Source organism: Eptesicus fuscus, chromosome 22 (assembly GCF_027574615.1).
Source record: "Eptesicus fuscus isolate TK198812 chromosome 22, DD_ASM_mEF_20220401, whole genome shotgun sequence".
Classification (NCBI taxonomy): domain Eukaryota; kingdom Metazoa; phylum Chordata; class Mammalia; order Chiroptera; family Vespertilionidae; genus Eptesicus; species Eptesicus fuscus.
The window spans coordinates 2,163,626-2,307,082 of NC_072494.1; the positions used below are offsets into that span (position 1 = coordinate 2,163,626).

Sequence of the window (143,457 nt, forward strand, 5' to 3'; positions counted from 1 at the left end):
ACACCCACACCCGCACCCTCCAAACCCCGCACACCCACACCCCCCAAACCCCGCACACCGCCATGCATATAGAATCAGAGTTTATTCCCCGCGGTTCCTGGAGCTCACACACGAGCCGTCAGGCTTTGCTCTCCTGGACCGAGTGGCAGCGTTCGCATGCAGTGGGGGCACGTGACTCCTTTTGCGTGACATACACCCTCTCATAGAAGGCCTGTCCCTGATAAAGTGACACGGCAAACCTGGAATTACCGCTTGAGGACGGGCCTTACTCAACCAGTTACACTTCCTGGTCCTTTGCCGTTTCTCTCCTTTGGATTCATGGTTGACGGCACTCACTGCGCCATTAGCACACTGACCAGGCACCCTGTCCTGCCATAAAGCCGTGGAACAAGTGTCAGAGGGAAAAACGGACACCGTTCTCACGCCGGCTCGGGGTGTTATGCGGCGCGTTCCGACAGCATCCGCTTCTCCTGGAGAGGAAGTGTTTACTGACCCAGAGCCACAGTTCTCTCTCTGTTTGGGGGAGGCCCCTGTTCTTCCCTCAGAAAACATTTTCCTGTGAATCTGTATTTCAGAAATGGAGCTAAAAACCGCCCGATGACTTCGGTGAGCCACGGGTAGTGCTGAGGAGCCGCTCAGATTTCTCTGGGGGCGCGGAACACACGGTCAGCGTTTAACAACAAAAAAGAGATCTTTGATTCTCTTCTCTTTTGTTCCACATGACACTCCCGGCTGCTGAGTCCAAGGTAACCCTTGTAAAGACCGCGCCTGGCTTTTCCCCGGCCGCACGGCCGTCCCCAGAGCATAAAGCGTTTAGGTGTTTGATGCGGGTGTTGCCAAGTGGGTTTTCCTGCAGGTCCTGCTAAGCCGAGTACAGATTTCCACCGAGCACAGTGACATGCTCAGAAGATGCTGAGAATCTTAGAAACTGGCTTCTAAGTCTAGATGGCAGGGAGCCGGCATGCTCAGGCGAGGGAGTTGCTGAAAGGGTTTGAGGTCCCTTGACAACCGGCAGGAGAGAGAACCCCGGAAGGAAGAGGGTGAGAACGGCAGCTCTCAGAGGAGGGTTCCCGCAGACGAGGCTGGAGCAGGGCTGTCCTCCCAGGGCCCAGGGCTGTTTCCCAGACCTGCTGGGGGAGACGTCACGTGTGAAAATGCATCCTCAGTCTTCCCTGTGATTTCGGGCATTTTTTTTTTCAAGCCGCGTACAGAACAGTCAGCGGGAGGTGGAGGAGGAGGGGTGGCTCAGAGCAAACCCGTGACTGAGGGCAGTGAAGGGCGCGAAGGAGTGAACGCATCGCCGCAGTTTAACCGCGACACTTAGAGGAGCATCAGGTCAAGAACGAATGACAGCTTCCTCCCCACACACTTCCCGGCGTGAAGCGCGCATGGGTGGAGAGATTTTATCTGTGATGCTGTCTGACTGCGCTACGGATGTCCAAGAAGCAAGTCCAACGCGACTCTGCCGACAAGCCGTAAACACCGCGGGTCCTCCCACCTCGCACCCGTTCATTTGGTTCCTTAGCTTCCGCCTCCGAGTGAGATCATGGGCGCTTCTCTCTCCGGGACTGGCTTGTGTCACGTGGCACGAGACTCTCCGGGCCCCTGCATGCGGTCTCAGAGGGGGGTCATTTCTGGGAGGAGCTCTGTGTAGAAAGCAGAAGTCTTCATTAAAGAACATACATGTACACGGGTGCTGCTGTCCCGCTCCTTCCGGACATGCGGCCAGGGCCTCTTTCTTTGAGCTCTCCCAGGAAGCATCGCGGAGGTGGAGGTAAAATAGAATGCAGATGTCCCCGGGACGGCTCTGCGGCATCTCCTCTAAAGTTCACACACATTTGACAGCTGGCCTCGTCCCTCGGGGGACCACTCAGGTGCCATCTACCGCAGTCTAATGGGCTGCAGGCTGCTAGCATTTGTTCTGCCAGGAGAAGCGCCCTGGCGGGGTGGGGGCGGGGGTGGGGTTACGGAGGGAGGAGCGGCAGCCCCAGCAGTGGCGGCTGAGGCAGAGGCAGCAGCCACCGGGCAGCTGTCCAGCGTTCTGAACCATCTGCCTGCTGGAAGGCGATGTTTTCTTCTCCTTGAACTTGAAACCCTGGTGACACCTGTTCCGCTTCTCTCAGGCTCTGTGTGAGGTTTAAATTGGTGGAATCCATTTCGAAAATGTACCCAGAATAAGACAGAGCTGGAATGTATATTTCCCAAGCGATGAGTGCATTTCTGTTTTTCTTTACAGCATTAGACTGTGCTGGCAACACTTGCCTATCCTTTCTCTTACCCGAGCAGGGATGTGGAAAAGGTCACATCCTCTTCTGACACGACACTGAGGACAATAAAGTTCTGACGGGCTGGTGTGGCTCAGTGGTTGAGCATTGACCTATGAACCAGGAGGTCAGGGTTCGATTCCCGGTCAGGGCACAGGCCCGGGTTGTGGGCTCGATCCCCAGTGTGGGGCGTGCAGGAGGCAGCCGATCCATGATTCTCTCTCATCACTGGTGTTTCTAACTCTCTCCCTCTCCCTTCCTCTCTGAAATCAATAAACATATATTTTTAAAAATAAATAAATTTTCTGAAATAGAAAGCAAGTGCCAATGCTGACCCAAGGGCCGGTCCTGGGCACTGGAAAGGCTGTGTACAATGTTTATGACTAGACACCCCCCATGGTTCCCTTCACACACATCCTCTTCAGGATGTGCTGACAGCATCCCCACCGACTGTCCTTGTAGCCGTTTCCATAAATACAAAGGGAGCTGGGCAGAGCTTGGCGGCCATTACTTAGTGGTAGTGTCATTGTAGTGATTTGGGGGTTGCTGCGCCAGGGACCACAGTTTTGGAAGATACATTTACCCCGTCCGAAGAACAACTCGCATAATGCTGAGAATCCACAAAGATAGTCCCTCTTGGCTGAGCCGTCCGTAAGAGATGACTCACGGGCAGGCCATTAATCCTCTGTTCCAGGAGTCTGGCAGGATGCGAATCTCTCTGCAATCTGTGGTGAAATATGATCACCTTAGTTGTGTCCTATGGCCTTTATGGGCTCCCGCTCTTCCATCTTTAAATGAGAAGTTTGGATTTGACGATATTGATGGTACCTTCAGATGCCAAGGCCCCACACTTTGTATTGGAGGCGGGTAAGTTACCATAAGCCCCATTCAGTATGTCAGCCATCACACCAGCCTCTTTGTACCAGGCTCCAGTTCCCATGAGTATTACGTAAAGGGAAGTGAGAGCTGCTTTTTGCTCTCCGGTGTGGTGAGGCTTACAAGAAAGCAGTACTTAATTTGTTCATAGGAGGTGTCAAACTCTCCATAAACCTGTGTGTGTGTGTGTGTGTGTGTGTGTGTGTGTGTGTGTGTGTGTGTGTGTGTGTGTGTATGAGAGAGAGAGAGAGAGAGAGAGAGAGAGAGAGAGAGAGAGAGAGATTGTTCAGTGACATGAGGCAGTGAGAAATAATTAATTGGTTTAGGGGGAAATAAACAAGGAAGGGTACCAGAAGGCAGCAGCTGACTATGAGGAGCTATTTTATGGGGTTGCATAATGTACTGAATCCAGGCCCCTTCCTTCCCAAGCCCACAGACTCCTTGTTAGATCTTCTAAGCAGTCTCGAGAGTTTCACTTTGTCTAAATCCCAGTGACATTTCACAGCGGCACTGTTTGCCTTCATGCTTGAGCTCCCAGCATTGCTGTCCTATCAGTATCAGTGGTTCCAGGTATTTATAATCCTCTCACAATCCTAGAACTTCTTATGCAACGTGAAAGAAATGATTTTTTTGGGTTAGGAAATAGGTTGGTTTAGAAACGGAGTCCATTTTCGCTTGGTAAGTCTGTTGTTATGGCAATAGAAGTGTACTTGTAACAGAAGGGCAGATCCAGAAAATTAAAGAATGGAAGCAGTGGTGACATTCTGGGGAGGGAAGTCAGATTTCATGAAAAGAGGAAGCCAGCAGCATCTAGAGAGCATTGTCAGTGCCTGGCTGCAGAAACAGGCACGGTGGGCGGGGCTCCACAGGGTCACACTGGGCATGTGCAGGTATGACCTCTGCATGTCCTGGACACCCTGGGCCCATGGAAGGAGGGAGAGATGACCGACCGTGCTCATCCTTGCAGCATCATCAGCTCCTTCAAGATCATACATGTCTGTTATTCACATTGCATCATGAATTAAGTACCTCTAGGGGGTCAACGGCAGTGTTTGCATTTCTCTTCTTTCCAACAATGTTCCTCATTTCTTCCAGTCCGCTGGAACTCCACGTGTCTCCTGGTCTGCCATTCCTGGGAGGACATCGCCTTTGGAGTCCATGTCCCTGACAGAGAGGTACGATTTCCCCCTTATCCCTCCCTACCAAGCTTTCCAAGCTGGAAATCAATCCTCTGCGGGCTGTGATCCCATTTGCAGTTTATTTTCAGGAGAGCGTTTTGCTAGTACAAATCACATGTTGGGGTAGATACTTTCTTCTCTCTTGGACCATGTGATCCACTATGGAGAGCACTGCAAAAACAAACAACAACACTAAACTAAACCCCACAAGCAAGAGCACTTAGTGCACGGAGGCTGCGTGTGCGTTCCCCCTCAGCTGTGCGCCGTGGACGGTGGGACATTCTAAACCTAGCCTTCGATATGCACATGGAAAACATGCGAGTGGTGTGCTCATTCACTTCCTAGATGGAAAGCTGAATGTTAATGATCTTTCTTAAAACATTGCTTCTTCTGTTTATGCTTCCCAGTCCCAATCAGTTCCACACACGACCCAATTCTGGTCCCAGTCCTGGGGGCCATGGAGCGAGTCCTGCTAGGACTTGAACAGCTGTGATCCTTCGTGAGGATCTTTTGTTGAATCCGTTCTGTCTTGATGTTAGCAGGATTCATTGCATATGCGGGTGGGCGTATGTTGCCTCTTTGATGTTTTTTATTTGTTTTGGAATGATCATAGAACCATAGGTAGCGGTGGGAATTTGGCCATGTTCGTCTTTTCCTTTTTCTGAGTTGTCATCGTACCTTGTCTTACGGCCTTGTGCACAGCTGGTGTGATTTTAAAAGGCGTTCCTTCTCTCTGGAAAACTTTCATTCAGTAAAATACTCTTGAAAATGAGAAACCTTCAAAATCAGAAGAATGAATTTATAATGGGAGATTTCAGACAGCAGCGTGACTGACTGATGGCAAGGGCGGAGAGGAAGTTGAAAATTAATAATGTGGAAAACTATAGGGAATGAAACACTCAGATTAAAGAGAAACCCGCTGAGGAAGAAGAGGGTAGGAGGGACACCGTGATTGTTGGTAAAGAGAATGGGTGATACCAGGAAAAATGGGGAGGAAGGAGGGAGGGTCTCAAGTACAGGGACAAAGCTCAGTTAACTGAGGAGGCCAGTGGTTAATACAACTACCTGGAGACTCTTTGGATTGAAAGGTGTGTATGAAACACATTGTTGAATAGCCTGGCAGGTTGGCTCAGTGGTTGAGCATCCACCCATGAACCAGGAGGTGGCAGTTCGATTCCCCTTCAGGGCACATACCTGAATTGCGGACTCGATCCTCAGTAGAGGGAGTGCAAGAGGCAGCCAGTTGATGATTCTCTCTCATCATTGATGTTTCTCTCTCTCCCTCTTCCTTCCTCTCTGAAATCAATAAAAATATATTTAAAATAGAATTGTTCACATTGTTGAATAGAAGGCCAGTTTTGCATCCTCCATCATATCTTTAAACTATACCTATAAGCATATGTATGTATTTGCATGAATGCCATATATTGTTTATATAGAGGAACTAAACAGTTAATCTGTAAAACTTTTTTAAGTATCTGCCTCCAGGGTTGATGTTCTATGATACTACACAGGTAATATTAGAGAATTCCTACTTTTGTTCCCCGATGTAAAACTCATTTTTTAGTGTATAGTTCAATCAGGAACAGATCAAACAAGAGACTCACACAATACATGTGGCAAACCACAGTGGCCAGTAGCCAGAGAGCTTCAGGGCCAGAAAGACAACATGAGTTGTCATTCAAAGGTTAGTACATAGAAAATAATTACGGACTGTGTTGTGCAGTCAGACTCTCAAATAAGTGTGGTTGAAGAAAGAGGAATGTTTATCCCAGTAAAGATAAGCATCCAGCCCTGGCCAGTTGCTCAGTGGTTAGAGCGTCGGCCAGCAAACTAAAGGGTTGCAGGTTTGATCCCTGGTCCGGGCGTGTACAGAGGCAACCAATGGATGTTTCACTCTCACATCAGTGTTTCTCTCTCACTTCCTCTCCCTTCCTATCTCTCTCTCTCTCTAAAGAGGGGGGTCAGTGAGGGGTGACCAAACAACCAAACAGCAGGTTGCATGGAACAACCAGGGTGGCGGCAGTTGGGGGTGACCAGGCTAGCAGGGGGGCAGTTAGGGGCAACCAGGCCAGCGGGGGAGTGCAATTGGAGGTGACCAGGCTGGCAGGGGGGACAGTTGGGGGCAACCAGGGGGGGGGGGGCAGTTAAGGGTAACCATGCCACAGGGTGCAGTTGGGAGTGACCAGGCCAGCAGGGGGTGCATTTAGGGGCGATCAGGCTGGCAGGCAGAGAAGGTTAGGAGAGATCAGGTAGGCAAGCAGGTGAGATTGTGAGAGGGATCCTGGATTGGATAGGGTGCAGGCTGGGCTGAGGGGACCCCTCCACCTGTGCATGAATTCCATGCACCAGGCCTCTAATAATAATATAAAATCCTTAGAAGGATACCCTGGTACATAATAAGTCACCTTATTATGACTGCTATGTACAAAGGACCATGCTAAGTGGAAATGGTAGAAGCCAAGTATCTACACTAATAAAAGAGTAAGATACAAATTGACCATACCTTCGTGACACCCACCAGCCAATCAGGAGTAAGTATGCAAATTAACCCAACAAAGATGGTGGGTTAATTTGCATATGCAGGCACCGAGCGGCCAGGGCAGGGCAGGATGCTTGCTTTGTCACCATGGCCACTCCGGGCCTCTGGGCAGCATGGAAAGGCAGAAAGGCGGCTCCGGGCCGGAGCGAAGGTGGTGCCGGCAGCCAGGGGAAGGAAGGCCCATTCTTACACGAATCTTCGTGCATCGCGCCTCTCGTCAAAGATAAATACAACACAGAGTCCTCAAAGGTGCTTGTGATTTCATGAGGAAGACAAACATGAATAATTCTCTGAGCACCACATGGAGAGAATTAACCTGCGTCGTCGTTCTGTGTTTGAAGGTGGCTCTCAGAGTAGATGTCAAGTGTGTGCTCAGCAGGGGACCGCCCAGTCGGAACGTGGGTGGCAAGAGGAGGTGAGCGCTGCATCCTGGGAGTCGCCGTGTCGCAGGGGGTGTGGGCAGAGGCGAGCGGGCCAGACAGAAAGGACCTCTGAAATCTCCTCCCCCCACAGGATCGATGGGGAGACCTGCACCAGGACACTCCATTTTCGTCTGAGCTGCAGCTCCTCGTTTGTGAGCGCACACCCTCCTGCCTGGAAAAACCCGGTTCAATCACATCAATAGTCCCTTCCCACGCCTTTTCATTACGGAAGACGCAAATGGGAAGTTTCACAAGACACTGGCCCCAAGACCGGGAGGGGATCGATATGTTCAGCAATTAATACCCAGCATGCAGCCAAAGACGCATAATTTCACCATCGGAAAATGTGAGCTATAAATAGGAGGCGGTTGCCAGAAAAAAAAAAAAAATGCTGCTTGGCATGTAAAATAATCAAGTGAAATTCTTGAAAGATGACTTACTTTCTCGATTTGCATAACTTGGATTCAATACATTTACACAATATTTGCATTGGAAACTTATCCTAAAGCCAGCCGATGGAAAGAACATAAGACGTTCCCAACATGCTTATACATTAATAACATTCCGTGCCAATCTGATGTTTCAAGACCCGGGGTGAATTACTTATTAAAAACCCATCTACCGCTATCTGTCTCCATCTTTCTTTCTGTATGAGCCGTAATGGCTCTGATAGGTTTCAAAATTATATTTGGACAGGATATGACTGACTGTTCCCTGAGCCCTCTCAGACCGCTATAATTCCCCTCCCTCATCACAGACATTATCCTGCTGCGTGCATCGAGCCAGATCATTAACGCAGGAGCACAGCGTAACCTGGATGCCCCTGACCTGACCAGCCGTTACCCTGCAGCAAGCTAACATCTTGGAAATTGTTTGAAAAGTGACGCTCACGCGATGATGAATATGTATGGACCCACGTATTCCTTGAACATTCATCCCGCCGTCAGAACCATTTCATTATTCTTAACTATTTTTCTAAGAGGCTCGACTTTGAGATAGAAACACTGAATCTGAATCTTACGTTATTGGCGAAGTCGAGTAACCGGGTTCCTGGAGCACATCCCGTCTCCGTGTCTCCTCACACAGGCAAGGGCTCCTTAAAACCTGTGGAATGTGCCGATGAGGACGTCCGGAGCACAGCCCTCACCCTTGTCAGCTGTTAAAAAACATTTGGAAGGAAACCATTGACTTGCTGTGACTGTCATAGAGGAATGGCTGAATTTCCACTTAGCGGCCCAACCCAACACTGACTAGCAAGCCGCTTTGCCTGGAGCAGCGGTTGCCACGCGGTGGTCCACGGACCACTGCTGGTCTCTGAGGTCCGAAAGGCTGGCAACCGCTGCTCTAACGTATCTATTCGCATTTTATGGATAAAGTCAGTCTACACATCTGACTTTATCGATGACTAGAATGTTTGCATAGACACATAATGAAGGAATTCGTATAGGATTAAAAAGAATAAATGACCCTGAATTATAGATTAGCTATCAGTATTTCTATTAAAATTTTTTTTTTACCATTTTCCCAAAACATTTCTTACAAAAAGGAGTATGATGTGAATTCTGCCACCCAGGTCTCCATAAATGAGTGTAGCCTGGTTTTCCAGGCAGCGCCTCTGGTTTGCAAGAAGGAAACACGAATGAATTGAATTTGGAAGTGCGAGCAGGTGTGCGGGCGGGCACAGGCCTCTGGTGGGGGTGGGAGGGCACCCAGGAGGCCAGCAGCAGCCCTGAGGAGGCGGCAGGTGTGCTGATCTGGGCTCACACTGTCGTCTTGTCTTTTCCGGAAAGCACCCCAGTCGGGTAGGCGTGGACGGCCCATCCCAGGTCCACTCCAGTGCCTGCCTCTCCTTCGGGTTTGCATTCACTGATGACACCTGTTGGGTCGTCATTTGACACGACCCTTGATTGAAATGGTGATCAGAGAACAAAGGCATCTGCTCTGAAGGACGCTGGCCTCAGAGCATCCCAGGACGGGTGATGGTGGGTCCTCTGTTCCGAAAACGAGGGCGTGATTCGATGGGGAGACCATCACCCGGCTTCCCTCGGGCACGTTGCAGAGCAGCGTCTACAGCCCTTTCTGGAAAAGTCACCATTTCAGGAGCTCTACTGCGATCCTGAGTGGTTGAAGCCCCGCCTGCAGGTTATCACTCCAGCGTCTACAGACGTCATCCTCCGTCACCGAGACTGCCCGGAGCCTGCGGCTGCGTGCTGCGTCCACGGCGGCCATCGCAGGCTCTCACCCATGTTTCCGAAGTGGGTTCTGGTTTGCAGGGCCCATCCCAAAGCATCACGCATCCATCACCCGGAATGATGGGACTGAGACTCCAGGGAAGGTGATTCGCTCCTGGGCAGGTGACAGAGGAGCCGGCGTCTCCTGTGCGGGACGGGTCCCTGCACGTCTGCGGCCCGGATTCCTGGGGAGTGAGGGTCAGGCCTGCACCACAGGGATGCGGCCCTAAGAGATGTGGTGCGGTGGCTCCAGCTGGGACCCTTCCCTTCGGGGCAGACACGAGCATCACGATCCCACCGCTGTTCCAGGAAGGCAGCCGCCTGCTCCCACGGGGCAGAGGCTGGGAAGGCAGACTGGCTTCCTTCTCGTCGTCTCCAGGGTTCCTTTCGCGAAACCGCGCTCTCACTCACCTGCACGGGTGTCCTGACCGCACGCACAGTGAGTTGCATCTTCCCAAAGGGTCCTCTGGGCTGGTCCCGCCCACCCAGGGGCACTGACAGGCTTGGGGTCCAGGAATGTCGAGAGGTTGATTTGGGGCCGGAGCCGGGTTCTGGGTCCGAGCCCGTAGCTGTCAGTTAAACGGGAGACACCCGTCAGCACCACTGTGATGAGGAATGAAGACAACAGTGTGTCAGTCCCGTTAGAGTATCGCCGGCTTTCTTCTTTCTGTTTTAAATGTCTCTTCATTGGTTTCAGAGAGGAAGGGAGAGAGAGGTAGACACATCAATGATGAGAGAGAATCATCACTGATCGGCTGCCTCCTTCACACCCCCAACTGGGGATGGAGCCTGCATCCAGGGCATGTGCCCTTGACCGGAATCGAACCCAGGACCCTTCAGTCCACAGGCTGACGCTCTAGTCACTGAGCCAAACCAGCCAGGGCTTGCAGCTTCTCTGTTTCAGTGACGGGAAGCACTGGGTAAAAATATTGCAGAAACGCCATTTCTCACAGATAATACCAGAGGCTCCATCATTGGCAAGGGGACTCCTCAGGGCAAGGGTGCCATAGGTAAGGGACAGCAGGAGGGTCAGCGCCATTGGCATTCACGCACTGACCCCAGCCCCATAGGAACAGCCGGGATGGTGGTGAAAGGTGGGATTGGCACATGCCCCCCGGGGCACGGTGCACATAACCTCCCGGACCCACGGGGGTGGGTGGCGCCCCAGGGCACGGGCGTCGTGCGTGTGGCAAATAACAACGCCAAGTTCCATTAGTCACTCGGTTTGGGCTGTGACACGAATCGCAGGACCCTGCAGGATGATCCGGTGAAATGCAAAAAGTGCCTTCTGATCCCCAGTCTGCCTGGAGTTGCGGAGTCGTTGAGTGGGGAGCTGAAAACCTGCCAATGCCCATCTATGGTTCAGAGAAGATAAGCCATTAGCCTTGGCGGGGCGCCTCGCCGCCTACATTATCGTGCATGCAAAATGCGAGCTCCCAAGACCTGCAGGCTGTTCATCGTCCGGAAGAGAGACGCCTTTAAGAAGGAGTCTGGGGAAGGTCACTGTCTCAGGAGCAGATACGGGCCGGGGAGGCCGCCCCTCACGGGAGAACGGTGGGTGCGAGGCCTGGACGCGTTTGGACTTACACGTGAAAGCCCATCAGCGTCCTCCCCATCAGCCGGCAAAGACCCTGCACCCTCACCTTCCACGCGCTTTTGCAAATAAATGACTGTCATTCTGAACGCTGGGGAAGGAGATGCGATAGCTAGGATTGCTTCCGGAGAAATTTAATTGGGTCGGACCGCTCCAAGATGCCCACTGACATGGACAGTGACACGGAAAACCAGCTCCTCTACAAAATTGGAAAATGGGATAACTGTATTGATTAGTTCAGGGAGAACAGAGAAAGCAACGCTGCAAATCAAATCAAGGAAAGCCTGTCTTATGTTCGGATTGAGCCAGAAGCTGAAAACTCCGGTACAAAGTAAACCAATTTTCTGAGAGCCCGTCGGAGAAGAGCCCCGATTCAGTGAAACCACTTCCTTTTTGTATTTGTAAAGGATGATTAAAATAATAAATTCGGACGTCACCTACATTGACTTCCGACATCTGATCTGCTTTCTGTTGACAGCACTGCAGGCCGGAGGCAGAACTGCTGCTGTGTGCAGCTTTATGGATCTGCAGCAGGCCGGAGAGCGTCCCCGCAGACTGCGATTCCCACAGCAAGGTTAATGTAGAGGGAGATCATAGTGATGTGTCATCAAGCTCTCTCCCCACGGTACCCAGAGAGGCCACTGGCTAAGGAATATACAGTTGCCATGGTGATAAGAGAATTTACTGATCACACTTCATCAGGGCTCATTGACCAGTGCAGCTCACTGATTGCCTGGTCCGCAGGGACCCAAGGAAGCAGCTCTGTCTATTAATCCACAAGCAATGGGAACAGTGTTGTCTGCAGAAAAGGACTCAAGAGGTAGCCAACGCATCCAACATAGATATTCTCTTTTTAAAAAAAAAAAATCAAACCACAATAAAACCAAAACAAAAAAGCAAGGCATTCGAGGGGCATGCGGGATTGATTCCAGGTAACCAGGGAGACTTCCGAGATCCCATAACCTTAGCCATTTCAGCAAGAGGGGCTCCGTGTTCTGAAACCTCAGGTCAGAAAACCCATTCCGTCATTGGAGGTAGCTCTCACAGCCAGGCCTCAGATTTTCACTAGGAATCTTTCCGAAAATTAGGAATGCCATAACTGAACATAGATGATCAGGGAAAGGCACAGGGGTGACCAGTAATTGCATCTGTTTGGGCACCCGCTAAGGGGGTGCAACTTTGGACACATAAACTTCAGAGGGAGACCCCAGTGAGAAGGTGTGAGCCCTGTAAGGACTTGAAAACTAGAGGTACTTGGACGATTTAAAAAAAAAAAATTTTGGGGGGGGGGCGGGGGAGATGAGACTGTTTTAGTTGTCCATCATCAAAAGAAGAGACACTCAAATGCCCAGCCAGTGTGGCTCAGTGGTTGAGCATTGACTTACGAACCAGTAAGTCACAGTTAGATTCCCGGTCAGGGCACAGGCCCGGGTTGCGGGCTCGATCCCCAGTGTGGGGTGTGCAGGAGGCAGCCAATCAATGATTCTCTGTCATCATGGAAGTTTCTATCACTCTTTCCCTCTCCCTTCCTCTCTGAAATCAATAAAAAATATATATATGAAAAAAGAAGATAGACTCAATTGATTGAAGTTTTCAAAGAGTGGAAACTTCAGTTAGGTTCAGTTTTAAGTTATCAGGTTGTAAGAAACTAGCCAAGTTTTCCCTGTGATTGCGTGAAGCTAGGGCTTGGTTTGATGTTTCTTCCAAATAGGTGTAAGGCTGCTGCCCCTTCCGGGGGGAGATGCATGGGAGCACAGTGAGCAGTGAGCAGCGCCCGCAGGTGGTGAAGGGTCTGATACCTGGCCGCCCCAGAGGAGCAGGTCAAGGCCAAGGGCTTTACCTCAGGGAAGGCAACAGCCAGAAAAAGATCAGATTTCTTCTAAGAGGGCAGGAGCTCATTGACTCTCGTTTTCCAGATATGTTTTATCACCTAGCACAGTGCTCGGCAAACTGCGGCCCCTGAGCCACACGGGCCGGGCTGGTTTTTATTTGAAGAGTTCGACAGAAAGCGAGATGGGCATTCACAGCAGCCTTAATGCCTGGCCTGCCTGACACCTGGCTCTTCCCGCCGCGGGCTCCCGGAGCTCGCGTCCTGGCTGCCCTTGCAGGACCCGGCCTTGGGAGGAGCCGCGGGAGGCCGCCAGGGCTTGCACGGAGGCTCGGCACGGAGACTCCGAGCGCGTGGACGGATTCTCCTTTAAGTGAAACCGGAGTCGGATTTCCGAAGGAAAGTCTGTCGTGCCGTCACACTGTTGGAGGCTGGGGCTGGCAGCTGTTCTTTCAAACTGTTATTTGAGAGCGCGTGTCCCAGAAGGGACAGCGGAGGGTGCTTGTCATGTCTGAACTCTTTCCAGAGCCTTCCAGCAGGTGCTGGCAGTCCCCGTGCGTGGTAATGATTTCTGCCCTGATTGCCTGGCAGCACGGAACACGGGAAGAAGCATCGCGCCCCTCTCCGTGGCCGCGTCCAGCAGAAGGCAGGAGGCGCGCGGAGCGAAGGCAGCTGGAGACGCAACTTAATGAGTTCGGTGTTTCGTGATTGAGAATTTGTTATGGAAGAGGTGGTTCGTACTCACATGGTGGTGTGTGTTAGCCAGTTTCAGGGGGTGTCACAGAGAGTCCATCGATCGAACGCTGATCCATGTTAAGGGCCACCAGCCCCCAGGACCCCGAACATGAATGGACTCCTCCATAGAGAGGGTGGACTTGCTGTAAGTATCCTTCGTTTTCACACATTGTTGGAATTGAGAAACTTGAGTTGAGATGTAGGGAGCTAAAAATCGAATGGGGCGGGCAAAGATATCATGACTACAACAAGAGCAACGGCGGTGAGGGTCCCTGTGAACAGGAAAGGGGCGAGGGTTTGTTTGCTTTTTTTAATATATTTTTATTGAGTTCAGAGAGGAAGGGAGAGGGGGAGAGAGAGAGAATCATTGATCGGCTGCCTCCTGCATGCTCCATACTGGGATCGAGCCCACGACCCAGGCCTGTGCCCCAACCAGGAATAAAACCGTGACCTCCTGGTTCATAGGTTGATGTTCAACCACTGAGCCACGCCAGCCAGGCAGGAGCAAGAGTTTTGATGGGAGACCCTGGCACCGTAGCAGGCTCCGCTCCCCCCACCGCTGTGGGAAGGTCTGCCTGTGTTTGGGGCTCTGGACGGCTGCTCTGCAGAACGCGTCCACTCCCAGCAACGGAAGACGACTGTCCACTCCCAGCAATGGAAGACGATGCGTCCATTCCCAGCACTGGAAGACGGATGCATTCCAGAATCACTTCCACAACTGCAATACCTTCCAGAAAACGATCCTCTGAAGCTCTCCTCCGTGCTTTGCTCATGAAAGCCATCCCACGGGACAGCTTCAGAGATGGCCCTGTGATGTGTCCCTCGTGAGCCAATGGAAATCAATTCCGAAAGGGAACTGGAGCAAACGGCCCGCTGACATTGGAGTTTGTGCCTCACTCAGACATTTTTGAAGAACATAAATGGATGGATAGATAGATATAGATAGATAGATAGATAGATAGATAGATAGATAGATAGATAGATAGATGGATAGATAGATAGATATGGATGGTTTGAGGAGGATGGAGTGATGAATATAGATGGATGTGCTAAATACATTTAGATAACTATACTAGGTGTACCAGTTAATAATGTGGATTTTTTCAATAGATGGAGTTACACATATGTTGATATATATGCGATTTTATATGTATGCTATTTTGTTGTATTGACAGCAAGCTTCAACACTTCATATGTCAAATTTTCTGAAGGTATTAACATCATAGATATTTTTACGCTTAAAAATGTCGATTTTCATGCCAAAAAAAGAGCATTAGCAGGAAGTTTTAATTCATTACTTTATTTTGAAGAAAATGTTATCATATAGTTCGGGAAGCTTATGGTGAACGTGATCCATCTCAAGATACTTGTGAACGCTGGTTTAAACGCTTTAAAAGTGATGAATTTGATGTGAAAGACAAAGAACGTCCAGGTCAACCGAAAAAGTTTGAAGACCAACAATTACAAGCATTATTGGATGAAGATGTGTGTCAAACTAAAAAACAACTTGCAGAAAGATTAAACGTTGCTCAGCGAACAATTTCTGATCATTTACAAGCAATGGGAAAAATTTTAAAGGAAGGAAAATGGGTGCCACATCAACTGAACAAAAGACAAATGGAAAACTGAAAAGTTATCAGTAAAATGTTGCTTCAATAGCATGAAAGAAAGTCTTTTTTGCATCGAATAGTGACTGGCGATGAAAAGTGGATTTATTTTGAGAATCCCAAATGTACAAAATCATGGGTTGATCCAGGTCAACCATCAACATCGACTGCAAGGCCAAATCGCTTCAGAAAGAAGACCATGCTCTGCGTTTGGTGGGATCGGGAAGGTGTGGTGCATTATGAGCTTCTAAAACCAGGTGAAACTGTTAATACTGATTGCTGCCAACAACAAATAATCAATTTGAACCACGCTTTGATGGTAAAACAACCAGAATGGGCCAGAAGACACGGCAAAGTAATTTTGCTTCATGATAACGCACCATCACACACTTCAAAACCAGTTAAAGACACATGAAAAGATCTTGCCTGGCAAGTATTAACCTACCCGTCATATTCACCAGACCTTGCTCCTTCAGATGACCACTTGTTCTGATCGATGGCCCACGCACTTTCTGAGCAGCATTTCAAAACGTATGAAGAAGTGGAAAAATGGGTCTCTGAATGGTTTCCTTCAAAACAAGAAAAGTTCTATTGGGACGATATCCACAATTACCCGAAAGATGGGGAAAATGTATAGCTAGAGATGGACATTACTTTGAATAAAGCACTTTTGATGTTTCTCTTGAAATTATCGTGTTTTCTTTGGATTATAAAATCCGCATTATTAACCTGTAAATAATTAACCTGCATTATTAACCAGTAAATAGTTAATCCGCATTTTTAAGTGGTCAATAGTTAGTCCGTGTGTTTAACCGGTTAATAGTTAATCCACATTATTAACCAGTTAATAGTTAATCTGCATTATTAACCAGTTAAGAGTTAATCCGCATTAATAATGCAGATTTTGTAATCAAAGAAAACACGATAATTTCAAGAGAAACATCAAAAGTGCGTTATTCAAATAATGTCCATCGCTAGCTACACATTTCCCCCATCTTTCAGGTAATTTGTGGATACTGTCCGCCATTATTAACTGGTACACCTAGTGTAAATAAATAACCTTTATTTTTGACAATTTTCAAAAATACACTACCTTGAGATAACTAGTGCGCACCAATATGATAGGAACGACTTTCACACACACTTCCCGTCTCACTTCAGGTCATTGTGGACGTGCTGTGTAGGCGACAAGGCAAACCACGTCCCTTTCAAATGTGCGGAACCACCGGCGCTGAGAGTGAACACACAGGCTGCTTGGCATCTCGTAGGCGACAGGAGGCTGGTGACACTCTGCCCTGGGGTGAGGGTCGGTACCCGGAGGGGAAATAAACAGATTTAAAATAGTCTTTCTTGTGTTTTATACGGAACGCATGGATAGAAATTCTGTGAGGCCGTACTGCGTTCCCTGCCAGTGGGCCCTCTAGCCTCTCCCCTGGGCGCGAGGGGCTCCTCGGTGGCGATGATCATTGTGTTGTTCCTCCGGGGTGGGGGGGGGGGTTGGCCTTTCCGGTTATCACATTTCCTCCATCTCCTGGTGCCGCGATTCCTGAAGACTTGTGCCCCAAGACAGACATGAAGAAGCTCTGGCGTGCGCCTGTTAAGATGTTCTATCTGCTCGGCCAGCTAGCACCGGTCCCGGGGACGTTGATCCTCCTTCCAAAATGGCGCCCTTCCTCATGGAGGCCGTGGCCTGGAAGGCTGACGAGTGCGTGTCAGTGGGTGTATTCTCTGGCTCTCTCTGGAGGTAGCAGGCCCTCATGCAATGAAACACAAGCATTCCTGGTATTCTCGTTCCTGTGGAAGGTTGGAGGTCATTCTGGAACCCTGGATAACCTAGGGATCTCTCTGGAGAGTCATCCTGGGAGGGTGGGAACCAGTTAGCAGGAGGAGACGGAGGGTAGCTGGCGAGTGAGGTTCCTCTGAGGCTCTGCAGTCAGAGGTGGGCACTGTGGGAAGGGTCGGGCAACGGCCTGTCCAACTCCGGAAGGGGTACTTAGACTCCAAGGTTGGCATTGAATCTACACTGAGACACCGCCCTGTAGAGGTGGAAGTAGCAGCTGGCAAGCGTCTTACTGACATGCCAAACATGCTTCAGATCACGGGGAGAGAGGGCTTAGAATCGCCGTTAGACTCATTCTCTTGGGCTAAGGGATTCGTTACGGAGTTGGGTTAGACAAATGAGCCTTGGAAGAAAAGCTTGTTCATTCATTTACTCTAAAACATATCTTTGGAACCTACTTGCCTCCTGTGTACTCACTGCTTTGCCCTGGCTATAAAGAGAGGCAATGCCAGCCCCGGCCAGGGTGGCTCAGCTGGTTAGAGCGTTGTCCCAATACATGAAGGTTGTGGGTTCGATCCCTGGTCAGGGCACATCCAAGAATCAACCAATGAATGAATAATTAAGTGGAACAACAAATTGATATCTCTCTCTCTCTCTCTTTCTCATCAATTTTAAAAAAGGAGAGAGTCAATGCCAAAGAAACAAATCCAAGAACTTCTCAATTCACAAATTAAATAGTGAGCATCGACTGTGTATTTAGAATTGTGCTCAGGTGTATGTGGAAACAAAAGACATAAATCAAGGTCACAAAACCTATTCCGTTTAGTTGGGTCGGTCCCTATGGAAACCCTTGCTTTGGGACATCCATGTGAAAAGTTGGACTAATAGCTTCATTACAAGTGTTCAGATTCAGTTCATTTATGCTAATAAGGTCTCTAAGTCAGAGGCCTCTCCGGGTAAGGGGATCATTTAAGCGTCATAAGTAGAGAATATAATTGCATTCAAGTTCATACATTGAATGAATTCTGCCTGGTAAACATTGACTGAGCCTCATTAAGACAAAGTTAATAAGATTCTGTGCTAACAAATACCATTTTCTCAAGTATACATTTGCTTCTGCAAGATCAAAATCATGCTTCTGAGAAGAGTTCCAGTGACATGTTTAAAAGACCCGTTTTAACAGAGGAAGTTACAAAGCCAAGTAAGTTTAATTGCATGTCACCTCTTGATTTTGACAAAATATAATGGCACAAGTTGCTAGTAAACTTAATTATGTAGATTTATTTTAGCTTAACAAAATATATGCTATATAAAGTGAGGCGTTAGCTGTGAGCCAAGTTTTAACTTGATATTCTTTTTTTTTTAAACACTGAAAATGCTCATGAAAGAATGATTTAAATTAATGAACTTTTCCAGTGTAATTGTTGTCAAGAGCAGTTTTATACTGGAAAAATACTTCTCCTGGGGTTCGAGGAAAAATATTAGGACCTCTTTTCAGTGTGTGCGGAGAAACTTGCCAAAGATAGCACACGTCCTTGCTGGGCCTTGCACCTCAGAATTTTCCTAATCACCTCCTCCTCCTTCACATCCAGTTTTCCCAAGCCACGTCTTAGCGTGACATATCATGTCGGGATAGAAACTGTGAGCTAAGGAAGATTCGTGAGGTTTTGGGGACACCCTGCCTGCACCCCGCCTCCCCACACTCACATTCCCCATTTCGCGGCCTGTTGTCTCTCTTCTCCGTTAGCACCTCCCCGTCTCCAAACCGACTACCCTTTCCTCCTAGGTTCTGTCAGTGCTTCCTCCCGATTCCCGCCCTGCCCCCTCGGCCCAGGCTCCACATCCATCCAAAGGCAGCTGCCTGGTCACTGCTCCGCTCCTCCTCCTCTTCCGCCAAAGCTGGCCGCGACCCCTGGTGCTGGGCTAGCGATGTGCTCCCCGCCTGCTCCGTGTTTCCGTGGAGCCCGGGAGAGAGTTCCGACCCTCACACGACCTTCACCTTCTTCTCCTTCGCACCCTTTCTCGGCCAACCCCCTTCGTTTTTCCCTCTAGCCGGCTCCTCCTCTCTGGCCACGGCAATGGCATCCTCAGCGTCGACTTTTCTTCACTGTGTGCCCACTTCCTGTTACTCCTTCCCGCTCATCAGATCTCCCACCGTTCAGGACTCAGCTGAAACCTCAACTTCCTTACACAGCTTCTTTTTTTGTTGTTGCTAATCCTCACCCGAAGATACTTTTTCCTTTGATTTTTAGAGAAAATGGAAAGGAGGGAGGAAGAGAGAGAGAGAGAGAGACACACACACACATCAGCGTGAGACATATCGATTGGTTGCCTCCCAAACACACCCTGACCAGGGCCAGGGATCGAACCTGCAAACCAGTTATGTACCCTTGACAGGGAATTAGATATTCACCTGGCCCTTTGGTACACGGGCCGACACTCTAGCCACTGAGCCACACTGGCCAGGGCCACACAGTTTCTCCAAGTCACGTCTCCCAGCTCCAGTTGAGCAGTTGGTCAGGCTGGGAGGACTCTCCGTGACGAGGTACGTGCAGTCTGACTGTACACGAGAAGAAAGGGAGCCCCAGAAATGCGAACTAGCGAGAGACAAGCTGCCCTGCGAGCCCTTCGCGTAGCTTCCTGATGAATCCGTCGCCTCGCTGGCCGCTTGGAGAAAGGGAGGATTGAGCTGTCTGCCTCTCTGTTTGGTGAGCAGCATCTCCTGGCTGGCGCTGGTGCTGGAATGTTTCGTGGTACGCTGGCTCTTGCTCTCTATTCTCCAGCTCCAAGAAATAAGGGATTGTGGATCCCGTGCCATTCCGTGCCAAGCATGTTGAAGCAATTATAAATCCTTGCTTGTTGAAAGGCTTGAATGTCCCCTTTACATTTAGTTCTAAAATTCTAGTGAGGCCCTCGTCATTTTGCTAATGTGTTCAACTTGAACATCCAATCTTTTTTTTTTTTTTATTCTTCAATAATGACAAACTGTTTAGGTGCTCAGTATTTAGCCAAGTAAGGTAGCAAAGGGAATGGAGATTGAAATAGGGTTAGAAGCTGGAATTCAGATACTTAGATGAAGAAAGAGCGGTGTGCTAATTAAAAGGTAACTCCTGAAATGGAATGAGGGTGAAATGTTTTGCCAAATCACTGCATTTCCTCCAAAATCATTTTCATGTATTTGCCTAAAAGCATTAGATTAGGGGGAGACGCTGGGGTGTGCACAGCTGGGTTATTATCCCCTAGGTCAGTGATGGCGAACCTATGACACGCGTGTCAGCACTGACACGCGTAGCCATTTCTGATGACACGCGGCCGCTGAGGCGGCCGCATGCCGAGGATGAAACATTTGCGAAATAATGTTTTTTCCTCAAAGTGACACACTACCCGAGTTATGCTCAGTTTTTTGGCGAAGGGTGACACACCAAGCTCAAAAGGTTGCCCATCACTGCCCTAGGTCAATAGAGAGAAACATTGGGCCTTTTCCTTCCTTTCGGTGAGTCCAGTTTGTGGTCTGTCGCACTCAGGGAATTACCAATATCTCACTGTGGGGTGAGCTTTGAGATAGATATGAAATCCAGTTTCTCCTGAAAGGAAAGAAACTCGCCTTGACCTGTTAGATACCAGCTCCTCCTATTGCCTCCTCCCTAGGGGCGAGCCAAAGAGGGTCTGTAACACTCGCCAACATTTAAACAGACCAGCATCACAAAGATGGTGAATTTAGGGCAGAAAGCATGGATTCTGTCTTACTACTCACCACCTCGCTGGTGATCTGTAGGAGTTCATGCAAAGTCTGGGGAACAGAAGTTAATTTTTTTAAATGTCACTCCCGCCCTAGCTGGTTTGGCTCAGTGGATAGAACGTTGGCCTGCGGACCAAAGGGTCCCAGGTTCGATTCCAGTCAAGGGCACATGCCCCGGGGTTGCGGGCTCGATCCCCAGTAGGGGGCGTGCAGGAGGCAGCCAGTCAATGATTCTCTCTCATCATGGATGTTTCTATCTCTCTCTCCTTTCCTCTCTGAAAGCAATAAAGATATTTTTAAAAAGTAAAATGTCACTCCCGCCGGGGGAAGTCTGCACTCCGTCTCTCGCTTCCTGTGCGTCTGGGAGACGCGCTCGTCCCTGTGTCGTCAGCAGAGGAAACGCCTGCCCGGGGCCTGCGCCGCTGATGCGCTGGGAGAGCTCCCCGCACGCCAACCGGAAGCTCAAAGGGAGCTTGGCACGCCCTGCCTGCGTCACGGTTCCTGTGTCGTCGCCTTGGACATGCATGGCCGCTCCCCACTTACACACGGTCACGGGGAAAGGGTTCAGAAGTGCTGCTGCTGCAGAGTCAGGACAGGTCTCGTTGTTAATCTGTTGAATTAACGTGGATGACGAAAAGCCATGTGATCGCACACTGCAGTGCTGCACAGACATGTGATGGTGCAGGACAACATGGGAGCGCCCAGTGTTTCCACACATTCTTCAAGGCACGTTCCTCCAAAGGAGAAACATGCGATGCATAAGTTTGCTCACAGCAGAACAAGAAAAGACTGTGCACCATCTCCAGGTTTCCGCAGTTTGTTAGATCCGCGCCGTCCGCACGGCTGTCCCCGTCTCCCTGTGGGAGACACGGCGCTGCGAGAGGCCACGTGGTGTTCACACGCAGATCGACGGGGACGAGGGGGGGAGCGGCGGAGTGCCCCTCGGCGTGTGGGCACGGAGAGCAGCAGTGCCCCTCGGCGTGTGGGCACGGAGAGCAGCAGAGTGCCCCTCGGCGTGTGGGCACGGAGAGCAGCAGTGCCCCTCGCGTGTGGGCACGGAGAGCGGCGGAGTGCCCCTCGGCGTGTGGGCACGGAGAGCAGCAGTGCCCCTCGCGTGTGGGCACGGAGAGCGGCGGAGTGCCCCTCGGCGTGTGGGCACGGAGAGCAGCAGTGCCCCTCGCGTGTGGGCACGGAGAGCAGCAGAGTGCCCCTCGCGTGTGGGCACGGAGAGCGGCGGAGTGCCCCTCGGCGTGTGGGCACGGAGAGCAGCAGAGTGCCCCTCGGCGTGTGGGCACGGAGAGCGGCGGAGTGCCCCTCGGCGTGTGGGCACGGAGAGCAGCAGAGTGCCCCTCGCGTGTGGGCACGGGGAGCGGCGGAGTGCCCCTCGGCGTGTGGGCACGGAGAGCAGCAGAGTGCCGGGGCCTGCGCGGCGGCCGTGGGAACTTGGAGTGTGAGCAGGACTCAGGGGACCCCCCTCTGCCTGGTCTCCCCTTTGCAGCCCACAAGGGTGATGCCATTGGTCCTGCAAAACCGCGAACCAAACAGAAAACCAAAAGCCTCGGTTGTGCGTGAACTGTAGCCTGAAGTGACCAGTAAGTGTTCAGTTCCAGACACATACAGCAACGCGGCGGAACCGGGCCTGACTCAGGGCCGGGCTCTGCTGTACAGACGGGGCCTCGGGCCGCACGGCTGCTCAGCCTCACAGAACCTTCCCGTGGGCACGTTTCGAGGGTCCACATGAATGGAGACCGTCCAAGAACAAGGAAAGGACTTCCCTGCCCTTCTCATACCACGCACGCAGAGGGGGTCACATAGTGTTGGACGTGACGTGTTCTAGCCTGTATACTGCATCCCGACCCGCATCCCATCTCCTTCCTGCCGTTGGCTGGCACCGCACGGAAAAGGAGCCAACAGCGTTCCGGGTCCTCCGCTGACTGGAACGGAGGGCGGTGCTGGGGGTCGGGCTCCTGAATCCTTCCCACTCTTCCTGTGCGCCTGGGAGTGCGTGACCTGGAAGTAAAGATGTGCTCAATCCCATTCTCCCCAGCTGTTGTCACCCAAAGCACGCTAAAATCCCCACACTATGGGCCCGGAGGGCATGACTCGGGTTCAATTTCACGCAGTTCGATTCCCAGTCGGGGCACATGCCCGGGTTGTGGGCTCGACCCCCAGTGTGGGTCATGCAGGAGCCAGCTAAGCAATGATTCTCTCTCATCATTGATGTTTATTTCTCTCTCTCTCTCTCTTTCTCTCTCTCTCCCCCCTCCTCTCTGAAATCAATAAAATTTTATTTAAAAAATAAAAATAAAATTCCCACATTATCATAGCTAATGGTCGTTGTGTGCTTACTCCATGCATCATATCTAAGTTTCAAACAAATCACGCCTCAAGCTTGTCCGGAAAAGAACGACCGTTTAACCATGGCAGCAAATAATTACAATAAATAGAAACTGGTGCCAGAACTGGTTTTAAACGTATTCGATCAGCAGGTGACGACTGGTATTCTTTAACGCGCCCCTGAAAGCCACCAACCAGCGACAGCTTCCTGCAGGGCAAGTTAGCCCGTCAGCACGGACTCACCCCCGTGGAGCTGACACGCGGTAGCTCACCCCTGCAGCACAGACCCCCTCCCGCCAGGCTGGTGTCAGCTCTGGCTCTGCAGCTGAGCCATCCTCCAACAGCATCTCTCACGGATCCTAAAACCGGTCAGCCGTTAGCTTTCCCTCCGGGAGTCTGTGGCTGACCAGCACGGACCATCCCCAGCTCAAGACGGAGTATATTCCTAAGTGTTTTCACTTTTTTACGGTTTTTTATTTTTATTGATTTTTAGAGAGGTGGAGGGGAGAGCGAGAGAGAGAAACATTGATGTGACAAAGAAATACTGATCACTGTCTCCTTCCCGCCCCCTGCTGGGAATGGAGCCTGCAACCAGGGCATGGAATGGAACCTTGACCTCCTGGTTCATACGTAGGTCAGCCCTGCCGGCCGGGCTAAGCTTTTCCATTTTTGATACGAAGAGGTATCTAATCCTATGACAGTGTTAACTGATTTAATCCCCATATCAGCTCTGTGGAGCACATACCATTATTATCTCCAGTTTAGGGTAGAGAGCTGAGATGCAAGGAAGCTAAGGCATTTTCTCAAAGCTGCAGCCACTCAGGTTATCAGATGGCTGGGAAGGGCCGAGCAGTCTGCCTCCAGGCCTCGCGCCCCGCCGCCCGCGCACCGCCTCTCACCCCTGCGGAGGCCCGGGGCGGCCCCAGCTCCTCGCAGACCAGACCGCGCAGCAGAGGCTCAGAACACGCCTGCCGTGTGCCCTCCCTGCTAGCGGTTTGAAACAAGAGTGATTTACGAGGATGTAGATAAAAAGTGAAGCATTCTGAAGTATTATTTGGGGGCTTGTAAAACACGAAATCATCAAAATATAGATTATGTGTGGCTGAAGAGCTACTCGGTGAATAACCTCCCACTCCATTCGGGAACCTTTTTCTTGAAAATTTTTTTTTTTCTTCAAAGAAAAGAAAACAATCTCCTGTGATTGCTACTGCCAGACACAAGCCATAAATCCCTCTGCTTTCTTACAGGGCTCTGGGCTCCTCGAGTGCCAATTCAGCCAAATTGTGTCGGCTAAACGGTACTTCCTCAGTGGGGAAGTGAGAAATTATTCAGAGACGCCAGGGAGCGTGTGTGGTGGTTCGTGGTTGGGTGATGAGCGGTGACATTATCAGCAGCATGTACACAAGTATGACCAGAAGGTTCTTGGTGATCGGTGCACCTTACCGAGCAATTAATACAGCAGAAAACAACATTTCACTAGGGGATGGGCGGCTGTGATTACTGTGACTGCCCCGAACAGGCACCAAAGGTTATCATAATTAACAAACACAGATTATTACAAAGAACTTTTAAAATGCCATAATAAAAAAGCAAACAACTGAATTTAAAAATGACTAAAGATTTAAACAAATGCTTCACTGAAGAAGGCATGCAGATGATCCCAAAATTCGTATGAGAAGATACGGGCTGCCTTCAAGAAAAACCGGGATGGTGTAATTGCTTCATGTGTTTCTAAATGGCATCTTCCTGTAACCCAACTCCCAACTGGATGTTTTTTGAGATATAAATGCATTACAGAGTACTCCACACGCGACAAATATTGCTTATGTCTTGTGTAAACAACATACAGTTAGTTGCATTTTGTCCAGTCTGAAAAATCTCTGACAGTTGAATTGTTTAGTTCATTTCTATTTATTGTAATTATTAATGTGATTGGGTTTAAATCTAACATCTTTGCTCTCTTTCTCCTCTCTTTTTTTATTTCCCTGCTGATTTTGGCGTGAATTAAATACTTTTGTATTTATTTTTACTTTTTAGCCAATACTGTTTAAGCATTACAATATACGTTCTTAACTTACTACAGCATGCTTAAAATAAGCATGAGAGCAGTCACTATAAAATCTAATTACTTAATAATAATATATATTATTTAACCTCATCCATTGTGTTACAGTAGTCATATATAATTCTATATACATTAGAAGCACCACAACAAAATGTTATTGTTTTTGCTTTAAACAGTAACTTGCAGTTTTTTTAAAAAAAAATAAGTTTTTGAATATCCACCTACTTGTTTATCATTTCATGTATTATTCTTTCTTATAAATACAGAATTCCACATTGTATCATTTCCTTGTCTTTCCCCAGTGTTTTTTGTGGTGTAGGTCTCCTCGGAGCAAATACTTTAAGCTTTTGTCTATCTGAAAATGCCTTTATTTCTTCCACATATTTGCAGGATATTTTCACTGGATATAAAAATCTGGTTTGCTTGCAGTAATTGTAAGATGTCACTTTATTATATTTTGGGCTCCGTTGCTGCTGATAAGAAATCTCATTATTCTTTGCATTGTGTCTTTCTTCTCTAGATATTTTGTGATTTTTTTCTCATGTTCGGTTTTCATCAGTTGACAGTGAAGCATAAATCTCAGTGTGTTTTTCTTTGAATTCATGCAGCTTGATTATTATTGTCCCACAAGTTACTGAAACTCTGTATGTTTTGTTTCTCATCTTTCTCTACCACAGTGTTCAGATTGAATAATTTCTTTTAATCTAAAAAATTAGCAATCATTTCTGCAATGTCCAATATGCTATTAAGCCTACCTAGTGATTTTATTTTCCATTTCTGAAATAGTACTTTCAATTCTAGAGTTTCTACTGATTTTTTTCCTCTTAGTTTCCATTTCTCAGCCTATATTACTGAGGTGTTTGCTCATGTGTCTCTCTTTTCTTGTAAGGCCTGGGATATATTTATAAATATACATTCTTAACTCACTACAGCATGCTTAAAATAAATACGAAAGCAGTCACTTTTATAAAAGTCGTTTTAAAGTCCTTGTTTATGAATTTCAAATCTGGGTCATCTTCTGGGTCTGTTTGTATTGACTGTGTTTCTCTTGATTTGGGGGACATTTTCACGCTCCTTCACATGTCTAGCACGTTTCAGGTGTGTATTGGGCATTGTTAACGAGGCACTGGCAGGAGGCTGGATCATGATATTAGTCTTTAAACGCTGTTTGATTCTGTCTTGGCAGGCAGCTAAATTACGACGGGGCATGATTGATCTCCTCAGCCTTAGTTTCATGCTTTGTCAGGAAGGGTCTATTTTTCCCTTAGTCCTAGGGCTTGGCCCTCAATTCACGGTGTAGCTTTCGATCCTAAAGCACAGTCTTGTGTTGTCTCAGCTGAATGCCAGAGGTGCCCAGTGAGATGTCATCACTTGGGATGACCCTAACCAGTGGTTTTTTCCATCTCTGCATCATTTCCATGGCTCCATTGGCTTTCAGTTTCCTAGCAGCCACTCTGTAGGCACTGTACAGTCCTGTGTGAGACCTCAGTCAGTGACACGCGGGAGCCCCACCCTCAGTTTTGTGAGGCTCCCCATCGCATAGCTTCTGCCTGTCTGATACCCCATCATGCAAATTCCCACCGCGAGTCACCCTGAAACGCACCCTCCGCCTGTGAGCTCAGCAAGACCGCCCTCTTCCCACGGCATCGCCTTCCTCCCCTGTGGTCTGCACAGTGCTCCCAGCAAGTCCGCCCACTCACGGGGGCGAGGGAGCCTTCCGGTGCATTTTAAATGAGACCCTCTCTTCGTGGTGAAAGGCCAATGCAATGCAAACCTCTGGTGAAATGCCACCTCTGGCCGTGTTTAATGATCTCTCCGTTGCGAAATGAGCCAAGTCTTATGCTTGATAAAGTACTTTTTAAATTAGATTTATTGGGGTGACTTTGATTAATAAAATTATATAGGTTTTGAGTGTACAGTGCTACAATAAATCATCGGTATATTGCATTGTGTGGTTACCACCCAAAGTAAAATCCCCTCCCGTCATTATGTAGTTGATGATAAATTACTTGTGCTCTCTCTCTGTGTTAGCCTGGGATCGTACGTCACGGAGAGAGGAAACTCAAACAGGTGATGGAGTCCAGTGCCTTTGGTTCAGTAAGCTTAACAGAGAAATGTTTAAGAAGGTCTAATTGGAGCCAGAATATAGAGACCCAAGGAAATGTAAGACAAGTTAGAGATATTAGAAATAATAATTCTTGCCCATAATTTCCTATCAGACTGTCCACAGCAGCTCCTAGTGAACTGAGCTCTTCCCAGAACCCATGATGTGAAAGTTAATTGAAAACCAAAACATACTCATACTTACTCTTTAAAAATGCTTTTATCATCTTAGAGTGATCAGAAACTCTGTGGGGGTTTCTGTGGGTTTCTCACATAGATAGGAGGGGTACTGTTTCCATAAAATGAGTTTGAGATGGAAATATTGGGGGACAGAACAGTTATTTGTAACTGCACCCTCAGGGATCTGCTTGCTCGGTGGAACACTTCTAGAAGAGCTCAGCTGATGGTTGCTAGACGGTGGTTTTGTAGGAGGTGGGAGCATGAGTAATGGTAGCAGTATCCCACCAGCCTGGTTGATATTCCCAGAGCAGAGAATGCGCTGAGATTCTAAACACAATAAAAATAGATTTTTTTTTTCAAATCAAGTGATGTTTTTCTTGGTGTTCTTTTTCACAATGCCTCCGTGACATCCTCACAAAGGCTCATGTTTTGTAAAATATTACCGCTGTCCCCTTGATGTTACCACACATGTTTGGAACTCACGTTAGAATGGGCGGCTTTGCTCACGGTTTTGGGGGACCGATCAGGAGCACATTTCCTGAGTCCCCACCCTACTGCCTTCCATCCTTCAACAACTGTGTGCAAATTGGTCGTTTCTCCTTCCTCTCAAGCCCATCGTGAAACCTGTTACTGACCACAGTGCTGTTTCCAATGAACACCCGTGTCAGACCTGGTTATCGTCAGTGCTCAAGACGGAGCCCTTTTCCATGTAACTGTGCACTGGGCACTATAGTTCCTCTGTTAGAGAGTTTGCTAGTGAGCAAGGAAATAAATATTGTCAAAGTCCTTTGCTTTTTTTAATTTTTACTTACTTTTAATATTCTTTTATTGATTTTAGAGAGAGAGGAAGGGAAAGGAAGAGAGAGAGGGAGCCATCAATGAGAGAGAGAATCATTGATCGGCTGCCTCCTGCAAGCCCCCTCCTGGGGGTTGAGCCCGCAATCCCGGGCATCTGCTGTGACCTGGAATTAAATCGGCAACCTCTAGCTGCAGGGGTCAACGCTCAATCACTGAGCCACACCAGCCAGGGCTGTCCTTTGCTCTCAGACAATTAAAAATTCACAGGCTGGGAAACGTCTATTCAGTAGCATCAAGGCCTGCCAATTTAATAACATTTTTCACCAGCAAGCTATGGCCAAGCATGGTACGAAGAAACTAGACATAAAATTTTCACGTCAAATCAAATGCCCATAATCCAGAAGTTTCAAGCGTGCTCTGTTGCCACAAATAGTTAAAAAGCACAGAAGAACGCATTTTATTATTTTTTCCTTTTAAATGATGGAAAACATCACTCCTACAGGCTGTGCTTTCATTGGGGTTAAAAACACAGGACACTGGACTTAAGCGCCCCCTTCGTCTCTCCTCCGTCCTGATGTCCTCCATTGGGAGGCCCTGCGAGGCCCAGCAGACGGGACAGCCGAGGGAGGAGGTGCGAGCTCCCTGGTTCCGCAGGAGTCGGTGCGGGGAACAGCGTTCAGTGCGCGGGAGTCAGGGCGGTTCCTTTCGTTGTCCTTCTGTCTCTGAGGAGCGCTCGGCACTGAACGCATTTTGAACGCGGTGTGTGTCTGCGGATCGGCCCCAAACTAGCAATGTCAGAGGCGTCCCGTCCAATGACAGGTGTGATCAGCACTAACGGGTTTTCCTCGATGTTGACTTCATAGTAAAAGACCCGGCTTTTTTTAAGCCCTCTGGTAGGTGGCACTCAAGGCGAAGGCAGGGGCCGGGCACGCAGTTTCCGCGGATAGGGCGGTGCGTGTGCTCCCGTCACTACATGTTCGCACTACATCATCCACACGGTTCCGTCTCCTGTCTGTTCCATTTCTTATGTTTTCGAGGTTGTGTATTTTTTTGTTTTGTTTTTTTAAGTTCTTTCAGAAGCAAACAACCATCCATGTGGCTTTTGCCTGGGAAGCTTCAGGGGAAAACAGTTGGTGTCCAATCCCTAGTCTGCTCCTCGGTCTTATTCAGGCTCCGTCTTTGACTCTTGATTTTCTATCTGTGCAGCGGCGTTGACTGATCACTGGCTCTGGGGACGTGTCAGACGCCCCGGAGAGTGGAGACTCACGTAACACCTCCGGCACCGCGCGCAGCAGTGGGGTTCTCGGAAGGGGCGGCTGCTTTCTCCCAAACATCCGGGAGTCTGTGGGCCTCTGCACTGTTCTCCGTGTCCCGTATCCACAGTAAACTGAGCAATAGGTCATGTTTCTCTACATGAAAAGCATCTTAAAATGTCTCACTCCGATCATCCTCGCCATCCGTTGGTCCCGGTGGGGTGGTCACCGAGCTTAAGAGGGCACCTTGCCGCGTTGGCAGTCGAGGCAAGGTTTCCATTTCCAACCTGTGACTTAGCAACTTAATACTTAGTTTTCAAAAACACCCGCTCTCCACAGGCAAAGCTGGCACCCTCCAGGTAGCACCCACTCCCTCGTTTTGAGTGGGACTAGGGTATTCAGACCCTCACAAGCCCAGAGCCAAGCGGTCACTTCCACGTGGCGCTGGTTCCTCGCCTTGATTCACATGGTTATAAAGCCAGAGCAAAAAGCTGTTTGCTCGCCAAAGGAAGCCCAAATTATCCCCAAAGAAAGCATCTTCAGGAATCGATTTTAACTGGGTATTATACTTGCTTTTTTTTTTGTATCGTAAATGTAGACATTGCCCATATGATTGAAGGGTTCATTTTGTACGGTTCTGCTTTAAATATCACAGCAACGTCGTTCTCATTTTGTTTTCTACTGGATACATTTTCAATATTTTTATTTAACAAACAACAGCGTTCATAAACTTGTCAACAAACCACACTTCTGAGTGTTACTGCGGGTGTCACGATGAGTGCAGTGTGGTCCCTCCAAGGGAATAAGGATGCAAACCGACAGGGGAGAGAGACATTCCCAGTGATGCACAGAATTTGAAAACCAGGCCAGGGCTCAGTGGTTAGAGCATGGCCCACTCACCAAAGGGTCACGGGTTCGATTCCTGATCAAGGACATGTACCTGGGGTGCAGGTTTGATCCCAGCCCCAGTTGGGGCATGTGTAGGAGGCAACCAATCGATGTCTGTCTGTCTGTCTGTCTCTCTCTCTCTCCTCTTTCTCCTTCCCCTATATCCCTTCCACTCTCTCTAAAAATCAGTGGAAGAAAATATCCTCAGGTGAGAATTAACAAAAAAAAATAAATAATTTAAAAAAGGGGCCATGGACCTGTTACTGCCCCCCTGCACAGCAGGTAGCCCCTGGACTCATGCAATCAGCTTTAGTAACCCATAAAGCATTTCGCTGCTTTGGTCTTGATTTCTCTTCTCCTGGCCAATTTTATGAGCCATCAATGTTATTTCTAAATAAGTGACCCGGAAGAAAATGGGAGTGGAACGCATGCTTGTATCAAACTAAGTGCATGGAGGTAACTTTCCTCGGGCACACAGCATTTTTGACTCTTTCGCTGCCTTTGCTTTCTTCTCTGGCGTATAGGATGCATATGTTAGATCAAATAAATTCATTTTTCCTCCAGAGAGAGCTCCTATTTAAAACTAAGCTTAAACAAAGCATAATGTCCTCGCTATGAAACGCTATATTCCTTTGCCAGTAGAGACGTCTCTCCCAGTGATCAAGTCCCAAACAGCCGTGATAATATCATGAAATTCAGTAAAAGGGACCAAGAGGAACTTAAGTTTTAAAAAAAGAATATTGTTTGTCGTCTCATGGATATGACATTTGAAAAAGATGCATGCATGCTTGATGGTGAAGACACGATTCTCTCCGCTCGAAGACCGAGAAATCTTGTAGTCACAGCCTCTCTCGGCAGACGGCCCTGCACTTGTTTGATGAGGGCCACTCACTGCCCGTAGACCCCCGGCGCTGTCCACCGCTTCCAGAGCACCTGATGGTGGTCTGAGCACTCCGTATTTCTCTCCGAGCCCTCTTACTTCGTCCGACTCCTCAGAACTGGCTCTATTGACCAGAGGGCTTTCTTTTGTAACAAAGAAATATATAATCATCACAAAATTGTATCTTGACTTGTACCTTATTCAAGACCAGAGAACACTCATTTTTTAAAATATGGATGCCAAAGTGATCCATTTTATGTATATGGGAATAGGAAAAAGCAGTCAGAATAACTGCTTTTAGTTCAGATCTTAGTAAGTCACAGGGCAAAGCAGTATTAAAGTGAGTGCTTTGTCATATATATATATATGTGTGTGTGTGTATATGTATATATATATATATGTGTGTATATATATATATATATATATATATATATATATATATATATATATCACATTAATATATATGTATTTTCCTTCCCAGGATCAATTTTTAGCATGTGATTATTCTCATATCTGGAATCAGATATCAGAATCAAGTCCGTGACATTAATCAATATTGTTTTTCTAAAATGAACAACACAATTTATAAAAATCTGAGCTGCATTTGGTTTGACACCCCCTCCGAATCGCTGCCTTCGGTAAGAACAGCCATAGGTCGTAGGAGGTCAGGAATGTAGAGATTCTGGATGCTGGCTCTTTATCCTTCTACCGCACCAGGACCAGCATTCTGAAAGCAAGTCTCTAAAACCCCGCACTGTTTACCACCATCTCCTCAGCATCTAGCGAAGTGCCCTCCCGCGCGGCCTCCACACATGCTTTCAAACCCTGTCCAATGACGACTCCGCGGTGCCTGCTGGTACCCGGCCTGTTCTCAGAATCCCCATATGGTGCGAGTCCGAGGCCCAAAGCACAGATCCAGGCCTGATCGGGGCCCTGAGTGAATGTTCAAAACCGCAGGGCGGGGTCCCCCACACAGCAGGCTGAGGCCTGTGAACATCGGGGTCAGCAGACGGTCTGATTTGAGGCAGGCTGACTCGAGGACGGAGAAAGGCCCTGTCCCCGGGGCTTGACTCTCAATCCCAATAACCGTAACTCTGGTTTGGGGTCCAAAGGTGCATCCCACGAGGTTCACAAGCAGCCGCGTGCCCAGTGGAGCCTGGCATCGGGGCCCTGCTTCCTGCAGGAAGTGGACATTTCCGTAAAGGCTCCCACTGCGTGGCCGTCCCTGGGGACAGGGGAACAGCAGAGCTCACGTGCACACCTGGGGGACGTCCACCTGGGGACACGCACCTGGGGACACGCACCTGGGAGACGCCCCTGGGGAGTCCTGTAAGGCAGCGGTCGCCAACCTTTCGGACCTCACTGACCCCCAGTGGTCCGCGGCCCACCGGTGGGCGACCGCTGCTCAGGGTCAGCCAGCTGAGGGCCCCGTGGCCTCCTGCTCTGCCTCTTGTGGCCGTGACTCTGCGTCCCCGCCTGCGCGATGCGTGGGGCTAGTGCCCCCCAGCACTGCTGTGAGGACGACACAGCTAGGTGCCCCGGGGTCAGCAGTGCAGAGAGGACCAGGGTCACGCCAATTGGACCCGCTACCCACGGGGCACGGCTGAAAAGAACACACACCGAGTAGGAAGCCCCACTCATGTTTTTCCTCACTGGATAAAAAAATACCACCTCTTGGTCCGGAAATTGTCTTAAAAGCCGTATCCTTTTCTTCGGCTGTCAGCAGGCATGGAAATGAGGTGGCCCAATGTGACACCCTGTCGCTGACACCCCGCGGCAGGCGGGAGGCGTGCTCTCCTGCCGAGACGGGGGGAAATGAAGCTGCCGCTGCTCCCGCCGGTACCTGGGCGCGCGGGCATCGTGCAGAGCGGCGCTGCCCGGGGGCACCTGCCTCAGCACCATCCGGGTCTTGTTCCAATGGAGACTCCCGGCCCAGCCCCGCACTCACTGAATCGGAACACGGGGCAGTTCAGTTCATGCTCCGCCCCGCCCCCCCGCCACCCCCAAGCTGCATGCTCAGCACGCCTCCTTTAGGGGTGCATGTGGCCCCTAAAGCTGAAGAGCCATACCTAGGACAGCAGACCCCAAGTCTGTGAGTGGCCATCCAACCGATTAGCTTATGACCTCCCCCCACACCTTGGGCACAGATCCAATCCCCATCTCTTATGGGCATCGTCACACATGCATACAATTTGCAAAAGATAAATATGGTCCGGCTGGTGTGGCTCAGTGGTCAGGCATTGACCCATGCCCCAATGCTTAACCAGTCAGGGCACAGGCCCGGGTTGCGGGCTTGATCCCCAGTAAGGAGCGTGCAGGAGGCAGCCAGTCAATGATTCTCTCTCATCATGGATGTTTCTCTCTCTTCTCCCTCTCCCTCCCTCTCTCTCTAAAAGAAAGCAATGAAAACATTAATATATATATATAAATATAAATATGATTGGAAATTAAATATTTTCTTTCTCTTTTATATTGATATCATCTGAACTGCCTGGGATGCGAGAGTTACACTTTGTCCCTCTGGCCCAAAGGTGAGACTGACGTCAAATGCAGAGGAAAGCGGGCGTCAGATGTGGGGCATTCAAACCCGACTCCGCGCTTTTTTTTTTGCTTTTTTTTTTTTTGACAAATATCGATTGTGAAATGTAACGCAGCCCCTGGGTCTCATCCAACTTGAACACATCTCAGCGCTTTGCCAAGTTTGCTTCAGAATCCGGTTTCTCTTGCTTGGCACCATGTGTCTGAGCGTCGGGCATGCTGTCACATTCTGCTGGTCCGCTCTGGGTACGGCCGAACAGCCTCCCCTCGTGCCACCATAACCCCGGGAAAGACACGGAGGCTGCATCCCGATTGGGATGACGATCAAGATGCTGCTGTAAACATTCTCAAACAGGTTTTTGTGTGAACATATGTTTCGTTTTTCTAGGGCAAATTCCTAGTCAGGGCACGTGCAGGAGGCAACCAATCGATAGATCTCTCACATGGAAGCTTCTCTCTTTCTCTTGTTCTCCCTGCCCCCCACCCCTTTCCACTCTCTCTAAAATTCAATGGCAAAAATATCCTCGGGGGAGAATTAACAACAACAACAAAACAGCTAGAAGAGCATCTGACCATCCAATCGCATCTCCCGAACTCCTTCCCTCCTCTCTCCCCGCTTTGCATGTTGCAGGCAGGAGTCAGACACTCGGTGGTTTCTCACTGACACGCCCCAGTCTTCTCCCCATGGTTCACAATACGTTCAGCTTTATATCCCAGGGCATCAGCGGCCCCACCTGCTGCCAGCTCTTTGGCGGTCTAACACGTCCCATGAGTCACTCCCCCCTTGTTCCATAAAGCACAGCAGCGTGGCTGAGTCTAGTTGGGGATCTGACAGCTTTGGATCAAGTGTGAGTGAGTTTGCCTTCCTGGCTGTGTGGCTTCCAGTGAATTACACTCAGACGCCTTAGTTTGAAAAATGATGGTAACAACAGTAGCTCATAGAATTGCGTGGGGTTTAAAAGAATGCATATTTGTATAGATTGGTATCCGGCTGATCGGAAGCACTCAATGGCCATTGCCTTATTATTCCCTGAAGATTTTAGTTCCTAGGTCACTGTCTCTCTTTTCCCAACACGGCCATGCTCTTAGTTCTTGAGCTTAGAGAATGTGGACATATTATTTGGATACATTTACTGTAATAACTTGGCGTCTCTCTTCCTTAATAACCTTCTTCAATGGCATGGCCTCCCACCATCTCACAGGAGTCCTCTCCCCTCAATCTTCTCAGACTCATCACTAAAACAGGCGTGACCCCCCCACACACCTCAGTTTTAACCTTTTCACTCTCTGATTACAAGCTCCGATGTCCCCTCTGGTGTCTCACCTGCAATAATCCTCCCACCAGATCCAAAACCAATGCATCATCGCTCTTACCATATTCACACTCTCTCTCAACCCCCTCAGCTTCTCAGTTTACCTCTTATGTATTCAGACCTTACACATTCCCTGTGTATTCTGAGTTTCGTAAGCGATGGGAAGACTCAATCCTTTGTCCCTGATCCTCACCTTTCGTGGGCCTCTTGCTTTGTTGTACATGCTTGGCAATACCCAGTCATGACTACATCCATGTCCTTCACCCCCAACTTCTGCATCTCCAGTGAGTGCAGCTACACAAAAACTCTCTCATGCCGATTCCTCTCCCGTCCGTTTCATGACCACTCACACCAATGGCCCTGAGGGGTGTCCGTCAAATCCTGTAACATTTCCAGTTACTTGCGCTCTCCCTCTGGAGGACAATGTCATACCTTCTCAACTGTCCCCACACTTCTTCCTTTGCCTCAGCTGATGCTCTTTAATAAGAACAGGAACGCCATGAGAAGAGGGGGGCATAGCATTTACCCGCCTACCAGAGCGCAAATATCCCCTTCTTTCCTCCTACTGAGGATGCACTCACCATGCTCCCAGCATGCTGGCTCCACCTTGGAAATGCATCTCAGATCCAAGTCCATTGGACCTCCCCCACCGCTCTCCTCCTGGTCCATGCCACCAGCATCTCTGAGCTGGAGGTTTGCAGTAGCTTCCTATTTTCCCCCTGACTGCGTATCCCCAGATGCCTTATAGTTCATTCCTCTCACAGCGGAGGGAGCGATCCCGATAAACTCTGCAGTGTGATGACTGATTTGGGGGAGGGGTGATTTACAAACAAAATGGAACTAAAATACTAGACATCCATACCATGGAATAAAAGAGAACTGCGAGGAGTGAAAGCATTCTCAGTTTCTTCTATTAGATAACAGCTCATTAAATTCATGTCTTGCATTTGGGGCGTTTTGGGGGGAGGGGTTCTGTACGCCACGAAGCAGTTTTCAGGGAAACGAGTTCCCTAGTATACATTTCCACACACTTGATGAAAGTGCTATATGCTAATTAGTCCTAAAATGGAAAGGGAATTTTTAAACTTAATTAACACCAACACTGCGCTGGTTTTTTGGTGGCTCGTTGGCAGAGACCAAGTTGCGTGGGAAATTTCCTTTAAGAACAGTACACTTACTATGGACGTGACGTGTGGCCTTCCGTGTTGTGACCCGTGCTGTCCACCGGAAGGGCCTGTTGCAAATAGCCTTTTCTCCTAGTAAGAAACTATTGGAAGTGAGGAAAGGAGGAATGTTAAATTTTAAAAAATGTATTCTTATTGATTTCAGAGAAGGGAGAGGGAGCGAGAGAGAGAAACATCAATGATGAGAGAGAATCACTGATCGGCTGCCTCCTGCACGCCTCCTGCTGGGGATCGAGACCGCAACCCAGGCATGGGCCCTGACTGGGAATCGAACCGTGACCTCCTGGTTCATAGGTCAATGCTCAACCACTGAGCCACGCTGGTCGGGCGTTAAATTTTGATGGGCTAGGCTCTGAGGGAAAAAGTAGGCATTTTTCAAGTAATACAAGTTCACGAGGGATCCTTTGGAAAGTTGTAACTGTCCGTCTGCGTGGCCACGTGGTAAGTGCTTGGTGAGATCCAGCTCGGTTAGGTTGGAGATCGAAAGTCACACAAGATGCGTGAAAGCACGTGGCAGGCATTCGCCGAGGTAGTTCTTGCCCACGGAGAAGAACGTCTCCGTTCATCTCTGGACAGGGCAAGGGCCCTGACTTCCTCCGACCGTCACGGGGACGTCCTCCTGGGTCCAGCCAAGTTCCTTCGGTGTTTAAGCACGAGCATGGGTCAGGGGCGGGAGGTGGGCTGGCCCGCCACTCCTCAGCTCTTACACTAGCCAGTGCCCACACAGGGTTTCGGGGTTTGGCTTAACCACGTGACTGTAGGGAATGAGACTTGCTCACCTTCAGTGCACGTTCAGACTCCTGGGAATCTGCCGACCCAGGATCCCCTGTGGAGAACGGGGCTTCCTTTTCTTTTGGGGGAGCATTGCCATCCGGGCATGTTGCTGTAGGATGAACAACTACAACGTTCACCCACTAAACATGTGATAATAAATTCCCGCCCTCGCCCCCAGACGGGGAGTGTGGTCTGAATGCCTGATGGTGTGAAGTTCTGACAGGTTGCAAATTGTCTGCTTCGGGCCCTTCAGTTCCTTCCTGGTGGGATTGACTTAGAGCAGGAGCGGCTTCTCTTCCCTTCGCCGATAGGTGACGTGGATGGTGGTCCATTAAAATATACCCTGCCTGTTAAACTCAGTGATAACACGTTAGGCCGCAGTTTTATAAGCTGACCAGCTCGCCACGTAGGAGTAAAAGAAATGGAAGTATCGGCTCTTTGAGAAGCTAAGAAAGTCTCAGAAGTAGTTATTGGCTTACAAACAGACTCTGGAAGAGACGGGGGCTTTCGCCCCCTTGCTAATACTTACCCGCGCCCTCCTGCCTTGACTGGGGACTCGGGATGGAGCTCTGCGGCCCCGGAGAGAGCAGAGGTGGGGACGGCATTCGGGCCACCCTCCCGTGGCCAGTTTCTAATGACCAGGCCAGTAAGTGCTTTTTCTTCTCGGGGAATGACGAGAAGTTTCTCATCGGAATATCTCAGTTTCCCCTGCTGCGCTGAAATGTCGTGGGTGCAGAGCAGTGGCTCGGAGAAGCAGCGAGCACATTGCGTCGGTGCGTGTTGCTGCAGGACGGACAGCTGCAGCGGCGAGTACAGCAAGGGCGCCTGGCAGCGTCCCCGAAGCGGGACTCCCTGCGGTGGGGCCGGCTCCGCCGGGGAGGAGCACACGGAGGGGTCACGTTTTAAAACCTCCAATAACGGAGGCCGCGGATGTGTCCCTCCTGGCTCAGGCGAGACGTGTTGGTGTTGGGTTTTTAAAATCTACAGTCTTAGCCACTTTCCCAAGAGGTCACAGATATGACATTGGGAAACGCCAGTGTCTTTGAAATTAGTGTTTTTGAATAGAAGTACTTTATAAGCTTTCAAAAATGGATTATGGGGGGCGGGGGGAGAAATATGAACTCAGCTAATGCTAATGATGGTGACGTAGTCACAACAGGATACTTCTTCCTGGAAAGACGGTGGAGGGTTGGGAAGCTCTGACCTGCCAGTCATAGAGAGCTGGGGGTCAAGTAACAGCCAATGAGTGACGGGAGGGAGTATGTGATCCCGCCCCCACCCCTGCTCCTCGGTGGAATAAGGGTGGTTTCAGGCCGTGTGGTTGGGGATGAAGGAGACAGTGTGTGTGACACTAGCCTGGCGCGTAGTTCAGTGCATCTTGGCTGCGGATGTGAGTGTTGGGGCCTTCACAGTTCTCCGTCCAGGGAAGGAGCGGCCGAGGATGCTGCCCTAGACCAGTGGTCGGCAAACCGCGGCTCGCGAGCCACATGCGGCTCTTTGGCCCCTTGAGTGTGGCTCTTCCACAAAATACCACGGCCTGGGCGAGTCTATTTTGAAGAAGTGGCGTTAGAAGAAGTTTAAGTTTAAAAAATGTGGCTCTCAAAAGACATTTCCATCGTTGTACTGTTGATATTTGGCTCTGTTGACTGATGAGTTTGCCGACCACTGGTCTAGACAGAGGGCTGTTCCGGCTCCAGGTGGTGAGATGCCCTCTGGGCGGGGAGGTGGGGCCTGCGGCTGTGGTGTGCGGTGCTGGTCCCGACCCCTGCGGGGCTGTGAAGAGACAGAGAGGGGCAGGGAGGCACACACTCCTCGCAGACCCCACCCGGAGCCTCCCGCCCTGCTCGCTCCGCTCTCGTGCCCTTGGCCTCGGCCTGACCTCCTCGTCCTTCCAGGTGGCCACGTCCCTGTGCCCTGTGTTTTCCGGGAGCGGCCAAGGGGACCTTTGCGTCCAGTCGCGTTCCGCGGGGCAGCCGTTCTGCCCAGCAGGCTCTGGGCGTGGAGCCCCTGCCGTGTGCCCCCGAGCACCTGTGGGGTCTGGCTCGGCGCACCCCGGTGACGGGCGCCCCCCGGGTCGGCGAGCCCCTAAGGACAGGCAGTGCCCGGCGCGGTGTCTTCTGCAGTTGTTCTGGACGAGGGCGTGGCCCGCGGTGCGGGCAGCTGCCCAGGTGCTGCGTCCTTAGGGACCCACCTTCTCCTCTGACGGACGCACCGCCGAGGCCGCCAGGGTGAAACCGGTGAGCGGGGCGGGCACGCACCCCTGTGCCGCTGCTGCCCCTTCCCATTTGCTCAGACAAAAATCTTGGCATTTGTCTCAGAGACACAGGAAGCTGTGAAAATATGGGCCTTGTCCAAAAGCATCTGTAACTTACCGATTTAATCGCATTATGTACGAAAAGAATTAGGGTCCCCCCTTAGCATAGGGAGTGTGCTTATGAAAGGGCCGTCGTGTTCAGTGACAGCGCTCCTTGTCCACGCAGTGAAGTCACCGGAGGAAATCTGTGCACGGGTCCCCTCCTGGCCACGGTCCCACAGGAACTAGTCCTGATAGTTATCTGATCTGAACTTTCCCTCAGGTTGTCGATTCCTCAGCTCAGTGAACTTCGATGAACGACTTTAAAATCTGATAAAACCCGGAGGTCTACCTACCCTCCCCTGACAACCTTGGCACTCAGGACTCGACTGGAATGCCTTTGTTTCTCACCGAAGAACAACGCCACAGAGCGCTGTGGTCTGTGGTACCCACGTCACGGCGGCTGATAGTCCACCGGAGGAGACAAGTGTTCTTTTTAAAAGAATCCCACGCTCCGTCCTTTTCTGAACCTCCCCTCGCACCTCCCGATCTTCCTAATTATCAGCCTTCAAGTGATTTTCTCTTCCTCTTCATTCCCTCTTGTCTTGGCCAGAGCTGCCTGACACCATCGAGGTTTCTCACCCCGACGGCAGCTCCTCGCGCTGGGCTTGGGAGGCGCGTGTGTTCGGGGACGTGGCCAACGAGGAGCTTTTCTCAAAACAGACGCGGCAAGCTGCTTCACACCACGCGGCGCTGGCCCGGCTCCCGTGGGCGCGCGGCAGCTGCAGATGGGTCGCGGCTGGCACCGGGCGCCCCGTGCACGTGGCTCCTATTTTTAAGCCTCAGTTGGGACCCGTGCGCAGAGGGTGCAGCTCGTCACCGACGGGCCCTGCATCCCGCCCAAAGGAACCAGACTCAGCCCAGGCCGGTGTGGCTCAGTGGATAGAGCATCGGCCTGCAGACTGAAGGGTCCCGGGTTCGATTCTGGTCAAGGGCACGACCTCGGTTGCAGGCTCGATTCCCCCCCACCCCCACTCCACCCCACCCCACCCCACCCCTGCCCTGGTCCCAGGGCGCGTGCAGGAGGCAACCAGTCGATGTGTCTCACATCGATGTTCCTCTCTCTCTGTCTCTCCCTCCCTCTTCCACGCTCTCTAATAATCAATGGGGAAATATCCTCACGTGAGGATTAAAAAATAATCCGTCCAGAAACCCATGCAGGCAACCTCAGACTGAAGAACGTGTGTGTGTGTGTGTGTGTGTGTGTGTATGTGTGTCTCTGTATGTGTGTGTATGTGTGTGTGTCTGTCTGTATGTGTGTATGTGTGTATGTGTGTCTGTATGTGTGTGTGTCTGTATGTATGTGTCTGTGTCTGTATGTGTGTCTGTGTCTGTATGTGTGTGTGTCTGTGTATGTATGTGTGTGTGTCTGTATGTGTGTGTGTGTCTGTATGTGTGTGTGTCTGTATATGTGTGTGTGTGTGTCTGTGTATGTGTGTGTGTGTGTGCGTGTGTCTGTATTGACCGGGAAACATGAATAATTCAACCCTCGCATTCCCAGCCGCTGAGACCACAGCCCTGGAAGCAGGCCAGGGCTCTGTATCCGTCACATCCGTGTGGGAAGGCCCGATGAGCGTATTGAGCCGTTTTCTCTCACGCTTTCCCTCTTAAAACAATACCCTTCCAGGCGCACAGACATAGGAATTAATGGCTCTTTGATTTTAATAATTGATGCGGAAGGCCATCAGGACGGCTGGCTGTCACGTGTCACTGAGGGGGGAGGAAGACCCCCGACCTCACATCAAACGCATGCCGTGCGTCGTCAGCAGTGACAAAAGTGCCCTCATCGACTGGGCTGCCGTCAGATCAAGGGGTGCGTCCGAGGTGAGGTTTCCAGGCCGGTTCCTAGGAGGTGAGAAGCGCGTGAGGGCTTATTTTCGTAAGCGGCTGCAGGCCTTGCTTATTATAAAGTGTGTGTGTTTCTTATCACAAGATGCCTTTCCAGATACGCTCAGATGCCTAACAAGAATTTTTAGTGAAGAAAACGATTGTTACTTGGAAAATTTTGTGAGTGTCAATTTCCCTCCCAAGTCCAAACTGACACTCTGTCCCCCCCCTGTGCATCCTGACAGCGCCCACCTGTCCCACCGGCACGGCCTCGTCTCCCACAATCCCGGGAGCACAGGAAGGAGGAGCTGCGGTGTTTGAGACGAGGGAGGGACGGGATGAGGGACTCAAGGAAGCCTGGAGAGAGGCAGGCATGATGGAGGAGGGTTTTCACATGATGCATCCTGTCCACAAAAGAGGCCCACCAGCGGGTGCCGGCACCGGCCACGTCGCCCTTAACCCCAGAGGCCGCCTTGTCTCCGACTTGACGTCCAGTCTGCACGTCACTTGGGGAAGATACTGTCCAATACCCTTGCCTTCTGCGCCCATCTGTCACCAGACGTCCTTCCCCGAGACCAGCCAGGCCCAGATGGAACGCATCGTGTGGGTGGGAAAGCCACATTTTTCCAATTGCGAGTGGCTCATAATATCAAATTCATAGGCTCTGGGCCAGTATTTTTTAGTAAAATAGAATATAATAGAAAAGAAAATATCGGCTTGTAGATGAAAAAATAAGGAACAGTATTAGTTCTGTGAAACATCTATTTTGGTTTTTGTGAGTGTGTGTGTGTGTGCGTGTGTGTGTGTGTGTGTGTGTGTGTGTGTGTGTTTACTGATCCGTGATCCAAATGCATGTATTACTATGGACAGTGGTCAAAACATTGAAAAGACATGCCCTGGCCAGGCGTGGAGCATCCGTTGGGTGGAGCATCATCCTGCACACCAAAAGGTTGCGGGTTCGATCCCTGGTCAGGGCACATAAAGAATGAACCAATTAATGCATGGGTAAGTGGAACAACAAATCAGTGTTTCTCTCTCCCCCTCTCTCTCCCTTCCTCTTTCTCTAAAGTCAATAAAACAAGTCCTCAGGTGAGGATTTAAGAAAGTCTTTAAAAGCACTGTACTGGCCGCTTCTAGTCCTAAAGCAGCGTGGCTAGTCAGCCCATCACGCTACGTAACCATCAACTCAGAAGCCGGCTCCGTCTTCCCACCCAGAATCGCATGCCCCCTGACCTCCCGGGACCACGGACGCCTGCCCAGTGTTGGTGGCGATGCGAATGGAGTCTTTGGAGATCACCTTCCTTACGCGGGGGCATCAGCACAGAGCGCCCCTCCCGCGGAGAGGAAGCGAGGTGACATGCGTGCTCTCTCCTCCGTCCAGGCCCAGCTGGGCTCCAGGAGGGACCACGCCCGTCTCCCGCCAGAGCCACCTGCGGAAGGCCACCTTCCCCCACGCCGGCTCCCTGGCACCTGCCCTCCCCTCGAGGGTGCAGTCAGGGGGAAGCTCAGGCACCACGCCCGGTGCTAACTCAGGGCCGACACGGAGAGTGCGAGCGTGCGGCTCAGTGACCGTCATACAAACGCGGCTCCGTCACTCCGGAGAGGGGGTCCTACCCACGCACCTCAGCACCCACACACCACAGACACAGGAGGACAGCTCTCGGACTGTTTCCTACCCCCACCCCCACCCCCCACACTCAGGCTCCGCCTTAGGCTGCCAGCTTGCAGGGCGGTCCTGCCACTCAGCATCTTCTCTGGGTGTGTTTCCCTGGCCGGACCCCAGCCGTCTCTTCAGGACCGAACTGCCTGTCCCTCTGACCTCCTGGACCTCCCGGCTCCCCCGGCAGCCCCACGTCAGGATCGTGCTCCGTGGCCTCTGCCCTCGGGGCCTGTGCTCAGGTGGAAGGGAGAGACGGACTGGAGCTAACTGGCGGCTCTCCCCACGTGGGCATCTATCGTGGCTTCTCTTGTCTGCTCCCTGCTGTCACTCCTCTCAGAGATCATTTCAGACGGAGGCTGTCTGAGCCACGGACTCGGGTTCAAGTCGTTTGTATTTTTTTGGCTGAGAAGAGAGATTTTAATTATTCAGCGTTTTCAGTTGTTCACAGAGGGCACAGGCGTGCACGCCGAGGTCTCTTCTTTGTTTCCGCTCAGAAATCATGAGCGGCAGCGAGAAGGGAAGGAGCCCAGCCGGGCGGCCTCCACGCGGGTCCTGGGGTGTAAACCGCACCTGGAGATGGAGAGGCAAAGAGGCGGGGCTCTGGGCATCCCACCTGCGGCCGGAGCTGAACTCCGCCCACCTGCGTCTCCCGGGCAGTAAGGCCGCTGGGGCAGGGCGGGGGGGGGGGGGGAAGAGGGGGCGCTGGGCAAGGCCCAGAGTGTCCACTGCGGAGCAAGGGCCTGTTCCTTTAGCCTGGAAAGGGAGTGATTGTGCCGAGCTGTTTTCCAAAGCGCTGCTTTAGGACGGAATGGAGTCTATTATCCTTGTGTGTGTGTGTGTGCGTGCGTGTGTGTGTGTGTGTGTGTGTGTGTGTGTTGTTAATCCTCACCTGAGGATATTTTTCCATTGATTTTTAGGGAGAGTGGAAGAGAGAGGGAAAGAGAGAGAACCATCGATGTGAGAGAGACACACAATCAGTTGCCGCCTGCATGAGACCTGACCAGGGCCCGGGGCAGGGAGGAGCCTGCAACCAAGATACGTGCCCTTGACTGGAATTGAACCCAGGACCCTTTGGTCCACAGGCCGACACTCTACCCACGGAGCCACACTGGCTAGGACTGGAGCGTCTCTGTAACAAAAATCTAGGGGTGGCGATAACTCTCTGCCTTTCCCTTTTAAAGGTTGTTTTCCCAAATGTGGAGTTCTCCCCACTTCTTGCCTCCAGGCAAGCTTGTTTCTGAACTCATGAATTCCCAGGTTTTAGATCACTGTTGATCATCTTTTTCCTGTTAGCCCTCCTTCCTAACACACCCAATCCATTCTGAATCAATGCCATCTGGCAAGATTATAATGGAAAATGAGATTGCACTTTCTCTCTGAGAATTCTCTGCCAGCATTGACTTTTTGCTACACGGGGGCAAATCCATTAAAGGCACATCCTCTTTGTCTCTCTACGCCTTAGTTTCCCCAAGTGCTCCGTGAGAGATGACATAAAAGGCCCCCGTAGTGCTGTGTCGGCTAATGACAAAAATTATTGGATTAATGTTCGGAAAGTGTTTTAGAATTCTCTCAAGAAGGCTATTATGTAAGTTGCAAGTACTATTATTATTTTGCTATTCCAGCTTCCTTATTTTTCATCTCTCAAAGTCATCTGGGTCATTTACGATGGAATTCTCGGATTCTTTGACAATTTTTAATGGCTCTTCGGAGAGCCTTTCGAGACTGTTTAATCCCCCGGCGGATGATCCATCTGCCGGGGGAGCGCACGCTTTTTTCACAACACATTAATATTCGCGATTTTCAAACGTCCTCGCAGCTATTGTGCACCTCGATGAAATTGCTTCTCTTTTGGAGGAGAAATGGATGGTCTTGCTTTTCCGATTGGATTTTTATTTTTTTGTAGATGTTGTTTCTGTGTGTGAGGGACGGTGGGAATGGAGCTCGCAATGCCAGTTATTATTATATTTTATCTCCTTTTTGGTGGTTTTATTTTTTTATATTTCCCATCATCACACATCCCCTCTGTGCCCTCTTCCACCTCCACCCACCCACACTATTTAGAAGAAATGTCATTGGTGCATGGTCCCCCAATTATTCTCCGCGGCGTCCTCCCCCCCAATGCCTTCTCCCTGCAGTGTGGCCACCTGTGTGTTCTCTGAGTGAGAGTCACACACTAACAATGCCCGTCCTTCAGGTATGGAGCGCGGGCCATGACCATACATGTATCCCAAGGTCCATCTTCTCCATTCCCACCATCGAGGGGAAGAAATGGACAGCCTTCGTCCGTGACGGCCTCGCCCTCGGAGCTCCCGGGCGGGAGGTGGGACCGAGGCTGCTCCGCAGACGCACGTTGTTAGGGTCCCGGACGGGAGGGCGAGGAAACGGGTGATGGGGGGAGACTGCTGCTTCGTGACCAAGTCCTCCCTGGAAAGCGGTTCGTGTCCTTCGGGGTTATTGCCACACGCAAGGCCACGAAACCGGGTCCCAAGGAAGCGTGGCAGGCATGACCTTCGCCGATCGGAAGGGAATGTGGTCGGGCTCGGCTTCCTCGTTTCGGTAGTCTTCCGGAAATAATTTCTTTCCCGACTGGACAGTGCGAAGTGAGCCTGTTTTAAAGGGGACAGGACCAACTTCGTGTTCCGATCATCAGCGCGTGGAAGGACGTGGGGAAGCCTCGCCCTACCTTGACCGCAGTTGCTCTGTTTTCGGGTCAGCCAAGAGCAACAGCTCAGAATCAGTTATTCTTTTTCCTGCAGAAGAGTCAGCTAAGAAGGGCGAAGAGAGTGATAACGACTTACATCTGCAGCCTCCGATGAAATCACTGTCGGAAACGGCGTTCTCCGGGGGCACGAGCGCGGAGGTGAAAGGCTGTTGGGGGACTTCACGGGAGAGCTCAGCCGTGGCCGCCGGCCCCCCGATGGGCTCAGTGTCCCCCGTGAGGACAGTGTGTGTCGCGGAAGGACGGCCCGCTGATGAGTGTCCTTGCCACAAGAGAAGCTGACGCCGCCCGGAATGAAGCCCCCAGAGCCAACTTCCAATGGCAAGGAAAAGGGGAAATGGAAATCTAAAGAACATCACGGAAGAGGACACATCAGTCCGAAATGCGACGTACCCTACAGGATGGAGAAGCACGTTTCTGTCCTGGCGCAGCGGCGGGGGAAGCAGGCATGAGGGACAGGGGCTGCGTTGTTTTAAAACGAATAGAATGGGCACGACTTGCTTGGACCCTGACTCAGACACACTGCCGCGAGGAGGGCGTCTTCGGAGACGTTCGGGGAACGGTAATTACGACGTTTCACTGGATGATGGCCCGGAGTTTTCATTAATTTCTTAGGCGTGATAACGGCGTCTAATTGTTCAGGGGAAATGTCACAGTATAAGGAGTTACGCACTGAAATAGATGAGTGAAATGAAAGGACGTCTAGGACGTAGAACATGTCAGCAAAGATAATTAAATAAAATTAAAAAAAACACACAAAAACAGCTCCATCAAATGGGACAAAACCTGAGGGTTAGGCGGAGAACCGCGGTGATGTTTCCTTGGTGCGCGCGTGAGAAGTTCCAGGAGAAAACGGTGTTTAAATGCGTGAAAGGGCGCGTGTTGGCGACAGCAGTGCGCGTCTCCCGTTCTCTCTCGGGAGCAGCCCTGCCGCCGAGTGGCTCTGCGTTGTCAGTGCTCATTCGCTTCAGGAGAGCCTGACGGGGTGGCACCCTCCTTTCCTTCCTGGAGGCCCTCACAACCACAGCAAAGGACCACATATTTTCCGGTGTGTAAGACGACTTTTTAACCCAGGAAAATCTTATACGCCCAGTCATCTTGTACGCCGGAAAATACGGTATATTTATTTACCCGTTTATCCATTTACTTCTGTCACATCAGAACTTTCCACGAACACCCCGCAGCATGCACTCAGTAGTTGAAATGGGGAAACTGAGGAACGCTGGTCTCCTTCATGCTCTCAAGGTGGGATCGTCCGCCTCTCTCCCCTCACCTGCTCCGGGGGCCAGGCAGCCTCCTCCTCCTGTTCCCGGGGAGACACGAGCCCCTGTGGCCCACATGCAACCTCCTTCTTCCCCAGGAAGCAAAACCCTAATTACATGTAATGTCTCAGCCCAGCCCTGGCCCGTGCGGCTCAGTGGTTGAGCGTCGACCTATGAACCAGGAGGTCACAGTGCAATTCCCAGTCAGGGCACAGGCCCAGGTTGAGGGCTCGATCCCCAGTAGGTGGCGTGCAGGAGGCAGCCGATCCGTGATTCTCTCTCATCGATGTTTCTCTCCCTCTCCCTCTCCCTTCCTCTCTCGCTAAAAAAAAAAAAACACATTTTAAAAAAATAATAATAAAGTCTCAGCCCAGGAACTCCATGGCCTACGGACTCAGCCTGACTCCCTTCCGTCTCCAGGCTCCAGGTCCTCAGCACACGCACCTGCCTTTCCTTGTCACTGTCCTGTCAGTTCCCCCACTGCAGGGGAGGGTCCCTGAAGACACAGTGGGACCCTGCCTTTTCATCGCCGTCTTCCCCTGCACAGAGCCTCCGTGTGCTAGAAACTCTACGTGTGTGGAGTGAGCGTGCGAAGGAGACTTGTTGTTGCCAACCAGACGCCTATGAGGCCAGTCTCACCGTGGAGGCGTCCTTCCCGGGAGAAATGTCGGTCGGTCAGCGTCTCCCTGGCCTCCCCGACGGCTGCCCCGTGGGCGTCTGAGGCAGGCGCTCCGAGGCCTGGGGCCTGGCCTTGGAGGTGTTTACATCTGGGCCTCTTTCCGTTGAAACTCAACCGCTTTGCTTGGCGGGGGACGCATTCCATTGCCTTCACGCCCTGGCAGCCACTCCCTTCTGCTTTGTCCCGTGTTTTCCCACCAGCTGGAGCCTCCCTCCCGGGCAGCCTCCCTTCCCGGGCTCCCGCGCCCCTGTTCTGTGTGCGGTAGCCTCGCGTCCTTAGTGCGGCGTGGACTGCGAACTGCACGCTGTTTCTCTCCCCTCGCCAGTTACTGCACGTCAAAGGCAACATCCCCGAAGCCGGCCGGCGGGGCATCTGGGGAGCAGGCTTTGTGGAGCCTCTGTTTTCCCAGTCAGAGATCTGAGCCTCTTCCCACTGCGCTGGGACCTCACTGGGAGGGAGGAGAGGCGGGCCTGGGGGGTCCTGGCAGCTGGGGCTCAGCCCTGGGGCTGGTTTCTGTCTCCCCGGAAAGTGCTGTCTCTTCCTAACCCTCCAGAAGGAGGCTGGGCGTCCCTGCGGGCAGGAGCAGGAACTCCTCAGCTTTCCTCTCCCTCTGGCGGGGGAACCGCCGCCCTCCTTGGCCTGCGCAGCCCAGGCCCATCGGCAGGGCCGGGGGAGGCCGCCTGGAGTCCCGGAGCTTCCAGAAGGCTGATGGTGCTTCCTCACCGGCTGGCTCTGCACACAATTCTCCGACGTCAGGTCGTCCTTTCCCTGCACAGGCCAGGGAGCCTGCGCGTTACTCAGGGGACGGAGTCAGAGCCCAGAGCCGGCGCCTCTGCGGGAAAAGCCACAGAAATGATTCAAGGAACCGCCAGGCGGGGTGCCTGCCTCGTGCTCCGGGTCCTTAGGAGCCCATGAGGGGCGGAGAGAAACCAAGAGAGACGTCTCGGGTTCAGGCAGAAAAGGTGGAAGGTGTCCTCAGCAGTAACAGACGCGGCGAGAACACCGAGGGGGCGAGGTGGGGAAACGCACTGTCGTTGTCGCCAGTTCCTCCGCAGGAGGGGGCCAGGCAGGCCGCCGATGTGTGCCCAGCGCCCGGCAGGCGGAGGCCCCTGGCCGGAGCCCTCGTCACTCAGCGTTCGGAAGCGTTGTCCCCTCTTGCAAACACCGTGCAGGCGGCCACGGAAACACCGAGAACAATACATGTGATTTTCTCAAAGCAAGCTCGCCCTCCGACTCACCAGAACAAAGACGTCACGTCAGGCAGGGGAAGCAGCGGCGGGAGGAATAAATGTGGGCGACGCGTCACCATTTGTGGAGCTACACCGATGTGCTGCCCACTGTGGCTGTAAAATAACAAATGAAATTGTCATCTCTTCATGAACGAAGTGCCAAGCTCATCTCTGCTAAAGAGAAAGAACTAGATTGAGTTCCTCACATTATGTTGCCCTTGAGACAGGATGGTCAGGAAGGTCGAAGAGATGCCGCCCATGACCTTGCCCACGGCCCACGACCTCGCCCATGGCCCCTGACCTCGCCCATGGCCCATGGCCTCGCCCACTGGCTTTCTTCTTAATCCACACCCAAGAACAAGCCGCCAAGGCGTGTCTCCGTGTCTATAGTTAGGGTGACCTCCTGGAGGATTTCCTACCGTTGCTCCGCCAGCGCTCTGGGAGGTCCCTGCTTCTCGTGGGACAAGGAGGAGCTGGTGTTGGTGTGAGCAGCAGCCGAGTAGAAGAGAGGGTGCGATAGAGCGCAATCTTTAAAAGGAAATCCGAATGATGGCGAGGTGGCTGGCAAAGGCGACGGAGGCCCTGGACCTTTTGGGCTGGTCACAGGATGAAGGATGAGTCGCTGCGACTGGGGACAGATGATTCTCGGTGGGAACCGTGGAGCAGCGGTTATGACAACACCGGGATTGGCATTTTGGTGGCACATGACCTGGTCAGTGCTCTCAGTGGTCAGCGCCCCGAGCACCAAAGGGTCTCGGGTTCAGTTCTGGTCCAAGCGTCAGAGGCACGTGCCTGAGCTATAGGTCTGATCCCCAGGCCAGTCTTGGGGCCTGTGGGGAGGCAACCAATTGATGTGTCGCTCTCACATCGACGTTTCTCTCTCAACCTCTCCACCTCACCATCCCTTTCACTCTCTCTAAAAATTATTGTTAAATTAATGGGAAAATATCCTTGGGTGAGGATTAACAAAGTAAAATAAAGTACGTACAGTTTTGGTGGCACCAGTGTACTAGCTCTGTGACACGGCGCATCATCTGACCTCTGGACGTCCATCCGCACGTGTGCCAAATGGGAATGGTAACTGACCCTTCCTCCCGGCGCAGTTATGGGAATTAAACGAGTTAATATCTGAAAAGCATTTAGAATGGCGCTCGAAACATAGTCAGTGTGATACATGGGTTTGTTAACTAATCCTTAAAATTAAGTGAAAGTGGTCTCTGGTCATGGCTCTGCAGGGACAATAATAAACTTCCATTTATATAACATTTTATGTTATCCATTTAAAGCTCATATTTTATATTTGTACTAAAATAATGCTTTTAAAGATAATACGTTCAGGGCATATGCCTGGGTTGCAGACTCGATCCCCAGTGTGGGGCGTGCAGGAGGCAGCCAATCAATGATTCATTCTCTCTCATCATTGATGTTTCTATCTCTCTCTCCCTCTCCCTTCCTCTCTGAAATCAATAAAAAAGTAATAAAAAACAAAACAAAACAAAGGTCTAGCAAAAAAACGATAATATGTTGATGGATGTGTACAGTGTGCAAATTCCATGGGTGGGGGGGTTGTACAATTGTGGGATTTTTTTTGGTCGGATCACAGCAGTGTGATAACTACTGTTTCAAAGTGGAATTTTCGGAATTCACATATATTTTTACTCCATTTATAGGGCGTCAGAAAGATGTCCACAAAATTGGGCAGGTGCTCACATACATGTACGTGCATCTTTACACGAATGCACCTTGCTGTCCCCCATCTGTCAGCGCCTTTAAACTCCGCCTGGAAGCGCCATCTCAGCCCATAACACTCCGGCCTCGCTCCCCGGCGAATCCCAGCGGAGTGGCTTGGGCGATCTGGCCTCAGTGTTCCTCTTATTAAGATTAAAGGCATTTTATAGAATAACACCATCATGTATTTAGGGTCATTTTTCTTGTTTACTTGTGTTGCTCTGTCTTTCTCAATGTCTTTGGTTATAAAAATGTCCTATTATGTTTTAAATATGGCAGGCAGCTGGGGGAAGAGCCGTGATTTGTATTTATTGCCGCCGGGCGTCCTGCAAAGGGAACTGAACTCCTGCTCCCGCAGCAATGGAGCGGCCCGTTTGCACCCGGGCCAGGTGAAGACAACGGTGATTCTTCTAAAACCTGCTGTAATGATAGCTCGGTATTTCAGACGCGGTCCTGTTTGTGTGTGCGTGGTGTCCAAATAGAACAGGCCCGTTACACGCGGCGGTCCTGTTTGAACTACCGCCGTGTAGTACCCACCCGGTGAATTCACGCAGCCTTGCTCTCCGGGAGCCAGCAGGTGAGACGGCTGTGCTCCATAAAGAAGAGCAAATAGCCGGGCATGGCTGGGGACTGGGGACTGGAGACCACTAACGACACAAGGACCTGCAGCTCCGAGACGGAGGTGTGGAGTCAGGGATGTGACTTCCGCGGTGTCTAATCTACTGGAGCTTAAACCACGGACTGAGAACTTGGAAAAACTCACACTTTCCTTTCTGAGACGGGTAACAGAAAGCGGGGTTTGAGAGAGTGCCTTTATCTTAAATCCCAACAATTCACCTACTTAACCGTGCGCACCTGCTGGGCTAGCCTTTTCAGTGGGAGGCTGAATCAGGCCGCCTCCAGACATCCCTCTAGATCAGAATAGCAGCGGCAGCCTTATTTTGTGTGAAAACCACCCGTTTTGTATTTCTTAGAGCAGTGGTTGGCAAACTGCAGCTCGCGAGCCACATTCGACTCTTTGGCCAGCTTTGGAGTACCCTAATTAAGTTAATAACAATGTACCTACCGATATAGTTTAAGTGTAAAAAATTTGGCTCTCAAAAGAAATGTCAATCGTTGTACTGTTGATATTTGGCTCTGTGGACTAGTGAGTTTGCCGACCACTGTCTTAGGGCAAAGATCTCCTAAGCAACCGTGTCACACAGTCTCGGTGAGTGAGTTTCCTCCGACGCATAGGGCACAGCCTGTCTCGGGGTCTCCGCTCCTGCTGCCTTCCACCTGGCTGCTCCTCCCCCCAGGTGGGCACGACTCCCTCCCTTAGGTCCCTCCTAAGATGGCACTTCTTCATTTTTTACAAATATATTTTTACTGATGTCAGAGAGGAAGAGAGAGAGAAATAGAAACATCAATGGAGAGAGAGAATCATGGATCGGCTGCCTCCTGCACGCCCCACACCAGGGATCGAACCCACAACCTGGCATGTGCCCTGACCGGAAATTGAACCCTGACCTCCTGGTTCAGAGGTTGATGCACAACCACTGAGCCACACCAGCCGGGCTGTTACTTCTTCAAAGAAGTCCTCCCTAACCATTCAGGAGTGCCCCCCATCTCCACTGCCCCCTAAGCCTTTATCTGGCTTCTCTAGCACTCTGACGTACCTGAGCTTTGGTTTATTGTATATTGTCTGCCGCGTCACGGCCAACTTTCAGGAACTAAAACGGTGTCTGACCTCTGGGCGGCAATTAGTGGGCATTTATGGAATGAACCAGGAACCCGACACAGTTGTTAAGTGCGTCTTAGCTTCAGTAAAAGGCTGATCTGCTCAGATGCCACCAGGCCATGGATTCTGGCTTTCGTGGGCTCTGGGTGAAATCTCCGTCTGTGGTTTCAGTCCCGGTGGAGGGGTCGTGTGGGTGCTTTTTGCACTTGGTAATGACATTGAACTTCACTTTGTGCGTCTACAGGTGTCTTGCTTTCTCCTCCCTGAAATTGTAAGGACCCAGTTCCATCATGTCTTCTGTTTCTCCGTTGTAACCACAAAATAAAGATACGTCGTAGGTTCTAAAGTAAATGCCTATTGGGGTTGAACACTCCGATAACAAATAATGCTGTGAAATATGTGGCTGGTTATTCAAAAATACTGCTTGGTCACTGCGTGTCTTCCGTGACCTCCTGGAGGCACGCATTTCATGCGACGGGAGAGACCGAGAAAGTCAAAGGGGACCGGATGCTGAGTGCAAACCCCGCCACACAGCCACTCCAACATACAGTAGGGCTCGCCGTACAAGGAGTGGCCCCGGGTCAGGATTCGTGTTCTGCTCTTTGGTGTCTCTGAAATGGACACGTTCAGCACTGAACCAAGTAGCTGGGGTAGAGCCCTGCCTTGGAGAGCCAGGTGCCCGTGTGCGAAGCCCGCCCTGGCCGTTCACGCGGACCCTGCTCTTCTGCGGCCTCCTCAGCCAGGACGGAGCATCCGTTCCCTCCGGGATGTCGCGGTGCACACGGCCCTCCGCTAGGCAAGGAGCAGGGCTGGCGGGAACTGCTGCTGTTCCTCTCTGCTCTGGAGAAGCGTGCAGGGAAGACACACGCATTGAAGGGGCATGCTGCCCACCGGCGTGGCTCAGTGCTTGAGCCTCCATCTCTGAACCAGGAGGTCCACAGTTCGATTCCCGGTCAGGGCACAGCCCGGGTTGCGGGGATCCCCCTACTGGGGACCAGCCGATCAGTGATTCCCTCTCATCATTGATGTCTCTCTGTCTCTCTCTCCCTCTCCCTTCCTCTCTGAAGTCAATTTAAAATATATTTAAAGAAAAGAAAGGGGCGTGCACCCCATGCGTGGGTAAGGAGGGTCTGTATGGTGGGTGCAGGTGGGAGGGGCACAGACGCTCTGAACGGCTGGTCTTCTGTATCGTGAGGCGCTTTCAGTGGATTTGCAGGAGGGAGAGAAGCTGAGTGGGCCTGGGGGGTGTGGGGGGTCAGAAAAGAGGAGGGAGAACGCCACTGCGCTCCGGGGAGGGCTGGGACCCGGCTGCTCCGTGTCCTCTCCCGTCACCGGCACACACCGGGCCCAGCAGCAGGGGCTCTGTTATCACGCATCTTCTCCTTAGAAGAAACCACCCTCACCTGTTCCGCCGGCCCGGCCGCCTCTGCAGGCTCGCCTTTCTTTCTCCCTTTTCTCCCTTTTCTGCAGAGACTTGATCTGCCTGTTTCTCGTTTCTCCCGCGGCGACCCCGCAGATGACCTCAGGAGCTGTGGAGACTTCCTGCTCCTCCTGACCCTCTGGCCTCTGAAAGCTGCTGCTTTCTCTCGCTCCTGACGAAGCATGATGCCCAGCTGAGGGCCACACGCCAGGTGCCCCGCTGCCTTCCTGCCCCACGGAGGCCCACTCCCCGGGGGCCCGGCTCCCCGTACACATGCCTATGCCAGCGTGTTTCTGACGACGATGCTGGTCTCACGTGCAAATCCCCACGTCACGCTGAGCCCTGAGTGTAGGGGTTTTCGTGTCACCGGATAAAGATCTCGGTGATTTTCAACATTCCCAGTAGCCTGGTGAACTGCCCGCCCGATTCAGCCCCAAATGTCAGCTTTAACTGCACAGCAGACGCGTGGGTCCTCGGACATGTAACGGCGACCATCGTTTTACAGAGAGAGAAAGAGAGAGAGAGAGAGAGAGGGAAAGAAAGAGAGAGAGAGAGAAAGAGAGAGAGAGAGAGGAAGAGACGTCCCTCTACTTTCAGGGACGTCACCTTGTCATTCCGAAAGGTGGCTGTGTGCCAGCGAAGGGCTGACACGCCAACGGGCGACACGTCCCCCTTCGGTCCGGCAGGCGCTGCCGTCGTCACGGGGTTCCCTTGGAAAAGCCACGTGGCCGTGCTGGGCAGGGCGGTTGTGGGGGGCATTTAGTGTCTGTCTCCGTGCACCTCCCCGGGGTGTGGGAGCGATCTCCGGTCACCAGAGCAAATTAAACGAGCTGGAATAAAGTATCTGTTCCATCTAAATAGACAGGATGGACATTTTCAGGAAAATGTGCGTAGGGAGGCATCGCTTTGGGGAGCCGAGCGCCGTGTGGCTCTGGGAGCAGGGGGCTTGGCGAGCACCAATCGTCCCTCCCTCCGGCGGCCACGGCGCTGTCGGTGGCGTCCGTTTTCCAAAGACGGGCCCGTCTCCCGGCAGCACTGCCTCAGAGGTCATGAAGGAGGCAGGCCTGACCTCCATTCCAGACTTCTCCGCCTTTCCAATGAAATGCAACCGGAAGGGGGCAGGTGGCGAGCTGGGAGGTGAGGTGGGCGCGTGCACAGCGGCTGGGAGGCCGGCTGCCTGCTCGGCCGGAAGTACATCAGGGATCGCTGCCTGGACTTGAGCGGCTCCAGAGCCTTGCAGCTACGGGACAGACAGGAGGGCTTGAGAAGAACGGAGCCTGTCACGGTTAAATAGCGACAAGGTAAGGCATGTCCACGCGGAAACGACGCGAAGCACAGGTGTGACGTGAATGCACCAGCTCCGTGGTCGGCAAACCACGGCTCGCGAGCCACATGTGGCTCTTCGGCCCCTTGAGTGTGGCTCTTCCACAAAATACCACGGCCTGGGCGAGTCTATGTTGAAGAAGTGGCGTTAGAAGAAGTTTAAGTTTAAAAAATGTGGCTCTCAAAAGAAATTTCAGTCGTTGTTCTGTTGATATTGGGCTCTGTGGACTAATGAGTTTGCCGACCACTGGTCTAGCTTGTATTCCCCTGGCAGTGTTGATCGCGTAATTGGTCCTCTCTCTCTCCCTCTCTCTCTCTCTCTCTCTCTCCCTCTCCCTCCCTCTTTTTCCCTCCCTTTCTCTCTCCCTCCCTCTCTTTCTTCCTCTCTCTTCCTCTCTCTTCCTCTCTCTCCCCCCCCCCCCTCTCTCTTACATGAGCATCGTTGAGAACATTGTATTAAAAGTTCATGCTTTTGTTTATTGGTAAGAAATGCAGGTGGTTCTCTCCTCTTGGTTATGTTGTCTTGGTGTTTGCCGGCTGCGGCTCAGCCTGGAGGGGCCGTGGGATGGCGCGAGGCCTGTGTGGGTGAGGGAGGCCTGTGAGAGGGCCGGCCGTCCCCCTGGCCGTGCGGGGGGGGGGGGCTCCCTTTTGTCTCTTTATCTGGCCAAGGACGTCCACAGTGATTATGTCAGTAGACACGCAGAGATTTATGGCCAGGGGCTGGGCCCATGTGTCTTTCTCTTCATGGACCCAGAACTGAAAATGGCATCGTGAGCACATTCAGACAGGAGAGGGCCCAGGGCCGTCCGTAGCCCGCACTGTGCACTGTCTGCTTGTGAACATGGATGGTTTTCGGTGCCGGGGGCGTTCCCACGGTGTTGATTGAAGCAGAGATGCACTGAGGGTGTCAGTGTGCGGGGCCATGGTTCACATCCCCCCTCTCCCCCCCACCAGGAGCCTGACTCACTCACTGCCCTTCCCTGTGCTTCCTGGTGACTTTGTTCTGTATCACACATTGTAGGGAACTTTTAAGGTCATCAAAAAGGTTTCAAGAGGAAAAACCATTTAAAACACTGCTAAGCAGCCCGGTCAGCGTGGCTCAGGGGTAGAGCATCCACCTAGGAACCAGGAGGTCAGGGTTCGATTCCCGGTCGGGGCACAGGCCCGGGTTGCAGCTCGATCCCCAGGAGGGGGTGTGCAGGAGGCAGCCCATCCATGATTCTCATCATTGTTGTTTCTCTCTCTCTCGCTCCCTCCCTTCTTCTCTGAAATCAATAAAAATAATTGGGGAAAAAAACACTGCAAACAACCGTGGGGTTGCTCTGATATAAAATAGGGTGAGGCAGGTAGTTAGCTGGCTCTCTGGGGTGTGGCCATTTGTGTTTATTTGTCAAATAACAGTCGACACTAAGCCAGGCCGTCCTCCGTCCTCTGTGGCCCGCAGGGAGCTGGACCCGGAGCGTGGTGCGGGCGTTCGGTCCACTGCTCGGAGCCGGAGTCTGAGCGCAGCTTCTCCTTCCAGGCAGGGCGCACGGGTCCGTTTTCCACAATGAAACGGTATTTGGTTTCTGCACCGACTCCTCTGTCGCCGCCATCGCTCCCAGGTCAGCTCGCTGGTCCGTAGGAAGGCGGGAGTTCACTGCTCTCAGCTGTTGCGGTGGTTCAGGAGGAGAGAAGCCAGGTCGTGCCCTCGGCGAATAGCAAGCCGTTTCCGGCAGCGCGATCCGCTCCCCGGCTGCTGGGCCTGACCTCTGGGCTGGGCGGATGCGCGGGAACAATTGCCAGGACTTGGCAGGACGGCTCTCCTGTCCGAGAAAGCTCCCGGAACCACCTCGCCGGGGGTGCACCGTGGAAAACCCCGGGCTGAGCGTGCCGGGCTCAGAGCAGGGCATGAGGGTGTAATGTGCTGGGCCCTGAGTTCTGTGACATGCAGGGTAAAGTACTGTGTGTGTGTGGTGGGGGGGGGGGACAGTGGGAGGAGGGATCCTATTATCACAAAATACATATTTTTCAGCAGCAGCATTTGTAAGGTTTGTCTTATACGTACCGCGCGCTAACCGATTGCACCACTGGAGCTCCAACATTTGTAAGGTTTAGATGCTTCTTTTCAAACTTGCTGGCCTGAGCTGCCGACGAGCCCTCACGGCCGCTCGTACAGCCAGCGGAGCTCTCACTGGGGGCGCAGGGGCGCCCGGCTCAGCCTGTCCTCGGGGAACCTCATGAATGTGTCCGGGTCTGCTGGGAGAACTGCCCACGCCGTACAATAAAGAGGTGCCAGGAGCGTTACTCACATGCGTCTAACGCAACCCCAAGATCATGCCGACCTTGGATCCAGAGAAATCACGCAATGCGAATGTGGAACTAATGTGTCTGAGCCATGATTTCGCTGCCCACCCAGGGCAGGTTACAACAGGTAGAATTAAGAACAGCCTGAATATGGAGCTGGGGTCTGAGAGAACACAGGGATATGTGATCTAGCAAAGATACAGCCATGATACACTGTTCGGCTCGGAGGGAATATATCCAACACCTAATATATATCTGTCACACACGACTTGTCTAGGTACTGAGCATAAAGGAATAAGGAAGACAGAGTCCTGATCTTATTGAATCTCCATTATGTACAGAAGAATTGACAGTAATAGAAAAGGATGCTTACCATATATTTTAAGGGGGAAAGGAGGCGTCTTCACAACGTGGGCTCCCCAGGAAGCAAATCCAACAGCAGGCGGCTCACACGTTGTTATTATTTTATTAGGGACTAGAGGCCAGGTGGTCAGGTGCATGAATTCATGCACAGGTGGGGTCTGGCCAGCCCACCCTGACTGGGGCCAATCAGGCCTGCCGGCTGGGGGGAAAGGCGGGGCCAGCTGGGGGGAGGGGCTGTGGGCCATTGGCCAGCCAGCCCCACCCCCTGGTGGAACTCCCAGTCGAACTCCGGTCGAGGGGATAATTTGCATGTTAGCCTTTTATCATATAGGATTGCAGTCCCAGGAATCGGAAGTGAGGGGCAGGGAGAGGGAGGCTGGGACGAAGAGAGAGTCGACAAGAGGAGAAGGCATCATTGATCTGGTGAAACTGAGGCCAATGGGACTGAGTCTTTCTCGAGTTTATATAGAAACTGGACATCTGGACTCTGTCGGGTGGGGGGAGGGGAGATGTGTCCACCAGGCTTTGTCTCTCATTGGTCAGTTCTTCCCGGGGGAAAGTTTCCCCCGCCCCACTTCCAGGTCCCGGGTTCGTGGGAGGAGCGCTGAGTGGGTTCCCTCAGAGCGTCCCCAAGGCGCGTCAGGTGTGCCCGTGGGAAGGCTCCCTTCACGCTGCCGCGTGCCGCTCAGACGTGTCAAAGGGAAATAAACTCGTTTTCAAAGGCGCACGGATGCCCGCTGACCTTCAACCACATCCACACTTGGAGCCTCCGGCTGTCGAAGGAGCTACTCCTCCTGAGTGTCCCCCGTCACCTCCGCCGTGCCCGCCAGCCGTCTCCGGGCCCGGGTTTCAGCCAGATGCCACCTCCTCAGAGGAGCCTTGCCTGCCCCCCAGACCGTCCCGGTCTGCTCGGTTGTCGGCTGTCCTGTCATTAAACCCGCCGCGGGAATTAGCTGCTCCGCTTCTGGTCCCCACGGAAGTGGGGCTCCGGGAGGGAGCCATGTCCCTCGTGGCCACCTCCTTGTCTCCGCAGCGTTGTCTTTGAAGCACAGAATGGCTGCCGTTTGCAGAGCTGAGAGATGGTTGGTTCGATACGCATGGTTTTAACTGAGGCCACAGGTAAGACTGGTCCAGCACTCTTACCCAGAGACTTCACTTGAGGACGGGCGCTGAGGCAGGGAATCTAAAGTCCATGGGCGAGGGCCGTCTCTGGCTGCTCGAGGTCCTTGCAGATCCGCTGAAGACCTCGCTGGTGTCTTAGTCATACCCTGTCGTGCCGACCTGATGGAGTTAACTCGCAAAGAATGAAAATCTCTCACCTGTCAGCGTCCGCTTCAAGGTACGCTCGGATGCCAAGGACGTGTCTTTGTCAAGACTGTAATTCTTTATTTCTTGTGTGAGGTTCAGCATGAAGTTATAGCAAACTACAGAATCCTGCGACAGTCACCAAACCCTGCATCCGTTCTGTCCAGTCAGACGCGACGAGCGTGCCACCGCTCTGTCTCGGTAACAAAGCGATGAGCCTCAGGTACCAAATTGAGCCTCGGATACCAATCAGCACAGTCTGTTCCTGGTTTCGAACAATCGCACCTCAGCCTTTATCGAGGTTGGCTCCGGACACAGTCTATGTTTGTAGCCATCACAGCAGCCTTCCCACGCACACCGCCTCCCGACTCTCTCCGCCCCCAGTTCGCGGTGTGACAGGCGCTCTCTACGGCAGGGGCCCGTGATCAGCCAGGTGAACGCGTGGGCCAGTGGGAATGCGAAGAGACATCACATTGTCTCCGCATCGCCCTCTGCATTTACTCTCCTTCTTTGCTAAATACCAGCAGACGTTGTAGGAGACACTGTCATTGCGTCTGGCCTTTTGATGTTGAGGCGTCAGAGGAGGTGCCTGTGAAATGGGGAGTGAGTTCCCATCATCCAAATCCATGCGGCCGCCAAAGAACTCTCTGGAAACACACACGCTGCAGCATCCATTCCTTACACCTGATACGCGGCCAGTGACCGGAGGCCATTCTGTCCGTGCAGCCGCGGATCTTGACGCACTGGTCATTTCGGGGGAGGGGGTCATGTTTTCGGATGTGGCTGCTTCTCCAGTATTTTTTGATGCACACAAATTTATTTGCAAGCGCCATTTAGAAAATATTAGCTAGAGTTGCTGCATTAACAGAAATTTTAAGCCACTTACTTTGTTTTCAATTAACAAATGTATTTCAGAGGCGGCGAGAGCTGATTAGAAACCCCGCCACACAGCCACTCCAACATACAGAACCATTTCTCTCCACCGGAACTCAAAATGTAAAAATAGCGTCACTCCGCCAAGCCCAGAGCAGCTAATCACTCCCTACATTTTTCCCTTTTTTAAAAAAAAGCGTTTGCGTGAACTTGGACACATTTTAGCACACTGAATCCCAACTTAAACAGTAATGTTGTGTAGCATTGAGCAATTCCCCTGAGCCGCGTAGATAGCTCATTGCTGTTTCCCAGCCGTTACCGAGAACTCACGGTAGTGGAGGGACGATCTCAGGTCCTTTCCTTCAGGCCTCACAGGACGTTGTCCTCTCCGATCTGTGGGTGAGAAGCCCGGCGTGGGTTTGGGTGGCTGGTCCTGGAGCCGCTGGCTGGGGGAGCGGGACCTGAGCTCACGCCCGCTCTGCGAAACCACACAGCCCGCGGCCTGCGTCCGGCCGCGCGGGTCTGTCCCAGAGCTGGGAAAACTGCAGCATCCAAGAAACACTCCTGGAAGTCTCTCTGTCTTCGATGTCAGCCTGGTTGATCTGCGGTGGATTCGTGTTTTTAAATGTCTAATGTCAGCTGAGGAGTGAGCGTGTGGGATCGAGGAGTGGGAAAGAGAGGTGGGGAGGCGGGGCAGTTCACGGCGTGGTCCAGGCCCCGGTGACGCCCGGCAGGTACGCTTTCAGAGGCGCTGGCCTAGGAGCCTGATGGGCCGAATGGAAGCTGGGCTGGGATTTGCACCCGCTTTGGAGCAGGGTTGGCCCGCAGCCGTCCGTGGACCCGGGGTTCGGGCCTCTGAGGAAGGGGGAGGCTGCTCGGAAGGGGTGCCCATGGCTTTAGAACGGCCAGGGCACCAGCTGTCTTTCCAGCCAGACGCCCGGAAACCACATCCACGTTGGAGAGACGTGGCCGGGGCCAGCGCGAGCACCCCAGCTTCTCTCTTTCCCTTCTTTCTGGACCCGTGTCTTAGGCCAATATGTGCCCTCCCTGTAGCTCCAGCCGTGGCACGGAGAGGGCACAGCTCAGTGGGATGGGCTCAAAAGAGTGAATGCAGCCTGGCCGGTGTGGCCCAGGGGTTGAGCGTCGACCTATGAACCAGGAGGTCATGATTCGATTCCCGGTCAGGGCACATGCCCGGGTTGAAAAAAAAAAAAGCTCCCTTGACCCTTGATGGAAAGTAGTGAACAGTGTTTCAGAAAGAGGGGGGAAGGGGGAGGGCGAGGGGGGAGGGGGGAGAAGCACCCTGGAACATGGGTAACCTTTAGGGGCATTTCCCAGGACCCCTTGGAACTACCATCTGTTCGGGATCTAAATTTAATACTAGTTTGTCCCTGAAGCCAGGGGGTGAGTCTTATCTGAGCACATCGTTCTCATACCGCCAAGAGAAAGAAAATCTCGACTAGATGTACATCTTTAAGTAAGAGATTGCTGATGTAGTATTAACTTATCGAATTAAAAGGGTGTGACATTCAATTATAACCTTAACTGTCATAATAATGTGTCATAATAGCATCATTACGGTCGTGTTATTATCGCTGTTGCCTCTGTCACGGAGGAGTCTCCCAGACGGCAGGAGAAGCCCGGGCGTTCGCCAGTTCACCTTCCCGGCAAGTGTCCCGCAGTCACCGCGCACGTCCCCGCAGTCACGTCACACGTCCCCTCAGTCACATCACACGTCCCCGCAGTCAGGGCACACGTCCCCGCAGTCACATCACACGTCCCCGCAGTCACATCACACGTCCCCGCAGTCACATTACACGTCCCCGCAGTCAGGGCACACGTCCCCGCAGTCACGTCACACGTCCCCGCAGTCAGGACACACGTCCCCGCAGTCACATCACACGTCCCCGCAGTCAGGACACACGTCCCCGCAGTCAGGACACACGTCCCCGCAGTCAGGGCACACGTCCCCGCAGTCACGTCACACGTCCCCGCAGTCAGGACACACGTCCCCGCAGTCAGGACACACGTCCCCGCAGTCAGGGCACACGTCCCCGCAGTCAGGGCACACGTCCCCGCAGTCACGGCACACGTCCCCGCAGTCAGGACACACGTCCCCGCAGTCAGGGCACACGTCCCCGCAGTCAGGGCACACGTTCCGTTCCGGCGGCCGTGAGCGCGGGGTGTCCTGTCGGAGGCAGAGCCGCGCTGACGCCCTGAGAGCCGCGCTGGCGGAGCGCAGTCCTGGGAACCCAGGGGACGAGGTTGTGTCTCGTTTGCTCCCGCCCTAAGGCAGGCTTTGCTCTCTGGCCTGGGCCTGGGCCGCTCGTTTGGGTGCGGGTGCGAATAATGGTGAAGTGGGGGGACTCGGAAGCCCGGGAGCCGTGCCCTTTTTCGCTCTGTGAACACGGCTGTTCCACGCCCCTGAAGCACCCGGATCTTGACAAGGCGCCGTCTCGTCCTCCTTTTTCTTTGAAGTTCAGAGAATCCGTGTTCCGCCAAGGTCACCCTTAATGAGTCAGCTTACATGTTACGGCAGGTACACCAGAAGGACGGCTCCTAAATGTATTACCGTCCATACCACCTTGGTAGCGGTTTCTGAGTTCTGTGTTGGGATGGTTTACAGATGAGGAAATCGGACGTGGATGGTCAGGTGACGGCAGAGCGAGGTGACACGTCCCCTCCATCATGGACGTTCAGTCTATTTTTGATTTGTTCATTCAGTTATAAAATATTTATTGAGCTTTTTTCTGATCTGAATAGAACCAGTCCAGCTCTCTTTTTTGATTAGTGTTTGCAATATTTTAAAAATTCTTTTCGTTTTAACTTTTTTTGTCATTATCTTTGAAGCAAGTTTTTGTGGGTTTTTTTTTTTAAGACAACATATAGTTAGGCTTTCCTTTATTACCCAGTTTTTAAAATCTCTGCTTTTTCCTTGGGGCTGGTTAGACCGTTAACATGTTATGTGCTTGTTGATATCATTGGATAAGTTTATGATCTTGCTACGTGTTTTCTGTTTGTTCTGTCTGTTGTTTCTTTCCTATTTTCATTTAAATTCTTCTCCACATTCTTTGCCTAAATTCTTCTCTACATCCCTCAAAGATCTTCTCTCTGATGGTTGTGGTGTGTTTGTTTTTTAACACTGGAACTATTATTAAAAATATTTACTTAAACTTAATTATTTCTGGCTCCTTTATGACTGTCCAACGGTTATATCTTCTAATTCTAATTATCATCCGAACAGTCTCTATGCCCTTCATGGCCTGTTGTTATGAAGCTCAAGCATGAACAATTAGATTGGAATAGTTCATGGAATCAGTCTGTTATTGTCTGACCCACATTAATCAGATCTTGTAATCATAGGATGACCATAAAAAGATGGATGTTCAGTATTTCCTAGATCAAAACTCCCTGAAGGCAGGCCCCGCTCAGCCTCACTCCTCTATCGCTGGCACTAAGCTCAGGGCAGCCCCTGGCGGGGCTACTGGGGAGTGAATCCTGACAATGGCCTGATCACTTTCAGATGTATAACTGATGTGTGTGTGTTTAGGTATGCTGGGTTTTTCCACGGGACGAAGCCTCCTTCAGCATTTCTCAAAGCTGTGTTGTTATTAATGTGCCCTAAAGGAACGCTTGGATACTGGCCTGCATACTCTACCCGCACATGTTGGTAGGAGGCGTTTTAAGAAATCTCATCGTCTCATATCGTGAGGGCGGTCATTTCCAAAACTCGCATCTCCGTTTTCATGGCCACACAGGCACCACGCGGACGTGTCAGCCTCGTCAGCCGCTGCTTTCTGAGCCTCAGTCTTTTCAACAGCCGAGAACAATACTGATCAGAGGTCACTTTGTTATGTTAATTAAAACGACCCCCAAACATACTTTTGTTCTGGGCCTACTCCAACCTCCGGCTCCAGGAGAAGTATGAATTTTAGTTAGTAATTTTGCATCACAGATAGAAAGCAATTTCAAAGTACTTGTCCGAGGAACTTTGTGTTTTTTTTTAATGAATGTACTCTTCTTCCCTCCCCTCCCCCAAAAAAGGCCTAAGTAAAAATTCCTTATAATCTCTAACATGCCTAGGTATTTCTATGAATTTTCTTCTGCCTAGAATACTTATTGATTTCCCGGGCATGCCCTTCTCAGCTGTTGTGTGAGCAACAAGGGGGATTACATTCTACTTCGTGAGGGCTCCTCGGGGGCTGGGAGGAAGGCCGGGGAGGGAGGCAGGTCTGGCCCTGTGGTCGCGCGGGAACCGAACACCCAGCCTTTGTGGGCGCTCCCCTCCCAGAGCGCTGTCTCCGCGGCTTCCAAAGAGCATCTCAGAGGCCGGGGATCGGGGACACGGCAGTCCGCACTGTTGAGCGGGTCCTGTGGTCCCTGAGAGACTGCTCCTGAGACACGTCAGGGAGCGGGCGGTCCTTGTCCTGTGGCCCGGCGCCTCCGTTTTAATGTGGTTCCGTTCCTGTGAGTGAACAGCATCGGCCAGCATGTCCTGGCCGGCGATCCTCGGAACGTTACTGTTTGTACTAACCAGCAGCTCACAGCACACAGGTCTCAGCCACCCGGACTCATTTCTGCCACATTCGCCCCGATTTTAACATCGCGAGTACATTTCAAGCCACGGGCGTCTCAGACATACGCTTCCGTGCAGGAAACTCCTCCCTAAGTCCATTCAGAGCGGAAAGGAGGCCCAGACCCGGTGGGTGTGAACAAAACAGAAATTGCCTCCTGCTTCCCGGTGCGTTTCCAGCCTCGAGCGCGCCCTGTAATTACGTGTTGAGTGAGCGAGGCCTCTCCTCTCCCCGGGGATGCAGATACTTCAGCATCGAATTCAGGATGAAATAACTTTGCCGGCAAAGTTCAGCAGCACCTCGTGTCCCCGGGCAGGCTGGCCGGCCAGGCAACTGAGTCCTTCTTACCAACAGCTAACGTTCCACATAGCTGCTCAGCCGGCGTGGCTCAGCGGTTGGGCATCAACCTATGAACCAGGAGGTCACAGTTCGATTCTCGGTCAGGGCACAGGCCCGGGTTGCGGGCTCACTCCCCAGTGTGGGGCGTGCAGGAGGCAGCCGATCCATGATTCTCTCTCATCATGGATGTTTCTATTTCTCCCTCTCCCTTCCTCTCTGAAATCAATATAAATATATTTTTAAAAATAAAATAAAATTGCATGTCGCTGGGAGGCATGCTCCCGGGTACTTCCTACTGGTCGTCACAGAGGAGACTGGACTCAGCTAACTGCCCCCCGCTTCTCCCCGAGTTCCAACTCACGCAGTGCGCTCGAGGGCCGGCTCCCCCAGCACTCGCCTGCGTGTGTAAGTCTTTGTCTTTCTTCTCTTTATTGGAGTACGTGGAGTGCTTGGAGATCTCCCCCCGTATTCCTAACAAAAAAACATAACAAAACAAAACTCCATATGCAGAGCAGGTGCCCAGGGGGTGGTGCTAAATGAATCAACTGGAATAACTGATCGTAACTTGAACCTCGTCTTCCATTCCTGCAAACATTTGAGTCCTCCCCCTTCCCCGCCCCCCCATCCCCCCACTCCCCCACTAGGGATCGAGCCCGCAACCTGGGCATGTGCCCTGACCTGGAATCGAACCGGTAACCTCCTAGTTCAGAGGTCGATGCTCAGCCATGAGCCACGCAAGAAGCTACATTGCCTCGAATGACTCCCTGTTCCTCCTCCTCTGCCGTTGCTCCCACGCTTCTGTCAGAGGCTCCTCGCTACAGCGGCTCTCTCCCGCATCGCCGGTGCCCGCTGGCAGGGTGCGGTGTGCCCTGTCCCACAATGAGCAAATTCAAGGACACGGGCGTTCTAAGCCCTTCGGTCGCCGTGCTCACTGAAGAGCAGGGCGAGGGATCTCTTAGGGCTAAAAGAACCACGTCTGATTTGGGGTCTGTAGTATTTCCAAACTCCAAAAGGTCTCTGGCTGCACCGCCCGCCGCCCCGTGGCCAGCGCGGGTCCCCGCCGCGTTTCTAACGCCTCGCCGCCATGCTTCGCGAAGCTCAGACGTGGGCTGAGCCTCCGGCCCCGGCCGCTCCGGGGAAGATGTCTGGAGAGGTTCCGGAGGCTCCTTTTAACCTTTTGCACTCGGATGTCGAGAGTAACATTACTCTTTAAATGTATCAGTAATTTGAAATATAAAAAAAAATCCAAATAAATAAGTTTGTATGAAAAGAAACTGCAGTTTTTTATTCTACTGCCACGCTTTGTGAAATCTGGGGTATTTAAAAAATTAAATCCCGAGGAGAATAAAGGAATCGAGAAAAAAGCAAGCGAGTGCAAAGGGTTAAAGGCTCTCCCCTCGTGGCGGCCAGGGAGTCAGAGATGTTTCTATTCGAGATTTGTTTCTCCACCTGAAGCAACTGTGTTTTCAGAAATTCCGCATCGAGACGAAAGGAGTGCGAGTAACGTGACAACCGGACACTTGGCTCTTGAAACCTTGCTGTGTGTGTTGGCTGACTAGTCTAAGCCCTTAAGGAAACGTACTTTTTTTTTTAAATTTTTAATTGTTTTTTACAAATTCATTTTTTATAGCTAAAATGACTACAGAACAGAGGACTATTGTTCATAATCCTATCGTCTCTAGTAATTTAGAATATTTGATTTAATATTTTAAGCTTACAATACACAGGTGCATGTATGTTATTGGATAATTCTTTTTAGCTCACTGTATCTTGAACATCTTTCCATGGCACACATTGTTCTTCTACAGCGTAGGATGTCATGTGACTTTGTTTCTTGAGTATGCCATTGAATAATCGACTCCCGCGTCTGAAAATTGGGTTCCTACCTTTGCTGTTTTAAACAACACTGCATTGAAATGTTTTACAATTAACTGAATATTTATGATAATCCCCTTAGGCCAGTGGTCGGTAAACTCATTAGTCAACAGAGCCAAATATCAACAGTACAACGATTGAAATTTCTTTTGAGAGCCAAATTTTTTAAACTTGAACTTCTTCTAATGCCACTTCTTCAACATAGACTCGCCCAGGCCATGGTATTTTGTGGAAGAGCCACACTCAAGGGGCCAAAGAGCCTCATGTGGCTCGAGAGCCGCAGTTTGCCGACCACTGCCTTAGGATAAATTAGAACTAATTACCCACCACACACACACACACACAATCAGTAAGTTGAGAAGTGGGGGGTACAGTAATGTGAAGAGTGGCCAGCCTGGGACTGCGGACTAACCGGAGGGTTGTTGGTGGGCGGGGTGTGAATGTATGGATGAGCCAGTGCTGCCTTTGTACCATCGGGCGTTTCTCACCCTTTGGGGGGGTGGACAGAGTTAAGCTGCTCGCTCTTGAGGCAGAGCTTGCTTTCTTGTGCTCTTTCGGCTGCTCCACAGTCATCTGTCCGCCGTCTCCTTTCGGGCTGGAAGCAACGGGAGGGCCAGGGCTGTTACCAAGTAAAGACTTAATGTTTTCCAAAAGGAAATGCCTTCCCATCTTTAATTCAGGATGTTGCCTTCGCGCGTGCTCTCAATCAGCAGGATTTCTCTAAACAGAGGTTGCTTTCTTTTAAGAAATCGAACTGTTTTTGTCTGCAATTGACCTGGGCACATGGCACAGTGCTAATTTTTAATCATCATTATTTTCTTCAAAGGAAGGCTAATGGGTTCTGGTGGAAAACCTGCAGAAATAAGTCATGCGACGTACATTTTTAAACAGGGATTTGGCTTTAATAAACCTTTTCATGTAGAGGTACCCTCCTGATATATAATATTTCTGCAAATGTGATACAACATGACCCAGGTCCCCGAATTAATGAATAATCTGGACAAGTAGCACTAACTTATGCATTAACACCGACTCAATAGCAATCTCAAACCCTGGTGCTGACTCATTCTTTGAAATCAAGTTAATAACATACGGATGCATTCCGGCTTTTATTTATTTTTTAATATGTCTTTATTGATTTCAGAGAGGAAAGGAGAGGGAGAGATAGACACATCAATGAGGAGAGAGAATCATGGATCGGCTGCCTCCTGCACACCTCACACTGGGGATGGAGCCCGCAACCCGGGCAAGTGCCCTGACCGGAATCGAACCCTGACCTCCTGGTTCAGAGGTAGATGCTCAACCACGGAGCCACGCCAGTCTGGCAATGCACCCTGGCTTTTAAACCCCATGGAAGCGCTCATCACAACGCCACCGACGGGTCAGTCTGGAAAGAAGGGGAATGGAATCTGGGGGGATTGGGAAGCGTCAGGCGTCTGAGACACGGGCTAGACACCTGCCCACGGACGCCACGTTGTGGAATCCGACTGCCTGGCCTCGTCCGGCTTTGTATCGAGGGGGAGGGAGTGGTGTGTTCCCAACAGAGTCCCAAGACGCAGGCGCAGTTCAATAACTCAAACCCAGGAGCTTTTTCTTGGTCCATTAATTATACTTTCTCTGGACTTGAACTTGGAGGAGTTAAGCCAGCGTCTTCCTAAGAGGTCACGGAGAACACTGTCTTTTCTACAGAGTCTCTGAGGGAAAGTGCTTTAATGAGTGAGCTGCTTTCTCGAGAGGGGAGGACAGGAGTGTGACAGACGAGAGCGGGGTGCCGGGCGCTGCCGGGGCCTCCGCGGGAGCGCGTGTCCTCGGGCGTGGGGCTGTCAGGGCTGAAGGGTTTGAAACGGGGAGAGATGCTTCTCAAGTTCGCCCATTAAAGCAGCAGAGGGGACCGCAGGCACGTCGCAGCCGGCGTGACATGCGACGGTGACATGCGGAGGGTGACACGGGAAACGCTGTGAACTTCAGGGGTCGTCTGAGCACGGGCCCGTGTGACGGGACGAGGGCAGGCAGGACTTCCTTTTCTTCTCTTTTGTCTTTCCTCGGCGAGCAGCCGATGGAACAGGAGGAGGAACGCCAGGGACAAGCATCGGCGCACACATCGCTCCCGCCCCGAACTCGGTGCCGTTCACTCTTCCACGTCAGGAGTCAGATCGGCCAGAAACGGAGTGCGTGCGGACACTGCCGAATGGACGGGCACCCCGAAAGTGGCCGTGAGGAACACCCGTGTCTGACCAGCTCACCAAAGCAGGCCCCCGGGGTTGCTGCTGGCGGGGAGGCGCGGTCTGAAGTTCCGCCGACTTCCTCTCCGGCGCGGCTTCTGCTGCGTGGACGAGTCCTCGTTTGTGTGGGACACGTGCTGCCCACGGGCTCCCCTCGCTGCTCTGGTGCATGAAAACGCCCAGCGGACCTGCTCCGAGGAGACGGTGGGCACAGGATCTCCCCTGCGAGTGGGGGTGGCTGGGAGAACCCGTGCCGTCCCGAGCTGGGGCCCGGGCTCCACGGGACCACCCGGGCCCGCCTCCCGCAGGGATGAGCCGGGCTGCAAAGCTCAGTGCCGGCTGCTCAGCCACAGCCCTGCTTCCCGCCGTCGCCCAAAGGGGAGGTGTCCGTTACTGCACCGAGGGCGACCAGACAAGACAAAACGGAGCTCCCCGTCCGCATCCCTGTCTTCGTGGGTGAATCATAAGAATAGTGAGACCAGCCCTGGCCGGTGTGGCCCAGTGGAAAGAGCGTCGGCCTGTGGACCAAAGGGTTCTGGGTTTGATTCTGGTCAAGGGCACGTACCTTGGTTGCAGGCTCCTCCCTGGCCCAGGCCCTGGCCAGGGCACGAGCAGGAGGCAACCAATCGATGGGTTTCCCTCACATCGATGTTTCTCTGTCTTTCCCTCTCTCTTCCCCTCTCCCTAGAAATCAATGGAAAAATATCCTCAGGTGAGATTAAAAAAAAAAAATAAAATAAAAAAATGGACAGACCAGGTGAAGGACAGAAACCATTTACTTATTTTTTTCACTCAGAAAGAAAACCACAATAGCATCTTCTGAGCCTATAGCAAGATTCTATTTCGTTTGCTCTCCTCCCCTGCCCTGGCCCGGAAATGCTCCGCAGCCGCTGGAGGCTGTCCTGGGTCTGCCAGGAAGCTCTCGGGGCGCGGAGGGGTTCTGAGCGGGAAGAGGAGTGGCGTTTCAGCTTCCCCGTGAGGAGTCCGTCGCACAGTTTTGTTATTTCGTTGTCAGTTTGCAGAATATTCAGAACCCTCAGCCCTAGAGTCACATGTATGTACGAATACCGTGGAGTTCAACCTACACTGATTGTGGAGTAAACCTGTGACGTGACTCCCGTGGTCAGCATGCATGATCCACGGGTCAGGGCGCATTTGGTGGGTGCTGGCTTCCCGCCCCACCGGCCCCACCCAGCACCACCCCTGAGGGTGAGCGACAGGGACGGCTGTCACAGGCCATCTGTGGTCCCGGGCCAGCCCGGGTGCGACACATTAACCTTTGGCACTCGGATGTCGAGTGCAAATTACTCTTTGAATGTGTCAATAATTTGAAATATAAAAAAATCCAAATAAATAAGTTGGTATGAAAAGAAACTCCAGTTTTTTATTCTACTGCCGTGCTTTGTAAAATCTGGGGTATTTAAAAAATTAAATCCCGAGTAGAATAAAGGAATCGAGAAAAAAGCAAGCGAGTGCAAAGGGTTAAATCCACACTCCAACAGGAGGCTCCGTCCCAGCCTTCCTGGTGGCAGAGCTCGCCCGCCCTCTTCTCTCTCTCTCTCTCTCTCTCTCTCTCTCTCTCTCTCTCTCTCTCTCTCTAATTTCCTAAAAGGTATGTGCTTTTCTTAAGAAAAGACCAAAACTGTTTTCACCTAATGGTCGCAGTAAAACTCCCTGACATGTGTGTGCATCGGTGCGTTTTTAAATACGCCTTTTCCTGCTTGCAGCGGTTCCCCCTCAGTGTCCTCCCCGAGGGCGTGACCCTGTTCTTCCTCTCGTGTTGCCTTCTCCGGGCGGGGTGTGCTGGGACAGTCCGGAACGGTGTGCAGTCAGAGCTGGCGAGCGGGCACTGGATCATCCCTGACCCCGACCTTGGGAGCCACTGCCCTGGGAGCCACTGTTCTGGCAGGGATTGTGGGAAACCTGACCCTGGCTGGAAGAGTGATTAAAATCACCCCCATGGCGATTCCTGAAGAGGAAGGGCAGCTTTCCGGACCCGCTGTCCCTGAAACCCTAGCAAACCCAGGCACGGAGCACAGCATGGTGGTCAGCCGAGGGAGGGGGTGGCGGTAGGAGAGGGTCAGGGAGGGAAATGGTGACAGAAGGAGACGAGACCTGGGGTGGTGGCACACAATTACAGACTACATATACGGAATTGTACACTGGAAGCCTATAGGATGTGTTAACCAATGTCACTCTAATAAACTCAATAACGTTTTTTTTAAAAAAATGTCCCGCCCGGCTGGTGTGGCTCAGTGGTTGAGCATCGACCTATGAACCAGGAGGTCACAGTTGGATTCCCAGTCAGGGCACAGGCCCTGCTTGCAGGCTCCATCCCCAGTGTGGGGCGTGCAGGAGGCAGCCGATCCATGACTCTCATCACTGATGTTTCTATGTCTCTCTCCCTCTCTCGTCCTGTCTGAAATCAATAAAAGTATATTTACAAAAAGAGAGAAATGTCTGGAAGATGCGGGTACCTCTTTGGTTATGTCGGTCCGACCACTGCCGACGGCCGTGAGAGCTGGCCGTGCTGCCAGGACGAACATCAGGATCCTGTGGGCCAGGAGCGGACCGCTGGCTGGCCCTGAGTATGGCGCGGGCACCTTTGCAAAATGGTTCTCTCCTGGGATTCACCAATGTCCCCCCAGAGGGATAGTCAGCACTATTTGCATCTCAAAAGGAAACGCCTTGATTGCTGGATCGATTGCTTCCCTCATCCCTTCAGTCAGTCAGTCTGCACAATGGGGACCTCCGGGGTCCATGCAGACAGCTGGCGGGGTCCCTGGGGGCTGAGATACCTGAATGCTGGGACTGGAGCTCAAAGGCCTCCCAGTCCCAGGGAAAAGCCAGCACACGAGGGGCCCCCCAGGGGGTGTGCACGCTCACAGGCTGTCTAAACTACCCAGCGGAAGGACACGATGTCTCGCAGTTGTGTCTAAACGTGTAGGTAAGTATGAATTGGCGGGTGGTAAATGGAGGCATTGTCCTGGTGTTTTGGCGAGCGGGTCACGTGTGACTTAGGTACAACGTTTGCCGTGGGGCGGAGTGGGACTTCTGTCACACGGAATTGCTGAGGGTGGCGTTCTCGCTCGTGGTTCTCGCTTCCTGTGTCCCAGTAGCTGAGAGCTTGCGTGCCAGGCCGCGTGGATGCGGGGTTATGTTCACTTAAGGGAAGATCTTTTTGCAAATACTTTGTGATGGGACACAGATCAGCACAGAGGTCCGCGGATTGTCTTGTGCCAGAGAACCCGGGAGCGCTGCTCGGGTTCCTCACCATCAGTCAGTTCTGCCTGTTGTAAATGTCACTCACTGGCCGCTGAGCGGACGCTGGAAATGTTCTCCATCCCGAAGTGGTGGGGGTTACGTGGCTGTCCACGTGTGTGGACACTCACACAGCTGTACAGTTTAATAAAGATTCATTAAAAATTAAAATCAGTCAATGGAACTGTGGCATTTGAAGAAAAGCTATGTAATTTTTTTAACAAAGGGACACATCTTAAAATTGGCCGGACCTTGCTCTGTGGCGGACGGCCATCGTGGTATGCTGCTTGGTAGATCGTAAACACACACACAGCACCTCACCCTTCTAGGCAAGGCTCCCTTTTCAATAAGCAAGAAAGTAATTGCTCCTCATCAGAAATTTAAGCAACGAAGAGAACATTCTGAACATAGATGTTTAAAACTATTTCCTTTTTTTCATTAAAGTTCTGTTTTCAATGACAGTTTGCATTCAGAGGATCTGTATTAGTTTCCGGTGTCCAGCACAGCGGTTACACAGTCACGTACGTTCCTGAGTGGTCCCCTGACATTTCCCGTCCCCTCCTGGCCCCACACCCACTTATTACAACATTGTTGACTCTGTTCCCTGTGCTGTGCTTTGCACACCCGTGACTGTTTACAGTGATTTCTGTAATGACAAGGTTTTGTTTGGGGGGAAAAAAAAAGAGGCTAGTACCTCTAAACCTCGCATATTGATACACCGAGAAGATTTTATAGTAGCACTAGCGTTCCCATTGCAGGAAAAATCCTGCAATAGGATTTCCTGCTGCACTCTACCCAGCCTCAGCTCCTCCCTTGTCGCCCGCCCCGCCTTCTCTGCCAGCCCGCCTGCTTTTCCCTTCTCCCCCCAGCCCCGCCTCCGCTCCGCCCTTGTCACCCGCCTCGCCTTCTCAGCCAGCCCTCCTGCTTTTCCCTTTCGCCCCTGGTCCTGACTTCGCTCCTCCCTTCTCCTCCGCCCCCCCCCCCCCCCCCCCGGCTTGCTTGCTTCTTCGAAGCTTTACTCCCTTCTGCAGCTCTTGGCTTCTTTTGATGCTGTCTTGATATGCAAATTAGCCGCCATCTTTGTTGAGGTAATTTGCATACTCTTCCTGATTGGTTGGTGGGCATGGCTTGGCTGGTGGACGTGGCTTGGGTGTAGCGAAGGTGTGGTCAATTTGCATATTTGTCTATTATTAGATAGGATGTTCTACCTTGAGAACAAATACCTCAAACGAAGAGTTTCGGTGAGTTTGGAGTCCATTAAAATTATTTTTTAATTTTTTTAAGATATATTTTTATTGATTTCAGAGAGGAAGGTAGAGGGAGAGAGAGATAGAAACATCCATGATGATGGAGAATCATGGATTGGCTGCCTCCTGCAAGTCCCCCACTGGGAATCGAAGCCCCATGACCCGGGGATGTGCCCTTGACCAGAATCGAACCTGGGATCTTTCAGTTTTCAGGCCGACGCTCTACCCACTGAGCCAAGCCAGCTCAGGGCATGGAAATTATTTTTCAACGCAATGTGTCCCTCCTGGTTTACAAGGAAAACTGGTTCCCGTGAAGGATGGAAGAAGATTCCCTGGCACGGTTTTTAAATCCTCCTTTTTTTCATTTGCAGAAATGGAGACTAGGCTCCCCGCTCTTGCCCAGGGACCCCGCAGGCCCGCCCCTGGCATGCCGGGAGGTACCCCCGCCAGAGTCCTCACGCGAGCTCTCAGCAAGATGCACCCCACAGTGCTCGCTGCCGTTCCGTTTGGGATCGTGGGGACTTAGACCTCCCTCCCTGGGAAAGTGGACAAATAAGAAACGTGTTGGGTATTTCACAACCATTAGAAGGAAAAGTTAAGGGTGCATTTGGCACCACGAGTGGCTCTTGAAAATGTACTTTTGAATGGGAAGCTGGCACGAGAGCCATCCACCGGAAGCTTCCGTGTGCCGTTAAATGTATGCGTGTGCGTTCCATTCGGCACGAAACCCTCCCTCACTGCCCCGAGAGCACCGGGACCCCCAAACCTCCCCGGTGGCGGGGACTTGTCGGGGCCCCGCAGACAGACAGCCGTGGGCAGCCGCCTCGCGTGGAGTCTGGGCTCTGACGGGCCTCTGCTCTGGCGGCTTCTCCGCGGGCTGTTCCCCAGCTGAGCGCTTGGGCGTTAATGGGGCGGAGGAGGGGCTCCATCCGGGGGGGATCGATAGACGGGGGGGCCGGGGGCGGTTTAATGGGCTTTGGGAAGAGTCCTATTAAAAGCTTTTAGGGGAACGCGCCCTGTTGCTGCTTTCTGTGCTGCGTCTGGCCGCTCAATGAAGCCGCTGTGAGGAGCGTTTCCTCGGAGCAGCGAGCCCCGGTCCGACGGTCTGTGCTCTAGGGCTTTAGCCGTCTGGGGTAAGAGTTTCTGAAAGAAGAAAAAGTCACGTGGAGATGGGGTTTTTATTACCATCACTGGTACTGAATCCCCAAATCAGAGATTTCAAATCGATTAGAAACGCACGCCATTCGGACAACAGGATTCCAGTGCCGAATTCTCTCTGTGTCCGTGGGGCGTTGGGGCGAGGGATGGGTTTGTCTCTGGGAGGCGGCACAGGGCATGGGAAACGTCACACAAAATCCTAGTCCGGTGCTGGCTCTCCACGGCCGCGCCCACCTGTCAAACCCCCTTCAGCCCCTCAGCGCTGCATGGGGGACACTGATTTCGCCTCTAAAGTCCGAGCCAGCATTGCACCGGCGGCATCAACACGGCGCGTCTGACTGGAGCGGGGCCGGACGGCGTTCAACGCGGAGAGCGGGGCTGACCCCTTCAGGCCTCCTGACCTTCCGCAGACTCGGTGCGTAAAGGTAGCTAAACCTGGAGGGAAGTGTTCATCTATTTAATTTATTTATTTTTGTCAACATTTAGCCCCCCTACCCTCTGCCATAGTGCACAATTTGCTTCTTAATATTTTTCTAACTTGTTTTAGTTCTTTTCTGTTTTTTTTTATATGTTTTATTTAAATGTATTTTTATTGATTTGAGAGGAAGAGAGAGGGAGAGAGAGAAACATCAATGATGAGAGAGAATAATTGATCAGCTGCCTCCTGCACGCCCTTATTGGGGGACCAAGCCCGCAACCCCGGGCATGTGCCCCGACTGGAATTGAACCTGGGACCCTTCCGTCCACAGGCCAGTGCTCTATCCTCTGACCCAAACTGGCTAGGGCTGTTGTTTTTTGCCTTACTGATTTGGGAGAGAGAGAGGAAGGGAGAGGGATAGAGATAGAAGCATCAACCGGCTGCCTCCTGCACGCCCCCTACAGAGGATCGAGTTTGTAACCCGAGCATGTGCCCTGACCGGGAATTGAACCAGCAACCTCCTGGTTCACAGGCTGATGCTCAACCACTGAGCCACGCCGGCCGGGCTGGGTGGTTGTATGGCTGCGTTTATCTATGGAGCCAGCACTTCAGCAGAGATCACGGAGCCCCGTGAAGCCCACGTCCGACGGGGCTGAGCAAGGCTGGGCAGGAAAGGGAGCACTGGGAGCGGTGGCGAGGCCTCCGTCCGCTCCCCCGTGAGCCGCGTCCAACAGCATCACCTGCAGGCCCGTCCGCAGAGCCACGCAGCTGCGTTCTTCGGTGGGAACGGATTGCAGGGGGACGGCTCAGGACGATGCTGCTGATCAATTGAAATTCTTCTTAAACTCCGTCGAATATTTTATTTCTATTTGGTTTCATTCATAATAGCCCATACAGGTCCTGGCCAGGTAGTTCAGTTGGTTAGGGCGTCGTCCCGATACGCCAAGGTTTGGGTTAGATCCCTGGTCAGGGCACGTATAATAGGCAACTAATGAATGCATCAAAAAGTGCAACAAGGCAATGTTTCTCTCTCTCTCTCAAATCAAGAAATAATTTTTACAATTAAAAAATAATAATAGCTCATACCAGTCTAATAGCTCATACTGTTTAATTTCACAATATTATATACTTAAAATAACCAATTTCTGAAATAGTTGATCCACGTTTTAGAATGTTACCATAGTAGTGCATTTTAACATAGTGATTCACTTCATTCTGCTTTTTCAATTATCACCACAGCCTATAGAAAATCGACTATGACATTATGGCTTTTAAACAGTTTTCCTCATTAATTGTATTTATTTATTGGCTGAGTTCCACTGAGCACTGATGATGAGCCTTAAGACTGCTAAAGTGAACAAAGCAACGCCTGCTTTGGGTCGCTCACGGTCTGTGGGGAGGGGAGGAGCGGAAGGACAGGGAGAATCACCAGAGGCCGAGAAGTTGTGCAGCTCCGAGCAGGCTTACTAGACACACTGCTCTGTGCCTTCGCAGCAGCACTTTCGATTACTGTGTTCTGATTAGAACACCACAAATCCACTTGGGAAAGTCACAGTTAGTAATTTTGTGTATAAACTTCATTTTTTCCCCCACGTAACATTATAAGTGTCTCACACATTTAGGTACATACTGTATAGCGCCTGCTTTTGTATACTTAACACTCTATCATAAATATTTGCCCGCGTCAATATTTATTCTGCCATAATTTTATTTTTAATAACTGAGATTCCTCCATTATTGAGATGTACCATGATTTATTTATTGCGCTAGCTCTCTGCAATTGGTTATTTACAGATTTTTAATGCTATCATAAATAATAGCCCAATGAAAATTTTATGGATAACTGATTCTTTCCTTAAGAAAAAAAAGACCAGAAATAGGACTAATGAAACCTTCTCCACATGGCCCAGTGTCCTTCAGAAACGGTGAGGGTGCGTGTCTTTCCGCTGGGTCAGTGAGCAGGCGCGTTTCCTTTGTCTTTCCTTGTTTAACAGTGAGCGACAGCCTTCGTTTTCATGAGTCGTTTCTGCTGTTCACCAGGGAGTTACCGTTAACGCCTTTCACCTGTGTCCTGTTTAATTGGTGACGTGTCTGATCTCTAGTTCATAAAATGGCTGACGGGGTTCGCTTTGCAAACCTTTCACCTTTATATTCGGAATTAAATAAATAAGTAAAATGAAACCTGTGGCCGAGCCCCTCAAGCCTGCAGGCGAGGGACACCCCAGCACCTGCAGCAGAGAGGTCACTGCGAGGCAGAGCAGGGTCAGCCCCTGGCGACGGGGCAGGCCAGCTGCGAAAGGGCAGGTGTGAAGGGGCAGATGTGAGGAGGCGGGCCAGGTGTGGAGAGGCAGATGTGACGAGGTAGGCCAGATGTGAAGGGGCAGATGTGATGAGGTAGGCCAGATGTGAAGGGCCAGCTGTGAAGGGGCAGGTGTGAAGGGGCAGATGTGACGAGGTAGGCCAGATGTGAAGGGCCAGGTGTGAAGGGGCAGGTGTGATGGGGCGGGTGTGACGGGCAGGCCAGGTGTGATGGGGACGTGGTACAGGACACAGTATTGCGTCCGGCTTGGCCTCCAGCTGCCTCGGGAGAATGGCCGTGAGAGGTGATGCTCGAGCCGGCCTTTGTGTTTGCCTCGGGCTTGGACAGACATCTCTGCGTGTTCAGAGCCCAGGGCCTGTGTCTCCGGGTAACTGGCGTCCAGGCTTACACCCCCCGTGCCTCTCAAGAAAGCCCGTGCCCAGGAGCGCGCACAGAGCCGCCGCTGGTCACTGATGCGTCCCTGGGTCTCGGAAGCCGGCGCACAGCTCTCTGGGGAGACTCTTCAGACCCAGGCACGGAACTCTCATCACAGCAGCACACTTGGCATAAGATGAGCTCATATAAGAAATACAAAGCAGGCCTGGAGCAAGCCGCCATGAATAAGATTTAGACAAACAGGAGGATTCACGACACCTGCAAAGCTTGAGAAAATAGAATACTATTAAAAAGGCTATGGAAGAAGAGTCTCTAACATTAATAACGTGATGAAATGTTACAGGAAACCAAAGGACAGAGACTGAGTGAAAACAGCAAATGGACAAACGCAGGAAGGTACCAAATGCAAATTCTCTGAATAGGAAAACATGGCCATTGGAGTCTAAAGCTTTATGGGTGACTCAGAAAGCAGAGTCGCCATCTCCCAAGTGTGAGGGAATCAGTGAACTGAAAGAGGAATCCAGGGGCGCGTGGGGTGGGGTGTCGGGAGGTTCGATGCAGCACCAAGACGGACACAGGGAAAGGGAAACGGTGACTCCGAATTTTCCAGAATTGACAAAAGGCATAGGTGCCCAAGTCTAAGATGCATACTTTCCAGGAATAACAACCCCGTGGTAATCCATGCCTACATTTTACCAGAAAGTGAGCAACACCAAAGGAAAGAGAGGCATTTCTATACCAGTCAGAAAACTGTGAATTCATTACAAAGGCCCGGACAGGAGGCCGGAAATAGACCTCCCACCTCCACCACGGGGAACGGCCTGACAGCCTCACCGTGCTAATGGGGAAGCTGCCGACTCAGAGGCCTGAAGGCCCACCCTGCCTTACCGGACGGATTCAATGACGCTACAGGGGATGAGGGCAGCGTGTGCTCCCGGGACGCCGAGGGGCGCCGTGAAGGACGCCATTCACTAAGGCAGGACTGGGCCTGGAGGAAGAGACGAGAGGCAGTGATGAGGGAAGAACTGGCAGACAAGTCGGCAAATCCAAGCTGGAGTTGATGCTGTGAATGCTAATGGCAGTCATAACCAGTTGGGTTGGTTAAAAGACAAGAAAGACCTAAATTATGGACAAGAAGCACATGAAAGATGGCAGTGAAAAGGATTTTACCATAGAGAGGTGGGGAGACGATTATTCGGATCCTTAACAATATCAAGTGTGTATGTATATATGTATGTGTGAATTTCTTACAAAGATTAATGGCGGAGAAACACAAAGGTAGAAGGCAGGCCTTCTCCACCAGGATGGATCACTTCGACGTTGTAAATTGATTTGGGGGAAGAACTGACATTTTCCCATGAGGAACTGGTTTGTCCATTAACATATTTCAGCATTTATTCTAGTTGTATATGTGACTCATAATATTTTTCTCATTCCTTCTAAAAATTTTCCTAAATCTTAATATTTTCCTAACTCCTTTACGTTTCCATTGTTCTGCTACTGTTTTATTATCGTCGATGGCTGGCCGCAGGTTAAGAAAACGCGATCGTGTATCCATTATATGGGGCATTGCATTGCATTGCACTCCCTAATTTCTGGTCTCTTTTCAGCCAACACTTGGTACTTCTAGTTAGCATGTGTCGTTTGGAAAGAGAATGATTATATTTCATTCGTTCCTACTGTTGCACTTCATCTGCATTTGTCTTCTTTTTATCTTTATTGTTGAAAGTACCACAAACGTTCCCTTTGTTTGTGGGTTTTTTCCCATTGACCCCTTCCACCCGGCACCTGCCCTCCCAGGCCTTCCCACTCTATGTCTGTGGCCACGGGCTGTGGATATGTGCAGACACGTTCCCCAGTCAATCACTCCCTCCCACCCCCACCCCGCCTTCCCTCTGCGATTCGTCAGTAAGTCCCATGTTTCTGTGCCTCTGGGTCTACTTTGTTCATCAGTGTATGCTGTTCATTAGAGTCCACGTATGAGTGAGATCATGTGACACCTGTCTTTCTCTGACTTGGCTTATTTCACTTAGCATGATACTCTCCAGGGCCATCCATGCTGTCTCAGAGGGTAAGAGTTCCTTCTTCTTTACAGCTGTATAGTGTTCCATGGTGTAGATGGCCCACAGCTGTTTTATCTGCTCACCTGCTGATGGGCACTTGGGCTGTTTCCAGATCTTACTGTTGTAAACTGTGCCGCTATGGACATAGGGTGCACATCTCCTTTCTGATCGGGGTTTCTGGTTTCTTGGGTGTCTTTCTCTTTTTGACGCCGCGTTGAGAAAGGTTCCCACAGCGGGGTCTGTGGAGATAGCGGGCGTCGTTCTTGTGTGACTCCTTTTACACTGAGGGCCACTCTTGGTCTGAAACCTGTCTCATTAGTATGCTGAGAAGTTAATATTCAGTCCATGGTTCATGAAAGTATTTTTGATCAGGCAGAAATAAATAAATTAAAATTCCTGATTGTCACTCAGAGTTTCTAGTTCTGATTTTTGAGATATGACCAGTCCACTGGCTCTGCCCACCTCCCAAGTCCAAACCTAAAACGGAAATGCTTTCTTCTCTCTTCAACAAGCCAGATATTGCACACAGGTGTGTCTGCTCAATGCTAATACAATTTACGGCCCTCAACCTGAGAAATATTTGATACGTTATCGATGAATACTCTCGCTAATTCCTTTTATTGCTGGCACACAAGAATAATACATCTGTACTAGTACTTAAATGAAAAAAATAATGGTTTTTGGAAATCATTGTCTTATTAATATTTATTATGTTATATGCAATGCTAGGCACAATGGGGCACACCCATAAAACACTAAATTATGAAAATTGTCAGGTGTACTTTCTTTGGCATAATAATAACAATAACAATAATAATAATAATAATACATAGTTGGGAGACAAAAAAAAATACAACAGATCAATTCCTCTGAGCTTTCCTAAAAATAGATAAAAATGTGTTCCCTTTATCTACTGCACTTAGGTTAGAGAGATCTTATTCCTTGTGCATTAAATCAGCGGAGGTAATAATTCCAAATAAGGCACTAAATGTCTGCTATTTTCTGGAACAAAAAGAATAGCACATGGAAGAGCTACACGGTGAGTGGCCACCTCCCGCTCCCACGTCCCCCTCCTGAGTCATCAGTGTGTCCCGTGGCCTTTCTGTGCGTGAGGTGGGCCTGACTGGCTGAGGGCCGAGGCGTTGCCGAGAAGCCAGGGGGACTGCGCGTGGGAGGCGGTGGGTCCGGGCCGCCTGGTCACTCTCTGTGTAGGGCCATTCGGTCGCTGGACCGGGATATCACCCCTTGCACACACGCGTGCAACGTGTTCCTTAGTTCGAGGTGCGTTTCCAGGCAGATCCGGGTTAGAGGAATAGCATGTAGCCTTAGAGCCACGGTCATGCTCAGCAGATCCAGCTCCTTCCTGTGGAGATGCGGGAGCTGCGGGCGGAGGAGCGTCCGTGTCCCTGGGGTGCGAGGGCCCGCAGAACCTCCCAGGAGCTGGTCGGCCTCCCTCGCGGCCGGCCAGGGGTTCTCCCACGCACCGGGAACTGTGCGGCCAGCTGTCGCCTTGTACCTTTCCACTGCGATTCAGAAAAGAGGGACACAGTGTCTTTATTTTATTTGTTTTCTAAGTCTCTTTACCCTGACATATTCCATTCTGGCGACAGCTATGGAAAGCAAGGTTAGGGAAATTACCACAGAAGTCTCCAAGCCACTCCTGCTGTGTGAAGTGGGGATTTGTTTCAGTCAGGAATCGATGGGATTCAATAGATGCTTTAAATTGATATCGTAAGTTTGAAGAGAGGGGGGGGGAGGGGAGGAAGAAGGGGAAATGAATCTAGCTTTGGAAGCATTATCAGGAAATGGACATTAGATGCAATATTTTATTTCACAAACGAGTAGAAATTCATCTAGTGCCTGGGTGGGCTCTGACATACCATATTTACCTAAAAGTCCATATTTTAATAATTTTGAATTATTTTTATATTTATTTATAATTTACTTCAGTGTGTACTCTTTGGTTAGGAGGCCGCCAATCTATCTTCATTCTAAAATTCATCTCAATACTTTCCCCACTTTCAATTTCCAATTGAGTGTGGGTGATGTTTTTCCTGTTAACAGTTTTTCTTATTTTGAATAAATTTTATTTGTCCTGATAGTGACCACTTATTTCGGAAGTATAAATGCATTATTAAACTGTTCTGGATTTTTAAAGGAATCTACCAGCATTTATTTATTTAAATGAATCACAAGTGTTCAAGAGCAGATCTTTAAAATAACTTTGAAGGTGAAAATATTCATTTCCATTTTTTATGATGAGTTTTGTAACACAGACTTCTAGATTTTCTCCTATGTATTTTTTTTTCTTGTATTTTCTGAACTTGTCGACATGAAAATCATGTCGGACCGGGTATCCGGATTTGAGCGGGTCCCTCCGTAGTCAGACTTGTGAAAAAGTGGTGGCCCTGAGAGCATAGCTCAGTGGTTGAGCATCGACCTATGAACCAGAAGGTCAGGGTTTGATTCCTGGTCAGGGCACATGCCCAGGTTGTGGGCTTGATTCCCAGTAGGGGGCGGGCGTGCAGGAGCCACCCTATCAATCATTGATCTCTCTCTCCCTCTCCCTTCTTCTCTCTGAAATCAATAAAAAGTATTAAAAAAAAAAAAAGAATGAAGTGGTAACCATGGAATCCTAGTAAGAAATGGATGGGTTCAAGCATGGTAAGTGAACTGTAGTCAAACTATTGGTTAACCAGTTGATAGAAGTCAGAACCAATCCGTTGCTTTGTAGCCACATGCTGTACATACTCCCTCGTGGTTCCAATTAGTGTAGAAAATAAAGAAGTCACCTTAGACAAGCGAGGTTACAAGGTCTCCATCTCACGGGCAGCGATGATGATGCCCTCTGACACACTTTATGCTCTCGACCTCCGCGTGTGAATATAATGTTTTGCAAATGTCTTCTGAAACGGCACCTCGGACTAAGAGGGAACAGCCTTTCCCTGGAGAGACCTAAGATGGCAAAAGGCCAGAAGGCAGATGGGGCGTCTTCACTCCTGGCGGATCCCGTTGGTCTCCGAGGTGCGGAGGGAGTGGTCACCGGTCTGTGCATTGGCCTGGCGAGTGTCCAGCTAAGGAACCATGTGCCTGGAAACCACGGGAGCGAAAGCCGTGCCTCCCGGGTTTCTGCGGTGCCCACGGAGGGTGGGACCCCCAGACCATCAGCCTCGCTCCGTCTGCCTTGTGTTAGAGACCCTCTGAGCCACGCCAGGGACCTGGAGCTCGGGCCCACCCCGTGCCGCGCAGGGCCGACCACTGTCCTGACACTCCCAGCTGTCACCGGAGCCCCAGCCAGGCTCGGGCTGGAAATGACTTAATTGTTAGAGCCCTCCGTGTCTTCCGGCCCCGTCATGGTCAGTGCTGGATGTGGCGTGTTCATCTCGGACATGAGGAGCGATCTGTTCCCCGCGGCGAGCCTGTCGCCGGAGAATTCCGGCTTTCGGAGCGCTGGCCCGTTTCCTCCCGCCCGGCTCCCGCCCGCGCCTCCCGGGCCCCGGGAGCCCTCAGAGCGGCTCCTGTTTCCTCACCGCCCTCCCTCCCAGCCTCTCCGCAGACGCAGGCCTCTCTGAGGTGGGGAGCATGTGAGCTTGATCCTGGGCGCTCTCTCCTTGATCCGCTCCGCCCTCCTGGAGCAGAGCGGCGATGGGGTCGCTGGCGTCTGTTTTCAAGACCGAGGGTCAGTGTGTGGCCACTGCGGCCCTCGCTGAGGAGGTGACGGGGCCCCGCTCCCCACCGCCGGATGCCGCCCCCTGATTGACACTGAAGGGCAGAGAGCAGAGACGGTCCCGGAGCTTGTCTCGGTAAAGCCCAGTGACGTGGGAGTTCAGGGCGTTGGGTTCCTAGGCGTTGAACACAGACGACCACACAGCATTTTAAATGATCCGTGGACGGCTGTTCAGCCGGCAGCGGACGGTGGGGTTTGTTTGTTGTTAAAGTGTCTTCTGTGTTGACTCTTATTTTTTATTATTTTTACTTTGGGTGAATGTGTGTGTGTTACCTGGACTTGATGCTCAGGTGATGATGAAATCATTATTTCATCGCCATCTATTCATCGAGACACACTCGGATGGCCCAACTCCACGCAGCTCAGCCCTGAGGCCGCACGCGGTAGTGGGAGGCGGCCACAGCGATCCCGTGACTTATTCTGGGCGCCAACACGGCCTTTAACGTGGCCGTCACATGCCGTCTCCAAGGTGCACCATGAAGAAGCTGAGCTTCTATCGCACACACGTTTTCATTTTTGAGAAGATTTTAAATATATCTTCCCATCATAAATACACACACACTCACACACTCACACACTCACACACACTCACACACACACACTCACACACACTCACATACTAACCTCACACTCACACACACACACTCACACACACTCACATACTAACCTCACACACACACACACACACACACACACACACACACTCACACTCACACACACACACTCACACACACACACATACACACACATTCACACACACATACACTCACACACACATACACTCACACTCACACGCACTCACACTCACACGCACATACACTCACACTCACACACACTCACACACATCACTCACACACTCACACACACATTCACACACACATACATACTCACACACACATACATACACACTCACACATACACTCACACACTCACACACATACACACTCACACACATATACTCACACACACAGTTAAAGTAAAAAAAGCTTTCTTGGAACTCTCGAGAACACCAGCACCCAGCCTGCCATTTTCCCCACTCCTGTCTTGTGTTAAAACTTCCCACTTCTCTCTGTTATTGCTGGACCTTTTCTTTCAAATGCAGACTTATCCTTCTACCAAAATGGAAATGCCATTTTTAAAAAAGGCTTTAGTGTTTCAGAAATCAACAGGATGGATTTTCCTCAATGTTTTTTTTCATCAATCAGATCCCATGACTGGGATTACACTGAAAAACAAAAACAAAAACAACAACAAAAACAAACACCATAAAATGCTGTTGGGCTGGGCCTGCCGGACGCTGTGGTGGCGATGGCTCATCGCCCCATAAAACCCGGAGGCGGCAGCCCTCGTCCTCAGATGCAGGATCCGACGGGCTGATGATGGATGGTTGCTACCACAAGGCCTGACATTCCATCCCGACAAAGGAAAACTGGTCGGAAAAACATTTGGGTGTGAAAGCGTTGAAATCTAAGACCCGGGAGGGTCAAAGGGCAACGGGCAGAAAGCTGTGGGACCCTGAGCTCATGTTTCCCTTATGAATTTTTCAGCGACGGCGGATGCGTTTTCATCTCTGACTCACGACACAGCGTCCGCCAACATGTGAGCTAATTGCAGCAGCAGGAGCGGCCGCTAATGCGCTGGACACGCTCCCCCTCGGAGCCTGTACCTCTAATTAGTGTCTGTAACGGACGTGACGGCGGCCCACGGGCCCTGAAACGGGCCCTAATTCGTCAAGCGGGTCTGGGGCCAATGGCAGCTTTCTGATCGGCTCCCTGGCCCAGGACCCCAAAGCGCCTCCCGAAAGCTTTCTCCCATTGATCCGCCGTCGGAGGCTGACGGGAGAGCAGACAGCCCCGCCGGAGAGGAAGACGGATGGGTGCTGCGTTAGCGTGGAAAACGCCCGCCCTTAACGAACACGCTTCCTGCTTCCAACGCGTGTGTACAAACACACGCACATCGGGGCGGGGGGCGGAGAGCAGCCCCTGGAACTGAAGGGGGGTGCATGCGCCTCTCGTTCTTCCGTTCCCCTCACAGCCGGCGGCCCGCCATGCACCACTGCGAGGTGCTGAGCGGGCTGTTGGTTGTACGTGATGTCTCGTTTTGTGCCTCATGATCGGTTTCTACGTTTCAGAAGACAAATCACGTGAGCACCAAGTGGTGGGGTTGCTCCTGGGATAAACCAAACATTGCGTGATGTGAATTTATGTAAAAATAGATTTTTACTGATTTCAAAGAGCAAGGGAGAGGAAGAGAGAGAAAAAAAAAAACATCAATGATGAGAGAGAATCATTGATCGGCTGCCTCCTACATGCCCCCTACTGGGAATCGAGCCTGCAACCTGGGCATGTGCCTTTGACTGGAATTGAACCCAGGACCCTTCAGTCCGTGGGCCAACACTCTACCCACTGAGCCAAACCGGCCGGGCTGTAAATTTTGATCTTGTTATAGGAGAGTGTAGGCCCCAGATTAGATCCTCCGCGTGGTGCTTTGTGACACTACCTTTGTGATGCCAAGGGATGCAGTCGGCCATCGTTACCTGTCAGTAACATATTTGCATTTTCAAATCATTTCTATCGTGTGAAAAGGATCCCAGGAAAGTGACTGGCGGCGTGCATTCGTCAACTGCTTTTTCATGTGTCAGGTTAACAGAACATATTGCTAAAGATGGCATTGTCCCACCCACACCCTGTCGAGGGCACCTCATCAGAGAAACATTTAGCAACTTAAAAGGGCACGGTCTCTGCCGTTCCGGGGACCAGTCATTGAAAAATGTCGTCGCCCATCCATAAGGGACCAGTCATTGAAAAATGTCGTCACCCATCCATAAGGGACCAGTCATTGCAAAATGCCATCGCCCATCCATAAGGGACCAGTCATTGAAAATGCCATCGCCCATCCATAAGGGACCAGTCACTGAAAATGCCATCGCCCATCCATAAGGGACCAGCCATTGAAAATGCCATCGCCCATCCATAAGGGACCAGTCATTGAAAATGCCATCGCCCATCCATAAGGGACCAGTCATTGCAAAATGGCATCGCCCATCCATAAGGGACCAGTCACTGAAAATGCCGTCGCCCATCCATAAGGGACCAGTCATTGAAAATGCCGTCGCCCATCCATAAGGGACCAGCCATTGAAAATGCCATCGCCCATCCATAAGGGACCAGTCACTGAAAATGCCATCACCCATCCATAAGGGACCAGTCACTGAAAATGCCATCACCCATCCATAAGGGACCAGTCACTGAAAATGCCATCACCCATCCATAAGGGACCAGTCACTGAAAATGCCATCACCCATCCATAAGGGACCAGTCATTGAAAATGCCATTGCCCATCCATAAGGGACCAGTCATTGCAAAATGCCGTCGCCCATCCATAAGGGACCAGTCATTGCAAAATGCCGTCGCCCATCCATAAGGGACCAGTCATTGCAAAATGCCGTCGCCCATCCATAAGGGACCAGTCATTGAAAATGCCGTCGCCCATCCATAATGGATCAGTCACTGAAAATGCCATCGCCCATCCATAAGGGACCAGTCATTGAAAATGCCGTCGCCCATCCATAAGGAGAGTGGGTGGGGCAGTTAGCAAGTCCAACCACCACGTTGCCACGGCCCAGCCTCGCTGCTCAAATATTTTCTCTCTCATAAGATCTTGAGAATGATGAGTTGCTTTGCTCTAATGTGTTCTCAAGATTATTTCCAAGTGAATTGTAGTTTGAAATAAAATTGGGGGGGGGACTGCATACCATTTAGCTGACTGTCACGGAGGATGCAAACTACACAAGAGAAAAACTCGTCACCTCACTCCCCATCCTCACCATGCTGCCGTCTTCACAGGTGAGAGCGGGTCCATCCTCAGACGTCAGGCGCCCGGGCGTGTTCCCTGCCCGCTTCCTCTCACACCCGCGCCAGAACCAGAGGCGGACCGGGACCAGCTGCCTGATGTCCCGCACGTGTGAGGGGGCACAGGACGAGGGGGTGTCTAGATCCCCCTTGGATTTGGTGGCGCTGAGCTCCCCTGGGTGGGGAGGACCGAGGTGGGCAGGCCTCCCACTCCATAGATGCCATCAGCGGGGCCAGGGAGAGAGGAAAGACGGGGTGCTGAGGAACCCACGCCTCAGGTGCACGGAGAGGCAGGAGGCGAGGAGCTGGGGGAAGAATGAGCCTCGAAGCAGCAGACTCCGAAGTTGGGGCGTGCGGGCCGCGCAGCTCGCGTGCTGGTCCGAGGAGTGAATACAGCGACACGGTCCCTGGCCCCTGGCGCGTGGGGCACGTGGACTTGGCAGGAAGGATCCAAGCAGAGCAAGGAGGAGAACAGACGGGGAAGCCACGCCGGGAAGGGGAAGGTCGTGGGGATTGCAGCAGGGAAGCGGGGAGCCTGCCCGGGCGCCCCGCGGGGAGGGGTGCGTCCAGTTCCACTTACAGAGACGAGGACAACCGTGTCCCCCGACCGCCTTTCTCTACAATAAACCGACGTGTTTCCCATAAAGAGAAGAGCGAGGGTTTCTCAGCAGAGAGACTCTAACAGCCCCCAGATGAGGCGAGGGGGTTGCCATTCAGGGGTTCGGAAGGCGGGCGCGTGAATCAGAAAAACAAAAGCGGCGAAGCCTGAGGAAGGCCGAGTGGCGGGCGGAGCAGCGAGCCCACCGGCCGCCTCTCCAGTGGCTGCGAGCGCAGATGAGGGGCTCGAGCTTTAATCGCCTGTTAACGGCCTCCTCCTGCTCACACCCTCCCTCCACCAGGCCGCCTGGCCCGACCTGGCCGGGAGGCCTCGCTACACGGGCTCTGAGCCGCCAAAAAAATGAAATAAAAAATCACAGTCATTGAAGCTGGAGATTTTAGTTAAATCCAGGCAGTTCCCCCAACCTCTTCTCACACGATGGAGGCTTTAATCAGTGCACAGGAAGCCGAGGGACTATGGGAGCGGCGGGGTCAGCGTGTGGGTCAGAGGAACCACGGAGACGGTGCTAATGGGATAAGGACGGCTGAGCTTTTCATCTTATTAGCGCGTCCCACGTCAAATTAGCAAATGGTCCTGGCACTAACGTGCCGAGATGAAATGTGCGTCGGGCCTGTGTGCCCCCGAAGGCCGCTCTGGGAGCCTCCTCGGAGGAGATTCAGCGTCTCTTCTCTTTCCCTTTTTTATCTTCGGAGGGCAGCGCGGTTATGTCAGCCGGACACGTCGTCACGCTGCATCCCGGTGACCTGGGTGGAAATACGGCTGCATCCGCCAGGACGCAGACACCAGGGGCCCCATTGCGGGAGAGAGCGATGTGCACGGTGCCCTGGAGTTGGCCGGGAAGTGGTCCGTTATCCAGACAGATGTCCTTGTTGTCACTGTGAATATGTGTTCAAAATAGACGCATTGCCCGACGGCGTGACCGATGAACCGGGAGGTCACGGTTCGATTCCCGGTCAGGGCACAGGCCCGGGTTGCTTGTGGGCTCCATCCCCAGTAGAGGGCGTGCGGGAGGCAGCCGATCCGTGATTCTCTCTCATCATTGCTGTTTCTCTCTCTCTCTCTCCCTCTCCCTCCCTCTCTGAAACCAATTTAAAAAAAAAATCTGTAAAAAAGAATAGACTCATTGCTTAGAGCAGGGGTGATTGTTTAAATATCAGGGGTGATGTCCTTGCAATCTCAGTATCTCCCTCCTACACCTCACCAAGGTGAAGCGGACAAGATGGCATGGTGTTGGTTCCGGGTACAAGGTGACGATTCGATGCTGGTGTGTGTGGCGGCAGGGTGAGCACGAGGAGCCAGGTGAGCAGCCTGCCCTGATTTCACATCCACAGGCCCGGGCCCTTTCAAACCCTGTATCTGCCATCACCCGGGTAAGTAAGGAGACGTTCATCGGATGTAGGCCAGTGGTTCCCAACGTGTTATGGCCACGCCCCGCCTAAGCATCTCTGAAATCCTGATGCACCGCCCCCTCCCCCCGCCGTGACAGAGAATTCTTCTTATTCAAAAAATGAACTCCTGTTCATGTGGAGGAAGCCTAAAAGGCCATGAACTTGGTCTAAACAAGCTTCCAAAGAACATGGCATCCATGAAAGAGAAAAATAAAAGGACCGTTGAAGTACTGAGGAAGAAATCCCTAAGAAATGATTAAAAATAATAATAATGTGAAGTGATATGAAAAAATAGCAAATAAAGTTTTAAAACATACAATAGAGAACAGAAATGCCTAAATAGGTCACAATATATATTTACATACTGTCTGTGAGGCCCCTAGAACCGTAAGAAATGCCAAAACTTCACTGTGAGTAACTCACACTCAAATTGCCCCCCTTAAACATCACATTGCCCCCCTGTGGGGCGTGTGCCCCACGTTGGGAACCACTGGTCTACATCCTATAAAAGTCTAATTACTTAAGCAGATGGTTATTTTTAAAATTTGTTTACTCAGTAAATATACAGGGTGCCCCCCCCCCAAAAAAAAGAATGTATGCACACTTTAACAGCTGATAGCACAATACTGAAAATGAAATGTGTTTTAATAAACCCGGCCTTTATAATTACTCAGAGTGTACGTAGACATTTTTGGGAGGACACACTTCCTATAATAATAAAAGCATAATATGCTAATTAGATCAGACATTCTTCCGGATGACCTTCCGGACAAAGCCGCGGCAGCGGGGGGCCGAGCCCCTTGCACGAATTCCGTGCATCGGGCCTCTAGTACATGTATATTAAGTCTACATCATAGAAGCAAAGCACTTAGACCAGCATAAGCAGTGAATATCACTGTTGCTATTTCACACACACACACACACACACACACACACACACACTTCCCTCGTCTCCGCAGCAGCCTGTGCAGTCTCTGTCGTCGGGCGTGTTCCCACTAGACAGTGGCATCGGCACACGCTGCTGCCCGTGTCTCACGTGATGTGACCTTTCATTGTGCATCCCCCCCCACCCCGTTATTTTCTGAGGGTGTGATCTGTTGAAAGCGACTCATAGTTGCAGGCATGGGAGTGGATTGGTTCCCGTGGGTCAGATGTTCAACCCCGACAACCTGGCACGGCCATGGCCATGGGGCCACGTGGTGGACAGACAGGGTCTAATCTGACCCTAAGCAGAGAGACGGAGACACTGATTCCTCCCGGGGAAGGTTGTGTGGTCCACCTCCATCTTCTACACGTGCACCCCACCCCCTCCACACACACACACACACACACACACACACACACACACACACACGCACAATGTCTGTGGAAATGAAAATAAGAGCGGAAAATGTGAAGTCACTTTGACAAAAATAGAAAACCATGATTTGGAGAAAATACATCTGACTCCCTGTATGTTTTTGATCGACATCCACCCCATCTCGCCCTCTCGGTAAGACGACTCTCATTCCGGAACGGGGCGGTCCCTGCATCCACGAGGAGCCACAGTGTGGCTGTGAAGACGCTCCCCGCCTTAACTGTCCCTCCCACGTGCCCACGGGAAGCGATTCTGGGGCGATGTGGGCAGCGCGCCGCCCTGCTCCCTCGCTCCCGGCCCTCACGCCCTCCGCGTGCTGCGGGGCACGCTGCCCTGGCCTCAGAGTCGCGGGAAAACGAAGACCCACCCCCGGGGACCTTGGTCCACAGCACTGATCTCTCCCTCCCCTTCTCCCTTTTCCTTTTATCTTCCGAGAACCTGTGGTTATTTTCTCTAAACAACCATCCTCCGCTTCTCCGGGAGCCGCGCCGCCGTGGTGAATATTAATGGTCCCCTTCAAGGGGCATCATTTATAGCCGGAATCAGGTCTTTGATCATTGTTTTCTTTTCAATAAAAACCCGCGTGCATTGTGGGTAACCAGGGCCTCTTATCTGATGGCGAGCATTTCCTCGCTCATTTCCATCTCTCCTTACATTACGGAGTCGGAGGCCGCTGGAGACTTCGAAGTTGTTCTCTTTAAAAAGCCTTTTTTCCCTTTATTATGTGAGCTCGCTCCCGCCGGCCCCGCGTGTGGCCGTGTCCGCTGGCCGGGAGCCCTTTCGCTCGGCTCCCTAAAGGCAGCGGGGCGGGAGGGGCGTGCGATGTGCTTTGTGCCCGCCGCGCCCGCCGCGCCTGTCTGCATTCAGGCCACAGGCCAACCAGTGGAGTCGTCCCAGAAACAAAGCAGCTCGTGAATAAATCCATCCGTAACCGACGGGGGAACCCCGCACCCCCCGGGCCTCGGCAGCCCATCCGTCACTCACACGCGGTGACCGTGTTTGTAACGAGCCACGCGCCGCCTTGTTCCTGCCCGAGCCCCGTCCTGTCTGGCGTCTGGTGCACATCCCTCCATGGTCCGTGCGGCCTGTGGCTCCCACTGGGGCTCTCCAGCTGGCAGGAAAATGCCGGGAAAGCGGCCTTCCAGAAGTGGGGCTCCCGGGGAGCCCCCATGGAAAGGAAACGCTTGGAGACCCGCTGGGGTGACCAGAGCGGGCAGAGACCACGGCGAAGCCACGCGCCTTCATTTTGCTCATCTCCAGGGTTTCTCCTTTCCACTCGTCCGCTGTCTTATTCGGCTCTCGGCACCGTGTCCGCACACGGCGGTGTCCCGGGGGAGGGGGCTGTCCTGTGGTGGGGGGCGGTGTCCCGGGGGAGGGGGCTGTCCTGTGGGGGCGGGGGAGGGGGCGGCAGGGCAGCTCAGAAAGGGGGCACTGAGCATTTGAACGGTCCAGGGGTCCCTGCCAGAAACTCTGAGTCAGAAAAGCAGAGGGCGCTTTGAGGAGACAGAGTTTCATTGTGTGAAACTTACATTCCTTCGCAAGTGGAAAAAGGCGAGGCAGGTCGGCTCCCCGAACAGGAACTTCTCTTACTTCCCTCTGAGGACAGGCCTCTGGCGGCTACGGGAGGTGCTGCCCGCAGACTGGGCCTCCGGGCCAGGCCTCCTCCTTCCTCTGTCCCCAGGGTCCAGCTCAGGCCTCTGCCCACCCTCCGCCCGTAGGTCAGGGTGTAGGTGTGGGTTTTGTTCTCCGATAACTGACTTCCCCTTTGCTACGGAAATCTCACCTTCGGCTCCCTCCCGACAGCTGGGGAGATGCTGTAACGTTTCCTCCACTCTTGTTATTAAAATTCCGTCCAGGCCAGGTCAGCATGGCTCAGGGGTGGGGCATCCATCTATGAACCAGGGGCCACGGTTCAGTTCCTGGTCAGGGCACGTGCCAGGGGTGTGTGCCCAGTAGGGGGCATGCAGGAGGCAGCCAATCAATGCTTCTCTCTCATCATTGATGTTTCTGTTTCTCTCTCCCTCTCCCTTCCCCCCTGAAATATATCCTACCTAATAAAATAGTAATATGCAAATTGACCGCACCTTCGCTACGCCCAAGCCACGCCCACCAGCCAAAGCCACACCCAGCAGCCAATCAGGGCGAGTATGTAAATTACCCAACAAAGATGGCAGTTAATTTGCATACACTGAGGGAGGGAGGAGTGAAGACTGAAGACAACTTAGAAGGAAGAGGGAGGAAAAGCAGAAAGCAAGGTGGCTGCCAGAGGGAAAGCCCGGGCGGGGCAGGGCGGGGCAGAGCGGGGCGGGCAGCAGCGGTGCACGGGTGCAGGTGCAGCGGCCTCAATGGCGGCGGCAGCAGCAGCACACGTGGCCACAGTGGCCGCTTGCAGGATTCTTCCTGCAAATGGGCTACTAGTATATATATATTTGTCTAGGATGATATATAACCTTAATTCCATATTGAGATAAATTTTCCAGGGTCACCCACTTAGCAAGTGGCCGGAACAGGGTTCGAACCCAGGTGTGTCTGCAGCTGCAGGGCGGGATTTTAGGGACTCACTGTGTCCTCTCTGTTGCACAGGCCGGATCGGGATGGCGTGTCCGCGCAGCCGAGGAGGTGCATCCGCGGAGCGCAGCTGTCCCGGGGGACCCACCACCCAGCCGGTAGGGAGTTTCTTCTCTGAGGAAATTCTGCCCCCGCCTCCGGCCCGTGCTCTTTCCGGTCCTTGCCCCGCGGAGAGGCGCGGTGAGCCTCCCGGGAATTCGGAGCCTTTGAGTGCGTACGCGGTGTACGTCCCTGAGTGACACAGGTGTTCTGGGGCCTGCTAGGAGAATTAGTGAAATCCTGAGAAAACGTTCATTTCCTTGTCTCTTTTGCCTCCAGCCTTCCCTTGAAATAAAAAGCTCAAGGAATTTTAACGGTGGCTTGCACGGTGCCTTAGGATTTATGAAAACGCCTTTATATTACGTAATCTCATGTGGGGGGAATCCCTGTACGATCTGCTTTCTGTGAGATCTGTTAGTCGTAACTCCTGTGCCCAGCACACGTGGAGGCTGAGAAGATGCAGCTGCCGGGGGCCGCGTCCCGGGCGGCGCCAGGTTTCCCCGGGAGCCACCACCTGGGCCAGTGTGTGCACTTGACACCCCAGCCACGCAGTGGCCGTCACTCCGCAGCGAGCGGTGGGCCTCCGAGCGCCTCTCGCCCACCCTGATGCTCGGGGAAACGGCGTGGGCTGGGGATGGCGCACACAATTCGCTCTGGCTGCTTGCTGTCCTGGATCGAGGTCTCCCAGAGTCTCACTTGGACTTGGAACTTGTGAAATTCACACTGGGGTTGCGCGGCCCTGGGTTCACGTCGGGGGACCGTGGTAGCTTTTGGCGCCGGGAGGAGGCAGCAGGCGCGTGTGGAGCCGGGCGAAGCATGCTGGTACGGGCGCTCTCAGCGTCTTCCCCCTGACTTTCTGTGCACACGGAGTTAGAAACACGGTTCACCTGCGGGGAAGGGGGGGCATCTTTATTCACTTAGTATTTGTCTGCGCGCATGTGTGTGTTTTTGCCTTGGGGAGGGGTCCACTGTACGCATCTGGTCTGGGTTCTGTGGCCCGAGAGACCCACGCTCTCATTCGAGTCCCCCCACACTCGCTGCTTGAAGGGGGAATAAGGGGGTGAAAGACAGCAGCGTCTGCTTCTCTGCAGTGATGGCCACCGGGCTGGTGGGTTATAGTCCGTGCACGTGCTGTAGGTTCCCAGCATTGTTCTTAGATCCTCACATGAACGCTCTTAAACGAATTCCCCGGATCCCCCCGGCTAGCCCGCGCTGAAGGCGAGGACATGAAGTCTCCGGTGGGACAAGGGCGCAAGGCCCCGTGCGTGGTGAGTGGCAGCGGAAGCCCCACGGCCAGGACACCACCCTGCAGACCGCGCTCCTGTCACCCTCTCACCCGCTTCCCCAGAGGCAGAGCCCGGCTGGCATCCGGCCCTCTTCCCGCCGCTCCTGCCTCCGCCCGCCTGTCCTGTCCGGCTCCATCGGAAAGGCCGGAGCCCCCGGGAGCACGGCGGACGGTACCTGGTCACCTGCTCCTTCATTCAGAGGAGATCCTCTCCTCCCTTCGGGGCCCTGTTCTCCGCAAGCATCATTCCCCGTTAGGACCTGGAGGCGTAGGCGAGGTGCCTGCTGGGAACTGCCCGGTTTTCCGGGAGCTGCATTCCTTGTCCTTAATAATTAACCGTCGCCGGGACCAGCCCGGCCCGGGAAGTGCCCCCCATCTCCCAGGGCGGCCCCCGGGGAGCTCCGGGGGTTTCAGGAAGAGGCGGCGAGGAGCGCATTAAAGATTCAGAGGCTGACATCCGGAATGGGGGGGTTACGGTCAATACAGCGCCGTTCACCGTTAAATGGAACGTGTTGTTCCTGAAACAGTTGTTCATTTCGACATTAATTATTCAGGGGACCCGACAACTCGTTCTTTTAATTCGCACAGAAAGATACCATTTCTTAAGGTATAAATGCCAAGAGCCTGCACGGGGTTGAGGTCTGGCTGGCCCTTCGGTGGACGGTACGTGGTGCTGCTCACGTGACACTGTGGGCAGGTCACCCCGGCCTCCGTGCCTCCTGCTCCCGCCCGCGGGACCGGGACTGGGGTCCGTGTCCTCCAGGTCTGCCTCGGCAGAGCCGTTTATGAGCTTAAGACTGTTCGCTGTCCTGTCAATACCCGGCCCTCAGCACCCAGACACCTCCCCGATGAGGCGAGAGGGTGCATCCTCCCCGGCACAGGATCTAAAGCCGCCGGGCACTCTGGGGCCAGCTGGTGTTGTGGTCAGTGCCAGGGACTTCAGTTAATTAAGCAGAAGATGCATTGAGTCATGGATGAGAGAGGCCCAAGGTGACTCATGCTTTAGCCATGAGCAAACACAGGGATTTGGGATCTCTCTCTCTCTCTCTCTCTCTCTCTCCTCTCTCTCTCTCTCTCTCTCCCTCCCCCTCCCTCTCCTGCTCTGTTCTTCCTTTCTTCCCTGTTTGATTTGCACTCTTTACTCTTCCCCATGACAGCCCAGCGCACACAGGAGAGCAGATGAACTTGTCTTCCCACGCGTCTCGGGAACCCGGCAGGCCCTGGTCCGTCTCTGAGGGGATATTGAGATGCTGAGAGCCCACGGCCCCTTTCTCGCATCCCTGGAGTGTGTGGCGTCGGGGAAAGGCAGGCTCGGAGCTGGAGAAGCTAAACGTAAACGCTGGCTCGATGTCATGGGAGCGTGGAAACATGACGCACTCTCCCTGAGCTCGGTCTGACCGTGTGCAAAACGTAACCAATGCGTCCGTATGGAGATGAAAGATCATACATTAAACACGCATGGCGCACGTCTTGACCTGTTAAATGCCCAACAAATGGCACTTGTTTCTTTTGGGTGGATTCCTGTCCTTTTTATGAATTATGAGCATCCGCCCGCCTGCCTGTTCTCCCGTGCATCCCTCTATCCGCTGTTCATCCATTCGTCTGTCTGTCCATCCGGAACATCAGAGAGGCGTGTCACTTTAATGCTGAATCTTGGCCGGGTACGTGTTCTCTAGCCGCTGTGTTTTCTACATGTGGCTCATCGGAACTAAGCACATTCTTTGTTTCTTCCTGGAATAAAAATTCTGTATAAGCTTTTATAGCTTAGTGAGAAGGCTGAAGACCTTGACTTCCACCGAGTGAGTTTTGGAGGCATTATGATAAACAATAGGAAACACACACACACACACACACACACACACACACACGCTAGCTACAACGTGCTTGAAATGGAATTTGTCAAACTTGCATGTCCTATTAGGTTTCTCTTTCTCTGAGGCACCAACGGTGTTTTCACATAAGATCCTTTGCCTACACCAGTGGTCGGCAAACCGTGGCTCTCGAGCCACATGCGGCTCTTTGGCCCCTGGAGTGTGGCTCTTCCACAAAATACCACGGCCTGGGCGAGTCTATGTTGAAGAAGTGGCGTTAGAAGAAGTTTAAGTTTAAAAAATTTGGCTCTCAAAAGAAATTTCCATCGTTGTACTGCTGATATTTGGCTCTGTTGCCTAAGGAGTTTGCCGACCACCGGGCCCTACACGATATGTCCTTATTACGCTTAATTGACAACATAGAGGGGGGAGTGTGGGTTACCAATTTGAGGGAATTAGCATTTCAGCAAATAAGAATCAAACGAAACTAAACGTCTCCGAAAACCCTCAGCCCGACAAGATGATCACAGCGCAGACGCCGTTGGTTATGTTTTGACCTGCGCCGTCCGGGTTTAATTATTGATGATAACCGAGCCGCCGCGGGCGCTGCGGGCTGTTCTGGGAGTAATGGAGCTTCGGTAATGGAGCAAACCTCTCCTGAGAAGCCAGATGCGACGTCTGGTTCTTCAAATGGATCGCTGACTGAGACTCCGTCAGGTGGGGGTGCGCACCGGCGTGCCGTCTCCTGTCTCCCGATGCCGTTCTTCATTGCGGGCGACCCTGTGTGTGCGTGTGAACTATGTATGACGACACGGATCAGAATCGCCCCCCAGGTGGACAGACCTGTGCGACCAGGGCCTTCGTACCACACCCCATCGGTCCCTGGGTCCGCATTACTGATGCCTCACTAGTCAGCCACAGGGGCGGCGCTGTGCTCTGCTCCTGTGATGCCTCTGTGTCCTGGGAGGAGGGGGGGCGAGTGGACAGACCTGAGGCTCTCTGTCCCAGGCTCCCCCATCCCGCCATCCATGGGTGGAGGTCCGGGACCTTCGTTCAATAATATTCCTGCCCGGCCGGCATGGCTCAGTGGTTGAGCGTTGACCTAGGAACAAGTGGATAAGGGAGGCGGGAGCAGAGGCGGATTCTGACCAGCCCTGGCTGGGAGCTGATGCTGTAAAGAGAGAGAGAGAGAGAGAGTGAGTGAGTGAGTGAGTGAGCGGGAGGCTCTGTGCGCAGCGTCCTGGAGGAACCCCATGATCTTCTGCTCCATAAGCGGGGCTCAGCGCGGGACCTGGCGGGGAGCCCCGGTGGCCTGGGGGCTTGGCCTGTCGCTCTGCGGTGAGTCTCGGCAGCGAAGACGCGGGTGAGGTGTGCGGAGCCACGAAGAGTGACTGGCGGGCCCCTCTCCAGCCGGAGCCGCCTCCGCCCGCAGCCGCGGCCGCTGCTCTCCCCCCACGCCGGGGCCCCGCCTTGTACATCGCTCAGCGTGTGTGCAGGGGCCTCGCCTCCCGCTTCCTCTTCCTCTCTCGCTTCACAGCCTCGCTCCTGCTTCACAGTAAGGGCTGTGGGGCAGTGACCGCTTTGTGATCGGGTGGATATCCATTTTGCAGAATTTAAACTCTTTTTTATTTTATTTTTTAATATTTTTTATTGTTGATAGTATTACAGATATCTCCCATCCCCCCCTCTTATCCCTCTCCTTCCAGCCCCTACCGCCCCCCCGCCAGGTCCTCACCACCCCATTGCCCGTGTCCATGGGCTTTGCCTGTAAGCACACAGGTTCTTTGGTTTATCCCTTCTCGTCCCGCAGCCCCACGTCGAGGTGTGTCCGTCTGTCCCAGGCCTCCTGCTCCGGGTCTTGTTTGTTGGTCAGCTCATTCTGCCCAGTAGATGCCACACGTAAGCGACGCTGTGGCTGAAGGAGCAGCCCCCGGAGACGCACCAGCGTGGCACCTCCGTCTCCGTCAGCCCCTGGCGCAGGCTCCTCCGGCCTCCCCGTGCCGCCGGGATGGGGTCAGAGCGCACACGCGGGGTCCCAGGGCCTGCAGGCGCAGTCCCGCCTCCTCCCTGTGCCGGGAAGGCTCTATGTGGAGGGGAGGGTCCTGCGAACAAGGACCACGTCCCCAGAGAGGAGAACGGGCTGACCTTGCTGCTCATGAGAAGCTAGTGCACAGGGACCATCGAGCAGATCTCAGCAGTGTCTGCCGGAAGGAAGACACCAGGTCCCTTCTGAGAGCTGCCCCGGCTCACTGTGGACATTAAATCACAAACAAGGACCCTCATGATGACTAAACAACTTTTTCAAAAGAGGCCGGGAGCCCTGGCTGGTGTGGCTCAGTGGATAGAGCATCAGCCTGCAGACTGAAGGGTCCCGGGTTTGATTCCGGTCAAGGGCACATGCCCGGGTTGTGGGCTCAATCCCCGGTGTGGGGGGCATGCAGGAGGCAGCTGATCAATGATTCTCACCATTGATGTTCCTATCTCTCTCTCCTTCTACGTTCCTCTCCGAAGTCAATAAAAATATATTTAAAAATAAAACTAAAACGAGGCTGGGAAAGGGGCGTAATAATAACAGTCTTATTATTACAGCGCTTGCACAATGCTCGCCATGTGCTAGGAACTTGTCCATGGGGAAGGGGATTGTCATTATTATGGCTAAAGATGACATAATGTTTTCTATATTAGCTACTTCTCTCAGCACTTCATAGCTAGTTAATATGATCTTCATAATAAAAACTCCGCAAAGCAGGTAGGATTATGATCTGCATTTTACCGAAGAAGGAACTCAGTCGCCACGAGGTTAGTAGCCGCCTGGGGGCCCCACATTCCGTGAGCGTGGGGACTGCATCCGAGTTTCCGCTGACTCCCCAGCACCCAGCACAGAGGGAGGCTCGTGGTGGTGCTCGGTGACTGAGATATGAGCAAAGCCGAGCAACTTGGGTTTCTTTTGTGTGTGTTTTCAGCTCCCTGTCCTCGCTTGTGCCTCGTCTCCTGGCTCCCGCCTCCCCCGCCGCCTCCGCTGTTTCTTCCTCCTCCTCCCTCTGTGGCCTGAACCCTGCTCCAAGGCAGGGCTGGAACCCTTCACGCCTGCCCCCCTCCTCTGCTCCCACAGGCCCTGGGCAGAGCCTTACCATGTACCCCCCTAAATCCCAGCCATGCTTACATCCTAACACCCTTTCTCCTCGGACCCACGAAGCCTAGCGCCTCATTTAATTTCTGCCACAAACTGGATTGCCAATATTTGTTTGAAAATTGAATGAGTGAATAAAGTTAATGAATCGTGGTCAATGGACCCGTCCGTTGTGACAACGAGTGACGAAAAGGCGACAAGCCTGTCCAGGCGTTGTTTGCGTTACTCCACAGGAAGAAATTGGTCGAAGAGCGGCATTGAACATGGGCAGGCATGAGACACGGAGCCGCCCAGGAGGAGGCTGCATCGGGCAGCAGAGCCTCGTGGGTCAGGGCGGCGAGGCGGCCTGAATCCAGCCCTTGCGTCTTACTAGCTGTGCGGCCCGAGGTGGGTTGCAAATATTGGCGACTGAGTTCCTTCTTCTGTAAAATGCAGATCATAAGCTTACCTGCTTTGCGGGGTTTTTATTATGAAGATCATATTAAATAGCTATAAAGTGCTAAGAAAAGTAGCTAATATAGAAAGCATTATGTAAGTCTTGGCGATGATAATAATAATACTCCTCCCCATAGAAAAGTACCCAATACATAGCGAGCATTATGTAAGTGCTATAATAATATTATTATTATGTCCCTTTCCCAGCTCCTTTAAAAAAGCTGTTTAGTCATCATGAGCACCCGTATTTGTAATTTAATTTCCACAGTGCTCTCCACGCGGGCAGGACTGGCTCAAAGTCCCACAAGTTGAGATACAGAGGAAGAAGCTAGGGAGGTAGGTCCCATTTGGGAAGGGAGGATGGGCTGTGAATGCCGCATAGTTCATCGCATTCTTTAAGCTTGGAGCCTTCAGATTGGGATCCACTCCGTGTTCCAAACAGTGATTTAATTCTCACATCTCTTCCTGGAAAACCTGCTCTCTTTCCTGGTCCAGATTACAGCGTCACAGAAATGACTGTGCTGTCGTTCCCGCTGGGGAGGCTCTGCCAGGGTTGCGGTGGGAGGCCAGTGCCGGGAGCTTCCTGGTGCTCAGTGTAAGAATGAAGCAACAGCCCAGCCAGCTCAGTGGTTGAGCGTCGACCTATGAGCCAGGAGGTCACGGTTCGATTCCTGGTCAGGGCACATGCCCGGGTTGCAGGCTCATGCAGGGCGTGCAGGAGGCAGCCAATCAATGATTCTCTGTCATCATTGATGTTTCTCTTTCTCTCTCGCTCTCTCTCTCTCTCTCTCTCTCTCTCTCAGAAATCAATAAAAAATGCATTTTAGAAAAGAATGAATCAATAGTACATCCATTGAATATCATAATTTGTTGAACTCTGAAGTTCGCACATTCCTTTAATGATTTGGAGTCCAAGAAAATATGTATCTATAGTTAATTGTACGTGTTTTAGCCCATATGGGTTTGCACTTTATGGGTTTGCTAGAGTAATGCATATAACTTGTTAATTGCTCTTAGGTATGGTTTTCTGAGTATTCTTTTCAAGGTTGAGCCCATCGTTACGATGTGAGCAACCTGAGTTGACTCCATGTCCACCTTCCCAGGTACGCAGAACCAGCTCGATGGGACACGCGTCTCACCTGCCGCGTCCTGTAACGCTGACACGACCCACTGCGTGGCCCTGGGACCTCCAACTCTCACTCCCGGTCATCTCATCTGGTCTCATGGATGTAAACACCTTCTATAACTTGGAGGTGCCCAAGTTTAATCACCTGAACTTCAAGTTTACATTCAATCTGTTAACCCACATCTTCACGCTGATGATTAATAAGCGTCTCAACTTAGTAAGTTCAGAGCAGCACTTTTATATCCCCCTCAAGCCAGACGGAGACATGGCTTTCCCCTGCCCTCAAAGGCAACACGGTCTTGAGACCAAAAATCTTAGTGTCATTTGAGTCTCCCACCTCCTTCATCCCAATATCTAAACCCTCAGCACATCTTCCTGGCTCCCTGGCACCAGTTGTCCGGAATCCAGCCACACCTCTCCCCCCCTGTGCCGGCCACCTGCCCCGGGCACCGTTACCACCTGCCCCAATTATCCTGATAGCCTCCTGGCTGGGCTCCAGCTCCCACCTGCCCTTGCTTTCCTTTATCTTCAACTCTGCAGCCCGAGCGATTCTGGTAACGTGTAAGGCAGAACGTGCCACTTTCCCGCTCAAAACATTCCAACAAACTTTCACTCCAGAGTCAAAGCCAAAGGTGTTAAATGGGCATGAGACCCTCCATCCGGGAACTTGTCTCCAGAACCCTCCTGCGTGCCGACTCCACTCGAGTCGTGCAAGGCCTCTTCGCTTCTGGTACCTCTCACCTCCTCTTCCTCCGTGGCCTGAGATGCTCTCGCCTGGGCGGCACACGGCTCTCTTCCTAATTATCTTTCCATCTATTCTAATTGCACTTTTTCAATAGTCCTACCTGACCACCTATTAAAATCAATTCTATCCCTTCCCCCCGCTTCCTTTTTCTCCGTGGCACTCACCACCTTTAATTACAGTTCAGAATTTATTATAGATTTTGTTGAATTCCTGACCTACCTTTACTAAGATTCAAGCTTCACAAGGATGTGATTTTTGACTATTTTATTCATGACCGCATCTCCCGTACTGAGAATAGTCATGTGGTGAGCATACAGTAAACAAGTCTTAGGTTTAATCAACCAAGAAAAATAAATCAGTTAAACAGCATAACATCACAGATTTAATTGCACATCAATCATCCTATCCTATATAATAAAAGCCTAATATGCAAAGTGCCCAACCATTCATTCGACCGTTTGACCAGTCGCTATGACGTGCACTGACCACCAGGGGGCAGACGCTCCAACCGGTAAGTTAGCTTGCTGCTGGGGTCCGACCGATCAGGGCTGGGTGAGATGGTCCCACATGCCCTGGAGCCCTCCCGTGATCCCTCCCCGGCCCCACTAGTGCACCAGTGGGGTCCCTCGGCCTGGCCTGCACCCTCTCACAATCTGGGACCCCTCGGGGGATGTCAGAGAGAGGTTTTGGCCTGATCCCCGCAGGCCAGGCTGAGGGACCCTACCGGTGCACGAATCCGTGCACCCATTCTCTAGTATATTATATTGGTGTCAATATTTACATAATGTTATTGATAGTCAACTGTTCACCAGGACCTCTGCTTTCCTGTTGACGGTATAGAATCTATACTATAGACTCTGCAGTATAAGTCGTTGCTGAAATGCAGCTGCCCAGCCGGGGATTATCATTCCCAGGCCCCTTGTGCCGAGGGATGGCCAAGGCCTGAGTTCCTACCCGTGGAATTTACATGTCTCCCTTCTTGTCCCGGGATTTAGGAAGCAGGATGCCTTCTCCTCATTCCCTCTCTTCTTCTTCCTGCTCCTTCTCCAGAGAAGCCCTACCCAGAGTGAGAAACGCACTCTCACGACAGAGTTAGGGTGTTTTCCGTTTCCACCGATTGTTATTTGTGTAGTTGGGGAAGGCTCCGTATGGTGTGAGGAGGTTCTAGTTGAAGCTTAGGGGCATTTATCTCCTAAGCTTCAACTTGAAAGGGTCATGAAAAAGAAAAGCAAAGAAGAGGAATGTGAGGGCCAGGCCTGAGATCATGGGAACATGGAATATGGCCACCGGAAGGGGCAACTCTGCCCGGTAGTGAATTTTTTACTCATCTCATGTTCGTCTTGGAAAAATAATTTTTTTTCTTTAAAGAAGAGAGATAGCAAGTGTCTGATGTTGAAAAGAGGTGTCTGTGTGTTAGGTAGCCATGGCTGAGGGATAAAACCAAGAAAATCAATTAGATCTCTAAGCTTGAGAGAAAAAGGTCTTGTCCAAAGATTTAATATTTCTCACTTGAGCCCCTAGTGCCTCCCTCTTCTTATTGATCTCCGGTAGACACGGGCTTGCATTCACAGTCACCCTAGCAACCCGTCTCCCCGCAGATCTAAGCATCCCCTTTATGTCTTACACATGACCTCGTCGGGAAAACAAGGCAGCGGGGATTCCTGCCTCGGAGCGGTTTTCTTCTATAAGGGCTGGTTCTGCTCTTTCGAACAAAGACATTGGACTCAGGATGGAGGTTGATTAAAAACTGTAACCTGCTTGTAAAATTGGGGTTCCTCTTTGGGGCTCCCAGACACCTGGTTGTACTCCCAGGAACATGAAACCACCGGCAACGTCTCGACCATCTGCATTGGCTTCTGCCCGTCAAATGGGCCATAATATTTCTCAAGGTTAGTATCGATTTTGAGGTTCAAGAAATGAGCAAAGGGAAAGCATGAACTGGAAGCATTTCAGCTACGTCTGTAAGCCACTTCAGTCGTTGGAAAGTCATATCCAGGAGACCCTGAGTGGGAATCGATCAGGCAGCTGAATGCTCTGGGCATTTTATAATAATTAACAAGGGAACGAAATGAAATATCTCCCATGGAGCTTAATTTATGAGATGAAAGGTTAAAATACAAGTCAAATGTCTGAGAGTAGGAAAACCTGGACACGACTAGAAAAAAAGAATAATTTCTCTACAATGAATCTTAGGATGATCTGTTTCTGCTTATTTCCCAGAATTGATAGCTGGGCAGGGACTGCACAGCCCCAGCCATTTCTACTTAATTGATAAGTTGGCCTTCTTCGTTTTTTTTTGGATTTTTTTGACGTGTTGTTCAGTCACTGTGACGACACCATTCGATGTCAACATGAAACACGCAGGCCTTGGGGTCCCCCGTTCATTCTTTGCTTCATTTCCCTGGTAAACCCCGGAAACGTGCAGTAGGGTTCGAGGTAGGAAATATTAGGGCCGGAGCATCTTACTCCCGAGTGAATCAGGCTGTTTCCCTCAAATGGAATTTGAATGACGTATCTTGATTTGTTGGGGGCTGGGGGGTGACTTTTGGAACTGTGGAGTATAGAGCGTGTATGGATGGGCGGGGGGAAGGAAATGGGGATAAAATAAGAATAGGAGGTGGAGGGGAAAGGTTTCGCTGATGGTCTGATCTCAGGGAACTCTGGACCCAATCTCAGGCAGGAGCTGGTGCATTTGGGCAAGGCCCTTGCCCTATGGAAGCCAGAACGCCTCGCAAGGAGCCGGATGGTAACGCGCATGGAGACGAAATCACAAGGCACGCTCGGTAATTTTAACGAGCTCCAATCCATTTAAATGAGCGCCATTTCCACTACTGTCGTGGTGAAAAGTCAAATGGAGGACAGTGTTTTGCACCATTTCTGTACAGACGTGGGTTAGCGCACCCTCCTTTCTCCTGTGATCTCTGCATTCAGCACTTTCCCTTCTTTTCCCCTCAGACTCCCAATGGCAGATAACACAGCTGCGAGGTCACTGCGGCTCACTCCTGCTCTTTGAGTTCCACGCACATCCATGGAATTGTCAAAATTAGATCCTTCTTCTTAACGTACGTCTTCTTTGTTGTTCTCAGATCCATAACAAATCCCCAGATGATAGCAGCTCCTTGATACCGTCTTTATTTCTCTTGGTTTAAAATTCCCTGGGCTGGGCCAGGCTGGCGTGGCTCAGTGGTTGAGCGACAACCTATGAACCAGGAGGTCACGGTTCGATTCCCGGTCAGGGCACATGCCCGGGTTGCAGGCTCGATCCCCAGTGTGGGGCGTGCAGGAGGCAGCTGGTCCATGATTCTCTCTCCTCTCTGATGTCTCTCTTCCTCTCTCCCTCTCCCTTCCTCTCTAAAATAAATAAAAATATATGGTTTTAAAAGTTCCTTGGTCTGGAATTCCGTTGAGTTCCCTACAGGTGTGTCCTTCCTCTGTGCACAATCACCCAGGGACTCACCGTGCGCAGTCAGAACGCCTCGGAACAGCACCACGGCTCTCGCAGTGTTATACTCAGTTTGCATTTTCCCTTCATTCGTAGAGGCCAGGCTGGTTGGCGGGTCTCTCTGGCGTGCTTCCAGGGGCGTGCGTCTCGCAGTCCCTCTCCTCCCCTCCTCGTCTACGTCAGTGTCTTCCAGGCTTGGCGGTGGCCTTCTGCAGCGACCACGCCCATCGTGCCCCTCCATCCGGGACAGAATCTCTCTGTCGCGCTGAGCCTCCCGCACACCTCCCTGCGGAGTCATTTCTTCTGAAGCCTCCCTTGAAGTGAGGTTCAGGCTGGGTGGCGATGGCGCTCTGGTGGAGAGTGCGAACGGATAGTTCTGGGGGCTCAGAGGTGGACCCCAGGAGCCACTTGTTGGGGTAGCAGCATCACAGCTAAGAGCTTCAACGTCAGCCCGAGCCCCTTAGTGGCCCCTGTCCCCACCCCCACCCCCAACCAGAGCTGAGCATGCAGCGTGAGTCAGAAATAGATACACATGCTTTGGGGTACGGTGGCTGCGACCTCCGGGTAGATGTATTTCCCCAGCGTATCCCAGCCCACCTGAGTCACGTCCTTAGTTCATTAGACCCCGTGGCAGTGAACTGAATATTTGGAACAGGGCAGGAGACACGGTCACACCAGCGGTGGAGGTGGCACACAGCTTTTAGGTATCCTACTGCCAGGAACGGCACGTGGTTGGCTATCTATATCTATATATCTATATATCTATATCTATATAACTATATCTATATCTATATCTATATCTATATCTATATCTATATCTATATAAATAATAGAGGAATATGCTAATTAACAGGGACGCCGTAACCGGTCGACCAGACAGGAGGAGGTTGCACGCGCAGCGTCGGGGGCGGGGCGGCAGGGGCCTCTGTGCGCCTGCGCTGGGGGAGGACCTGATCAGCCGCAACCGTGGCTGCTTCAAGGACTGGAGAGGGAGGCAGGGCCGGTCAGGCAACTCGCGGGAGGCGCCGTGCGATTTCGAATAGTACACCGGGCTCCTAGTAAAGAAATGGTGACAGGGATGGCTTTTGAACATTTGCAGTTGTTTTTACATTTATCGATTGATTTGAGAGAGAGCAAGAGTGAGACTTCCATTTGGCGTCCCCCTTACTGATGCGATCCCTGGTTGCCTCTTGTGTGTGCCCTGGCGGGCCCGAGCCCACAGCCGTGGCGGGTCGGGTCGATGCTCTGACCATCCGAGCCGCCGGCCAGGGCCACACTAGCAGCTTTAAGGTAAACAGCGTGCGTGTTGTCTAGTGCCCGTCCCATCGACTTAGGACGTTACCGTGTTTTGTGTCAGTTTTATTTTCTCACACCGTGTTTTTTTCACATTTGACCCACGTTCTAAATAAGAACGTGTGGTTAGCAGATGCTACATCTCCTAGCGTGTTGCCTACTTTTTACTGCAGAAAAAAAAAATGAAATCAACTCTCTTTTCTTTGATTCTTCAAGCTTAATTGGAATGGAGCTCTCGTGCTCAGATTAAGGGGCTTTCACTGAACTATTCTGCCTCGTTTAAGGAAAAAAAAAAAAAGCCTTGTTAGCTAAGACAGGGCGTGTGTGAATGCACAGCTAAGGAAGTCCGTCACACGGCTGCCAGGCACAAAGGCATCCTGGTGAAGGGACATCTGTCCTCGGGACCTGCAGGCTGAGAAAACAGGACAGAAACAGGACCGACCCAATCCAGACCCGCCGATGGGAGACTGCACCTTCCCTGTCCGCCTCACCTTTCCGGGCATTAATGAGCTACGGGAACTGGTCAGCGTGGAAGAAAATCTCACCAAATATTCAAAACAGTAATCACATTAACTGCTTCCGTCCACCCACTCTACAAAGCAGCCCTGGTTCCCGGAGATCTGTAATGAGCAGAGCGGGGGTCTGTCTGAAACCCCGTGATGGTATGATTCCACTCGGTGCCTGACGGCGTCTAAGAAAAAGGAGGGGGGGAGATGAAAAACGGGGGAATATTCAGGGAATAGCAAGTGGACCCGGTAAATTGCAGCCGACTTGTCTGCCACGAGGATAAAGCCACGGGTGTGACTGAAATCGGAGTGCCGCCAAGTGCCCGACAAGGGAGCCTTCTGTCCCCGCGGCCCCCGTCGTAGACAGTCCAAGGAGGACCCGGCACATCTGGAACAGCTGGCCGGTGTCCTTCACCTCTCAGCCCAGCAGCCCTGCGTGTCCCGGCCAGAACCGGGGTGCTGGTTCCCAGCCGAGCCCTGCGGGGCACATGCACGCGGCCCACTCGGGAGCTCGCCTGGTCTGGGGGTGCACGGAGCACAGGGTCCTCCACGTGTCGCGCTGAGGACACGCGCCCAGGGGCCCGCCAGGACGCGGGGACGCAGAGGTGGAGCCTGAACGGGGGCAGCATTCTCCCCTGTGAACCCGTGTCCTTCCGCACGACACCACGATCTGCGTGTCCGTGGCGACGGCGTGCGCCGCGCCTCCCAGTTAAGCCTGGGCTCCCGTTGCCATAGCGAACGGCGCCGGCTCCGAGGGATGCCGCCGAGGGTGGCACGTCCGCCATCCCAGGGGCAGAGTCTCCGGGAGACACAGTGCACACGCCGCCGGAGAGGAGCTTCCATAAAACACAGACGCTGTGGCTCACACATCCTTCCGGGACTGAGTAATTGGATAGTATATTAGAATACGGAACCTAAAAAGCACATATTTCAAAAGCTCATCGTGAGGCGTACACATGTACATATATTTTTAGGAATGCTGTTACACAGTTCGATTCATACACACGTCGTTGTTGTTTTCCGTGAAATAAATATGAGATCACCGGGCTGAGCTGACTGCGCGTCTTTAAATAACGACCCGCGCTCCGGGCTCAGCTGTAATTCCTCTCACACGTCCTACTTCCCCGCGTGTTTCGTTTCGTTTCGTTTCGTCTTGTCTTTGCTTTGCTTTCTCAGTAACACTTCACAAGTCACACGTGTGGTTCAGAAAGAAGTGATCTTGCCTTTTAGATGTTTCTTTCTTTGCCCATAATGACCGGGACAGCGGAGGGCTCAGCTCTCCCCCCGCCATGTCTTAGAACTCGCTGGGCACCGTGTCCGTCTGAGGGCTGCAGGATGGGGCGACCAGGAGGGGTGAAGTCCGCGCCCGCGCACCGCACCCCTGGGACAGCGATCGCGGAGACAGCCTGGCCTCTGGCGCCTCCAGGGGTCGGATGCATCAGACGGCTCCCGCCTCGCCCCGCGGGCAGGGCCTCCTGCTTTGCCGGTGAGACCTCCGCGAAGGGCCAGGCGCGTGCTGACGGGCCTTGTCATCCGTCGTCCCTTCAGAAAGCGGTCGTGACGGCCTCCTCTGGGACAGACTCTGGCCTGGGAACTGGCGCAGGAGTGGGCGAGCCGAGGCACTGGGCGCGAAGTCAGCGTCCTCACGACGTGTGGGTCCTCCTTAGGTGTGCGCACAACCTGCGTTCCTCTGGGAACCAGGACGGAAGTGTGAGGACGCAGAATACAGGAGGAGGAGAGGACAGCAAGCAGTCCAGAGAGCTTATTTGCAGAGTGGGGAAGGCAAAGGCCTGGCGTCTCACATTCACCCCGCACAGCAGCCACGCAGACAAGGCGAACTGCACAATGGAACGGCGTGGGGAACGGAGCCCGGCCCCAAACGTCACACAGCATCAGCAAACAGACAGAGCCTGGGCCCCTTTCACAGTGAAACAGACTTTCCGGAAAGGCACCGGATCGTTTAGAAAGCAGCAAACGAAGAAACATTGGCCTGCGCAGCTGTACTTGACAGAATCACACTCACATGGAAAAAGAAGTTCAGTCACAGAGGGACTGGGTCGTGGTCCGTGTTAGAACATGCCTTATATGAACCGGAGGAGAAGACAACAGGGCTGCTAGGAGGTTGTCCTGTCAAACTCAAAATCCTTTTTATTCCCCCCCACTGCCCCCCTTTCTCTCCAGAGGGCCATTTCCCCGAGACAGGACTTGCTTTCTGCCCTCTCATCTGGAAAGGCGGTGGTTAATTACCAGGACGCCCGGGCCGCAGCCCCCCGCTGTCCGCTTCTCCCCCTCCGCAGCCCCCCGCTGTCCGCTTCTCCCCCTCCGCAGCCCCCCGCTGTCCGCGTCTCCCCCTCGGAGTGACTGCTCCGTGTTAACGAAGCGGCGCTCATTAGGGCGCCGCACTTAGGAGTCGCACGACGATGGCTTCTTCCTTTCCAACCCCCGCCTGTGGCAGCGGCCGCGGCTCGGCGGAGCTCCGGGCCGCGCTGCAGGCTGTATGATTTGAGGTCTTAACCAAGGCAACCGAGAAACAAACAAAACCAAAACCCAGGGAATGGAAACTGGAAAGGCCGGTGGGTTCTCCGCGTGATTCCTTACGACACAGCTTTGATGTCCTGCTTCTCTCTGAGGCCGAGAGGCCGGGGCTGGAGGAAGCCACGGGGCGGGGCGGGGACGTGATGGATGGAAGGTTCCCCGAGGGCGCATCTGTGTCCGATGAGAACTAGATGGTGCACCCAGACCGGGCTCTATTTTTTTCTTAATAATTCTACTATTAAACGTCACCGCGAGATGCAAGCACGACCGAACATTGCCGGGAAGGGACAGGGACTTATTCCGGGCTCCTCGTACGCCAGGTGTCCCCTGGGAAGACGAGGGGCTGTGACAGGGGAGCTTTACCCGCGGCCCCAGGAAACGCGCCCGGGCCTCTCTCGGGCCGGAGGGTGACCAGCGGTGAGGCACACAGGTGAGCTCCGCTCTCAGCCCGCCGCCGCTCGCTGTGTGACCGTGTGCAAGGGATCGGACGCCAGCGTGCCTCGGTTTCCCCATTTGGAAGCCTGAGCAGAACGGCAGCACCTATTGCACCGAGTTGTGGCGAGGCTCCGCGGGGCTGAGCTCCCTGCCCCCGAGCTGGGGTGCCGGCCCTCGGGGGCGGGCCGGGTCGGAGGGCTTGCGTTTGGAAGGCCTCCGAGGAGACGCAGGCCCTCCTAGGTCAGGAGAACCGGAGCCTGCCCCAGCGCGTTCCTGCCTCTGATTGCTCCGTCCAGGCGCGGCCCCCCGGGCAGGAGATGCCAGGGCAGAGAGACGGTGAGAGGAAGCCAGAGTGTGCGTCCCTGTCTGCGGGGCATTGCCCTCTGCCAGGCAGTGAGGGGCAGGGGGGAGCCGCGTCCCACCTGCGCGCACCTGAGCGTCAGCTCCGCCTCCTGCAGTGAGATCTTCAACAAGTTGCTTCATCTCGAATTCCCAGGCCTCTCTGAGGTGACCAGTCCGAAAGATTTCTGTGTGATCAGCCCTGGCTGGTGTGCTCAGTGGGTAGAGCGTCGGCCTGAGGACTGAAGGATCCCGGGTTCGATTCCCAGCCAGGGCACGTGCCGGGGTTGCGGGCTCGATCCCCAGTGGGGGGCCTGCAAAAGGCAACCGATTAGTGATTCTCTCTCATCATTGATGTTTTCTCTCTCTCACTTCCTCTCTGAAATCAATACAAATACTTTTTTTTTTTAAGAAAAGAAAAGGCGTGGAGGAGGTGAAAGGCGACCGGGCCAAAGAGGGGCCAGGAGCCCGGGGATCTGGGAGGACGGCCCTCACTCGGGGTCCCGCACACGGAGGCCTGGAACTGGACCGGCCCCCAGGCTGTTCCCAGGCCCTGTGACTGTGGCCGGAGCGGGGGCAGAGCCCAGGTGTGGAGACACTCGCAGGGAGAGGGGGAGTGGGTGGTGAAGTGCGGGGGGGACCCAGTGCTGCGTGAGGCCGTGCAGGCCGCTCTGCACAGCCCAGCAGAGAAGCGATGGACTGGCCGCAGGGCTCGCCAGGAGCTCACAAAATCCCCGACAAGCAGCCACACGGAGTCCCCAAGGCCCATCCCCATTCACTGGTTCATGACAACAGACGGGGGAGGGGACGGAAGTAGCGGGTTCACTCCCCCAGGTAGAGAAGGAGGGCCCTCGGGTGCAGTCTCCGGCCCTGACCCCGCCCATCGCGCAGTCTGCAGGCGGAGGCTGCGTGGGCCTCCCCCCCACCTCCCCTGCCCCCCAGGCTCGGGCTCCAGCCTCAGCTCTCTTACCAGGAACAACAGGCGTCGCGCTGGGCTCAGCAGGTGCGTTTCTTCTGGTAAAAGTGTTTTTTCAGTTTCGATGACCTGGACCTGCTTGTTTTTCACCCCCTGCGATTCCCATTTGACTTCCCACCAGGTCCCGCCCGCTCAGGGCCAACTCCTGGGTGTGTCAGGTCCGGTGAGCGCAGTCCCCGCGGTGCCACACGGTCCCCGACGCACACTGTGACCGGGCCCGCTCTGGCCGCTCGCTCCGTGGGGGCTGGGCTGAGCGTGGCCGGGAGCCTGGTGGGCGGTGCCCATGGGCCGAGCACAGGGACCCTCCCATCTCCCCGCACCCGCCACACCGTCTCCTACCCATCGCTCAGTAACGGGCGGGCACGTCATTCACACTGCGCCGAACTCCAGCACGGTGAGTAAACTTCTTTATTTTATTGATGTCAGAGAGGAAGGGAGAGGGAGGAAGAGACAGAAACATCAATGATGAGCGAGAAGCATTGATCGGCTGCCTCCTGCGTTCCCACACACCCCCCCCCCCACCCTACTGGGGATCGAGCCTGCCCCCCGGGCATGTGCCCTGACCGGGAATCTAACTGTGACCTCCTGGCTCATAGGTCGACGCTCAACCCCTGAGCCACGCCGGCCGGGCTGTGATTACACATGTGATGTATTTACAGTGGCTCACATCACCAGACAAAAATTGCCCTGGGAGACAGCTTCCCGTAGGTGCTCTGACCGGGAAAGTAAAATGAGTGTCTTAGAATGTAATGAGAGGCGGGAAGAAATACTGGCCCCTCTCAGAGGTGCGGCATCCACAGTCCCGGCGAGGCTCCTGCAGCGCCGGGCAGCGAGCGCAGCGAGCGGGGAGCGAGTGGGAAAGGGAGCTGCCTCCATCAAAGAGAGTCGGGAAATTTCCATTCCGTGCTGTTTGTTAGGGGGGTGGAGGCGTGCGCTGGAAACGCTCATTCTAATTATTACTGTAAGTGGGAGTGTTTGGCACGAGGTCAGGAAATAATGGGAGAGTGTGTGAATCTCCCGGTGCCTGCAGCAAGCCTGGTTGTTTGAATTCAGCCTGTTGTTCCTCCTCGGAGCGTCTCGGGACAGGGCGTCCGGACGGAGCGGACACCATCAGGCTGTGCTCCGGGGTGGCACCACTTCCTGCTGGCGCCGGGCCACTCCTCGCTCTGGCATTTATTAAAGTGCAGCATCCCTGCCCTGGCCGGTGTGGCTCAGTGGATAGAGCGTGGCCCTCGGACTAAAGGGCCCCGAGTTTCATTCCGGTCAAGGGCATGTACCTCAGTTGCAGGTTTGATCCCCAGTAGGGGTCGTGCAGGAGGCACCTGATCGATGTTTCTCTCTCATCCATGTTTCTAACTCTCTATCCCTCTCCCTTCCTCTCTGTAAAAATCAATAAAAATCTTTTTTAAAAATGCAATATTCCTCTTAAAACCTCCCCCCTCCTTTTTTTTTTAGTGGAGACCAAATATACATTAGTCATGACATGATTAAAACTATTTTTGTTTAACATGCACGTTCACACCGGCGTGTGGCACCGCGGCGCACACAAACCCGCCTCGTGCGGCTGGAGGTGGTGGGAAAAAGCCCGCAGGTCTTTCTGGCGCTGGGACGGAGGGACGCGACGCGCCTTGCAGGAGACGATCTAAGTTTTTACAGCTATAAAAAATGAATGCTGTTTCCATTACTCCACACAGCCGGGAATGCATAATTCATGGATTTTCATTAACATGCAAATGTGAAATAGTGTCTTCTGTGTTTGCATCTACTAATAATCTATTAAATATTTAGGAGCATCGTAAAGAATACTGGAAATATTTGGCTTGGGTACTTTTAAGTAGTTTTTCCTTTCCTTTTTTTTTTTTTTTTTTATTTGTCCATATATTTACACACGTGAAAACGTAGAAGAAACAGACAAGCGAGTCGTCAGCACCCCGCCTGGCATTGGTAAGCTCAGACGACGACCCTAATGGGCTTCCAGTTCTGGGCGCGTTTCACCGCGATGTCACACCGAGGCCTCAGCCCACCGCGGCCGCCACCCCGGGAGGCTGACATTGTCCCCATTTCATCGAGGAAGAAGACAAGACAGCCACGTGCTGGCCTTGTGTGGGTGGCTACTTGGCCGCCCAGCCAGGACACCGTCCCAGGTGTATCGGTGTATAGTCCGTGGCCCCTCGGGCGCACAGCAGAACCTCAGGTCTGAGCGCACCAAGTTCCAAGTTGCTCAGCACAGTCGGCGAAGGCCGGTCCGCACGGCCCACGGTGGCTGAAGGGCTGAACCGGCACTGCTCCTCCGGGGAGGCCCGGGCTCCTCACCGGCTCACCCTACACGCCCCCGTTGACCAACGCGCTGCGCTCCCCGCGCCTGCACTGCGGGTTCTCCAGTGAGCCCTGGCCCGTGTGGCCGTGTTGATCTGGCGTCGTAGATTCTCCAGTGAGCCCTGGCCCGTGTGGCCGTGTTGATCTGGCATCGTAGATTCTCCAGTGAGCCCTGGCCCGTGTGGCCGTGTTGATCTGGCATCGTAGGTTCTCCAGTGAGCCCTGGCCCGTGTGGCCGTGTTGATCTGGCATCGTAGATTCTCCAGTGAGCCCTGGCCCGTGTGGCCGTGTTGATCTGGCATCGTAGATTCTCCAGTGAGCCCTGGCCCGTGTGGCCGTGTTGATCTGGCATCGTAGATTCTCCAGTGAGCCCTGGCCCGTGTGGCCGTGTTGATCTGGCATCGTAGATTCTCCAGTGAGCCCTGGCCCGTGTGGCCGTGTTGATCTGGCATCGTAGATTCTCCAGTGAGCCCTGGCCCGTGTGGCCGTGTTGATCTGGCATCGTAGATTCTCCAGTGAGCCCTGGCCCGTGTGGCCGTGTTGATCTGGCATCGTAGATTCTCCAGTGAGCCCTGGCCCGTGTGGCTGTGTTGATCTGGCATCGTAGATTCTCCAGTGAGCCCTGGCCCGTGTGGCTCCATTGATTTGGCATCGTAGATTCTCCAGTGAGCCCTGGTCCGTGTGGCTGTGTTGATCTGGCATCGTAGATTCTCCAGTGAGCCCTGGCCCGTGTGGCTGTGTTGATCTGGCATCGTAGATTCTCCAGTGAGCCCTGGCCCGTGTGGCTGTGTTGATCTGGCATCGTAGATTCTCCAGTGAGCCCTGGCCCGTGTGGCCGTGTTGATCTGGCATCGTCCCATGCGCTGAAAGGTTGTCGGTTCGATTCCAGGTCAGGGCACATACCTGGGTCGTAGGCTGGATCCCCAGTAGGGGGCGTGCAAGAAGCAGCTGATTGATGTTTAAACCACGATGTTTATCTCTCCCTCCCTCCCCCTTCCTCTCTCTGAAATCAATAAAAATATATTTTTTAAAGACATGGGCAAGCCAGATACCAAAAGCTATGTGGTTGAGACAGTTTCTCGGGGGAGTTGAACAGCCTGGTAGACAAGTTGGAAAAATATTCCCAGTTTCTCGTCCTGCAGCTCTGTGATGGCCCCCTAAGAGCCATAAACGCCGACGGTACAGCACCAACACTGCGAGTCACACTGTCCTGAGCGCTTCCTCTCGGAGAACACGGCTCCTGCCAGGCGTGTGGCCGGGTTTCGGTGGCTGTGTCGGCTCCGGCGTGTTCCGCTTTGCATACCTGTGCCAGCCGCATCCCGTCGCGCGGCCCATTTTCAAGTGCGGCGCATCGGCGGCGTGACCGCCAAGCTCTCTGATCCGACGCTTTGTTTGATTTGTGTGTGTTTGTTTTAATGGGAGAGAAGAAAGGGAGGGAGACGGGAGGGGAATATTTGATTTGCTGTCTAGCCAACACAGTTCTGAGAAGCAGGAAGCTGAACCGGCTGCGCGCGTCTATTTTCTGACTCTGGGAGAGCGGGGAGCAGTCAGGATCGGAACACGCGTCGATAGGGGGTTTGTGGTTTTGTGAGAAGCGTGTCAGCCAGTGGACAGAATAAATCCCAGGACCGCTCGGTGGTTCCTGGAGTCGGGCGTCCTTCAACGCCGGGCGCCCCCGCCGCGTGCAGACACTGTCGTAGAACGGGGTCCGGGCCGAGGCCGGCGCTGCACGTCTCTGAGCTCTGTAGATCTCTCTCTGCGGATCCGTGCCTGACAGCCATTACATCCAACCACAGGTGCAAGGAGCCTGCTTCCCTCTTTGACCAGATACTGTCGCTACCCCAGAGGCAAAGCCTCGTGTCCTTGGTAGCTGAAGACGACCCCTCCCTAAAAGCCAAAGAGCGCAGACGCAGGCGTGGGAGCAGTTGGGCTATTTCCACCATCAGCATATCAAGCAGTGACTGTACCCAGCACAAACCCCGTAGCTTGCCCTAACCGGTTTGGCTCAGTGGATAGAGCGTCGGCCTGCGGACTCAAGGGTCCCAGGTTCGATTCCGGTCAAGGGCATGTACCTTGGTTGCGGGCACATCCCCAGTAGAAGGTGTGCAGGAGGCAGCTGGTCAATGTTTCTCTCTCATCGATGTTTCAAACTCTCTCTCCCTCTCCCTTCCTCTCTGTAAAAAATCAATAAAATATATTTTTAAAACAAACAAAAAACAAAAAAAAACCCGTAGCTCATTACAGTGCAGTGTCTTGGAGTGGGGGGTACCTTTAAATAACATTGGCAATACCAGCAAAATGACAGCAACAGATGTAGAAATGTCTGGAATGTTAGCGCCCGTGCATCGTGGGTTTCATGCTACCCAACTCTAGTCTTCATCAGAACGGTAAAGACCCATTCTTGGCATAGAAAAGCGTACTTCTCACTGATTGATTCGCTGAATGACGTTTTGTCCAGGTGAACTAGGAAAGAACGGCAGGGAGGCTGTGTGTGGCGTGGGTCGATGGCTGCCCCATGTCAGGGGAATTCCCACAATCCTTACTGAACTACTGACCACTCTCCAAGAAACGCTGGAGGAAGGGAAATTCTCGGGGCGCTGAGGAGAAAGTGAAAGAAGGACAAAGAAAAATGTCTATCCTCATGGGGCATTCTTGGAGAAACTAAGTTAAGAATGGTATAGGAAAATGCACGAAAACAGTAAGAAACAAAAATTATGGGAGGTGATCTAAATGACTAATCATTTTAATATGTGAAGTTAGCACCTTAACCGTTTAGAGAGAACATTACACTTTATCTCATTTAATAGTGAAAATCACATGGTGAATTTCTTCTCGCCAACAACATTGCTCCCAGCAGATTCCAGACCATAATCCTGCCTTCTCCCCTCCCCCCAAAAGTACCAAGTATTCTTCTTTCCCTAATTTTCTGTGTGGGAGCTGCAGGGCGAATTTAGAAAAGTTCTGTAGAAAAACGCTCTTGAAATTTGGTGACAGGTTGTTAATGCCTTTGACCTTGGCTATCGGATGCCCTTCAGTCTCCAGCCATGGTGAACCATTGGATGGGAAGCCCTCTGCTGGTCCTTGTGGTGGCCATGAGTCTGGAGAGCGTGGACTGTTGTCCAGGGTCCCCTTAAGAGAGGAGAGGGGAGGGGAGGAGAGGGGAGGGGAGGGGAAGGGAGAGGAGAGGAGAGGGGAGGGGAGGGGAGGGGAGGAGAGGAGAGGGGAGGGGAGGAGAGGGGAGGGGAGGAGAGGAGAGGAGGGTTGCTTGATTTTAGTGGTGAAGGACCACTGCAAGGCAGAAGAACTCTCCCAGTCCGAAGACGAGACCCTCGGCAGGTTGGCCTCCTCCCTGCATGGGGGGAACGACCGTGTGTCCTCAGTCTGCCGTCCAATCACGTTGCAAGATGAATCACCACAGTGTTTGAGTGTCGACCTATGAACCAGGAGGTCAGGGTTCAATACCCGGTCAGGGCACAGGCCCAAGTTGTGGGCATGCAGGAAGCAACCAGTCGATGATGTTTCTATCTCTCTATCCCATTCCCTTCCTCTCTTTCTAAAGAGGAAATCAATTAAAACATGTTTTTAAAAAGAAGCGAAGTGGACCTATGTCCCAGAAGCTGCTGGGAAATAGATTCTGGAAAAGACAAGCCTGCGCTGCGGGATACGCCTCTAGTTCGCCTCTTCTCGACGCTGGTTGGTTCTGCCTCTGCACGCACACAGGTGCGCTCCTGGGTCTATTCCCTCTGGCCTCTGCACGCACACAGGTGCGCTCCTGGGTCTATTCCCTCTGGCCTCTGCACACACACAGGTGCACTCCTGGGTCTATTCCCTCTGGCCTCTGCACACACACAGGTGCACTCCTGGGTCTATTCCCTCTGCCTCTGCACACACACAGGTGCGCTCCTGGGTCTATTCCCTCTGGCCTCTGCACACACACAGGTGCACTCCTGGGTCTATTCCCTCTGGCCTCTGCACACACACAGGTGCACTCCTGGGTCTATTCCCTCTGCCTCTGCACGCACACAGGTGCACTCCTGGGTCTATTCCCTCTGGCCTCTGCACACACACAGGTGCGCTCCTGGGTCTATTCCCTCTGGCCTCTGCACACACACAGGTGCACTCCTGGGTCTATTCCCTCTGGCCTCTGCACACACACAGGTGCACTCCTGGGTCTATTCCCTCTGGCCTCTGCACACACACAGGTGCACTCCTGGGTCTATTCCCTCTGGCCTCTGCACACACACAGGTGCACTCCTGGGTCTATTCCCTCTGGCCTCTGCACACACACAGGTGCACTCCTGGGTCTATTCCCTCTGGCCTCTGCACGCACACAGGTGCACTCCTGGGTCTATTCCCACTGGCCAGAAGCATTTTTTTTTTGTCTATTTTTTTTTTCTAAGCAGAAAGGAATGTTTAGTTGTTGTGGTTGTTTGTTTGATTGTTTTCTCCACTGATCTCCGGTATGTTATTTCTCACACACAAAATTACACAGTAGTTTACATTTTGACATTTCTTGGTACTTCATTATGCTGAGTATTTGTCATTCTGAGTGGGAAAATGAATCATTACACAGCACCACACTGGAATAGTTTAGCAACATTAACCAGTTACCTCAAAATATTATTATCAATTGAAATTTTATGTGACCATTTCCAAAAGAATTATGCCTTTAAAGCTACTAACAGGAGGCATTCTGTGTAGGCCTGCTATATTCCCACTAGCAAAATTTTCTAATTCTACAAATTAATCGACTTAGAAACCAGACTACAGTGTTACTTCTTTTTTAAAAACATAACAATACATATGTAAAATTTTTATCACGGTTCATCTGATTAGCTAAGCAGAGTGCTTTCGTGTTATTTGTGGTTTCATGCCTTGGAACATGATAATTTGGGGTAAACCCAGTCTGTTTGTTTAAAATCCAGCTGTTTCCTTGGTTTTTCTTTTTTAAATTTTTTTCTTTGAAAAAAAAAAAAGGGTTTTTTTCCCTTGTGTTGTAGTAACGCTCCTTTCATCTGAGGCATATTTCAGACCTTCTTCCCGGGGTGATATTTCTGGGAAAAGGCTCTCGACATTCAGACAACGAGACACAGGAAGTGGAGTGGAAATTCAACATCCGCCTCATTACTCTGGTCTCCGTAAACACGCCAAGGAGTGAAGTCAGTCTGGGCTGTGCCCACGATCTCCACATGTTTCATGTTTCTTAAAGGAAGATCAGTGTGGAGCACAGTGCCGACCGAGAGGCCTGCCGCCCTGCTGTAGGGGTGAAGTTATTGGGCCGGTTATCTGCGGGGACTCCCCGCCGCGCTCGGGACCACACAGGCCTGGTCTTGGCTGTGTGCCCTGGGAATGAGAGTTGGCAATGAAAGCAGTTAAAGAGTTGCCGGGAGTTATTTTATCGGTACGATGGCGTGCTCATGTGCCTGAAAGAGAAACGATGGTAGAAGCCTAAATAATGGGAATAGTGGTGGCTGGCCGCATAGAGGGGGAAATGAAGGTACAGAGCCGAGAAGTGTAAGTCTGATTATCAATTAAACACATATTTACTTCCATTCCTTCAATCAAAAACACGGCATGCCGACCACTCTCGACCCTGGGAGCACGGAAATGAAGAACTTGGCGTCTCTGCCATCAGGGTGCTTACCAGTATACTAAGGGAAGATTCCAGGGAATCTTCGATGACAGTAGCGTGTTACGGGGGATGTAGAAGAGGCGGGAAATGGTGAAATGGGAACATCCCGGAGAAGAGGCCCTAAAGGGCCCGGGGGGACGTGGAGATGCTTCCGGAGACGGTGACTGAGGCCCTGCCCGCGGCGGACGGGCCCGGAGGTGGAGCGCTCCGGGCAGAGGGGAGAAACAGTGTTCGCGGGAGGGAGGTGCGTGCCAGGACCTGGCATGTTTCACGAGACCCTAGTGAGGTGCCTGCAAGGCGGTCTTCATCCAGGGGACGGATCAGCCAAGAGGCAGACCGTGCCGGAGCATCTGTGCCAGGTGAAGTTTATGCTGAAGGCCACGGCGGCCACAGGTGACTTGAAGGCGCAGAGCGGCGTGGTGGGAGTCTGCACGCTAACCCAGGGCTCGCACTGCGCGTCCCTGAGGCAGAGTCTACGTCGGTCTGTCCATCAGCTCCCCCTCCTTCCGGATGGCACAGGGAAGTCTCTGGAAATTCGGGAGCTACCACGTGAGCCCGCCAAGAGGTGGGCCTTTGAAACTGTAGGGAGCCAGACGTGTTCGCTCACGGATGTACAGAACCAGGCGCTCCGTTGACAAGGCGTTGACTAGCCCGGTGGTCGGCAAACTCATTAGTAAGCAGAGCCAAATGTCAACAGCACAACGATTGAAATTTCTTTGAGAGCCAAATTTTTTAAACTTAAACTTCTTCTAACGCCACATCTTCAAAATAGACTCGCCCAGGCCGTGGTATTTTGTGGAAGAGCCACACTCAAGGGGCCAAAGAGCCGCATGTGGCTCGCGAGCCGCAGTTTGCCGACCACTGGACGACCGCTCAGGGAAAAGAGAGTCGAGTGAAAAAGCGGCCTCGGGAACACACAAACCACGCAACGCCGCCGCCGGGGCCCGGGTTCGCCGACTTGCCGTGATGTTTAAAATCAGACGAACGGACCGAGCGGGTCGGGGCTCGCCGGCTCTAGGAAAGTCAGGACCGCTCAGACCGGAAGATGGGGCTCAGGGTGTCAGTGATTCCCAGTTCACTGGGCCAAGACCAGCGTCTCTCAGACATCGCGCTGCGCGCCCCAAAAGTGGCACACTGAACCCCGTTTCCCTGGGAGTGAGGCCCAGGCTGGCAGCCCGCAGCCCTCAGCTGCGTGCGAAACCCAACATGAACGGCGTTTGCAAGGAAACTGAGTGCGAATCAAATTACGCTCTCTCCGGTTTGAAGAACTGAGAAATAATTGCCGATGAGTATTCATGTATAGGGCCCGTTTGGGGGAAACAAGCTATCTTAATTACTCCTCGTGCCAGGAGTACGTGAGGGTGGTTTCATTAGATGTAATGTGTTTAGCGTAGCTGCTTGGTCTTGACAAGACATCAGAATTTATTGCATATTTGCATTGTTCGTCACAGACCAAGGCTATAACAAAACTGTATTTTAGTTCATCTCTCACTTTCCGGGACTTTTAAAACTTCTACTGAGAAAAACCACACACAACAGAGCTGAACGATGAATCTCAAAGTGTTTTTATTTACAGCTGCGGAGCGGCAGCCCTGGCCGAGTAGTTCAGTTGGTTAGAGCCGTGGTCGGCAAACTGCGGCTCGCGAGCCACATGCGGCTCTTTGACCCCTTGAGTGTGGCTCTTCCACAAAATACCACGGCCTGGGCGAGTCTATTTTGAAGAAGTGGCGTTAGAAGAAGTTTAAGTTTAAAAACTTTGGCTCTCAAAAGAAATTTCAATCGTTGTCCTGTTGATATTTGGCTCTGCTGACTGATGAGTTTGCCGACCGAGCATCATCCCGGTGCATCAAGGAGGCGGGTTTGATCCCGGGCCAGGGCACATACAGGAACTAACCACTGAGTGAATGAGAGCATAACTAAGAGGAACAACAAATCGATGTTCCTCTCTCTTTCTCTCTCCCTCTCTCTCAAAGTCAATAAATAATAAATAAAATTTAAAAACATAGAGCCGCAGAGCATCTACTGACATTAGGAAGCAGCAGCTAAAACGGAGTTAAGTGCCCGAGCGCCTCCCTGTACCGGGGTGAGCTCACACCACGCTCTCCGCTTGCACACGGCCCCCAGCCATTTGAAACTGCCTGGCCCTTGAAGCACGTCTCCCACCAGAGGCCCTCTGTCCAGGTCCACGGGTTTCCTCGCAGGGTGAACAGGGCAAAACTCAGAGGAGATTTTTTATAACGGCGTCATCGGATGCAATTAACCCTTTGCAAGGTCTCCCTTGACTATGAAGTTGCAGTTATTCTATCATGAAAGAGCTCTCAGAGGGCCTGGGGATTTGGCAAAGTCAGACCCTGAAATAGAAGTGAGCCGGTTACAAAAATAAATCTCCAGAAAGAAGAGAAAGATGAGGAATCGTATTCTAATCGTACCTTCATCAAAACCTTATTAGCATGTCTAGTGAGTCGTTCAAGTACCAGTCTATAGTCTTCTGACTCCGTCTCATAAATATGTCAAGAGCAAAGTATAGTTATTTTAATAGTCTGTGTTGGTGGACCATCATGGATTTAATTAAGAGACAACTAGTGTATGAAATACGACACAAAGGCACCAGACTTAATGGAGAAATGTTTTACTGCGGATTTAAATCAGGGCGCAGACTGGATGGTCCACTCAGAAACCCTGCGCGCATTTAATTAATGCGGACCGCTCAGACTGGGGGAGAAACATCCGTGATTTAGATTCTCGCTGCACCCCGCCTTACTTACAGGGGATGTGCACCGGGTGATTAAGAGCTTATTGTTTCAAGCTTTATTATGTGAGATATTTAGAATGTAAGCTGTATAAAAGTCTCTTAAAACATTATTTCTCGCCTCCTCGTCTCCTGTGGTGAATCTCCACCCCCTTCTGGGCACACAGACCGAGGGGGAGTTGGCCGTCTTGGTCAGATCATGACTACGTGGAGAGCGTTGGATTCTGTGTCCTCACGGAGGTAGAATGGCATTTCTTTAGCTGATCCACACGCATAGACATGAACAGAGAACGGATGCAATAGTAGATGTCTCCATATTTCATGAAATATCCCTTTTTCTTTCCCTTAATCCGCACCCTAGGGTATTTTTCCATTGGTTTTTAGAGAGAGTGGAAGAGAGAGAGAGAGACAGAGAGAAATATCCATGTGAGAGAGAGACATCGATTGGTTGCCTCCTGCACGCGCTGCGACCAGGGCCCAGGCCTGGGAGGAGCCTGCAACCCCGAGGTACGGTCAAGGGCACGTAGCTCGGTTGCAGGTTTGAACCCCAGCCCTGGTCGGGGTGCGTGCGGGCGGCAACCAATCCATGTGTCTTTCTCACATCCGTATTTCTCTCTCTGTCACTCTCCTTTCTTCTACTCTCTCCAAAAATCAATGGAAAAATATCCTCGGGTGAGGATTTTTTTTTTTTAAAGAGTGTTTACTTATGTCATGCCGCTGCCTACCCATTATGGGCATAGATTTCACCTTTGCTAACTGTCATGGTCTCTAATGCATCGGAAGCTGCTGTCGTTTGCACGAGCCTGTATTCCTGCCTGTGAGCACCTTGCTGGGAACACGGGGGCTCATTGGAGCGTCTCTCTCTTCCCAGGACAGATGTTTCTCTGCTGGTGCCCTGTTCTTTGTGGGAAAAGATGGGGTTATTGCTTCTTCTCTTTTTATCTTTTAAAATCTGTCCTTGGCATATTCGTCTTTAGAATGTGCTGGACAATTTGCATAGATGGGCATGCTGTTTTATTTTTTAAAAAATAAAAAGATGGTCTTCTGTGACTTCATAAATTCTATCCCGATTCAAACCTTGCGCGTTCCTTTGTTTGATCCTGAGCTCTTCTCAGATCCAAATGCCACCGGAGACGTCAGGTTTTCACTGTTGATTTGAGCAGCTTTTTGAGATTTTGATTAGGATAACCTTTAAGAGGTTGGTTGTTTTAAAAGTCAGTTAAACCAGATAATCATGGGTGTTTTTTTAACCAGTCATTGCTTTAAAGAACGGTCATGGCAGTGGGACTTGGATGGCAAGCAAGGTCTCAGCAGCACTCAGCTTCCGAGCGCGAAACCGCCAGAAACCAGTTCTGCACCAACAAATATCTAATCAGAGCGTGAAGTAATACGAAGTTTTGATGAATACTTTTACGTGATCGAAGCATTTATAAGACAATTATCAAATGCTTACAATTCTGATTTTTTTTATTTATAAAAAGAATTTCAAAGTATGTTTTAAAATGTGTTGATCAGCCCTGGCCGATGTGGCTCAGTTGGTTGGGCTTTGTCCTATTCAGCAAAAGGTCACCGGTTCGATTCCCGGTCAGGGCACATGCCTGGGTTGCGGGCTCGATCCCCAGTAGGGGGTGTGCAGGAGGCAGCTGATCAGTGCTTCCCTCTCTCATCGATGTTTCTCTCCTCCCTCTCCCTTCCTCTCTCTAAAAATCAATTGTAAAGTCTTTAAAATGCATTGATCCAAGGTACAACAGCTCCCCTCTCATGTGACCTTGTCGTAGAAAACGGGTCAAGCCCTAATTTCCTAAGGTGTTCGTCACTGCCTTCTGCGTAAATTGTGTAAACGTTCAATATGTTATTGTTTGATTCCTTCATTTTTTGTGGATCACCATGGACCTATTTTCCTCCTCTATGGAGTGAAAAGAACAGTATTTGTCTCACAGGACTGTGTGAGGGTTGAATTAAATTGAATAATCGGAACAGCACCTGCCATCCAGCGGCCGAGAGCGGCGGAGGCACTCCCTGGGTTGGAACCAGTTCTGAGTGACCGCCTTCTGAGGCAGCAGCACAGCCCTTGAATTTCGACTTTAGAGAGTAGCCAGTAACGAACAAAAACAGAGTATGCAACTTCCAGTGTGCTCGGGAGGGGACAAAACAGAATGAGGAGGGAACCCGCCAGCGGTTTTTAAAAAGACAATAAATGAGGGAAAAAGCAAATAGTGGACAAACAGAAAATGATAGGAATGGACCCATTTAAATTGGTGATTAAAATACATAGACCAAACACTCCATTTAAAAGTCATAGTTTAAAGAAACAAGTCAGCAAACGGGGAGTCCCAAGGTTAGATTCACACCTAACACCTAAGGAAAACGGAAAGTTTAAAGTTCTAAGAAGAGACCAGGAGAGCTCTATCTTAAAGGTCGTAGAGTTATTTTAGCAGCACACGATTTTCTTTAGGGCAAAGGGCATTTATAACGGGAGGGTCAAGTTTCAGTTTACCAGGTGCATGTAATCACGCTAATAACATAACTCTACACATTAGACAATTTAAAGCTATAGAGCAAACCCTGACAGACCTTCAGAGCCCTCAGGACGTGGCCCACGCCGGAGCGCCGAGCCACCTCAATCCCATGTTGGGGATCCTGGCGCTACTGCTCGCCAGCTACGGAATCTTGGGCAAATTTCAATTTTTTCTTGCTTCACTTCCCCCCCCCCTTTAAATTGGGAAAATACGGGCATGTGCTTCGCCAGATTATAGAAACTGTTTTAGTTATAGCGATAACTTCAACATACCTTCTATGGAGATTACACGAGATAACACAGGACAAGAGCTGTGCCTGACACGCAGCTGGGACTCAACGAACGTTAACACTTGGTAAGCGAGCTCTACTAGAGATAAGCACGAGATGCTACTGGAACCCTCGGGAGAACGGGGAGTAAAGTGATGAGGGTCAGGTTCAAGGTCTTCTGAATGACGTCGCCCTTCAGTGGGTTGAGTCTGGGTGAATAAGTATAAGTCAGTCAAAAGAAAGATTGCTGGGGCAATGGGACGGATAAGGACACATATGTAATACCTTAATCAATAAGGAAAGAAAGAAAGAAAGATTGCTGTAAACCAGTCTGGGTTAATATTTTAACTCCGTTGACCAGTCAAAGCCATCAAATCATGGGTTGATTTGCATACACAGTTACTTGGCCCAGTTTAATCTCTGTACCCAATATGTTCTTCCATCCTTTTTTCCTGTAGGAAATACTACATTTGTTTTCTCCCGATTTACATTTTCAGATTTAGATTCATAGAATCCCTTCCCTGTGAAAAGAAAATGATGTGAACTGTAATATTACATTTAACTGACTATAAAAATAGCTGTTTTAAACAACGGAGTGCGTTACATTGGTGTAGATGGATAATCGTGGAAATTGCTTTACCAAGAACATTTTCATCTCCGACCGTTATCAGCTCCTGGGAGCGAGCTCGCCCTGCATTTTAAATAACAATCATACAAAGCATTGCACGGGCGTGTGTATGCCGCGTCCTGTGCTCCATCCTACATGTCCTGGAGCTCACCGTCTCGCCCCCTTCGGAGATGCGGGGGAGTCATTTCCTCGCTCGGTTTCCTGGAGGTGTTGACCCCCGGGGCCTGCCGCCCACGCCGCTTCTCACACTCGGCAGCCACAGGCCGGGGCTCATGTTCTTATTTGCGCGTGGGGCTACCCGGGGGCTTGCACTGGGTTGGAAGCACACACACTCCCAGCGAAGTGTAGCTCCTGCTCCCTCTCCAGCCAGTCCTGACCCCGGGGAAGGCCTCCCTCTGACCTCGCGGCCCACAGGAGCTCCGGTCCCGCGCCCACTGAGCCTCTTCACATTGCAAGAAGCATAAAACCCGCCCCAACTGGCTTGAACGGAACAAGGAACTTGTTCTCCTGACTGAGGGCTATCAGGGTAACTCATTTCAGGGAGGCCTGCTGAGATCCAGCGAAGCACGCCCGAACACACACACGCACACATTCACATGCGCACACACTCACATACATGCACACACATGCATACACACATACATACACACACTCACACATACACACATATACTAAGATGCACGCACATATGCACATACACACACATAGGATAGCATCTGAATCTAAGAACATCCCCAGGATAAATATTCCCATCCATTAGAAGGATGTTCATGAATAATTTCTTCAGGATGTTTTGATGATAAGTGAAAAAAAATTAAGAAATTAAATAGGCTTGGAGGGAAATGCAAATAAAATATGCATATGCATAAATACTGAAATTCTTCAAAAACATCGCCGTAGAAATGACTAGAGTCTAATTGTTCAATTATTTTTGCCTTTAATCCACTTTGTTCTCTCAGCTCGTTTGGAATGAGTGTAACAAATTTATGACCACGAAAACACGCATTCCTCTGAGGCCCAGTGTCCCGTTCAACCTAAAAAAAGGAGGGAAACTGAGGCCAGCTCAGATTATGAGAAACTGAGTTTATTCGGGAACAGCGGAGGCCTTGCCGTTCTGCACACACAGGCTCTCGCAAGCTCCGAGCGAGTCCACCGGGCGCTGGGACAGCGGGGTCACGGCTGGAGGATGGGAGAGGTTCTGGCGGGCGCTCACTGGTCCGGGGATGAGTCTCGGTCGCCTGTCACATAGCACGGGCGGGAAGTCAGACTCAGGTCTTAAGGCCCGCTCTGGAAGCGCACGCGTGAGCTCCTCCATTCCACATCCTCTGGTTCCTCTGAAGATCGGAGCTCTCTCAATCCCTTTTAACTGTAATCCGGACTTCCACCCTGGCCGGTGGCTCAGGTGGCTGCGCGTCGCCCCGAACACCGGAAGGGGCAGGTTTGATTCCCATCAGGGCACACACCTAGGATGTGGGTTCCCGCCCGGTCAGGGCACATGCAGGAGGCAACCGATCGATGATGTTTCTCTCTCTCTCCCTCTCCCTCCTCTCTTCTCTCCCCTCCTCTCTCTCTAAAAACCAATCAAAACATGTCCTCGGTGAGGGTTATAAAAAAATCAGAGAGGTGCGTTTCATGGGCCTCAGGTTCTTTGGCACCAGTGTCTTGACATGGGAGGACTGGGTGTGAGTCGATGGAGCAGGGAGGGAAACAGGCATGATCAGAGTGGCCGCAGGAGCAGCCTCAGCTCCGCACACATGCTCCGTGTAGGACCCTCCCCGGTCCCTCCCGTTACTCTCACACGTTGCCTTCTGAGGTGCCCGGTGGCGTTGTTCTCATTTGTTGGTGGCAACACTGGTGTGCTAGAACATACCAGAGTCACACAGGGACCACACACACCCGGGAACACTGGGTGCTAGAACATACCAGAGTCACACAGGGACCACACACCCGGGAGACCTGTCTGGCTTCCATATCCCAGCCTTCCCCCGACACTCCAAGTCCATCCCAGTGTCAAGTCCGAGGCCCCGGTCGGAGTCAGCCCCGTGACGTGGGAGCTCACGGCACCAGACCCTGAGCGATCAGGCTGGTGGGCCCTCCCCGTGGCCTCTGCGTGCTGCCACAGGCTTTCGGGGCGTCCGTGGTTGAGATGCAGTTACGGGGCCTGTATCTTCACGGGTGAGCGTTCGTGTGTGTGCAGTGTCTGAGCACCCGCCCGGGAACTGTGCCAGGTCGGAGGAGGCACCCCAGGGCGCAGCCCTCACTCACAGGGTGACGATTTGGCCTTTCTCGTTGACTGGCTTGGGAGTAGATCACGGAGAGGCTCTGGGCGCTCAGCGGTGTGCTCCCTGTTCAATGGCGCGGGGCTGATGGGCCCCAGCGGTCCCGGAAACGCTCCCACGCGCTCCGTGGCGCCCTCCGCACACGCATTGCAGCTTCGGCGTGGCTGAACCTATTTACAAATTCTAGGTCACCATCTGCGAGGATCCTATGTTGTGCCTCTTTCAAATAAAAAGTGTACTCTTGCCTGGCCAGTGTGGTTCAGTGGTTGAGCATCAACCTATGAACCAGGAGGTCACGGTCAGGGCACAGGCCCGGGTTGCGGGGTCCATCCCCAGTGTGGAGCGTGCAGGAGGCAGCCGATCCATGATTCTCTCTCATCGTGGATGTTTCTCTCTCTCCCTCCCTCTCCCCTCCTCTCTGAAATCAATACAAAGGTGGGTTTTTTAAGTGTGCTCTGGTGTTATGAAGAATGTGAGGCCATTTGGAAAATGTGATGTATGCACAGAATGGTCGTCAGTACCTCAGCGCCGAGAAGCCCCAGCGTGGAGTCAGACCTGACCTCCTAGCTTTTCTGCATCACTGGGTGACTGTGAGCAAATCACATAACTTCTCTGAGCCTCAGTGTTCTCATCTGCAAAACAGGAAAATCATAGCTCCCCGGGTTGTTGTACAAATTAGATGAGACCAGAATGATGTCAAGAGGCCACTGCCGAGCACACGGCCAGTGAAGAAGTGGCCGGCGCTGGTGGGAGAGCGAGCAGGCAGCTGTGCAGACGTTAGACCAACAGACAAATGTACTTGAATCTCTCCGCAAGCCATCGTCCCCTTAAGCCACTCGCCTCGGAGGTCAGCCCATTTCCCCGAGGGAACGCGGGGTGTGGCAGTCAGGCGTCACGGAGCGGTGATGTTACCCGCACTCCCCGGCTCCCTTTCCACGGAACACGTCCAGATTGCTGAGTGGGACGTGGAGGAGACGCAGGCAGGAAGAGCAAGCTGGCATTGGTCCCACCGGAGCTGAGCAGCCTTCTCTCTACTTCCTCCAGCTTTACATGTATTAACAAATTACACATCTCCAGGAAATGAATATTTCATGTAGCTTTTCCAAAAAAAACTAATGGACCACAAAACCCCTCTTTTGAAGAACGGCGTTCTTTCGTCATCCAGAGCTCCTGGGCGCCCGGGGCACCCAGTTTGGGAAGCGCAGGGGGAGAGGGATTTGAAACTCCAGGGCGGGTGAATAATGAAGCCCCGGGTGGCTGCCCCCTCCAAGGAGAGCAGACAGGGAGCCCTTCTCCGGCTGTGCGAGCCCCGCTCGGACCCGGGCTGCTGCTCTAGGCTGGAAGCCGCGCAGCCCCGACTCCCTGAGCCGCAGAGCTCCGTCTGCTCCACAGATGGCCGCCCAGCTGCGCTCGCCGTCAAGGCGATGCCAATGCGGAAGCTCTGCCCAGCTCCGCACACGCTTCTCTCGGGGGCCAGGGGACCCAGCCCTCAGGAGTGGATGTCCTGGTTCCTCCCCGCCACCAGTCCCCCGCCCGACCCCCCGCTCCCATGCACTCTGTGTGGAGCCCGATAATAAAAATAATCCCCCAAACAAACAAAAGATTGTGCTTGCCGGCCAGATTTCAGATCGATAGACACGCTGGGAGGGCGCCAGGATGCAGAGGTCGGCGTGGTGGGGGCGCTGCGGGTCGTTAGAGATGGAGGAGCGTGAGACACCGGCACCGCTGGCACAGCCCACGCTCCTGGCCGGCTCCGCGGGGCCACGGACGGAACGCCCCACGGCTCCGTCACCTGCCAGGTCCGAGGGTCCAGGTCCGCGGGGGCCACACAGGGGCGCTGGTCTCCCCCGGATAACGGAGGCTGCCGGGGGCACTGTGCTCGTCAGAAACAGTCCACGGACTTGGCAGCCCTCCAGCGCCACGGCCCGAGGTCCTGGCACACGTGTCGTGCCTGGAGAGCATCTGGCACACGTGTCGTGCCTGGAGAGCGTCGGCAAGCAGTTGAACATCTGGAAGCAGGGGTTAGACCTCACAGCTCTTCGCCCGTCTCTGGCGTGTGCCGTGACCAGTTCGCCGGGAAAGGGCCGTCTCCGGGCGGGGCAGTGGTTCCTCACCTGTCTAAGGACAAGTTTGAATGACTGTGTAAAGGAATGCGCCCACCCCATCCTGCAGTTCAGAGGAGAGACGGGAAAGCCACGCCCACGAGGACTCCCCCAACTGGCAGGTTGCTACCCCTGCTTTCAGCAAACATTGGGTTCCAAAATTAGTTAGTAGCAGCCCGGCCTGTGGCTGCGTGTCGACCCAGGCTGCCTCCTGCACACCCCTCCTGGGGATCGAGCCCGCAACCCCGGCCTGTGCCCTGACTGGGAATTAAACCATGACCTCCTGGTTCATAGGTCGACGCTCAACCCCTGAGCCACACTGACTGGGCTCTGTCAGCCCTTTCCATGTCATCGGGGTGACAAATATCTTCCTAGTTCATGAGCTGGTGTCATTTTAAAACTCACGGTATCTCCGTCAGACCCTGAAACACTGCTGTGTACTCGGAGCATCTACCCGGTTCGTTATGAATTCCGAGAGCTGGGGTTCCCTTGGAAGAAGCTCATGCAACTCGAGATCATACAAATATTTTGCCATATTTTATTGTGATATTTTCATTAAAATATCACTGATTCTACAAGTGATTACCATTTTAAAGAAGAATCCAAACTTAGTGCACTCCAGAGGTCTCAGTGTGGAGTTAATTGGTGATGGATGGCAGGCCGCTTTAGAGTGAGGCAACATTTTTTTTAATATATTTTATTGATTTTTACAGAGAGGAGGGGAGAGGGATAGAGAGTTAGAAACAGCGATGAGAGAGAAACATCGATCATCTGCCTCCTGCACACTCCCTACTGCGGATGTGCCCGCAATCAAGGTACATGCTCTTGACTGGAATCGAACCTGGGACCCTTCAGTCCACAGGCTGGATGCTCTATCCACTGAGCCAAACCGGTTAGGGCAAGAGCGAGGCAACATTTTTATTCCTCGTAGTCACTGGATTATTCCAGGGGGGTTTCCGGAGGCTTTCAAAGTGTGCCAGCCAAGGGTCGGATGCCTCCTGGAGAATAATAACTGTTTGAACGAAGCAAAAGAGCCCCGTCGGCTTGGCTCAGTGGTTGAGCATCAACCTATGAACCAGGAGGTCACGGCTCGATTCCCGGTCAGGGCACAGGCCCGGGTTGTGGGCTCCATCCCCAGTGTGGGATGTGCAGGAGGCAGCCAATCAATGATTCTCTTTCATCATTGATATTTCTAACTCTCCTTCTCCCTTCCTCTCTGAAATGAATACAAAAATTTAAACAAAAAAGAATGAAGCAAAATATTATACAGGAACAGACCAGTGAGCTAACAGCACGATAGTAGCAGGAGGGCTCTGCCCTTTGGGTGGAAAATAGGTAAATGTGAGAATCGTACAGGCTTTCACTAGTCACCAGGGCAACAACACAGAATCATGGCTTGCATGTTCCAGACGTGGACACACAGTCCATTGCTGTTGCATCGTCTGAGCTGGTAGAGCAGAGCATTCTGGGACACATCTGCCTTCAAAGGCAGCATCTGTAGCTCAGTGAAGAGCTCAGATTCCGGACTGCAATGGCGTCAGTTCAAATCTCGGCCTCACCTTGTAACAAAGCGTGACCCGCCAGTGAGGTCCGTGTTCTGCTGTGGTTTCTCCACCTGCAAAATGGGGTTCACAACCGAACTGCACCCCGTGTGCCTGGAGGGTTAGACCAGTGATATTTACAAAGTGCTCCTTCAGTCACTGGCATGAGTATGCTCCAAGGGCTTCTATTTTGTCTCAATAGAAATGCAAAACATATGGAGACAAGAAATGGTTATTTACTATGAAGAATAAGGACACTTTTTCAGGATATTTCCTGCATCAGAAATTAAAGACAAAGAACACATCCCCCCACCCTCTGGCACACTTATCCTATATAATAAAAGGCTAATATGCAAATCAACCAAACAGCAGAACGACCAGTCGCTATGATGCGCACTGACCACCAGGGAGCAGACACTCAATGCAAGAGCTGCCCCCTGGTGGCCAGTGCACTCCCACAGGGGGAGCACGGCTCAGCCAGAAGCCGGGCTCATGGCTGGCAAGCATGGTGGCGGTGGCCGGGAGCCTCTCTCGCCTCTGCAGCAGTGCTAAGGACCTGTCAGGGATGTCTGCGGGCCTAAGCTGGCAGTCAGACATCCCCCAAAGGGTCCTGGACTGCAAGAGGGAGCAGACTGAGCTGAGGGACCCCCCCTCCCCCCCCAGTGCACAAATGTCGTGCACAGGGCCTCTAGTATAGAAAAAAGAAGAAGTTACCATTTTCTCTGTCCCTCTGCCCAACGTACACACCATTTCTTCTTCTTTTTTTTTTATATACTTGTATTGATTTCAGAGAGGAAGGGAGAGGGAGAAAGATATAGAAACATCAATGATGAGAGAGAATCATGGATTGGCTGCCTCCTGCACACCCCCTCCTGGGGATCGAGCCCGCAACCCAGGCATGTGCCCTGACCAGGAATTGAACCATGACCTCCTGGTTCATAGGTCGACACCTGACCACTGAGCCATGCCGGCCAGGGCGCACCCACCACTTCCATTAGGTCTGCCCTCCCTCTGTCTAACCTCCAGTTAAATCTCCGGGGCTTTGTTACACACGTGGATTGGGGTACTCAGGGCATCTTCGCGTCTGTGCTGTGCGGTCACCACTGTGGCTTCGATAATAAAAGCCAATGAGGGCTTTCCTGTTAAACCGAGCGTTTACTTTGATGATGAGGAGACATGGGCCTCCTCTGACTTGACCACTTTGTCTTGTTACATCTCGGCTCCCGCTCCATCCCCTCGATCCTAATGAAGCTTTTACTGGAAGGGACGGGGCACACCAGCAATAACAGACTTGCTCGGGGCTCTGGAGGGACAGGGAGGGAGGGGACTGTGGGGGGCGGGAGAGAGACTGGCAGGATATCACTGGGAAGCGTGTTTCACGCCGGCGCCTCCCGCAGCATCGCCTCGTGGAGAAATAAACACGGGCTGCTGACGCCTCGTGAAAGGGCCTAAGTAGCCGCATAAATCCGGCTGCGACTCCGCCATCCCTCTCCCTCTGGAGAAGGAACAGCCCTGCAGGAGCGGCAGCCATCGCCGGGGCCAGTCCCCGGGGTGTAGCTCCCTGCAGCCGCACACCTGGGAGCAGCTCCAAAGGGGGCTGGATCCAACGGCGGCCATCGCCCTTTTCCTGTCGTTTCCCGGTCGGTACCGCGCAGGCTGTCCGTGCCGTCTCAGGCTGTCCGTGACCTTGCAGGCCGTCCGTGCCGTCGCAGGCCGTCCATGACGTCTCAGGCCGTCCGTGCTGTCGCAGGCCGTCCGTGACGTCTCGGGCCGTCCGTGCCGTCTCAGGCTGTCCTGACGTCTCAGGCTGATGGGCCGTCGCAGGCCGTCCGTGAGGTCTCAGGCTGTCCCTGACCTTGCAGGCTGTCCGTGAGGTCTCAGGCCGTCTGTGCCGTCGCAGGCCGTCCGTGCCGCCGCAGGCTGTAAGTCCTTCTCCTGAACGTCTCCAAAGCACTCGGTGGGCACAAGCGGAAACTGCCTTTTCCTTAAAACCCAGCGGAGCAGCACGTCTGCCCGGAAACGGTGCCACCCTCCTGGAACCGCGAGAGGAAGCAGGGGCCGCTTCTCCCTGGACGCAGCGTCTCCGAGGCCCGCGGCTGCGTTCGGCCTGGGGGTCGGAGCAGAGCGCCCGCCGCCATGGCTGATGGCCGTGGCCCCGCATCGAAGAACGAGATGGAGACGTGACGAGTGCGGCTCGTGTAGGAAATAGGGAACTCGGCCTCCAGGCCATAGGCGTGGCCGGGAAATCACATGAAAAAGCCGCTTCCCCCGGAGGTCACTCACGTGGAGCCAGGACCCTGGGAACAGCGAGAGAAGAGCCCCCGTCCGCTGTCTGGGGTATGCCGGCGGGCCCAGTGGGTGAGCCTTGACCTCTGAACCAGGAGGTCACAGTTCGATTCCCGGTCAGGGGCACAGGCCCGGGTTGCGGGCTTCATCCCCAGTAGGGGGTGTGCAGGAGGCAGCCAATTGATGATTCTCTCTCATCATTGATGTTTCTCTCTCTCCCTCTCCCTTCCTCTCTGAAATCAATAAAAATACATCAAAAAATGAAAAACCTAGCTAAATCCATGGAGAAAAAAATATCACGTGTAGGGTTAGTTAGTTCTGCTCTGTGAGCGCCTGAGAGCCTTCTAGAGCCGAGCAGCTTCTCTGAAATCGATGCTTTATAGACCCTCTCCTGCTCCCCTTTTTTCTGTCTCTCTTTCTTTGTCCGGGTTATTTATTTTTTAACTCTTTCCTCTTTGGCGATGAGCATGTAGCTCTGTCGTTCCGGCTGTTGTGTGCTGTAACGCTGAAGCCCGTCGCCGGGGAGTTCTGCGTAATTGCCCGCCACACGCACCGCATTATCCATCCCGGGAGCCGCGCTGAAGGACCGGCGGCGAGGGGCTCCGGGAGGCAGGCTGGTTCGCACTAATGGACCTCACAGGAAGGAAATGCAGTCTGAAAGGAGCTGATGCACATGTTCTATTGCCGAATGTAATGTGTGATTTAATTATTAACTGTCAGTGACGGAGCGGCCCCTCCCGCCCAGGCCGCCGTGAGAGCCGGCTTTCTAAGCCGGACCACCAGGGAGCCAAGGTCTGTCTTTCCGCCCATGACTTAACAAAAGAAGACGGTGTCGCTCTGGCCGGTGTGGCTCAGTGGATAGAACGTCAGCCTGCAGACTGAAGAGTCCCGGGTTCGATTCCGGTCAAGGGCACATGCCCGGGTTGCAGGCTCGATCCCCGGGGGAGGGTGGGGCGTGCAGGAGGCAGCCGATCCATGATTCTCTCCCATCACTGATGTTTCTATCTTCTCTCTCTCCCTTTGTCTTTCCTTTTTCTTCTCAGAAGTCAATAAACTATGAACCAGGAGGTTCCATGTCAGGGCACAAGCCCAGCTTGTGGGCTCGATCCCCAGTGGGGAGCATGCAGGAGGCAGCCAATCCATGATTCTCTCCCATCAATGTTTCTTTCTCTCTCCCTGTCCCTTCTTCTCAGAAGTCAATAAAAGTATGTTTTTTAAAAAAAATTCTGGCTATCATTTTCCTTTTTCTTTCTTCCTTCTTTTTCACCCTTTGGACGAGTCTCATCATGAAAATGCCCTCTGATAGACAGCTCTGGGTTGAAGAGAGTCCCAGCCGGGTCGCTTTCCCAGTCCCCTAGTGGAGGGTCCGATTGTGTGTTGGTGACAGTAGACGCCAGGGCGGAAGGCCCAGCCCGCTTTGCCGTGTCCTCTCTTTCCCGGGATGCGGGATTGGGCGCTCAGCGCCTGTCCGTTGCTTCTCATTGGCATCTGGGGGCTTCCACGAAGCCCCCCACCCTCGCTTTAACGACCATGGTTGTGTGTGAGAGGCAAGAGAGCAAGGCCTGGAGAGCGGATTCATTGGAGGGCAAGCACATTCCTGCGGCCTCTTAGCGCCCGCGTCTCTCCGTTGGCACAAAATGGCCTCATACGTGGCAGACATGGGCACCGGCCCAGGAGTCTGCAAGGGAGCTCAGTGGGCACCGTGCCTTCGGGTGGGGCTGCTGGGGAAGAGCAGCTGAGCACTATGGGTAAGCGGGACAATGGAGCCGCGTGGCCTGAGCTGCGCATTTGACATCTGTCGGGTGAGGTTAACAACTTTCCTGGACGGATGCATCACGGGGGCCGGAGGGAAGCGGAAGTGGGGAACTTTGGAGCTCATCCCAGATGCTCTCCGTGGCCGACATAAGTGGCTCCGACCTCACTATCTCATCCGCGGTCTCTCACCGTCCACGACGCGTAGGTTCGGGCCTCCCACGGCGCACCACATCGGCTCCGTGGGGGCATTTTCCTTTACGATTTCAAAAGGAGTTGTTTATTTTTGTCACAAGGACCCTGGAAAGCAATGGAGCTTCCTGAAAACACAGCACCACCATTCCTGTGTCTAATTGGTTGAGACAGATTCAGTAGAAAAAAATGCGAGGGCCCGTCTATACGTTGGCGCTCCCCGACAGGCCACGGGTCTCACCCGAGGGAGCGCGTCCTCCTCCGGGCTGCGGGAGTCACCGTGTCCCTGTGAGTGGCCGCGATCCGGCTCGGGGAGGGTGAGCACTGAACCGCTAGGGCAGGCGTCCTCAAACCACGGCCCGCGGGCCACATGCGGGTGTTTTTGCCGTTTTGTTTTTTTACTTCAAAATAAGGTCTGTGCCGTGTGCATAGGAATTTGTTCATAGTTTTTTTAAACTATAGTCTGGCCCTCCCACGGTCTGAGGGACAGTGAACTGGCCCCTGTTTAAAAAGTTTGAGGACCCCTGCGCTAGAGTCTGACTCTGCTGGTCTCAGGCTGAGGAATTGAGAAGAAAATAATTTACCCGCACGAGGGCCTAGGAAAGCGGCCTGATGAGCTCGCACAGGTTTGCAAGCTCCGTTCCTGGAAGCACCTCAGTCCTAAACGCTGAATTATGTGCCTCCCACGCCATCGTCCACGTCCCGCCACAGGAGGGCCACGTCCCGCCACAGGAGGGCCACGTCCCGCCACAGGAGGGCCACGTCCCGCCACAGGAGGGCCACGTCCCGCCACAGGAGGGCCACGTCCCGCCACAGGAGGGCCACGTCCCGCCACAGGAGGGCCACGTCCCGCCACAGGAGGGCCACGTCCCGCCACAGGAGGGCCACGCTGTGGGAGCGGAGGTTTGCTCTTTCTCAGAGACGGCTTTCATAGGCCTTAACCCTTCCGCACTTCGTTCTTGGAGGAAATCATTTTGTTAACCAGTGTCACCCCAGTATATTCAATAAAAAGCGGGGGGCAGCGGGGAGGGATTTTTTTAATGCGCTTAGAAATGCAGCTTGGACAAAATGGCCATGAGGCCTGGCCTGGGTGGCTCAGTTGGTTGGGCGTCACTGGCTGACTGAAGCGTCGCTGGTTGGATTCCTGCTCAGGGCCCATGCCTGGGTTATGGACTTGATCCCCAGCAGGGGACGTGCAGGAGGCAGCCGATCCATGATTCTCTATCATCATGGATGTTTCTGTCTCTCTCTCTCCCTCTCCCTTCCTCTCTGAAAGCAATAAAAAAATATTTTTTTTTAAATACATTCCGAACGGGAGTCCCCAGACAGCCGCCCAGGTGTGGGCTGAGGGCTCACGGGGAAGAGAGGCGTCTGGAATGTGCACCCGCGCGCCCGCGCCTGGGCCGGCCAGCCGGACGCGTCTCCAGGGCCTTCCCAGCGCGGGGCCTCCGCTCCCCTGAGGACTGTGGGCGCAGTTCGCAGGGGGCAGGACCCCCATCGCCAGCCACTGGGGACCCACTGCTCCGCGTGCAGGCAAGGCAGCCAGCCGGATGCTGACGCCACCGGACAGGCTGGCCACGTTGAAGGCAGCGGGTACCAGTTTGCAGCGGGTCCGAGTGTGCAGGGGTTCCTGCAAAGCACCGCGCCCCCTGACAGCAGGACCGGCGCTCGGGCAGGGGAGGCAGAGGTCAGGGGCTGTCGGAAGGGACGCGGAGCGAAGGGCGATGGTTATGCAGAAGTGTCCCATCTGGGCTCCGGCCGCGAGTGCTGGTCACTTTTTCCATTTTAATTCCTCCCTTCGCCCTCCGCGGGGACGCCTCCGCTCTTTTTCTCCTTCTCACCGGAGAGCTGAAGTTTAGTGGATGGGTTTTCAGAATACGAAAACATGGGAAGCCGGATTCATTAGAATATCCCTCAGAAAACCTCGCCGCCTTCACTTATCCTCTTGACAAAGATAAATGCAAATTCTTACAGGACTCCCAAACCCGAGTCGCATTTTCTAGATATGTCCCTATGGGTGCCCGGCAGCCGCCGCGGCATAATAAAGAGGGGAGCGGCGGAACGGTGAATAGGAGATGTGCTCGGTTCTGAATTTGTATTCGGTCCACCCGCCCTGCCATCGAGCACATCATCTGCCTCATGCATTCCTGTATTTAAACGCTTGCTTTTTATTACACGTATTGGGGTGGCACTGGTCAACATGGACATACAGGTTTCAGGTGTGCGTTTCTCTGTGACAAGATCTGTATATTGCACCGAGTAGCCACCACCTAAAGTCAAAGCTTCTCCTAAATATTTAACATCAGCCCCAGCCGGTTTGGCTCAGTGGATAGAGCGTCGGCCTGCGGACTGAAGGGTCCCAGGTTCGATTCCAGTCAACGGCACATGTCTGGGTTGCAGGCTCCATCCCCAGTAGGGGGCAAGCAGGAGGCAGCCAATCAGTGATTCTCTCTCATCACTGATGCTTCTCTCTCTCTCTCTCTCCTCTCTCTCTCCCCCCCCCTTCCTCTCTGAAATCAATTAAAAATATATATATTTTTTAAAGAAATAACTGGGTTTACGCTGGGAGTGCAGGCGGATTCTCTTACAGAAGGCGTTGTTGACCTTCTGTCTGGACCGCCCTCGCCTACCACTCCCAGGTCGCTTTCTGGACGATCAGGCCTACGGGGGTGGCTCAGGTAAATGTCATTAGACAGGTGTGTGGCCGGAAGTCCTTTGCTATGTCACTGTTAGGAAGAGGGACAGTCACCTGTGTTGTCTGGCAGCCACGGAATCGACAGGTACCGAGAGAAGTGATTATCTGCCAGTCAAAGACTATCGATCGGGGATATTTTGCTGGTAACGTGCGCAGCTGACATGATTGGACTTAACAAAACACAGGTTTTGGCGCCGAAGTTGCCGTGGAAAAGCCTTCCGTAGGCTCGCGTGGGATTCCGGGAGGCGTTTGGTCGATGAGCAAGTTCTGTGGACGAAAACACGACGTGTCTGTATGTGCCTCCTCCTCTTAGCCTCGTCTGCTCACACACATTAATGTGAGGAGAGAGGACTTGAAACCAGATCATGGTTTTCTTGGAAGTTGCCCCTGCATCTGGGGCTGAAGAGCTTCAACCCCCTTCCCCCCGCCTTCCCCAGCCTGCCAGGCCGGCTCTCCATCAGCCAATGTAAGTTTTCAAACAGAGTCCAGTATAAGAATAAGAGACAAACAATCAGCATTCCAGAAACCCTGTGCGGCTCTGCGGGGAAGGGGGTGCGGCTGTCGGGGGCTCTCCGGGGAGGCGGGAAGGAGGCACCCAGGCTCCCAGAGCCACGGGCCGCCTCCCGCCATCGCGGGGCCTATCGAGCCGGTGACCTTTAGGAGGGGATTGTTGGCGATCACTCGGTGTGCGCGGGCAGGAAGGTTCCAATTTATTTCAAAGGTTACACGCCCGTTGAATATGCGGTGCGGCCGCATTACCGTGCCCTGAGAGTTTACACCGGAGCCGGCCTGTTCGGGTTTCTGTTCGGTGCCGTTTGCTCCTTCTGGTTCCGAGAACAGAACACGGAGCCGCCGGCGGAGAAGGGGGCGCAGCGCTGTTTCCTCCCTGTGGTTGAAACGAAGGGAGAACCCGGTTGGAGGGCGAGGAGAGCTGGGGAGCGGTGTTCGCCCACGTCCGCCCTGAAGGAACAACCTCCCGTTCCCGTTCCCGGGGCGCAGCCCGGAGTCACCGCCGCCGCCCGGGGCTCCTGCAGGTTGAAATCACAACTCAGACCCGCACCCGGTGCAGCGCGAGGACGGGGCTCCGGAAGGCGGGAGATGGGCCCCAGGACGCGGTTTCCTGGCCTGGAAAAGGCTTTTATTTTATTTTTTATTTTTATTTTTTAGGGCGAGGCCGCCGTGCGTCCTGCTGCCTGCAGTGTCCCTGTCCCCGCAGCTCCAGCTTCCTTCCCTAAGGCTGCCCGCCCCCAGCCTCCTCAGGTTGCACAGGCGCAGCGTGACCCGGGAGACGCTTCCGTCTCTTCCTTTCTTCTCGGGGTCAGATCAGCCGTCCGGGTGGCCTGCAGCTCCTCCTGTTTTTTCTTTTTTTTTTCTTTTCTTTTTTTTTTAGTATATTTTTATTGATCTCAGAGAGGAAGGGAGAGGGAGAGAGAGAGAAACATCAACAATGAGAGAGAACCATGGATCAGCTGCCTCCTGCACGCCTCACACTGGGGATCGAGCCCGCAACCCGGGCCTGTGCCCCCGACCGGGAATCGAACCCAGACCTCCTGGTTCCTAGGTCAGCGCTCAACCCCTGAGCCCCGCCGGTCAGGCCGCTCCCCTGTTTTCCTCTATGTCCGCAGCTTGCAGAAAGGTAATCCCTGCAGGATTTTCAGAGCATCCACCTATAAACCAGGAGGTCAGGCTGGATTCCGGGTCAGGGCACAGGCCCGGGCTGCGAGCTGGATCCCCAGGGTGGGGTGTGCAGGAGGCAGCCGATCCATGATTCTCTCTCATCACTGATGTTTCTACCTCCCTCCCCCTCTCCCTTCCCCTCTGAAGTCAGTAAACGTGAGTGTGTATGTGTGAGTGTGTATGTGTGTGTGTGAGTGTGTATATGTGTATGTGTGTGTGTATATGTGTGTATATGTGTGTGTGTGAGTGGGTGTGTATATGTGTGTATATATGTGTGTGAGTGTGTATATGTGTGTGAGTGTGTATGTGTGTGTATATGTGTGTATATGTGTGTGTGTGTGTGTGTGTGATGTGTGTGTGTGTGTGTGAGTGTATATGTGTGTGTGTGTGTATATGTGTGTGTATATGTGTGTGTATATGTGTGTGTATATGTGAGTGTGTATATATGTGTGTGTGTATATGTGAGTGTGTGTGTGTGTGTGAGTGTGTGTGTGTGTATGTGTGTGTGTGTATAAGACAGAGAATAACTGGGTGGCAGAGAGGCTGTGGAACGGGGGGCGGGCGGGGGGGGCGCAGGGGCGGGCGGCCGTGGGCCTGGCAGTCGGCGCCGTGGGGTGGAGGATGGTGCAGGAGCCGGGTGCGGAGGGAGAAGGTGTGGAAGTGAAGACGGCGGGGTGAGTCCTGAGAACACGGAGGAAGAGCAGGGGCGGGGGGAGGGCGAGGCCGTGCCCGGAAGGACTGGGCGGGTCAGGTTCCCAGAACCAAGGGCCTTGGCACCGCAGGGAAAGCGCGGCCCCTGCGCGGTGAGGCGGGCCGGGCAGGGGAGCAGGTGCTCCGGTGACCATGCCGCTCGCTCAGCGGAAGCTGCAGGAGGAGGAGTGGGGGGCAGAGGAGCCTGAGAGCGCCCTGCTGCAGCCTGGATTGGGGCCTGCGGCGGAAAGGAGGAGGCCCCGCCACGGTCTGCCACCGGGGGCGCTGTCCCCACCGCTGTCCTAGCCCCAGGGACGAGGCCGGGGTGGGGGAGACCGCGGGTGGAGAGACCCCTGCTAGTTTCCACATCTGAGCCATGGGCCGACGACGCTGCCCTCCCCACCGCGCACCTGGAGGCCGGCCAGCTCCCCGGCCCACGGGCGGCCAGCTCCCCGGCCCACGGGCGCCCAGCTCCTGTGTCCACTCGCACAGTCACCCTGCCCTCCTCCCCGGCCCCTCTCTGCCCAGACAGCCCGCAATCACGGGCCAGCGCCCTGGGAGGCTCGGAGCACCGCCTGGGTCCAAGCGAAGACGTAGATGCGAGCTGACCCGCTCCACTTAGAGTTTGGGGAGTGGTTACTGAGGGGGAGCGAATGAATCTCGGGGTTACCTGTCCTTACCTGCAGCCTGTTCCCAGCGGGCCTTTGGAAGCCTCAGCAACCGCCGCTCTGAACCCTGCGAGCATCTGGGGAGGGGGAGAGGGGGACCATCCACAGCCCCAGTTGGCAGGAGGAGCCCCCAGCAGCAGGGGGTGTGGGGCCGTGCCCGGAGCCCCCCTGTGGCCCAGTCCGGGGGGGGGGGGGGGAGGAAGTCAGTAGGAGCATTTCTGTGGCTTTCGGGCCGTGCCCTCCAGACACCCCCAGGGCAATTCCGTTCACAACTGCGGTCTGGTGTCATGTCATCTCATAAAAGCTGTCCTCGAGGTTAGTGATTTCAAACCGCTGCTCAAGGAAACTCAGTGGGTTGCCCGCCACGTGGCTCAGGGGTTGACCTATGAACCAGGAGGTCAGGGTTTGATTCCCAGCCCGGGCACAGGCCGGGGTTGCGGGCTCCATCCCCAGTGGGGGGCGTGCAGGAGGCAGCTGATCCATGATTCTGTCTCATCACTGATGTTTCCATCTCTCCCTCCCTCTCCCTTCCTCTCTGAAATCAATATATATATTTTTTTTATTTTTTTTTATTTTATTTTATTTTTTAAAGAAGAAAACCAAGGTGACGTCTGTCGCTTCCCCGAGACGTGCCACCTGCCATGGAGCACTTCTGTGCCGCCCGGGCTGTGAGCGACTCCCTTTCAGGCCTGGCTCCTCCCCCGAGATTTCCAGGTGAACAGCAGGAGTGGTTTCGGGCGTCAGTTCACGAAGGAGTTAGTAGGAAGAAGGCTGACATCAGGGGCAGCCTCAGTGATCCGCGTGGTGGCTCCGAAAGTGCATTTTCCAGGGTAATTTCTGTGTCCGGAGGCCGCTGCCCGGTCCCAGGTGCTCACAGCGGGCTCGCTCCCCCCGGGGCATGGTGACCGTGTGTGTGTGTGTGTGTGTGTGTGTGTGTGTGTGTGTGTGTGTGTGTGTGTGTGTGTGTGTGTGTGTGCGCGCGCGGGTTCTGAGGCTGGAGTTCCCCGGGTAGGCTGTGCGGACCCCGGGCGCTCAGGCCAGAATCCAGGGGGGAGAAAAGAGGATTGAAGTGACAGGATGGAGGAGGAGGACTTGGGGAAGAGAGAGGGCAGGAGGGAGGGAGAGAGAGGAAAAAGACCGCTGACAGGAGCTGCTTGGGAAACCATTATTCGTACAGTTATTGTCACTCGATTTAAAATGGCACAATGTGAAATTCATAATGAAGTCTGTTTTAACTGGGAAAAAATCCAGGTTTTGAAAGATCTTTCTATTGTAAAAATGTGATTGGTGGGATATAGATATGGTTCTCTTTTTTTTCTTTCCTACATTTTAACCTTTGAGGGTAACTTTACTCTAATTATATGAAGTTGTAGTTAGCAGCCATATCCAATTAAAAATGCTAAGCCAGTTTCATCTTGAGAGACACTGACATATCTAAATATATATGTATATATGTGTGAGATAAATTGGTTATTGTCACAGCCGGCCTCTCCGTATCGGGCTTATACAACAGTGCCCTCTAGTGGCTGCTGGGCAGGCCGGCTGGCGTCGGGATTCCATCGGGGGCCTGTTCAAAACCCACCAGTATCGCACGGAAACAGGCTCTGTCTTCTTCAAGCTCCTGAAGCTGAAGCAATTTAAATAATTACTTGTAATCCAGGCCATCATTTCAGAATTCTTTATTTTTTTTCCTAGAGGAGTACAGGCGGTGAGAACGTCCCGTGCCTGCAGAGAGAAACCTCATTCCCAGATAATGTCTCTTTCCTAAGAGAGCAAAGAAGAACAAAGGAAAATAGTAAATGACAATGAAAGGCGGGCGTTATTATGGGCAGAGCGACTCGGAAGAGGAAGCGGGAGCCGGAAGGTTACCGAGCGCCTGCCGTCCCTAAACCTCAGTGAGGACTCGCGCCGGCGCCAGCAACCAACCGCGAAGGCAGGGCAGGGGCTTTGGTGTCTTTTTCCCGAAGTTCTGCCGTTTCCCAGGCACCTTCTGTGTCCATTTCTACAGAAAATGTAGCTCTCTGGAAACAGACATTTTCAAAAGCCCCATCATTGTTTTTCCCTAGAAGCATACGATGTCATTCATTCTGAGTATTACATGTCTGTTTCAGCACAGCCACTCACCTTTTATTTCTCACCAGATACTCA

The 143,457-nt window shown here is 52.5% G+C and overlaps 1 long non-coding RNA gene across 1 annotated transcript; it reads left to right on the forward strand.

Moving 5' to 3' along the window:
- The first annotated feature begins 589 nt into the window (after window positions 1-589).
- On the forward strand, window positions 590-93,555 carry LOC114233581 (uncharacterized). The gene is made up of 3 exons (XR_008555133.1): window positions 590-746; window positions 4,236-4,315; window positions 93,234-93,555. It is a non-coding gene; the product is annotated as an uncharacterized LOC114233581 (long non-coding RNA).
- The last annotated feature ends 49,902 nt before the right edge of the window (window positions 93,556-143,457 follow it).